Here is a 140,006-nt window from a genome sequence, read left to right as displayed (position 1 = left end):
ATTTTATTTGTCAATACATAAATGTGGCTCCAGCATGGCAGTGGGGAGCACAGGCCACTGGCTGAATTGAGGTGGCAGATCACACAGCAGCCTCCACCTTCCCTGGTACGGGAACTTGGCAGTGATGCTGCCCCTGACCCTGCCACAATGCAAGGGCCAGGCCTGCCCCAGAAATACCCCAGGGCCCGGCCTCTCTGCACCAGATGCAGCAGGTGTGGGCAGACAGATTCAGCCTAGCAGGATCCAAATGTGGAAGGGCTTAGTGTGAGGGGATCCAGGTGTGGTGTGAGTGGTTTCTGTGCAGGGCAATCTGGGTGTGGGCGGCTCAGTGGGAGATCTGGATGCCCAGGGGCTCATTGGGGAGTGGGGATTCTGGGTGCAGGGACAATGAGACTCTGCAGGGGATCCAGGTGAAGGTGATCAGGGTTCAGCAGGCGGATCTGGATGTGGGGAGATGGGGCTTAGCGGGGGGGTCTGGGTGAAGGGGGCTCAGTGGAGGGTCTGGGAGCCAGGGGAGTGGGGCTTGATGGGGTGGGGGTCCAGGTGCAGCTGGTTGGGGCTTGGTGGGGTGGGGGTCTGGGTGAGGGGGGCTTGTCAAAGGGGTCCCGGTGCAGGGGGGTAGGGCTTGTAAGGGTGAGGGTTTGATGGACCTGCTTAATGGGAGAGCCCCATTTGCTACTGAGGGGATGCTTCATGCTGGGCTTCCACTTCTCCCACGATTCCCCTATCCCCTTTTCTTCTCCATCCCCCTCCCCACACTGCCACATTCCCCTCCCCCTGCCCTATTCCACCCCCTTCCTTTCCCACTACCTCTTCCCTCCACCTCCTCAGTCTCCCTTCCCTCATTTCCTCCAAACCCCCTTACCCAGCACAACGGCGGGCAGTCACAGTTCCACAGAAAACAGGAAGGCTCCCAACACACAGAAGGGGAGCACGACTTGCACTCGGACCTAGGCGGTGGCGTTCATCCGCCGAGTCAGCAGAGCCAAGACAGCCTCCTTCAGCTGGGCACTTGCAGAAACGATGGGGAGCAGCAGGACATAACCCATGAGACCCCGCATGCCTCACCTCTGTTTGGGGGGGAGCAATCCCCACCAAAAAACTGCATCTGTGGCCATCCCCCATCCCTTGTGCGGCTTCCCTGATGTTTTCTGCATTTTCTTCAGTCACTCAGAATCCCACTGGGAGTAACCTCTACAGGAGCCCTGCTGTAATAATTGGGGCCTAGCAGGGTCTACCTTAATTATTAGCCGACATAGTGAAAAGCATGTAAAGGTTCATGCATTGCCACAATGATCTGTGATATCAAACTGTTTAAGAAAAGATGAGAGGGGGAACAGAAAGATTGTCTTCATGTAAACAGAGGGTCTACTGACACCATTCCAGGACTGTGTTAAGATTCTGAGTGGTAACCAAGAGGAGCAGAGGACTGGAAATCAATTAACTGAAATTGGTGTGTCAGAAATTAGGCCTAATGGGTGGATGAAATAATGAGGATGGATTATTCTGCCAACCACCTGTTTGGAGCTCTTAAAAAGAGACTTAGAGGGAGAACAAAAGAACCACTTTACTTTTACCATCACCACTACCGCGACACAATGATTGTTGCTGGGACACCAGACCTTGGTACTCCAATGGGGACCCATGACGTTGCTGTACCAGAGAGAACCCCAACCTCATATATGGGAGATCCTGCTCTGTCTTCCCTTCCTTCGTCTGCTCCTCTCTGCCCTTCCCCTTCCCCTCCCCCCACCTTTCTCCTGTCCTGTCGCTCCCTCTGGGCTTTTCATCTGATCGTGAAATCAACTGCAGTGCATGGCACCAGCATGATGAGATGAAATGGTCTCTCCCACTCTGTCCAGACTGTGAAGGACCAATGAAAGAGAGGGACCTGACCAGACCAACAGATGATGTACTTGATGGGGGAGGTGAACAGGAGACTCCAGAGCAACAGGTGCCATGGCCAACATGCCAGCCCAAAGCCTCCATCCATGACTCACCAGCTGCCCTGTGTCCTGAGAACATCAACAAAACCGGAATTTCCCTCATCTTTACTTTCCTAGCTCTTCTCCCCATTCTGTGTTGGTCTGTTTTGTTTAAAGCAAGAAAGTGACTTTCATTCATGATTCAAAACTGAACAACAGAACCAACCCTTTCTCCCCCAACAAGAAGGACTCTCTGACTGAATAAGAGCCTTTAACCAGTATCCAGTCCCCAAAAAGAGAATTGGATAGGTTTTGATTGTTTGTTTTACGTACACAATCCATTTCATTTTCACTGCTCTTTACCGCCTTTTGATTCTTCTCCTTGTGTGTGTTTCAGTGAATACATTTCTCACCTTTGCCATGAATTTTGTTGTGTGTTTGCCATGGTACAAATCAGGCTGAAGTCTCTGTCTACCAAACCCCAGGCCTTGTTTAACATGTTTAAATGTCAGACAATTGGCAGGGTTATGCTGACACCTTTAGCCCATATATTCCATCTAAATTAATACAACAGCATGCACCCACCCTCCTAAGAGGGAGAGTCAAACCGCTGGACTAGACACTATGCTACAGTAGAACAATCCCTATATCTGTACCTGAGGAACAAACCAAGAGGAGAACTCCTGCTGTGTGGGGGCCATTACACAGATTTCCCCATCCCACCAGCAAAATTTTCACCAAACAGTAAGAAACATACAGAATACAGTCCCCTTCCCCCCAACACACACAACCTAAACAAGCTTCACATCACAACTTCACAACCTCCTCCCCAGCTGGAGTCTCAGCCAGACCACTGTGCTCACTCTGGTGCAGACATGATAAGTTCCTGTAATAAAAGTGAGCACCAACCCCAGTGAAGGCCTAGCTCTGCCCCAAGCTCTGGTCCCTTCTCTCATTCCGGAAGCTCACCCTCAGCTCCTTCCCCTCCCCATGCAGCCTCAACCCAGCCTGCCCAAACGTGTATCGCTCGGGTGACATTGCTCTGAGGGACCCAGATGAAGATGCCATGAAAAAGGCTCCTGTCAATGTCAGATGTGAGGACGCCAACGTAGAGTTAGCCAAAAGAAAATGAAAGTCATGATAGTCGAAAGAGGAGTCAACCATGATGGCATGCATGTGATTGATAGTAAAGAATACGGCATTATTAGCGACTTTGTGTATCTAGGAAGCATACCCAATGCTGGTGGCCAACCCCATAAGGAGGTGGAAGCAAGAACTGGGAAGGCAAGTGGTACTTTTTTGAGATTGGAAAATATCTGGAAAAATAGGAAGAACCAAGATAGTCTTGCAATAGTCTTGTGGCCCACACATTGCTACATGCTCGTGAAACCTGGAAAATGCTAGAAGCCCACAACAGGAAACTTGACGCATTCCATCAGAGATGCTTGCAAAGAATTCTCTGTTTCCCCTGGTGGGACAATGTAACCAAGGCTGATGTGTAACAAAGAACTGGTCAACAGACTGTAGAGACAATGATTGGAGAAAGAAGGAGGAATTGGTTTGGGCAAATTTATGGATGTCAGAAAACAGTATTCCTAGATAAGCCCTTGGCTAGAGTCCACCTGGAGGAAAACAGAAAAGAGGAGGACAACAGAGGACATATAAGAAAACCATTAAGAAAGATTTTGCTGCCATGGAGACAGATAATGGAGTGAGAAACATGGCATTAGACAGATGGAGGTGGAAACACTGGGCTGTCTCATGTGTCACAAGACCCAAGAGCTTCTTATAATAAACTAAAGACTTGCAGAGCTTGTGTGATCACATTTTAACCCATGTGCAATCGGCTGTATCTCATTTTTGTGTCTCCAGTGGGCATAGCTTGGGTTGGAGGCAGAGGTTGGGAGGGCACCACCCCTTTTTCATTTGTCCCAATTTGAGCCCTCATTTCTTGGATGCAATTTTGTTTCCTGGTCCATTTCCCAGTGCCCCTCTCTGCCATGAGGCTGGGCCCAGACCCCAATGCTCCTTGCCCTGACTCCTTGCATCACAGGCTTGGCGGCCATAGACATGTCTCCAGCCACGGGACTCCTGGGGAGTGCCCCTAAAACCTCTCTCTGGTTCCTGATTGGCTTCTCCAGCATTCCTTTATGCAAACGATCTCCCTGCCCACATGACTTGAGGCTAACGAGGGCCCAGGTGGCCCCGAAGAGAGAGGGGAGCTGGGCAAGTCCCTGGAGTGACAGTTAAACTGACACAGCTGACCCCTCTGAGGACAAGCAAGGGAGTTCAGGCTTGGGGGATTGGAGAGGGACCCGCCCCTCTCCAATTAGGAAGGGATGAGCTCAGGGTCTGGGGGTTCAGGAAGGGCTGGTAATTTGGGATCAGGGTGGCTTGCTCCTGGGCTAAGCCAGCCCTGTTTGCACAAGGAGCCTCACCTCAGGGGAATCAGGGGATTCCAGTGCGAGTGGCAGCAGGACGCTGCCCGTGGAGGGAAGGAGCTGAGCCCTGTTCTGCGGTGGGCGGGAGGCGCTGGGAGGGAGGGGAGGAGCTGATCAGCGGGGGCCACAGGTGGGAGGGAGTGTGGGGAGCGTGGCTGCTGGTGGGTGCGAAGCACCCACTAATTTTTCTCCACGGGTGCTCCAGGGCTGGAGCACCACCGGAGTCGGCACCTATGCAAGATATTATTACCCACTTCCTTCCTACCCAGAAACTATGGACAAGAAGGCCTGTGCCACTGAAATCAAAGGGCAGTTTACCATCAGCTTCTCTGGGAGAATGGGAAAGGAATGAGTCCCAGAGACACCAGTCCCCATTGTTGAATTCAGCCTATTTCTATGCTTAGATGGCTCATAGTCCCTGCTTTAGCCAGTTTCTTTCTGTTTGTTCCCTAACATCTGGTCCATTCATAGAATCATAGAAATGTAGGGATGGAAGAGACCATGAGACGTCACCAAGTCCAGCCCCCTGCGCTGAGGCAGGACCAAGTAAAGCTAGACCCACCTGACAGATGTTTGTCCAACCTGTTCTTAGAAACCTCCAGTGATGTGGACTTCACAACCTCCCTTGGAAGCCTGTTCCAGCATTTAATTATCCATATAGTTAGAAAGGTTTTTCCTAATATCTAACCTAAGTCTCCCTTGCTTCAGATTAAGACAATTATTTCTTGTCCTACCTTCAGCAGACATACAGAACAATTGACCACTGTCCTCTTTATACCAGCACTTAACACAGATGAAGACTTATCAGATCTCCCCTCAGTCTTCTTTTCTCTACCCTGAACATTCCCCGTTTTTTTAACCTTTCCTTATATGTCAGGTTCTCAAAACCTGTTCTCATTTTTGTTGCTCTCCTCTGGCCTTTCTCCACATCTTTCTTAAAGCGTGACACTCAAAACTGGACACAATATTACAGCAGAGGCTCACCAGTGCTGAGCAGAGCGGGACAGTTACTTACCCTGTCTTACATACGACGCTCCTGTTAATACAGCGCAGAATGATATTAGCCATTTTCGCAACTGCATCACATTCTTGACTCAAATTCAATTTGTGAGTCACTATCACCACCAGATCCTTTTTAGCAGCATGACCATCTGGCCAGTTATTCCCCATTTTGTAGTTGTGCATTTGATTTTTCCCTTCTCAGCGTAATACTTTGGGAGGGCTCTGTTAATTAATTTCCTTACAATATTCCCCACACATCTCATTTCCAGTAGGGAAATTTGCTTTGGGTTTTGTTTTTTATATGCATAACCATCAGTTATTAGCGTGCACACATACAATCTCAGCCAATAGGGGGCAGTAGATGCACACACACAAACTGGAGTTCCACTAATCAGGCCCCCTAATCTCACAGGAAACAGCAAAGATTCTAGTTGCAAACGAAAAGAGGTGGAGCTATTGTCATTCATTCTGGTTCCTGAGGAATCTGTCTGAGGGCAGCAATCCTAACCCTCCAAGCAGCCAGGATACAAACATTTAATCCATCTGCTGGTGCAGGTTCTGTGCTGTGGTAGAATGTGAAGATTCAGCATGTAGCTTTGTCATAAATATAAAGGGAAGGGTAAACCCCTTTGAAATCCCTCCTGGCCAGGGGAAAGCTCCTCTCACCTGTAAAGGGTTAAGAAGCTAAAGGTAACCTCGCTGGCACCTGACCAAAATGACCAATGAGGAGACAAGATACTTTCAAAAGCTGGGAGGAGGGAGAGAAACAAAGGGTCTGTGTCTGTCTGTAGTTGTCTTGGCCAGGGACAGAACAGGAATGGAGTCTTAGAACTTTTAGTAAGTAATCTAGCTAGGTATGTGTTAGATTATGATTTCTTTAAATGGCTGAGAAAAGAATTGTGCTGAATAGAATAACTATTTCTGTCTGTGTATCTTTTTTGTAACTTAAGGTTTTGCCTAGAGGGGTTCTCTATGTTTTTGAATCTAATTACCCTGTAAGATATCTACCATCCTGATTTTACAGGGGGGATTTCTTTATTTCTATTTACTTCTATTTTTTATTAAAAGTCTTCTTGTAAAACACTGAATGCTTTTTCATTGTTCTCAGATCCAAGGGTTTGGGTCTGTGGTCACCTATGCAAATTGGTGAGGCTTTTTATCCAACATTTCCCAGGAAAGGGGGGGTGCAAGTGTTGGGAGGATTGTTCATTGTTCTTAAGATCCAAGGGTCTGGGTCTGTAGTCACCTAGGCAAATTGGTGAGGCTTTTTACCAAACCTTGTCCAGGAAGTGGGGTGCAAGGTTTTGGGAAGTATTTTGGGGGGAAGGACGCGTCCAAACAGCTCTTCCCCAGTAACCAGTATTAGTTTGGTGGTGGTAGCGGCCAGTCCAAGGATAACGGGGGTAATATTTTGTACCTTGGGGAAGTTTTGACCTAAGCTGGTAAAGATAAGCTTAGGAGGTTTTTCATGCAGGTCCCCACATCTGTACCCTAGAGTTCAGAGTGGGGGAGGAACCGTGACATGCTTTGAAACACAAGCTCAGGGGACAGAAAGACAAGTAACTGAAAGGTGGCCCACAAAAGAAAGGAAATGCATTTGTGGCCTTTTTAATAAACAAAAAAGGCTTAAAAGTATATGTGTTTTTAGAGTGTGTGTGTTCAGTGGGCAGGGAGAGCATGTTTCCTGTGGGATGCATGGGTGATTTTATTCATTACTCTTGTTTTTTGCATTAAAAATGTAGGCCTTGTTTACCTTGGAAGATACTACTGGTGACTGGGAAATTAGTAGAATGATGACATCACAAGAACCGTGGGAGTGGAGGTAAAGAGGGAAGTGATTTTTAAGTCAAGCTGTTTTAGGGTGACCAGATGTCCCAATTTTATAGGGACAGTCCCGATTTTGGATTTTTTTTTATATAGGCACCTATTACCCCCCCACCCCCGTCCCGATTTTTTTACATTTGCTATCTGGTCACCCTAGGCTGTTTTAAACTGCTCTTTGATTGCTTTTTGTACATCCATATTTAACTCAAATGCCTGACAGAGAGTTAGGAGAAAAACTCTCTTTGGGAAAGATTCCAACGCCATATCACCCTTCCAATTCAGGGCTTTGGCCTATTCAAACCCACTTCTCTGGCTGCTCCAATAGAAGCAGGGAAGATCAGGCTAGATATCATTATTTATATTACAGTAGTGCCTTGGGGACAGTTTTTGTCAGGTGCTGCACATAAACGGTAAGAGACAAGTCTTGCCCTGAGGGCTTATGATCCAAATCGACACAACGGACACAGGAAGAAGTCTTATCCACACAGAGGGGGAAAAGGGATTCAACAACTTACTTAAGGTCACACAAGTCCTATGCCACAAAGCCGGCCGGCCTGCCTCTCTGCAATATTCTTCTCTGTGATAGAGCTCTGCAGTAAATAAATCATCATGACAGGAATGCTTTGCACATCACTTTGTTTATATATGTTTTCCCATTATTGCAAGTCATTTTGAACAAGCTTCACAGCATGTATCTTTCCAAAAATATCACTCGCATGCAGCCCTAATTCTGTGTTTAAAGATGTTGCTTCTTTAGCAAAATGTGGCAGGCCCATCCTGCTTACGAAATAGCCCATGCACCCGTTCAGAATTTCCACCCAGCGCCTTGAAAGACCGCAGGGTGTCTTTCAGGAGCAATTCATCGTACACTATAGCAGCCCCTTTATCACAATCCCCAGCTGCACTGCAAGTAGTCCATTATACACTATGGTAGCCACCATCTCCCTAGGAATTTTTCCACGTAGTTTCTCTTCTCCTTTCTTGCCTTATCTTCTCTGCTGCTCCATTTTGTTGCACAGAGACCTGTATTCTTAGTTGTCTATGGTAACAACAGTTCATCTCAGCCTGTTACATCAAATTGTCTATAAAAATCACCAGCAGTTAAAGACAAAAAGCCTAAATTAGTCCAAACATGAAGGGTTAAAATCCATTGCTGATGTAATAACCTGGTATATGGATTTGTGTACAGGCCCAAAGTCCAGAGTTTGGTCAAGAGATCAGAGTCCTAGCAATAGCTAAAAGAAAGCAGAATAACCATAGATAACCTTGCTTTTGCCTGGTCAGCAAAACACCAGATGGTGGGGGCAATAATTGTGTCTTATTTAAAAGTTGCAAATAGAACAAAGAAGCCCTGTTTCTGTTGTGTTAGTTTCTACTGTAGGGAGATGTTCTTCCCACACATCCAACCTTGAGTTTATGAAAGTTTCAAGCATGTCAGTATAAGATATGGCCTCCTCCCACCTCCCTTTCCCAGGGACCAATGCCTGCCTTAAAACACAAATCAACAACTTGAAAGACAATCTTTATTGCCATATACTTTCACTGTTTCTTTGCTTTTACCCCTAGATATGTATCTGTTGGACAATCAAAGGAGCTACTTCATTCCTATGGACCCCAAATCAAAATTCAACATATATTTTATACTAATACATTTTAGTATTTATACAATACATTAATACTAATTAAATGTTAAATGTTAATTTGTCAACTTGAGACCATGGGCGGAAACATTATGCAATCTTTGACCATTGGCTACTGTGCTATCATGTCTTGCTGCTAGACCTATCCAGGGAAGCGGGACTGCCTACTCCATCACTTTCCCCCGCCCATGGAAAATCCAAATATTCCATTGTAATCAATTGATTGACAGTGTCTCTGAGCCTAATAAGCAAGGTGACACTCCGTCAGCGCTGTACGTAATAAACTCCTGTGCTTGACCTCTACATGGTGTGGATTTATGTCCTTAAGGGCTGTGGTGAGACCATGACGAATAAACAAGAGGAGACTAGAATCAGAAATGAATGAGCCAAAATTGGTGTGTTGGAAATTAGGCCTAAGTGATGAACAAACAATGAAGGGAGGGATTATTTCATCCATCACCCCTTGTTGGGGTACTTTCAAAAGAGACTTCAGGAGCAGGGTATCAAAATGGTAAAGGCGAGTGAACTGGAAGAAGCAAACTTTACCATCATGGCTACCAACCCCCAGCATCTCTGGGCTCCCAAGATCCACCATGACACCCATGGACCTTCATCGTCCTGGTCCTGATGGATGCCCTGACTAGACCAGGCCAGCTAGAGGGACCCAAATGACATTGCCACCTCCACCAGCTAAATCCCAAACTCCACCTGGGATGTGACACTTGAGTTCCTGCTTCTGCTCCTCCTCTTTCACCTGATCTCCTCCTTCCTCTCTGTCCTCTCATTCTCCCTTTTTGCTTCCTCTTTAATAAGAGTCTGGCTTAGCTGGCCAAGACTGTATCTTTTGCGGCACTCTTTGTGAGCCCGTGAGCAGAGAGTCAGCTAAAAGCAATACCTTAAACGGCCCAACACTAGTGTGAGTGTGCCAGATATCAGAGTGGCTAGACCGTGTGCCAGGCCTGGGTTTTTCTAGTAGTGAGGTTGACGTGAGAGTCAACACCAGATACAGAAGCTGCATTTTCTATCTTGGCTGTTCTTTTCTCTCCCCTGTTGCGTCTGTTTGTCTTAAAGGAAACAGGACTGGATTTTAACAGCAAGAGCAGCAGCTCCAGCTCAGCTAATTTCTCTTTCACCCAACATGGAAACCCCGGACGATGTTTAACTGTTTAGCATTGGACAATGACAGGGTCACTTGTTAACACCTTTGACTCTGGGGCCCATTTATTCCACTGAAGTTAACACACAGACCTAAGAAACAGGGGTGCCTTACCCTGCTACCCTCACTCCTCCTCCATCTCCAACAGAGAGCGAGGCAGGGATAACAGACATATGCAGCTACCTGCGGCATGGAGACTCCTGGGCCCACAATGTAGGATGTACATTGAGCTGGTCAGCCCAGAGACACAGATTAAGTTGCCTGGAGGATAATGCAGGAAGGGTCTGGCTGAGGACTGGTCGACACGACAGAGTTAGGCTGACGCATGGCAGCTTACGCCGATCTAGCTATGGAAATGTCTACACTTACATTTTGCTCCCGCCGACGTAACTGCCCCGCTGCCCCGCCTTAGTAACTCCACCTCCACGAGCGGCGTGGGGTCAAGGTTGACAACATTATACTGACGCAGTGTCAGCAAAGAGACACTGCATTGCTTACATCAACTGTTACTGCCTTTAGAAGCCATCCCACAATGCCCCACACTGACAGTGCAATCAGTACAAGTGCTCCTGGTGAGGACGTGCACCACCAACACAAGGAGCCAAGTGTAGACGCACACAAGCGACGTAATTACTAAAGTGGTTGTATGCAGACATTAAGTTAGGTCAACTTAATTTTGTAGTGTAGGCAATGGCCTGAGAGCCAAAGGATCTATGGGCTAGATCTACAAAGGGACTGTAGTGTTGCAAGACCTAACGTTTAGCCACCTGGCCACCGGACTTGACAATGCTGAGTTAGGCGCCGATCCTACCTCTGCAATGCATGGGGAGAGCTAGGTGCTATGCATGAGATGCACAAAACCCAGCAAACTGAGAAGAGAAGCCGCCTTAGCCAGCCAGTAGGAAAGGCCAAAGAGATCATGTGTGACGCTCCCCAAGGGTCCCCACTTTCCATTGCCTGCCCTTAGCATGAAGCAGTCTTGTCTGTCTGCTGGGGGATCAGCTCCCCGAAACCACCAGCCTCTGGCACAACCAGCACTGCCTTCCAAGCCTCCACAGGCCTTGCTCTCTGTATGGCTGGAGATAGGCAGACACCAACCCCCAAGTCCTCGGAGCGTTCCCTGCAGTGTCCAGCCCCTTATTCACTGAACAGAATTACCCGGCCTGCTGTTCCCACAGGAACTGAACACACCAGCTTGGAAGATCCAACTCAGGACCAGCACTTTGCTTAACAACACAGCACTGAGATCTGTTTATAGTGACAACAGGAATGACTGTTATCAAAGATATAGAAATTCAAGTAATAATGAGTAAGAATGTTGGAAATAAATGGTACATATACAACAAAATCACAACGCACTATCTAGAGACTAAACTTAACTAGTAAGTAAGTTTCTCTCACCCAAAGGTCTCCTCAGTGTTTTCAGTCAAGCAAAAGTACTGTCCGTTTTCTTTCTCCATGAAGGGTGCCAACTTGTCATCTTTGTCTCCCAGATATAGTGGAGCAAACCTTTGAAGTATTCTTCCAGATAGGGTTTTTCCTTCCCCGCTCCTTGTCTTTTCCTGTTAGAATTCTCTTCTTTGATGTCCTCACAATCCTTCATTTTCATTCAGTTCAGACTGGTAATAAGGGACCCACTGTGAATGAGACAATATTCAATTTACATGTGTGACAGGTTCTCTCGTCAGGACCCCCTTGGGACTGTCACTTGATGGGCTGAAATACCACTGAGTCTAGCCCTTCTGCCAAAATGGGCACCCCTTAACTTTGTCTTGCTGAGTTAGACCCTCCAGGCCTCCTCCTTCCATGCCTCATGGAAAAAAATAAAATCCAAGATGGATTCCAGCATCAGGTGACACAGACACATCTTCACAGGGACCCCCATTGCCCCTCCTCCTCACAGGCGTCCCACAGACTTACAGGGAAACAAATCCATTCGCAGCCAATTGTTTCTTGCTTAAGAGTCATCAAGTTCCTGAAGTATCATTAATGGCCCTCACTTGGCATAACTACATTAATAACATGATTTACACTTCATATTTCGAACTTCAGACATAAGAATGATATATGCATGCAAATAGGCTGAACACATTCAGTAGATGATAACTTTTCCAAGGATATCTTACTGACTCATTTTGCATAAAGCGTATTCCAGTTATGTCATATTCATAAGCATATTTCCATAAAGAATATGGAGTGCAATGTAACAATATGTCAGCAGACAGATGGAAAAATATCTCTTGTGTGACAGAAACTCTGGTTTTCACCTTTGCTGGAGACCAACACACAGGTGCAGACTTTAAGAACATATTTGCAGTATATGTGCAATGGCTGGAAGCTAAACAAATTCAGACTGGAAATAAGGCACAAATTTTAAAAAAGGTGAGAGTAATTAATCATCGGAACAACTGATCCAAGTGTTGTGGTGGATTCTCCATCACTGGCTATTTTTAAAGGTTGGATGTTTTTCTAGAAGATCTGCTCTAGGATTTATTTTGGGGCAGGTCTCTGGCCTGTTTCAGAGTAACAGCCGTGTTAGTCTGTATTCGCAAAAAGAAAGGGAGTACTTGTGGCACCTTAAAGACTAACCAATTTATTTGAGCATGAGCTTTCGTGAGCTACAGCTCACTTCATCGGCCTGTGTTACTGGCCTGTGTTACACAGGGGATCAGACTAGATGATCACAATGGTCCTTTCTGGCCTTGGAATTTATGAATTATTCAGAGAGGCTTTCACCCTGTCGAAATGTCCTCTGTGTCTAAAAAGCGGAGCATCGTGGGATTTTTCCTGACCAGCCAATGTTCACGTTGGTAAATTGTCCACAGTGATCCACCCAGGCCTGCATAACAATCACTAAGTAGCAATTTTGGTGTGTGCACTCACAGGCAAGGTTGGGTCTGTGGGGGAACAGAAGGAAGATAGGCACCCCATTAATCACCCCAGCACAGCGAGGGAAGCCCGGGTCGTTGACTTAACCTGTTTCACTGCACCTTGCCCACCTTGACGGTAGGACCCACTTTAACGGCCCTGCACACCTTGACTGGTGACCATCCCCTGTTGATTTCCCAACATCTTCCTTCCGCAGGTTCCGAACAGGAAGCAGTCACAGACCCTGCTTCTTATCAAACTGTACTGAGACAAACAGCCTCACATCTTGGCTAAGCTTCAAAACCTGGACTTAGACTCAATCCTATCCTTTGTTTTCCATTTCTATGCCCTTCTGTTGGATTTTTGGTCCAGAGCATTGATCTAAAACATTCACCAGCTTCCAAACTTTCCTTGAGCCTGATTCTCCTCTCCATCGCACTGACATCAATCAGGAATAATGTCACTAAAATCAATGGTGAAAAACTTGCATATCAGAGAGACAAAGCTGGTTTCGAATCATCAGTGTCTTTATCTACCACAGAGAGCAAAAGGAAAGGGGGCGTGTGTAAGAATAGGAAAGCAGTTATTATGCTGGTGCAAGATGTTGCCAGCAGAATTGGAGACAGGGGACCAGGCTCTTGTTTTGGAATCTGCATAGAGGATATTAATCAAACACACAGAGCTGGTTGTTGGGGGGGGAGCTGGAGAAGGGAAAGGAGGGGGGTTGCTGTCAGCCTAGTGCCGTACAGTTCTAGTTTCGGTTTTGCACTCTCAGCCTTTTTTTTTTTTTTTGGTCTCTAATCAAACAACCTCTCAGCTCTCCAGAGCTTCAGGAAGAAACTTGCCCTTTGCAGCCGTGCAGCTGTTTCCTGACTCTCTCTGCCCTGGCCTGGCAGGGTGCATAGCTCTCCTCCAAGGAGGCAGCATGGCGAAGACCCTGAGAGATCATCTGCTGAAGACCCTGGAGGAACTGGAGGAAGATGAACTGAAGAAATTCAAGTTCAAACTGCACGAAATGCCACTGAAGGAGGGATATGAACATATCGGCCGCGGGACACTGAAGAAAGTGGATGTCATCGACCTCGCTGACAAGCTGATCAGCTGCTACGAAGGAGATTACGCAGTGGAGGTGACCGTGGAGGCGCTGAAATCAATAAACAAGAGGGATTTAGCAGAGCAACTCGCCAAGGCAACAGGAAATGGTAAGTGGCAACCCCAGGAAAAATCAGCCCCCATCCCTGAATATTTCTTCACTTCTGGATTTGCTTTCCTTTCTCACTCCCCACTGGCTCCAGAATGGAGAGCTTCCTGCCAGGCCACATCTGGGCTGCAGTTTCTTTCCTTTCTAATGGTTTCCCCTTGACAAGTCTGTGTAAAGCTCTTCAAGCGGGAGAAATATCCCCTCTGACCTCTTTGTGCCTCAAACGCTCTCTTGACTTTCATTACAGCCATAGGCGCTGACTTTTAGTCTTCCCTGGGGGTGCTGCACCCCTGCTCCACCACGAGGCCCTGACTCCACTCCACCCCTTCCCCTGAGACTCTTCCCTCACTCTGCCTCCCCCTGGCCCCACTCCAACCCCTCCCGCGAGGCCCCCACCTGCCCGCCACTGGCTGCTCTCTGCCCTCCCTCAAGTGCTTCCCCCAGCCACCAAACAGCTGAGCAGCAGCCCCGTCAAACAGCTGATTGGTGGCACTGCGGAACAGCTGTGGCTGACGGGTGCTGAGCACCCACAATTTTTCCCCCCCATGGGTGCTTGAGCCGCGGCGCACCCATGGAGTCAGCACCCATGGGTGCAGCTCTTTCCTTTCACTGGTTCTCGGTCCAGGAGCTCATCCAGGCTTCCCCGGGTGCCTGGGTCATTATCTAACCAACAGAGGTTTCATTTCCAACTTGTGCTTGCTATGGTGGGAACTGTAATGTAGCCACAGTTCCCGAGGCCTGATATTCCCTGATTAACAAGGCAATTCTGATGCATTCAGCACACCCAGTTCTCTCTCTCTCTTTCTCTTTTTCATCTCTCAAGCAGAGAACAGCACTTTAGATCAGGGGCGGGCAAACTTTTTGGCCCAAGGGCCACATCTGGGTATGGAAATTGTATGGTGGGCGATGAATGCTCATGAAATTGGGGGTTGGGGTGTCTGTGGGGGGGTGAGGGCTCCAGCGGGGAGTGTGGGCTCTGGGGTGGGGCTGGAGATGAGGGGTTGGAGGTGCAGGAGGGTGTTCAAGGCTGGGACCAAGGGGGTTGAAGTGTGGGAGGGGGATCAGGGCTGGGGCAGGGGGTTGGGGCACAGAAGGGGGCAGGGGTGCAGGTTCCGGGAGGCGCTTACCTCAAGGAGTTCCCAGAAACAGCAACATGTCCCCCCTCCGGCTCCTACATGGAGGCGTGGCCAGGTGGCTCTGCGCCCTGCCTCGTCCACAGGTGCTGCCCCTGCAGCTCCCGTTGGCCATGGTTTGTGGCCAATAGGAGCTGTGGGGGTGGCGCTTGGGGCGGGGCAGCGTGTGAAGCCCCTTGGCTGCCCCTGCGCAAAAGAGCCAGAGGGGGGACATGCTGCTGCTTCTGGGATCCACGCAGAGCCCTGGCACACGCTGGACAAGCCCCTGACCCCGTTCCCCAGCAGGAGCTCAAGGGCCGGATTAAAATGTATGAAAGACCGGATGCAGCCCCTGGGCTGTAGTTTGCCCACCCCTGCTTTAGACGTTGTTTCCTTAAGTCTCCTGGACACTGAAGGGAATGTAGAGACCTTGTGTTTGATTCACGACTGAAATCTATGGAGCGGCACCAGCATAAAACTGGATTTTTGTGAACCAGGTGGCAAATCCAGACTCCCACTTACTCTAGATCTGTCAAAATATATTGGTGCTTCTTTTATAGACATGACAAGGTTCTATTTATCTCAGAGAAACAATTAAATTAAACTCAGATGAAAACGTTAGACTAGCACTAGTATCTAAAGGGTGTAAAGCCAGGGACACATCCGTTTTCCTGAATTCTAATCCCTTAGGGACAGCTATAAATTGGCACAAGTTAGAGCAGACTAAAGGCTCCTCTCATTTACACCAGGGACTGAAGTGGCTACTGGAATATGGTAGGGTAAAGGTGAAATTACATCACCTTTGCCTTCTTATATCTAGAGGTCCAGCCAAGCAGCCAGATGTGAGGATCTGGCTCGTGACTTTTCAAAAAGAAAAAAACAGCAGAATTTTGTTAGGGAATATTTTATGAACATTTTCTTTGGTTTCCTCCAGGCTTGTCTCCTCAGAATAAAGTCCATGTGTGAGAAACTGCAGATGGAATCATTTTGTGCTGCTGAATTTACAGGGCCAGGAGGTGGGCCTAAAAGGGTTCATTTAAACTAATCAATCACAGGTGATTCCCTGTGCACTTGAGCAATTTTTCATTGTGGGAGGAACCAGAAAGAGACCTAGACATGGGATCACGACTGTCTGGGTTCTACTCGCAGCTCTGCCGTCACGTCCCAGCTCTGTGCCTCAGTTTCCCCATCTGTAAAATGGAAACAACTATCCTGACCTTCCAATGTAACATGCATATTTTTCTTATTTTCATTTTGCATTTCTTGCCTATTATCTGAAACTTACTGCACTTTTAGACAATGCTTTTTAAAAATAATAGTTTCCATTTCAATTGAGTCGTCGTGTGGCTTGTTTCCAACTTTGGCTTACCAAAAGTTAATGGTGTGGTCTTCTACGAGCAGTTTCCACCTCCCTATTGTGACCTGTTTGTGTCTGATTATTTTCATGGACTTTAAAACAGTTCCTCATCATGCTCAGATTTTTCCTAATAAAACCAAAGGTGGGAGAAAATGCACAGATACACATAGGTCAGTAGAGAAAATGCACAAAAATTATATAAACATAGTACTAATATGTGTTTGTCTCTCTGATTTTTTTTTTTTTTTTTTTGCTAGATGCTTTAAACTCCAAGCAGGAATCAGACACTCAGCAAGGTCCAGAGCTGGAGGAGAAAGCTCTTCTTGAAGGTAGGTAATTCCTCTATAGTTAAACACATTTATGGAATGACTTTCAGTATTAGTTGATTCCCAACTATTTTAGCCAATAAGGCATGTGGCAGAGCGGGGATTGAACTCAGGTCTTTTATATCTTAAGAGAGTGAGCTAACTACTAGGATATTAGATATAACAAGAGGTTTGATCCAGTAGATATGCTTTAGCATATTGACCAGACTGGGCGAGCTAGACAGGGGAATGCTGAGTCTGTGAATCAGGCACAAAGCTGCCGGGCAGCATCAAGATGTAGATGTCTGCGCGCGGGCCCAGCTGCCGAAACTTAGCTGCCTCAGGGACTTTACTGGTGGAAACTTGGGCACCTCGGGGATTTTAGGGACCTACAGCATAAGGCAGCAGCTGAGCAGAGGTTCTGTGAATGCCGGTGTGCTAAAAGGTTGGTTATAGGAACCTAAACTAAAAGTTAGGTGACTTAGTCCCCCATGTGAAATCTGGTGAGCACCTAGCTCTTCCAGGCTAAACACGGCCATTTCTATAGTTCTGGAACTTAGGAGAGAAACTGGGAAGAGATTTCATGGTTGGCATCACAACTAGGACTTGGACAGTCAGACCTAGTGGTCAGAGCTGGAGTCGGGAGTCAAGCCAAGGGTCAGGCTGGCATCAGAGTCATAGACCAGGGGCAGGTATCAGGAACAAGGTTGGAAGGCAGGAATCAGGAGCAAGGCAGGGAAGTTGGGTGCAGGGGCTCGGCAAGAAGACAGAGACCAACATAGAAGCTAGCCAGGAGTTCACCTAGTTGCACAGACAACTTCCTGTGTCTCCTTCTGGCTTAAATAGCTCAGCCAGACCAATCGGTGCGGCCAGCCTCTCCTCCAGTCACGATTCCCATGGGCAGTGCCTCTGGTGGGGCTAAAGTTCCATTAGTCATTCTCAGCTCATTACTTACTAACAAGTTGCCGGATGATAGCCAAGATGCGAAGGTCACCTGGGGAACAGCCTTCAAGGCCCATGGATCCTCAGGATTGGAATAAGAGGATAGAGAGCAAAATTTCCAACTGCATGTTTCATTGGAAGCATCTCAGGGCCAGAAAAAGTTAGGGCAAGACCCAACTGATTTGAATTCAGACTTTTCTTTTGTTTTGCTTTCATGACAAAAATTTCCCCCCAGTTCATCACAAAGAGCGCTCTCTACTGGTAAAAAGGAAGCAAAAAAAGAGGGCATGAGACCCCAGATGTGGGTCAGTTTGAGAGACAGCATCACAAATTTCTCTACCCTTATTCAAGGTATGAATACACATCACTCCTTAATTGAAGATGTGACCCTCATCACATTCGCTTTGACTGTATGATCATATCTATGTGCTTTGCATAAGGTGTCATGAATGTGAAGTAAAATAGAGCATGTCACATGAAGGCAACTGTCTTCCCTTTCTCCACCCCCTTCTGTGTGCACGTGAATGGAAAAGGTCTAGGCCTAGAAGAGGAACTCAGTGTGTTTTGCTTTGGGTTAGCAGCAGTGGTGGCTGTCTGTTGTAAGTGTATTTTGGGAAGCAAACTGTAGCGTAAAGCAGAAATTAGGGTTTTTTTCCTGTTTTTAAGCTGTTTTGAGCATATCAGCTGCTGGATTGTGGTTTAATTGTTCAGGAACCATTTTCTAGCATGGAGACCAAATACATTTGAATGTTTCTTATTTTAATGGAAAAATCGTGTAACAGTAAGAGTCAGTGTAATGCCTTTTGAAGCACTAGATAAACAGTACTTCTGTCAATAATTTGAATAGAATGAAATTGTGAAAAGGAAGGCTTTGGTATGTCAATTGCCAGTTTCTTAGAGTGTTCATGTAAGGGGGAACGTATGTTCACATACTAAGGGCTGGTCTACATGAATGCTGAAAGTTGATCTAAGTTATGCTACTTCAGTTACGTACTTTACGTAACTGAAGTTGATGTAACTTAGGTCGATTTACAGTGGTTTCTATCCCAGGCTATGTCGACGGGAGATCCTGTCTCGTTGACATAGCTTCTGCCCCTCGGGGAGGTGGAATACAGATGTTGACGGGAGAGCACTCTGCCATTGATTTACTGTGTCTTCACTAGACCCACTAAATCAACACCGCTGTATCGATTTAGCCGGTAGTGCAGACATAGCCTAAGAGACACAGGCAAGAAATGCATCTTTTTGCTCTGAACACCCCTTCCCAAGAAAAATAAAGAAAGGGGAGATTTAAAATAAAGACAGAAAGTGCACTCAGAACACCACCCAAGGTTGGGTCATTGTTAGCAGAGCTTTAACCTGGGACCTTTGATTTAAAAGTATGACTCTCCATTGGCTATGCAAAAGAACCCAGTTTCCACAGCCTGGAGGCTATAGCAGACCCAAACTTCCATATGTGTTCCAGGTCCTAGTGTAGGAAAAAGAGCCAGACTGCGTTAGCAGGGATTGCAAACAGATAATTCCCACCACTTGACTGATACATGTCTGAATAAACACATTCAAAACAGGCATATTTAATACCAGATGGATTCTGAAACCTGCTCATGCTTTAACCTCTTTCTGCAGAGAGAAGGAGAGCACTCCAGGACCTCCTGTCCATTCTGAAGATGGAGCAGCACAGAAGCACAAAGCTGGCGTTGAGAGATCTCCAGGAAATCAATCCAGAAAGTCTACAGAACTGGACTCCTCAGGCATTAGAGGATTTACCATGGCATTTTATGAGGAAGGTCATAGCTTTGAATGGGACAGCCAGAAACACGAGCCTTGGGCAGGGAGCACCTGGTGACCAAGCCAGCAGTGAGGAGAACGGGGGACAAGGCAATGGTAGTAATGTTCTTCATCATAGCAACATGGACACGAGAGCTTCTCTGCACCCCCTCGATGTTCTCTGTGCCGTGCTGCTTTGCTCAGACAGTTTCCTACAGCAGGAGATCCTGTCCAAAATGTCCATGTGCCAGTTTGCCCTCCCTCTGCTGTTACCTGCCCTCGACACCCCCAAGGGCACCCTACTGCTGTGGGCCATGAGGGACATTGTGAGGAAGTGGAGGCCGCATTCCCTGGCAGAGAGCAGAGGATTCAGAGAGGAAAGCCTTGTACTCACCAAAATACCAACCGTTTCCTTTGTGCGGATGGGGAGCTGCAGCTTCTCCAAGTCCAAACTCCTCAATGAGGTTCTCAGCCCCTCCCAACAGCACAACGATTTCTTTATCCATCGGGACATGGAGTCCGGGAATGTCCCTCGGGAAATCGCAGATGGGCTGGTGGAGATTTCCTGGTATTTCCCTACTGGAATCGAGGATTCAGATCTTTTCCCAGAGCCCGTCGCAGTTACAAATCTGCGTGGAGACATTGAGTCCCACTGGCTGCAGTTCAGCTTTTTAACAGAGGTCTCCTCAGCAGTGTTCATAGTTACTGAGAGCATCAACGAGAGACAATACGCGCTGTTATCATCTCTGCAGGGATCAGCCACTAAATACAACTTCATCCTCAATTACGAGTCTGGCAAACGGAGTGAAACTCAGGAATTCCTTAACAAATTAGCACCAGTGCTGAAACTGAGTAAACAACATGTCCTAGAGAAAGAAATTGGGACCAAGAAAGAGGAATTCATGGAAAAGTTGTGCTCTGCTATAGGAAGTATAATGAACGATCATCACAAGGACATGAATATGGAAGGCATGGCTGTGACCGCACGTGAACTGGGAATCCAGCTGGATGAGGACTGTGAGGAATGTCAGAGAGCAAAGAACTGCGTTAAAGAAATCACGGCAGAAATAAAAGATGTTGGAAATTACAAGAGGCAAATACTGCAACTGCAAGAGGACCTGTGGAAGAGCTTAAGCAACGTGGAAAGAGAAATGTGCAGATTGAAAGGACAAGGGGATGTCCCCACAGAAGAATATAAATCTAGGCTGAAAGAGAAATTGTTGGAGTTACGTACACAGCAGAATAAATGTGACCTTACTGACGGTTTGACTAAATTTATCAATGGAATAGGAACACTATCTCAAATGGAGATATTCTACTTTGTGAAATGCATGAAATTTAATTTAGATGGCATTGCTAAGGGGAACCATCCTAACTTGCAACCTAACCAACAAAAGCTACCAGATGTGGATGAATCCATCTCTGTCAGTTCTCTAGGAGTGGAGCATTTCCTGCGTGAGTTGGGGCAGTTCTACGAGGCTGAACACTCAATGGTGAAGATAGGCAAAATGGCAAAAATTCAAAGGAAATTCATTCATTTCCCGAGGTTAGCAGCTGATTTGATGCTGGAAGGATTTCCCATGGAGCTGATCGATGGAGATGCCTCCAACATCCCACTGCAATGGATGACAGATGTTCTGACTGAGCTCCATGCCAAGCTGGGGGGAAGGTCCAGAATGCTGGTTCTGACGGTGCTGGGAGGGCAGAGCACTGGAAAATCCACCCTCCTCAACACCATGTTCAGCCTGCAGTTTTCAGTGAGCAGTGGCCGACGTACGCGAGGAGCCTTCATGTCACTCATTAAAGTGGCAGAGAACTTTCGGGAGGACCTGGGCTGTGATTTCATCCTGGTGATAGACACAGAAGGACTGAAAGCCCCTGAACTGGCCAGGCTGGAGGATAGTTATCAACATGACAATGAGCTAGCTACCCTGGTGGTTGGACTGAGTGACATAACCATCGTTAACCTGGCTATGGAGAACGCCACCGAAATGCAGGATGTTCTGCAAATTGTGGTCCATGCCTTTCTCAGAATGGAGGAAACGGGGCACATGCCCAGCTGCCAATTTGTGCATCAGAATGTCAGTGATGTGGCTGCCTATGAACAAAAAATGAGAGACAGGAAGTATCTTGTGGAGCAACTGAATGAAATGACCATAGCTGCAGCAAAGATGGAAAAACTACAGAAAGAAATTACGGTTTCTGACATTATGGACTATGATCCAGAGAAACACAATTGGTACATCCCCAGCCTGTGGCATGGGGACCCTCCAATGGCACCAGTGAATATTGGGTACAGTGAGAGTGTGTGTGGGCTAAAGAAATGTTTGTTTGAATTTGTAAGACAACATTCACTTAACAGTGTTCCCAAAGACCTTCCCCAATTTATCGAATGGGTGAAGAGTCTGTGGAATGCTCTGAGACATGACGACTTCCTCTTCAGCTTTAGAAACCCCTTCACAACTGAAGCCTACACCAAGATATCTGCAAAGTCTGTAGGGTGGGAATGGGCGTTCCGCAAGGAGATGAATCTGTGGGTAACTGAAAAACAAACTTTCTTCCAGAATCAACCACCAGCTAAATTAGATGCTTGTGTCCTGACCAACCTAACAAGTGAGACTGAGCAGAAACTGAGCCATGAATCACACAGGATTTTGGAGTGGTTTCAAAGTGCAACAGCAAAACTGGCAGTTTCCGCTGTAAAGAACATGGGATATTTTGTTAGGAATTCAGTTCCACTATCTCTTCAAAGTTCAAGTTATTCACATGTCATTTGTTCCAATCTGGTGACTGCCAGCGAAGGATGGCGAAAGAAAAACACTATTCAGGGTATGTGCATAAAAACAATCGAAGGTGAAATGGACTTGCTTTTGGAATACTGTAAAATGAGAGAGAACAAAGCAGACAACAAGGAACTGGAAATGGAGTTTGAAGAAATGTGGAGTGAGACCGTGTCAAAAATACGGCTGGGCTGTTTGGATGAAAAGCAAATTTATCAAGATATTGAGTTGCTGCTGAGAGAGGACCTGGCTAAGCAAGAGAATTCATCCAGTCTAAAACTACAGGAAAACAGCAACTTATTGAATTATGGAACAAAATCTTTCATTATGAAAAAGGAATACTTAGATTTACCATGGATTAAGACCCTGAATGAATGGTTCACGCAGGAATGCTGGCATAAAACAGAAGAACTTGTTAAATCATTAATGGAACAGTGCAAAGATTATATTAAAAATGTAGCAGATACTAAAGCAGACTATGATGAAATTTACAGCAGAAATCTGTTGAGGATGATCAATAAGAGGCTTCAAGAGGTAGACGTTCAGAAACTTCACACGAGCACTTGCTTTAAAGTTGACCTGAAGCTTCACATTTTAGGGGAAGTGGCTCCTTTATTAGAGAAGATGCAAGCAAGCTTCATGAAAGAAAATGATCCTGAACTTTATCTGGAGAAACTAAAACCTCAGTATCTCTCCACATTTAGAGATCTTTGTTTGGGGAAGGATTCCTGCCAAACAAGGGCCAGGGATTTGTGTCATTGGTGTCTTAAACCTGTCTTGGTGGACCATGTGAACAACAGACTTGGGTTAGAAATAGTCGATGACATTCTCAGCAGTGGACAGTTTGATGAATATACAAACCGAAGCCTTTTCCAGTTCACTGCCCTGAAGAAGCTGTTGAAATATGAAAACTTTGACACCTATATCATATACATTAATAACTATGAACATTTTGTCAAAATCTGGGTAGAGGGACACCTGCTAGATTTCTACAGCCGGACAGCACGGTTGCAACACCTGGAGAAAGAGATTCTGTCCTCAGTAATAAAGAAAGTCAGGGCTGCTCTGGAGTCTCCCAGTGACAAAAGCACCAACACGGTCTGTGACTTTTTAGATGCATTTTGTGGAGCGTTACAGAATGACTTGGTGATTTCCAAGGACCGTCTAGCAGTGGTGCGGTTTAAAAACACGGCAAATCCTATGCAGTTTTCTGCTGATGTTCAGGCCATCCTTCCCGAACTGGAAAAAGAAATCTTAGCTGAATTTAATGAGTTGACATTTGAATCCAAACTCTCCAAACTGTCCATGAAGCCCCAGGATGAAATCTTCAACTGCGTGTTTGGCTGCGGGCAGCAGTGCCCATTCTGTAAAGTCCCCTGTGAAGCAGGAGGCATGGATCATACAGAACACTTTGCTACAGTCCATCGGCCTCAGGGATTAGGGCAGTGCAAAAACAAACGGACAGGAATGCTTGAGTACTCTTTGTGTTCTTCTGATGTGGTTTCCAACGCTTTATTTAAAAATTCAGAAACGGAAGAGAAATTTCATCCCTATAAAGATTATCGACGATATTACCCAGACTGGCGCATCCAGCCCGATCTCAGCATCGACACTTCTGATTATTGGAAGTTCATTTTTAACAGGTTCAACTATAAGTTTGCTAAGAAGTACAATGCTAAGCCAGCAAATCTACCACAGGTTTGGGAAAAAATAACCAAAGAACAGGCGCTACAAAGCCTAGAGGAAGCATTTAACATAAAAAAATAAACCAGCTCAGAGTCTTTTTAAGTAGGATGGACATATGCAAAAAAACAGGGTTTGTTTGTTTGTTAATTGCATGCAAAAATATCACTTCTTATGCACATATTTCTTTAGCTCATTAAAATTGTGATTATGGGAAATCCTAAAGAGATGTGGCCTAGATGCAGACCGAGCACCACCCGGACTGATCTCTGGCTACATCCTTCGGGTGACGTTCAGCTGGCTATTCAGTTTCTGTTCATCACTGGTGATGTTGTGGAGCCCACGAGATCACCAGCTATGTAGCAACATTCCCTGGTAAATAACTTTCGGAATTTGTTGGTCTTCCATCCTAACACTACATCCATGCCAACAAGGCCACCGAACCTGCAGTCATAGACTCATAGAATATCAGGGTTGGAAGGGACCTCAGGAGGTCATCTAGTCCAACCCCCTGCTCAAAGCAGGACCAATCCCCAATTTTTGCCCCAGATCCCTAAATGGCCCCCTCAAGAATTGAGCTCACAACCCTGGGGTTAGCAGGCCAATGCTCAAACCACTGAGCTATCCCTTCCCCTGTGAGCTATCCCTCCCCCATAAGTCATGCTGATGCAGGTAGTTGCTGGGTTCAACTTCAGAGTCTCATTGCCGATCAGGTCCTGCCACTGGATATGGAGCAGCTGAGGATGAGAACTGAAAACTTCAGTCCGGTGTCCCTCAGCCCCCATGTTCACTGCCGCACAACCGAGTTGCCACAAGTATGGTTCTGTAGATCCACAGCTTTGTAGCAAGCCTGATGTTGTGATCACAGAGGCCGCTGAAGGGCCCGACACGTGGCAGCAGATTCTGTAACCAAATTCAGAGCTTCTAAATGAAGGTCAACAGGGAAAGATTCCCCCCCGCCCGGCACATTTTGCATCATGGTGATTTATGATGGAATTGAAATGAGGAATATGCAAACATGCAGCTCTGGAATTAGTATTTTTAAGCATCACCTTTGATCTGCTTATGCCTGGTCTACACTTAAAACTTATGCCAGCATAGCTACGCCGGTCAGGGGCCTGATTAAACCACAACCCCTAGTGACATAATCATGCCAACAAAACTCCAGGGTAGATGCAACTAATGTCATTTGGGGAGGTGGTATTTCTACATCAATAGAAAAACGCCTTCTGTCTGCGTAGGCTGCATCTATACAAGTGGGTTATGCCGGCAATGACACAGCCTTGGCTACAGCCAGAAACCTGTTCTCGCAGCTGTATTTTGCTGTGACAGTAGTAGATCTAATATCATCCGATAATTACAAGAGAACCTCTGAAAGAATAAAAAACGATTTATTAGAGCGTTTGGGACTAATGCTCAAGTTCTTACTCAGTATTTCCTCTGTCCTGACTCAGGCAGAATTCCCACTGAAGTCAGGGGGAATTTGCGTAAGAAAGGAATGGTTAAAAACTTAAGTAGGGACCTTCCGGATTTGGACAATTGTTTTTATTCAAGTCCCAGATCAAACTATCCACATTGCATGGGTGGTGGGTATAAGTGGCCAGAGGAGGCTAAGCCTCCCCAAAACCAGATGTGGAGCACCAACCTCTGGAGGACAGCCAGCCCGCCCCCTTCGAACCGCTGATATTGTAGCCCTGCCGTGGTCCTGCCTGTCCTCTTCCCCCGTGGCCCCACTCACACTGCTCCTCTTCCTGTCCCCGCTCCGCCTCTTCCCCTTCTCCCAAGGACCCTCCTCGCCCGCTGCTCAGGGAGTAGAGGCGCAAGCAGTGGGCGGGGAAGGGCCACCGGGGAGGGGGTGAAGAGGCATGAGTGGCAGGCAGGGGGGAGCCTCGGGGGAGGGGGCAAAGAGGCTCAAGCCGTGGGTGTGTGGGCCGAGCCTTGGGGGAGGGGGGCCAGGGATGGGGCAGAGTGGGGTGGAACATGGGCGGGGCCTCGGGGGAAGGAGGCCGAGTGGGTGTCAGCCTCAGGGCAGAGCAGGGGGGTGGGGCTATGGTCCAGGTGCTCGTGCCCCCCCCCCGCCCGACTTCTAGGGAGCTCCTGGTGCTCATGCCGCCCAAACCCAAGTGTCACGCGCCTCCCCTGCTCCATTGCCACAGATTATCCACTTCTTCTCTGGAGGCAGCTGCCCAACCAACATGCGATCCAAGCTGGTCACATGTTCAAAACAGAGATTTTTTTTTTCAAGCTGAGTAAAATCATGTCGTGTTTAATGACCCCTTGCAGTACGATTTCTATAGCATTTGTTTTCAAATTTACCTTGGCTCTCTTTCCCTCTGAATTCTTTCTTCCTAACCTTTGTATATGATGACTCTCAAACAACGATAAAACCATCTCCCCTCGCTACCTTATGGATGCGGCTGAAAAGGGCAGAAGGGGAAGCAAACTTTAGCTCCTATTGGATAGGAATGTGGAGGAGGATGACCAATGACTGGCAAGCTTGATGAGGAACTTGCATGTGTTTAAATATGATTCATTTTTAAACTGTCCCATCAACTACATTAAGAAATCCTTTGAAAAGAACCTGACAACTTTTATAAACACTCATATTTGGTTTGCTTTTTTGATCAGTTCTCTACAGCAGCCAACTTGTCTTCAGGGCTAAAACCTTTGCGTAAAATGAAAGCTGAGGTTTTGCTGTAATCGCATGACTCCTGAAGCTGAGGCACTAGTAATGGGCCTATAGTGTTTATTTCTTGATCCATCCCAGTTCCTGAGCCCTCATTTCTCTCACGCCATGGTGGTGAGGCTGATGACTCTCCTTATCATAAGTCCTTCAACTTTATAGAGAGTTCTTTATTATAAGAAGTATGTTATCATTTGAGTCACACTGGAATTGCTGTAAAATTTAGAAACATACACCAAACACAATCATTTTACACCACACGGACGGGCTAAGTCTGATCTTTGCCGGGCCTATAGGTCTGTTCTCAGGGTGGGCCCATTTTCCATAAGCACCCTGAAAGCAACCTAAATGTTTCAACAAATCGTGCAGGCCAAGCTCCCCCGTGTCAGAGCAGGTGGGCCCAGCTGAGCTAATTAAAGGGCTATATCTGGGGCTATAGGGCATGTCTACATTACAAAGAAAACCCTGAGGCACCAGGTCTCACACAACCCAGGTCAACTGGCTCTGGCTCCTGGTCTAAAAATAGCCATGTAGACATTCCTGCTCGGGTGGGAGCCCAGGCAGCTCTGAGACCGCTCCTCAAGTTTCAGAACGCGGGCTCCAGCCCAAGCGGGAATGTCTACATGGCTATTTTTAGCCCAGCAACCCGAGCCCCAGAGCCCGAGTCAATTGACCCGGACACTGAGACTCAGCGCTGCGGGTTTTTCTTTGCAGCGCAGACTTAACCATAAAGACCTGTCAGAGGGCTGGAATTGCGGGAGCTGCTGGGGCAGCCCGTGCCAGGGGCGAGGAAGCCATAGAGTTGCGTTAACTCCTCTGGTGGGTCCTGGGACAAGGGGCCAGGTGTTCGGGGAGGTAACCCTGGGGCCGGCATTCCAGAAAGGGAGCAGAGCTGGCTGGGAGCAGGACGCTGGAGGAAGCAGGCTTACCAGAGACCCCCCGGAGGGGAGGCTGTGAAGCCCTAGGACAACGGGTGAGTGAAGAGGCTGGTTTGTTTCAGGTTTGGACCATAAGCCACTGGCTGCACATTAATTCTTTCAACATCACCTTGGCTCCCATCTCTGTCTGTCCAGCACAACCCCGGTGCTGCCTTCTCAGGGAGGCTCACTTCGACACAGGACCCACCGGGTGAGGAGCTGGGGCGAGGATGCAGGAACAGTGCAGAGTCAACGGGGACATTCCTGAAATGGGGAGAGGGAAGTGGGACATGGATAACCCCCACTGCACAGCGCTGAGCCCACCTGCTCTCCCTGCCCAGCTGTGATCTTTCCTTGCCACCTAGAAGCAGCTTTATCAGGAGGAGTGTGAGCCTGGATCCCCTTTCCCATGGCTGGGGGCAGCTTGAGGAATACAGGAAGCTCTAGGTTCCTTCCCCTGAGCGGGGAGCAGCGGATGGAAGCACAGCCCTGTCGCCTTGGCTTGGTGGAGCAGCGTGGAGGGGTGAGAGGTGTTTTTTTGGGGGGGGGGGTGAGCACAGATGGCTGCAATTGCTTTCCCCCCCCCAGTTGGAAATGTACCCAATTTTCCACCTTTACGGTTTTGCTCTGTGCACATTTCTGAGCCCCCCCAGCGATACAGCAAATGTCAAAACAATCTGAGTCAGCATGGGGATTTTAGAGCACGTAAAGCCGTCATCTTTAAAACCCTGCAACACTATAAATACTTTGTGCATCTGGACTCACAGACAGAACAGCAGAGCTCCCACTCTGCTAGAATAGAGACCTTTTTAATAGGCAGAGTTTATAACAGCTTGCTCCGCTGAATACTGCTGGTTCAGCTCATTCTTCTTGTCAAGTCACCTTGAGATAAGCAGGTTCAAGCCATATAAACAGTTCAAAGTCTGGGCCCAGAGACTCACTGACAGGAGTGACAATGGCACACCAGGATCCAAGGTATGCACACAGTGCCTTTGCCACCCCCCAGGAACCATTTCCTTCTCTCTTCTCTTCCTTGATACTTTCCTTGGCTTCTTCTGAAAGGTTAGTAGCAAAAAATCTAATCTAGATTCATAGATTCCAAGACCAGCGGGGACCATTGCGGTTATCTAGTCTGACCTTGATAACATAGGTCCTAGAACGGCCCCAAAATCATTTCCAGAGCAGATCTGTAAAACAAACAACCTAACTTGAATTAAAAATTGTCAGTGACGGAGAATTCACCCCAATTCTTGGTGAGTTGTTCCAGTGGTTAATTACTCTCACTGTTAAAAATATACACCTTCTTTCCAGTCTGAATTGATCTAGCTTCAGTTTCCAGCCATTGGATCACGTTAGACTTTTCTCTACTAAATTGAAGAGCCCATTATTAAATATTTGTTCCCATGTAGGTACTTATAGACTGGGATGAAGTCACCCCTTAATTTCTCTTTGTTAAATTAAATAGATAGAGCTCCTAGGATCTATCCCTCTAAGGCAGGTTGTCCAATTCATTAATTATTCTCTTGGCTCTTCTCTGACCCCTCTTCAGTTAATCAACATCCTTCTTGAATTGTGGGCACCAGAGCTGGATACTGAATTCCAGCAGCAGTCGCACTATTGCCAAATGTAGAGGTAGAATAACCTCTCTACTCCGATTTGGGATTCGCCTGGATCACATGAGCTCTTTTAGCCACAGCATCACAGCGGGAGCTCATGTTCAACTGGTTCTCCACCATGACTTTCCTAGAGTCACTGCTTCCCAGGATAGAGGCCCAAGTTCTGTAATGATGGCCTGCGTTCTTTGTGCCTAGATGTATACATTTATATTTAGCTGTATTAAAATGTATATTGTTTGCTCGCACCCAGTTTACCAAGCGATCTAGAAACTGGTAGTTTCTTGATTCTCTCGATCTGTGTGTGAGAGTGAGAGAGAATGAGCATGGAAGCCAGGGTCTGGGTCGTAACGTTGACTAAGGCCACGTCTACACTGCAGGTACTATGGCAGCACGGCTATGGTGGTGCAGCTGCGCCGCTATAATGCCATAGTGTAGATACTTCCTACAGCAATGAAAGGGGTCTTTCCATCACTGTAGATAATCCACCTGCCCCCAGTGAGGTCAATAGAAGAGTTCTTCCATCGACCTGGCTGCCACCACACCAGGAGTCAGGTTGGCATAGCTACAGCGCTCAAGGGTACGAATTCACGCCGTAGCTTTGTCAACCTAACTTTTAAGCATAGACCAGGTCTCAGTGTTTGTCTACACGATGGTGGTTTATTCCGGCACATCTACTTCGCTGTAGCTATGCCAACATAATCCCACGGGGTAGATGCAGCCTGCAGTGCTGGAAGGGGTGTTCCTGTTGGCATAGCAACACCACCTCCCTGAACAGTAGCTATGGCAACAGAAGCATTCTTCCATTCACCGAGATCAGTGGTTCTCCAACTCCATTGCACTGTGGCCCACTTCTGACACTAAAAATTACTCTATGACCTCAGGAGGGAGGATTGAAGCCTGAGCCTGCCCAAGCCCCCACCGCCCTGTGCGGGGCGTGGGGCAAAGATGAAGCCCAAGGGCTTCAGACCCTGATGGGGCCTGTAACCTGAGCCCCACCACCCAGGGCTGAAGCCCTCAGGCTTCGGCCCCAAGTGGTGGGGAAGTCTAATGTCAGCCCTGGTGGCCCCATTAAAATAGGGTCGCGACCCACTTTCGGGTCCTGACCCACAGTTTGAGCACTGCTGACCTAGATGCATCCCCTCTCGCTGTTAGGATGGCATAGGGGCAGAGGGAGGTGATTTTTCACACCTCTGAGCAACAGAGTGAAGTCGACCTATGTTTTAAGTGTAGACTGGGCCTAAGTAGGGTGACCAGATGTCCCGATTTTATAGGGACAGTCCCGGTCTTTGAGGCTTTTTCTTATATAGAAGCCTACTAACCCCCACCCCCGTCCTGATTTTTTACACTTCCTGTCTGGTCACCCTACGCCAAAGCAACTGTCTGTGGTTCCACAAGGTGTGACTTCTGCTCCATTATTCCTGGTATTCATTTAGACAGGAGTCATTCTCTGAAGCCGCCGACCAGAAAGACTCCATCTGGAGGGCATGAGTCTAGCCCAGACGCTGCATGAATTTGGTGAAATGAGGCTTAATAACCTGTCACTTCTCTACCAACAAGTAGCTCCTTAAGATCAGAAGTGTCAGCTCAGCGTTTGGGGCTCTGAATTTGGGGTGTAAAGCGAAATGCGCAGCCCTGGTCCAGTGCACATTGGATGGAGCAGCTCTGAAGGAAGGGAGAGGGGGGCTGTTCCATGCAGTGTGCACTGGAGAGTTTTTAGTTTCGTTTTTGGCTGGTCTCTGAGAATAAATCATTGTTGAGCTTCCTGTTTGCATGCCTAGAAGCAGTTTCCTGAGGCTGTGGTCCGTCTTCTGAGGAAGCAGCATGGAGGAGACGGTGAGAGATCATCTGCTGGGAACCGTGGAAGACCTGGGAGAAGAGTTTGAGACATTTAAATCCAAACTGAGTGAAATTCAGTTGCAAGAAGGCTTTGGAAACATCCCCTGGAGCACACTGCGGGTGGCAGACCCCAGAGCCCTAATGGAGGAGCTGCTCAGTTGCTCCGAGGATGAGAATGGTGTGGAGGTGACTAGGAAGGTGCTGAGGGCTATAAACCAGGAAGACCTGGCAGAGAGATTGAAAAAAACAACGGGATCTGGTAAGAAACAAGACCTGGAAGGATAAAACCCCTTCTCTGACTGTCACTCCTCTGCAACTTCCCTGCGTAGCATTTGCTTTGTCCTGCATTTGTGTGCATGCATGAGCCTAGATAAAATATAGATTTAATTCTTCATATACTTTAGGCAAGCAAGAAGGTTCCAGAAAGTACTTCGATTTTAGGTGTATTTGTATACATTTCGGGTAATCTTTACTCCCTCTTCAGCTCCAGGTTTTACTCTTTTCCTTCTCCTGGTGTTGCCGGCACCCAGTGCCGAGAGGCTGAACAACAGCTTGAGTTGGTTCGTTACCCGGTGTGCTGCACCCAATAATCACAACAGGGTGGAGAAACAGAAAAGTTTATTTGCAGCTGCAAAAAGGTACAGGGAGAATAAAATCTCAAATCCTGCACAACAGAGCAGGAAGTTACACAGGCTTTTATACATCCTTTTTCCCAGCATACTTATCCAATAGCAAGCTGCCCCAAGTATCCATATAGCCAGCCAATCCAGTTCCCAGCTAGTTCCCTGGTTCTCTGTATCATTTGTTAAACTATACATAAAGCTGCTTTATTCAGCATTGTTCTTCCATATCTCCCCTGTTTGGCCTTGCTTAGTTTCAGGCAGTCTGACTCTGCAACATATTGTTGCAGATTCTCAGCATAACTGCTGTGTGTGCCTCCAGGCTGGGGGGGCCAAGGACACTTGGGCCTAGTACGCAGAGCTGCTGCGAGTGCCTCCAGGCAGGAGGGGGGGGGGGGGCCAAGGACACCTGGGCCTAGTGCGAGGGGGCTTCATCGACACTCGTGGTCTTCCATCCCCTCGAGTTACCTAGTGGCCATGCCCCAGTGTCCCCAACACTGGTTTTCACCAAAAGCAAAAAAACATTTGGATTTTTCGCCTGTTTGTTTACATCAAGAGATACGTCTCCTCTGCTTAGTGAGCTTCTGTTCTTGCCACGTTTGGTACAAAGCAAAAAATACATTGATGTGGCTACACTGACCCAGCGAAGCTGAGAGTCTGCGTAAACAAAGAAAAGTGAGACTACGTTGCTCGGGCTAAACTACGAAAGTGTGGAATGAATAAGTGCCTCACAGTGTGGGGGAAGTTAGGGCCCTGCACCCCCCACTTCCTGCAATTCACCGTGACTCTCAGCCAGCCAGTAAAACAGAAGGTTTATTAGAGCAATGCTACTCAAAGTGGTGGTCTGCGGACCAGTGCCGGTCTGCGAGCCATCGGCTGCCGGTCTGCGCGCATGCTGGAAAATAAAATTGCCGGTCTCCCACATCAGATAGCTTGAGAAGCACTGTATTAGACAACAGGAATACAGTCCAAAACAGAGCTTGTAGGTACAGAAAACAGGACCCTTCAGTCAGGTCCCAGGTTCTGGGCCTCCCCCCGTCTCCCCAGCCAGCTCCAAACTGAAACCCCGTCCTGCTGCCTCGCCCAGCCACACACCCCGGCCCCTCCTCCAGCCTTTGTCCAATTTCCCAGGCAGAAGGTGTCACCTGGCCCCAGCCCCCTCCTGGGCTCAGTTTACGAAGGGCAGCCGCCATCCTTTACATGCTGGCCGTCAAGTATCATCTGTCAGTGAAGTCACCCCCTTGTTTCCCATCCCCATCCAGTATTGGTGCAGTACCCCAGGGAAACGGAGGCACGCCCCGTGTTAGTGGAAGACAAACTAGTAAAACTCCCATGCAACATTACCAGGTTAATACTCCCTACTCAGTCACAATAAGATCTAAAATAGGATTTAAAAGCAGAGTGAAAAATCAGAGGTGTCTCACCCACATAAATACACACATATTAATGTGGAATGTCCTTTGTCAATGCTGCAAAACGTCCGGATTTGCACTATGTGGGATGTACTTTAAGAACCAAGAATTCAAGAGAAATTCACTGCACCTGTCAGATTATTTTGCAGAAATTAGAGACTGCCTCCCACTCCTGGAGTTGGCTTATTTGTGTGGCTAGGAAAAAAGATGCATTTGAGAAATTAATCAAGAGGATCTTTAAGTACCCACAATGTCTTTCTAGGTGGTTCAAATCCACACCAGGAATCAGAGACTCACCAAGACCCAGAGATGATGGGGGAAGAACTCCTTAAAGGTATTTTCTTTTATGAACGTTCCAGGTTCTCAAAAAGAGGACACTGCCAGAGTGGGGAGGGGGAGAGCAGGGGAAAACTGGGGGGGAGGGAGAGAGCTGGGGGCACAGTTGGGGGTGCTGGAGGGGGCATCTGTGGTGGGGGGTACTCACTGGAGGTGGGAGGTGGTGTCACGCCCTGTCACAGTAGCAGGGCAGCTGGTGCAAACCCAGGATGCAGCGACAGCCATCAGTTAGCCCCCCCCCCCCCCCCCGCAGGATCCCCCTCCCCAGGGCTGGGAACCAGGGCCTGGGTGGGCAGGGTCTGGCAGCTGTGGCTTGCAGGGGAATGGACCAATCAACAGTGGATGCAAGGAAGGGATGGACCAGTTGGGAAATAGACCAGTCGGGGATCTTTCAGAGCAGCAATATCTGCTCTGCAAAAACCCTGGACATTAGAAAAATCCACCTGGACACTGAAAGGAGATGGAAGGTTGTATAGGAAGCAGAGGCAGAGCCTGAGAGTCCCCCCTTGCACTGGACTTTCTCTCTGCAGAATGAAAATGCCGGAGGGGCCCCATACTACTTCAACCTCAGGGCTGCAAGAACAGCTGGGAAGTGATTCTTCTCTTCCACCCAGTTTGACTGGAGTCCCAGGGAAGCCAGCTGAGGTCACTCAATTAGTGTGAGCTGCAAAAAACGGGGCAGACAATCACCAAAGCTGGTGGATATTCCAATGCTTAGATTCACCAAGCCAGCATAAAACAGCTTCTATAATACCTCACTGGTTACCCAGAACCCAACAACACAGTCCCCTTAAAGTAACCCAGCCTCAGACCTCCACCCAGACACCCAAGTTAAATATGAGGAGGATTACTGATAATCTTATTCATCATATAAAAAAAATTCTACCAGTCCCAGAGGATCATACACATTACCCACCAGGTTAATGAATATTTCAGATCTTACCCAAATACACGCTTACAGCCAATTCTTATTAACTAATCTAAAATTTATTTAAAAAGAAAAGAGAGTGTATAGGTTAAAAGATTAATATGTGTACAGACATGAGTGCAATCTTGAAATTCAGATTCATAGCAGAGATGGTGAGCTTTGTAGTTGCAAAGAGTTTTTAGAATTTAGTTCATAGGTTATAGTCCAATGTCCAATATCATATTCAGGGTGTTCCAGCTTAGGACTGTGATCTCAATCTTGCGACTCAAACTTCCCCTGAAGAAGCTTAAGCAGATCTGAGATGATAGGATCAGGACCCAAGGGTCTTTTATATAGTGTTCTAGCAGCCACTTGACCACAGTCCTGGATGAACAATAGGCTTTTGAAGTAACCTTCTGTTTCCTAAACTTCACCAGTAATTAACTACATGGATCAACATAAGATAATTTATCTATTAAGCAGCTTATCACAAACTTTAAAGAGGCATCTAGGCAATGACATTATTGCACTCAAGATTAATCTAAATGTTAATATTCCCTTTTGATCTTTGAATCGGTAGCTATAGTGGCAGACAGGAACTGTCTGTTGTGACAGGGCAAGGCCAGATGGCTATAGAAAAGTAGTGGGAGATAGATATATTAGCTCCAGGCTAAACAAATCCCTGGTACCAGGATAAGTGAAATGGCAGCTGCTCCAGGTCAATTAAGACACCTGGGGCCAATTAAGAACTTTCCAGAAGGCAGGGAGAACGCTAGGTTGATTGGGACACCTGAAGCCAATCGAGGGGCTGGCTGAAACTAGTTAAAAGCCTCCCAGTCAGTCAGGTGGGTGTGCATGTCAGGAGCTGTGGGAGGAAGTTGCGCTGTTGGAGAGACTGAGTAGTACACACCATATCAGGCACAAGGAAGGAGGCCCTGAGAGTGTGACCCTTGTCTCTAGAGAGAGAAGAGTGATGTGGAGGGTCACAGTGAGCCTCTGAGGCTAGCGAAATCCGCCAGGAAACGTGGGACCCACGGAGGCAAGGACAGAGCTTTGTCACACTGTTTACATGGCTAACATTTAACAAGATGAGTACACACATACAATTAGCGTTACCTCTAATTTCTAACAATATAGGTTTGCATTTCAAAGTTCTAGCCTATCTACCATAGAACGGCCTTAATTACCATTTCTAACATGTCTCTACAGGCTGACTCTGGGTCAATTAACCTGCAGGATGCTTAACCCTTTCTGGTCATGTGTTGCACTTTTTATATAAGATTTGTTACAATTATATAACAGTGGGAGCAACAGTGGTTTGCATGATCATACTCTAATTAGATAACATCACATCTAGTGGGAAAGGATTCCTACCTCCCCAGCCCATAAGTAACCTACCCTGCTCCAAGCCTCACTTGCTGCAGGGAAGGTTTTGGTCCATATTGTTTTTTCTGTTATTATATCTCATAGCTGTGAGATCCTTGCACCAGATAACATGTGCGCCTAGATCCCCTAGGTGGTTTTGAAAATCCTTATAACTGTTAAAGATGTAGTTTCAAAGTTAGCACAACTTGATGCATTTAGCAATTGCCAACTTATTTATTTCCTTGTTTAACAACAATCAGTGAGCTAAGCATGGAGAAACTACCTTAGCAAGCAAACACCCTTGTTTGTACATCCTTGGTTCTCCACCAGCTTGGAACCAATTGGATCCAAATAGAAACACCCGCATTAAATGATGCAGAATTAAGCACAAGTTTTGTGTGCTTTGGGTTTCACAGCTCAAGTTGCAAAGAGCTGTCTGAAAGGATTTGCTGCTGTGACTGTCCTTTTATGAGGGAGAAAAGAGCGTGGGGGATGACTCATTGCAAATGTTCAGTGAGAGAAAAGCATAAAATCAATAGAAATTAGGGGCCTAAATATTTTTGAAGATTCTGGGGCAAAGAGTTTATTTTGGTTGGTTGGTTGGGGTTGTTTGCTTTGGTGGGTTGGGTTGGTTGGTTGGTAGGTTGGTTTCTTTAAATTTGCACAAAGAGAACAGAACAGGTTGCAAGGAATAGAAGAGGTAATGGAATAGAACTGAAAAGTTTAGCTTCATTGATCATTTCTTCATCCATTCATGCTCCAAAATCTTTTACGTGGTTTCTCCCTCTCTTTCGCTCATGCTTGAAAGTGAAGACCACAGTTTTCACCACCCCTAGTGTGCACCAATGTTCAGTGTCAAAAGAGACTTGCCAAAAAAATTCTATATTTTAAATATCAGTTCTGAAACCTGCTCATGCTTTCACCTCTTTCTGCAGAGAGAAAGAGAGCACTCCAGAACCTCCTGGTCACGCTGAAGATGGAGCAGCACAGAAGCATGAAGCTGGGGTTGAGGGATCTCCAAGAAATAAACCAAGAAAATCTACAGAACTGGATTCCTCGGGCATTAGGGGATTTACCGTGGCATTTTATGAGGAAGGTCATGGCTTTGAATGGGACAGCCAGAAACACGAGCCTTGGGCAGGGAGCACCTGGTGACCAAGCCAGCAGTGCGGAGAACGGGGGACAAGGCGATGGTGGCAATGCTCTTCATCATAGCAACATGGATGCTAGAGCTTCTCTGAACCCTCTTGATGTTCTCTGTGCCGTGCTGCTTTGCTCAGACAGTTTCCTACAGCAGGAGATCCTGTCCAAAATGTCCATGTGCCAGTTTGCCCTCCCTCTGCTGCTACCCGCCCTCGACACCCCCAAGTGCACCCTAATGCTGTGGGCCATGAGGGACATTGTGAGGAAGTGGAGGCCGCACTCCCTGGCAGAGAGCAGAGGGTTCAGAGAGGAGAGCCTGGTGCTCACGTCAATGCCAACCATTTCCTTTGTGCGGATAGGGAGCTGCAGCTTCTCCAAGTCGAAACTCCTCAATAAGGTTCTCAGCCCCTCCCAGCAGCACCATGATTTCTTCATCCATCATGACATGGAGTCTGGGAATGTCCCTCGGGAAGTTGCAGATGGGCTGGTGGAGATTTCCTGGTATTTCCCTTCGGGGAAGGAGAGCTCAGATCTTTTCCCAGAACCCATCGCGGTTACAAATCTGCGCGGAGACATTGAGTCGCACTGGCTGCAGTTCAGCTTTTTAACAGAGGTCTCCTCAGCAGTGTTCATAGTTACTGAGAGCATCAGTGAGAGACAATATGCACTGTTATCATCTCTGCAGGGCTCAGCCACCGAATACTACTTCATCCTCAGTGCCCAGGCTGAGAAATGTAGTCAAACTCTGGGTTTCCTTAGTAAATTAGCCCCAGTGCTGAAACTGAACAAATTAAACGTGCTGGAGAAAAGCAACACCACAAATGAGACAGAATTTGTAGAAAATCTCCAGCACACGATACGAAGCATAATGAACTCCTCTAATAAGAGAGTAAATATGAAAGCTGTGGCTACAGCAGCACGTGAATTAGGTATCCTGGTAGATGAGGACTGTGAGGAATGTCAGAGCGGAAGCGAGTGGGCTAGAGAAATTACCATGAACATGAGAGATGTGGCCAACTGCAAGACAGAAATGCTGAAACTCCAAGGAGATCTGTGGAATACCTTGACTAAAGTTGAAAAAGAGCTGTGCAGAATGAAAGAACAAGGGACTGTCCCTCCTGAAGACTATAAAGTGCAGCTGAAAGAAAAACTGTCAGAGCTTCATGTCCAGCAAAATAATTGTGAGCTTAACGATGGGCTGATTAAATTTATCAGTGGACTAGAGCAACTGACTGCAGTCGAAAAACATCACTTCCTCATATGGCTGAAATATACGCTGGATCACATTGCTAAGGATGAACATTCCAGACTACAAGCTAAGTATAATGCTTTGGCAGGTGACCCACAAAAGCTAGAAGAACTGGGTGAATTCATCTCTGCCGGTTCCCTAGGGGTGGAGCATTTCATGCGTGAGCTGGGGCAGTTGTATGAGGCTGAACACGCGATGGTGAAGGAAGGCAAAAGGGCAGAAAGCGAAAAGCAATTCACCCGTCTCCCAGGCATAGCAGCTGACCTGATGCTGGAAGGGTTTCCCATGGAGCTGATTGATGGAGATGCCTCCAACATCCCACTGCAGTGGGTGACAGATGTTCTGACCCAGCTCCATGTCAAGCTGGGGGAAAAGTCCAGAATGCTGGTTCTAACGGTGCTGGCAGTGCAGAGCACTGGGAAATCCACCCTCCTCAACACCATGTTTGGCCTGCCATTTGCAGTGAGCAGTGGCCGAAGTACACAAGGAGCCTTCATGTCGCTCATTAAAGTGGCAGAGAACTTTCAGGAGGACCTGAGCTGTGATTTCATCCTGGTGATAGACACAGAAGGCCTGAAAGCCCCTGAAACAGCCAAGCTGGAGGATAGTTATCAACATGACAGTGAGCTGGCCACACTGGTGATTGGACTGAGTGACATAACCATCGTTAACATGGCCATGGAGAAAGTCACCGAAATGAAGGATTTTCTGCAAATTATGGTCCATGCCTTTCTCAGAATAAAGGAAATCAGGCAAAAACCCCAGTGTTTATTTGTGCATCACAATGTCAGTGATGTGTCTGCACATGGACAAAACATGAGGGACAGGAAGCACCTCCTGGAGCAGCTGGATGAAATGACCATAGCTGCAGCAAAGATGGAAAAACTACACAAAGAGGTGACATTCTCAGATATTATGGACTATGATCCAGAAATACAAGATTGGCACCTCCCCAGCCTGTGGCACGGAGTCCCTCCCATGGCGCCAGTGAACTTGGAATACAGTGAGAGCGTGGGGAAGCTGAAGAAACACCTGTTTCAGTTGATAAGGATCCATTCAGTTGAGATTCCTCCCAAAAACATCCCCCAGTTTATTGAATGGGTGAAGAGCCTGTGGAACGCACTGAAGCATGAGAACTTCTGCTTCAGCTTCAGAAACCCCCTTGCCACGGAGGCCTACAACCAGCTGTCTACCAAGTTTTCTGAACTGGCATGGGAATTCCAAAAGAAGATGCATCTCTGGCTGTCCGAACAAGAAACTTTCATCCAGAATCAGGCACCAGAGGAACTGGAGAGCGAGATCTTCACCCAGTTAAGTCGGGAAACCCAGCAGAAACTGCAGCATGAAGAAGACAAGATTTTTGAGTGTTTGGAAAAATATATAAAAGGTGGAGCAACAGCCACTCATATGTTAGAAATCAAAGAAGATTTCGTCAGGAGCACAAAAAGCACGACATCTACGTTTCACCGTTATTCACACCAACAGCTGGAGAGAGCAAAGAACAATAGAAAGCGCCATGGTAGGTATTACAATAGCGAGGCTGAGTTCAGGCAAATAATTGAACAAGAGGTTGACAAGCTTCTGGAAGACTGCAGGAGTCGCGAGCGTAAACTGAACAATGAGGAACTGGAGCGGGAATTCCAGGCAATGTGGAGAGGGGTGTTGTCCGAGTCAATGTTATTTTCTTCAGTGAAGCGAACCATTTTTCAAGAAATGCAAAGCCTGCTGGAAGAGGACCTGGAGGTTCGAGGGAGACTGATGCATCAAGAAGCTGGGAGCTTGCTACATTATTCAATGAGTTCTTTCACAATGAAAAAAGAACACTTAGATTTAGCATGGTCTGAAACTTTGAAGGAACTGTTCACAAAGGAAAACTGGCATAAAGCAGAGGAACTTGCTACATCCTTAATGCACCAGTGCTCTGCTTACATTGATGAGAAAGCAAATTCCAAAGCAGACTATGATGAAATCTATTGCAGAGAATTGCTGTGTATGATCAATGAGAGACTCCAACAGGAGGATGTTTCAAAACTTCACACAAGTGGCTGCTTTGAAGTTGACCTGAAGCTTCACATTTTGGGAGAAGCTGCTCGTGTGTTTCAAGAAATCCATGATAATTTTATGAAAGAAACTGACCCTCAGAAAAGTCAGAAGAAACTTAAACTTCAGTATTTCTCCATCCTGAAAGATCTTTACCTAGACAAAGAGGTAAGTCACAAGAGAGCCAGGGATTTCTGTGACCAGTGTTTGAAGCCTGCCCTGGTGGACTATATGAATAAGAGGCTAGGAATAGCAATATCAGATGACATTCTCAGAAGTGGACAGTCCATTGATTACGCCAGCCGAGGCTTTTTCCAATTTACCACACAGAAAAAATTGTTGGAGGAAGATGATTTTTACAACTATGTGAGATATATTGAAAACTATGAAGATTTTGTGAAAACCTGGATACAGAGACACCTGGTTGATCACTACAGTGAAAATGAAGGCCTGGAAGATTTGGAGAGAGAGATTCTATCCACTGTAATAGAGAGAGTCAGGGGTGCTCTGGAAAACTCCGAAGATAAGTCTAACACAGTCTTGGCCTTTATAGACAACTTTTGCAAAGTGCTGCAGAAAGATCTGGTCATTTCCAAAGACAGCTTAGTGGGGATACGGTTTATAAACACAGTTAACACTGGGAAATTCACTGCTTTTATTCAGACTTCCCTTTCTCAACTGGCGCAACAAATCTTAGCTGAATTTAAAAATTTGGAAACAGAGTCTAAACTCTCCCTTCTGTCAGTGAAGCCCCAGGATGAAATCTTCAAGCGAGTGTTTGGCTGTGGGAAGCAGTGTCCATTCTGTAAAGTCCCGTGTGAGGCAGTAGGTACTGATCATAAGGAGCATTTTGCATCGGTACATCGGCCTCAAGGATTAGGGACATACCAATGCGTTGAAACAAACATACTAGTTTATGAATTATGCTCCTCTGCTGTGGTTTCCAATTGCATATTCCAATGCCCGGAGACACAATGGAAGGATCATCCTTTTAAAGATTATCGCACTATTTTTCCCAACTGGCGCATCCAGCCGGACCCCAGCATCAACGCCTCTGATTACTGGAAGTTTGTTTTTAAGGAGTTCAATCAAGAATTTGCTGAAAGGTATCATGCTGAACCAGCTGATCTCCCAGGGGACTGGGAAAAAATAACCAAAGAGCAGGCTCTGGAGAGCCTGGAGGAAGCATTCAAAATGAAATAACCAACATGCTGAGAAAATCCATGTAAATGGCAGTGCTTTCAATTCGGAAGAACAACAATCGGTAACTTCTGTTACTTGTTTAATATTCTTTAAAAGTGTGTGTGTTTGTAATCTGTGGGAAATATGGAAAACTCCCGTACAATTTGCAGCTTTCAAATGGAGACTGAAAGCAAGAAAACTGATTTTATTTTGCGTCACGAAACTATGTGATACATCAAAATAGGAGTGCAACATCATCTTTCAAGGTGTGGCGTGACAGCATTGTGCATCCCCAAGGTTCACCGTCTCCCGATAAGCATCAAACATGCTCCAGTGGCCAATAAAAAGCTGTTTTTGTCTAACTGACAATCCTGAAAAACCTCAGCCCTGACTCTATGAGTTGTTCCCTTCTCACATCTCATCACCAGGGAAAGATTCTGCAGAACAAGTTAGGCCTGGACTACCCTTAAAACTTATACTGGCGTAACTGTGTCGGTCAAGGGTATTAAAAAAAACACACCCGCATATGACATAGCTATGCCGGGAAAAAACCCAGTGTAGATGCAGCAATGCCAACAGAAGAGCACATCTGTGGTTGTGGCTAACATGGTCCAGGGAGGTGGCATTCCTACACAAGCAGAAAAATGGAAACATCAGCATACGGTGCGTCTACACTGTGCCGACATTGGCTCTGTAGTGTAGCCAAAGCCTTCGTTACATCTGTGCAACTCATTCTCTAATGGGTTGCAGGCCTTGTGTACACTTGAAAGGTTTGTGAGACATTTGCACCAGCATAGCTATACTGGCCAAGCCTCCTAGTGTACTCGGTTTATACCACTAAGAAAGTCCTCTTGCTAGTGTAGCTTGTACCAGATCCCCAAGCAAAAGAAGGGTTTTTGCCAGCATAGCTACATCAGCAAAAAAAATGCTACCACGGCTTCACAATTATTTATACCCCTGCCGAGCCGGCAGCAGTATGTGTCTGAGCTGGGAATCACCCTCCTAGCTTGGCATCCAGACGTAGCCTCCAATACACCAAAGGAACAGGCCTGTCCTGTAAAAAAGTGCCACTTTTACACTCTGTTTATACAGCAGATCTTTGCATTTATCAACTACCCCTAAGCTCCCTGTTTTAGATGTAATCAAATCTTCATTGTCCGAATCCTAGCTAACACATTCTTGCTTATCCAAATTGGAGGCATCTCCTAAACTTTGACATAAATTCTGATAGTACAGAGCACTTAATATTTGCAGCGCTGAACTACTCAAGAAATCCAAAGGATAGAAGTTCTGGTCCGGGACAGAACTAAACTTCACAGACGTAGAGTGTTTGTGAAGCGGAGTTTGACAGAGCTCTTATACTCAGCAGGGTTGAAACTCTGGGTTTCTCTCCCTTTTTAGTCAGCCAGCACTGGGAAAGCAGATCAGTCTCTCTATAGTCACAAGTGTACAGATGTCAAAGCTGACTAGGTCTGCTCACCTGATTGTCCAATGCTTTTGGCCATGAGTTAAATGCAATTGTAATACACAGGTTTTATTAAAATATAGTTAATAAAATGTGTGGAATGCTGTCTCTTGTGCACTGTGAAACGGTCCTACCTTAATCTTGGAAAACGTAGGCCACTTCACTCAATTCCTCCTTTTTTTTTTCTTGATAACGAAAGTCCAAGTAAACCAAAGTCTAAACAAAAGTCCAGCTCAAGCAAGGTTCTCCACGAAGGGTCTGTTCATCTTCCACTTCTTCTCTTGGAGTGTAACCACGACACATATGCTTGGTCCCTCAGAGACGAAGCAGAACTTCCATTCACCCTCTTCCATGAGTTCCAGCCTTGGGCCCTGGCCCTCACAATGTTCGTTGTCTAACTGTAGTGTATAGGAGCCTCCCTTTCAATAAACTTGTAGAGCTTCTATCACATTCTCAGTGGACTCCCTGTTGTCATTTCCAAGCTGATGAATCTGAAATCTTCGGATATAATACGGAGTGCATGGGCATTTAAATAGTTAAATAGATCTGGTGTCTCTGTGGTTCCTTTATATGACTTCCGTTGTGCAAAGAGCGAAAGGCCCGGAATTTGGAGGCGAGGATGGGATCCTGTCCAGGAATATGGCAGACTGGAGTGTGACTGCAGGGGCCCAGTGAAACTGAACAATATTTCCGCTTTTAAGAACAGAATCCAAAAGAAAACAAGACACCGTCTAACTATCCGGCTGGATTAAGAACGTTGGCAGAACATTATCGTATTTAGGTCGACTTACCACAGCGTCTTCACAGCGCTGAGTCGACTGCCGCCGCTCCCCCGTCGACTCCGCTTGAGCCTCTTGCAGCGGTGGAATACTGGAGTCGACAGGAGAGCGCTCGGGGATCGATGGATCGCTTCCCGCTGATCTGGCGGGTAGTGTAGACCTGCCCACAGTGCAATAGGAATGCTTAGTGTAGTGCCAGAGGGATTTTAAGTGAGGTACGCGTTCCTGGCATGGAGAGCTGGACATGGTTTCTGCAAGCAGAGTGCAATAGGAAGCCATCAGCAATTGCACGTACAAATTGGTTGACTGTGTGAGAAAGTTGGGATGAGTGGGAACGGGGGTGGGTGGGTGGGTGGAGGAGAGATACGAGATGGTCCCCACACATCCCATTGTAGGCTTGAGTAAACTTGTGGATAGCTTGATTTGAGCACAAGGTTAAACTGTAAACAAGGGTGTGAGAGGCTGTGTGCTGGAGACGGTGTTTTCCAGCTACTTGCGATAACTGGGACCAGCCGGAACAGATATGCTTAAAATATACATAAGAACGGCCACACTGGGTCAGACCAAAGGTCCATCTAGCCCAATATCCTGTCTTCCAACAGTGGCCAGTGCCAGGTGCCCCAGAGGGAATGAACAGAACAGGTAATCATCAAGTGATCCATCCCCTGTCGCCCATTCCTGGTAAACAGAGGCCATTGATGGACCTATCATCCATTAACTTATCTAGCTCTCTTTAGAATACAATTATAGTTTTGGCCTTCACAACATCCTCTGGCAAAGAATTCCACAGGTTTACTGTGCGTTGTGTGAAGAAATACTTCCTTTGGTTTGTTTTAAATCTGCTGCCTATTCATTTCATTTGGTGGCCCCTAGTTCGTGTGTTATGAAAAGGAGTAAATAACACTTCCTTCTTTACTTTCTCCATACCAGTCATGATTTTATAGACCTCTATCATATCCCCCCCTTAGTCGTCTCTTTTCCAAACTGAAAAGTCCCAGTCTTATTAATCTTTCCTCATATGGCAGCTGTGATAAATGAGGGGGGATGGGGGTAGCTCCCTTTTATGGACACCCAGCCAGCCAGTTAGCTATAAAATTCCTCTTGGTAGCTGTTCTCTACTTGCTTTACCTGTAGAGGGTTAACAAGCCCTGACCAAAATAGTGGGCACCTGACCAAAAGAGCCAATGGGAGGGCTAGAACTTTTTAAAATGGGGAAAAAAAACCCTTCCCTTTGCCTGTGTGTTGTGGTTCTCCAGGAAAGAGGGAAACAGGGAGCAGTTATGCTTTGAGAAGCTTTAAGCCAGCTATGAAAAACCATCAGATCCTACCTAAACTGAACCCCAGAAATGTAAGTAAATTCAGGGAATGCCTAGGAAGATGTGATTAGGAATTATTTCTTTTAGTTTTCATTGTGGACTCCTCTGTATTAACTCCAGATGCTTTTGTTTTGCTTGTAACCTTTAAGCTGAGCCTCAAGAGAGCGATCTTGATGCTTAATTTTTGTAACTTTCTTTTAAGATCTAGCAAAAAGCCTAAGTTCCAGATGTATTTTCTTTTTAATAAAATTTACCTTTGTTAAAAACAGAATTGGATTTTTGGTTTCTGAAGAGGTTTGTGTATATGCTGTTTCATTAGCTGGTGGCAACTGCTGATTTCCTTTGTTTTTCTTTCTCAGCTCTTCCCCGGAGCAGGGGTGAAAGGGCTTGAGGGTGCCCCACCGGAAGGAATTCCCAAGTGCGCCTTTCTGGTTTCAAGGGGTTTTTTTGCATTTGGGTGGTGGCAGCATCTACCCATCCAAGGTCAGAGAGAAGCTGTAACCTTGGGAGTTTAATACCAGCCTGGAGTGGCCAGTATTAATTTTTAGAATCCTTGCGGGCCCCCACCTTCTGCACTCGGAGTGCCAGAGTGGGGAATCAGCCTTGACAGCAGCCGTTCCATACCCCTAATAATTTTTGTTGCCCTTTTCCGAACCTTTTCCAAGTCGAATATATCTTTTTTGAGATGGGGCAACCAAACCTGCACGTAATATCAAGATGTGGGCGTACCATGGATTTTATGAGGCAACATGATATTTTCTGTCTTAGGTGTCACAAGGTGAGGACACAAGCAGTTGGTCCTTCCACCATCTGCAGAGTGACTGGTCCTTACATGAGCAATATGATGTCCAAACCAACTAGATTCAAGAAGTAGTAACTAGCAAAAACGTCAATAAATTGTGGAGTGTGAGACATGATTTGGAACTATGTTATCACCCTGTACCTAACCCCCGCTGCCTAATAAAGTAGGCTCAGTGACAAGCTGGAGTCGAACTGAGTTTTTGGACCCCAGAGAACTGGACGGAGCATTCTCCTGGAACTGGACGAGGTGTTCTAGATAGAAAAAGATCTCAGAGGGAATCCTAGCACCCCCAGCCACTTCTAATTCCAAACATCAAGTCCAGACTCTCACAACATATCCTACACTTAACCAGGGCAGAGGTGTCAAAAATAAATGTGTGTTAACATTGCCGGAGACAGAGTTCAGACTTTGCATTAGAATGCGAGCTAGCAGAATGCAATGTGCGCATTGTCTTCTTTTCCTCTGTTGATCGTTCATGGGAGTTTGTTCTGGCAGCGCACCCAGGCGGCACTAGCTTAACGTGATGTGTGGGTGGTATGGTAAGTTAAGTTAAATGTGTCCTTTAACTAGACATTTCCTTTTTTAATCCCTGGAATTGCATGGGCGGGTTTTGCACTTAAGTGACCTTAGCTCCAAACAAGGGTTTCCATGGTAGGATCCCTGATTCAAATAGGAAATAAAATCAGCAGAGAGGATCCTTCCCAAATCCAGTTCCAGGAACAACCCTTAAAAGGAAAGGTAGAAAGGGTGAGCAAGGCTATCTATAGCAGAAGAGGAGAAATAAGTGAGAGAGGACAGCTAAGATATGAGGATACAGGAAAAGACTGGCCAGGTTAACATCAGACAGGAGATGAGGAACCAGGTTCTCCTTTCCATGACCCCAGGTGTAAATCCAGAGTGACTCCACCCATGCCAGTGGAGCAGGGCCAGATTCTGATCTCAGGAACTCCAGTGCAAATCTGGAGTGACCCCATGGAGGTCAATGGGAATAGGAAAGGGAGTGAAGAGAGGACAGAGAACATCCAGTCTGCAGCACACAGGACAGTTAGCTGGCCCAGATGCTGGAGAAATATGCATGGGGAAATGGAGGGAGGAATTTACCCATAAGGCCATAAGTTTGGATGGTGCAGAGGACAAAATACATTAGACATGGAAGGAGACTTTAGTAGACATTCCAATTCACTTTGGTTGGAGGGTGAGTGTTGGGACATAAACAACTGAGGCAGGGGAGGAACATCTAAGTATGGTACCGTCGCCTGACGTCAGTCACCACTGCGGGTACCCTGATGCTTTTACACAGCCAATAAGAGGGGCTAAAATCGGGAGTAGCAGGCTCCATTTTTGAACAGATCATGATTTAGAACAAAGAAAAGCGAATTTCTACTTTGCCGTTCCCCTCTTCGCTCACTGACAGGAGGAAGTTCAACACACAGCTGAAGACGCCTGGCCAGGGTGACTCATAGCTGCAGCCAAACAGGACAAGAAGTATTGGAAGAAATCAACTCTGGCCATGAAAACAAAGAGCCCTTCTGAAAGGACAGTTCAGCTGGGGACCAGAGCAGCTGGGGACAGCACACGGGCATTTCCTGGTGCCGTTGTAAAACGGCTGCAAACGCAGTCAGGAAGGAGCAAAAAGCTTCCCTTTTGGTAGCTGATACAGCAAAGTTCAGTGGCCCCTAAGGAACAAAGTTCATCTATGGGGCAAACCACAGAGCAGACACTCCCTCTCCTTCCCCTTTTCACACACCACTCTAATTGTTTTCTGCTCAGGAACTCAGTTCCTGCTGCTGCTCTGTCAGAGAGACCAGGGACATCCTGTCAAACCAGTTTGAAAGACACATGTTGAATATCACAGAAAAGGATCATAGAACATCAGGGTTGGAAGGGACCTCAGGAGGTCATCTAGTCCAACCCCCTGCTCAAAGCAGGACCAACCCCCAACTAAATCAACGCTCAGCTGCTGATGCTGACCCAGAGTTTGGAGGCCTCTCCTGTGCCCCCACGACCCTGAAGAGGGATTCTCAAACTAGGCATTCCCCTACCTACCTGACTGGCGTGGCCCCGCAGGAGTTCTCTGCACACAGGTAGGACAAAGGACAGCAGGTTGGAACATGGTGTGAATGTCCAAGGGGTTAAGGCACTCCCCTGTGGTATGAGTAGGCTTGGAAGGACAAGACTTCTGTCAGTAAACAGCGATTTCGCCATACGCACACAAGCTGACAAAAATATATTTCCATCGATGGTCATTGAAATTTACAGACAAACGTTGCATGAAAGCTTATTAGGGCTTGATTTGAGGCTGGTTACTTTGTACGTTTTGACATGAGATGTTGATAATTTTGTTTGAAGAGTTATAAAGTTTTAACTTTTTGCACCTTAACCTCAACTGTCATTAAATAATTATTGTTCGACCCTTTCCTACCGTCCAACCCCGCCATGAATAAATCATCCCCGGAGCCCTGCCATTGCTTGCCCAGGGCTCCGGCAGCAGAGCTCCAGGGACGGGGCTCCGGCCACCACTACTGCCCCGGGCCCTTTAAATGTCCCCGGAGCCTGCTGGGAGCTGCAGGTCCTTTAAATTGCACCTGCGGAAGCCGATCCACCCCGGTATGGTGCACTGGCTCTTGCCGGTACGCCGTACCGGGGCGTACCAGCTTACTTTCACCTCTGGGACTAGACGACCTTCTGAGGTCCCTTCCAACCCTGATATTCAATGAGGCTGTGAAATATTCACTGGGGCTGAGAAGGAGCAAGACTCCGTGGCCCTGCGATTAGCGCATTCACCTGGGATATGACAGAACCAGGTTCCCGTCCCTCGGCTGTTTAATGATTTGTACAAAGCAGAGCAGCTCCAACAGGAGGGATTGAGCCAGGGCCAATGCGGAGTTGCCAGCAGCGTACTGGTGAGAGCACAGACCAGCAGTGTCGGAGCCCCCCGGTCAGGTCACTGCTCCTATGACTAGTAAATTACCTGTCACCGCAGGAGAGACTGGCTGCGACCCGCCCTGCTCCCATGAACGAGCTGCCCTCATCCTCCTGGGGGACGCCCACAGCACCAGGGCAAACATTCAGATTAAAACTCACTTCAATTTTGTCGGTCCGGGGGGTGGGGGGGGAATTAAACGTGGTTCCCCTCGCAGTGTGACCAAAGAGCAACAGGCCCAGCCTCAAGAAGCCCAGAGGGCGGGGTTCAGGGCAACCAAACCCTCAGCCGCGTACCTCAGTGGAGCGGTCTGTCTGCAGGAGGGAAGGGGCAAGTCGTTGGCAGGCTGGAGTCTGAGCCGGGGGCCTGTTTCCGGCTGGATCCCCTCCAGAGGGGCAAGGGTAGAGCTGAAATCCTGCAGCTGGTGTTTGGGGGCACAGGCCTGGGAGAGCTGGGGTCTGCGGGGCGCTCTGACGGTTGAGACCACCCGGGACGGAGAGGGATTTAGTTGTTTATTTCCCAGTGGGGGGAGGAGATGTTAATTTTAAAAGGATCCCCTAGAAAACTGGATGGTTGAACATGGGCCTGTTGCTGCCCTGTGGGGGAGTCTGATCCCTCTGCGTGGGGGGAGGGGAGGGGCGATGGAGAGCTGTGAGGCAAGGAACCGCGGACATGCAGGTGGTGGCTGGGGGGGCTGCATGGCGGGGGGGCTTGCACAAGGGAGGCAGGCTGCAGCGGTGCTGACTGACACAGGGGGAGCTGTGGCTAGTGGGGAGCGCAGAGTTGCCCAGGAGGTCGGCCCTGGAGTTCGGTGCTGTCAGGGGCACAGATGTAGGCGTGGCGGGGTGGGGGTGGGAACAATTGCTGTGGGCTAACAGGGGTCCCAGCGATCACAGATAGGATCAGGACTGTTCAATATTTAATTAATGGCCTAGGATTACAGGGTGAAGAGTGAGAGGGGAAATTTACTGACACTACCAAATTATTTTGGTGTGGGAGGATTGTGAAGGGCTCCAGGCTAAAAGATGCAGATAACTGGGTAACGGGGCGGCTGGTGAAATGCAGTGCAGAAAGGGTGAGATTGCACAGGGGAAGGAACCGTTTCAACGGCGCGATAGGACAATATCAGAAAGCCAAACTAACCAAAATCCTGGCTAGAGCACTGAGGAGAGACTCCATCTACGGGACACAAGAGGGAGCCATTGCCCCATCCAGCCATCCCTTCCCTAACCCAAAGCAGAGACAGGCTATAAATAGGTTTGAAAGTACTAGATTATTATCAGTAAATGTGGGTAAACGTCGATTTCACCCTACCCGCACAAACCGGTGGAAACATATTTCCATCCATAATCATCGACATTTACAAAGAGGCAAAGTAAGAAAATTCCTGCCCGAGCATTTACCAGAGTTTGATTTAAGGCTATTGACTTTGCACACTGTGACATGTGATGTTGACCATTTCTGTTTTAATGGTTATAAAGCTTTAACTTTTTGCATCTCAACATCTACTGTCTTTATATAATCACTGTCTGACCCCCGCTGTTGTCTGATCCTCCCCCAAAATACCCTCGCAATAGTGAAACCTCAAATTGATAAAAATCACCAAAAATCCATCAAAATTATTTTAAAAAACTCCAATTCTGCCAAGCCTACTTAAAGTTGACTTCCCTTTTCCCCATATAACTTCATTTAATCACAGTAGTTTATTCCATCTAGTTCCCTATTTTTCCCTCTACTCTATCGGGCAAAATAGTATAATATTTTAATATTTGACATCTATACTTCAATTCACTCATTCACAGACAGGGAAAAAGGGAAGTCTCTTCAATTTATACCAGTGGTACATTCTGGTGCAAGGCTGCAAATATTGACTTTCCTCGGGCTATTTAGAAAGTCTTAAGAAACCCCGCAATTAGACGTCTGAGGGGTTTTTTGATTCTTTCAGGCCTCTGTCTTGCCTTTTCTAGAAGATCTTGATGGCTGAGCAATTCTTAAACAGTTTGAATTTAAATAACAACAATAACTAAGAAAGATGTCAAATAATTGGCTCAATTGGGATTATTTAATCAGAGATTATTAGTCAAAAATTAACAGCAGAATACACAAAGGAAAAGTATACATAAGAGTGGCCATACTGGGTCAGACCCATGGTCCAGCTAGCCTAGTATCCTGTCTTCTGACTGTGGCCGGTGCCAGACGCTTCAGAGGGAACGAACAGAACAGGGCAATTTCAAGCAATTCATCCCCTGTTGTCCAGTCCCAGTTGCTGGCAGTTGGAGGCTTAGGGACACCCAGAGCACGGGGTTGCATCCCTGACCATCTTGGCTAATAGCCATTGATGGACCTATCCTTCGTGAACTTATCTAATTTGTTTTAACCCAGTTATACTTTGGCCTTCACAACATCCTCTGGCAAGGAGCTCCACCGGTTGACTGTGCGTTGTGTGAAGAAGTACTTCCTTTTGTTTGTTTTAAACCTGCTGCCTATTGATTTGATCGGGTGACCCCTAATACTTGTGTTATGTGAAGGGATAAATAACACTTTGCTATTCACTTTCTCCACACCAGTCATGATTTTATAGACCTCTACCATATTCCCCTAGTCTTCTTTTTTCTAAGATTCTCATCTTTTTAATCTCTCCTCAAATGGAAGCTGTTCCATACCCATAATCATTCTTGTTTTTCTTCTCTGGACCTTTTCCCATTCTAATATATGTTTTGGGATGGGGTGACTAGCACTGCATGAAGTATTCAAGGTGTGGGCGTACCATGGATTTATATAGAGGCAGTACGATCTTTTCAGTTTTATTATCTATCCTTTCCCTAATGGTTCCTAACATTCTGTTAAGCTTTTTTGACTGCCGCTGCACTCTGGATAGATGTTTTCAGAGAACTATACTAAACCAGTCTGGACAACAGTTTAGCAGCATTGGATTCTTCCAGCTAGCTCCTAAAATTATGTCCCCTTATATACTGGTGTAGAACAAAGACAATCCTTTCTCATGATTTGATTTGATTTTGAATCAATAAGCCAATGACAGCTGTAATTACTTAATTACCACTGGGAAAATTTGCAATCACAATTAGCTTTTAAGGCTTAGACATTAATCAGTAGATTACAGGTTAGCTGTTACATTGATTTCAGAACACATCTGCTACACCAGATGTTCCTTGTCCATTTTGTCCATTATGAATCTTACCAATTACACTACATTTATGTATATTCCTTATCAATTACACTATTTTGTCTATTACAATGCACTTCTATAGAAACAGGCATCCCTTTATAGACTATGCGGCTTTCCAGAAAAGAGACAAAGGAAATGACCTATGGATTGTGAACCTCTTTTCATGGTATCTGATTTACATAATGGATTCATACATTTCAAGGCCAGAAGGTACCATTGTGATCATCTAGTCTGATTTCCTGTGTAACACAGGCCGGAGAACTGGCCCCAAATAATTCCTAGAGCAGATCTTTAGAAGAAACATCCAGTCTTGATTTAGAAATTATCAGTGAGGGCGAATCCACCACGACCCTGGGGAAATTGTTCCAATGGTTAATTACTCTCACTGTTAAAAATCTACGCCTGACTTCCGGTCCAAATGTTTCTAGCTTCAACTTCCAGCCATTTGATTGTGTTAGACCTTTCTCTGCTAGATTGAAGAGCCCATTATTAAATATTTTTCCCCTTCAGATAGGTATAGACTGTGATCAGGTCACCCCTTATCCTTCTCTTTGTGAAGCAAAATAAATTGAGCTCTTTGAGTTGCTCACTATAAGGCAGGTTTTCTAATCCTTTGATGATATAATGTATATAAACTGGCCAGCAGGAAGTTTAGACTTGAAATTAGACCATCAGAGGAGTGAAGTTTTGGAATAGCCTTCCAAGGGAAGCAGTGGGGGCAAAAGATCTATCTGGCTTTAAGATTAAACTCGATAAGTTTATGGAGGAGATGGTATGATGGGATAACATGGTTTTGGTAATTAAATATTCATGGTAAATAGGCCCAATGGCCTGTGATGGGATGTTAGATGGGGTGGGATCTGAGTTACCCAGGAAAGAATTTTCTGTAGTATCTGGCTGGTGAATTTTGTCCATATGCTCCAGGTTTAGCTAATCACCATATTTGGGGTCGGGAAAGAATTTTCCTCCAGGGCAGATTGGAAGAGGTCCTGGAGGTTTTTCGCCGTCCTCTGTAGCATGGGGCATGGGTCACTTGCTGGAGGATTCTCTGCTCCTTGAAGTCTTTAAACCATGATTTGAGCACTTCAATAGCTCAGACATAGGTGAGAGGTTTTTCGCAGGAGTGGGTGGGTGAGATTCTGTGGCCTGCGTTATGCAGGAGGTCAGACTAGAGGATCATAATGGTCCCTTCTGACCTTAGTATCTATGAATCTATGATTCTCATGGCTCTTTTCTGACCTGTCTCCAACTTACCAACTGAGAAGCTAACAGCATCTGTTCAACGATCCATTATTTTATCAGCTGCAAAAGATCTCTGTAACCAAGTCATTATGACAGGAAACATTGGTTAGAGCAATTCCTGATCAGCAAAACGCATCTTACAGTAGATGATTTTAATTAACCGCAGGAAACGCCTGCCACATACCAATTACAAGTGACCCTTTTCTTGGTATCTGGACTAGGTCAGCTAAAGTTCAGCTTAGGTTCATCTGAAATACAACAAATTATAAACGCAAGGCATGCTGGGACTTTGGTTCACCTCCGAAGAACAAAAAGGTGAACGGGACTCTGGTTTATTTACTAAGAAGAGTGATCATTCATAATTTGGGGGCTTCGGTCATTACACTAAGAATAAAAGTTGTGTTACATTGCAACCGTTCACCAAGAGTGTTTGATGTTTTTTATCTCACTTCTCCATCTGTCTGCCGGGAACTTGTTACTTAGGACCAGATGCTAAAGATGCCTAAAGTTGCCAAGAGGCTCCTCGAGCAAGATCCTGAAAGCGAACTGTGTTGAAGTGCAAGTGAGGTATACAGGTGCCTAGTTAAGCGTGGCAGCACCCAAATGAGCCAATCTAAAACAGCCCATGTGTGGTGGAGGGAGCAGAAACCAACTGCCCTCTCCCCTCCATCTCATGCAGCTTGTCTTGTCCTGCCAGCCATGCTGTGTGATGAAGGGCAAGCCGGCACTGCAGTGAATGCCATGACCTAAGATCACACCACCTCCATTTCATCTTGGCTCATCCCCAGCCAGACACAAATAGCATCAGGGACTGTGCCAAGCATCACGTGAGAGGAGGAGGATGCAAAGTGTCTCTGGCTTGTGACTTCTCTTGTGCTGATTTCCCACATGCCCAGAGAGAAGCCAGCAATGCCCTTGTCCCCATATCCTGCTCACAACACCTGCTTGACTCAGCTGTTCTGCTACCGAAAGTAGAGCAGGTGCCTCCCTGGAAGACAAGATCTAGAGAGCAACTCTGCTTTTCTGCTGTGTGAAACAGAGCCAAGACCACGCTGCAAGACAGGATCTCTGTCCCAGAGTGACTCTGCATTTCTGCCATATAACGCACAGCGGACACCCCGCTGGGAGGTGGGATCTCTCTCGACTCTTGCAGACCCTGGGAGGTAGGTACTGCTTTTCAATAAACCCTCCAGCCTCCTTCCCGGTAAACATTTCTTCGGCCAGATCCTGAGTGCCCGCTGCACTTGTCCTCACGTCTTCCGCAGACTGAGTCTGGCCGAGCAGAAGCAGAGCTAGGATGTGGAGACCGGCTTCTATGATGATCTATTTTTTTGGAGATTCATAGAGTTTAAGGCAGGGGTGGGCAAACTTTTTGGCCTGAGGGCCACATCGGGGTTCCAAAACGGTATGGAGGGCCGGGTAGGGAAGGCTGGGCCTCCCCAGACAGCCTGGCCCCCGTCCCTTATCCGCCCCCTCCCACTTCCCGCCCCCTGACTGCCCCCTTCAGAATCCCTGACCCATCCAACCCCCGCTGCTCCTGGTCCCCTGGCCGCCCCCTTCCGGGACCCCCCGCCCCCGGGACCCCACCCCCTATCCAACCCCCCTGCTCCTTGTCCCCTGACCACCACGCCCTTCCAGGATCCCACCCTGTATCCAACCCCGGGACTCCCACATCTATCCACACACACCCCCAACTCCTTGTCCCCTGACCACCCCCTCCTGGGATCCCACCCCCCATCCAACCCCCCCGTCCTCTGACTGCCCCCATCCCTATCCACACCCCCACCCCCTAACAGCCCCCGCAGGACCCCACCCCCATCCAAACCCCCCGCTCACGGTCCCCTAACTGCCCTGACCCCTATTCACATCCCCTCCCCCTGACAGGCCCCCCGGGACTCCCACACCTATCCAACCCCCCTGCTCCTTGTCCCCTGACCACACCACCCCTGGGATCCCACCCTGTATCCAACCCTGGGACTCCCACACCTATCCACCCCACCCCCACTCCTTGTCCCCTGACCGCCCCCTCCTGGGACATTGCCCTCCTATCCAACCCCCCCGTCCCCTGACTGCCCCCATCCCTATCCACACCCCCACCCCCTAACAGCCCCCACAGGACCCCACCCTCTATCCAGCCCCCCTGCTCGTTGGCCCCTGACTGCCCTGACTCCTATCCACATCCCCTCCCCCTGACAGGCCCCCTGGGATTCCCATGCCTATCCAACCACTCCCTGTCACCTGACCGCCCCCCCCCGGGACCCCTCGCCCCTAACCTCCCCCCCCCCCCCCGCTCCCCTCCTCCTTACCAGGACTGGCAGGACCCCCCTGGACTTACCAGGACCCCCCTATCAACCCCGCTCCCTGTCTCCTGACTGCCCCCGGGACCCCCTGCCCCTTATCCAACCCCCCCCGCCCCCGCTGCCCGCCCCTTACCAGGACTGGCAGCCATGCTGCCCAGAGCACTGACGGCATGGCGAGCTGAGGCTGCGGGCAACGGGGGACAGTAGGCGGGGAGCCAGGGACTAGCCTCCCAGGCCGGGAGCTCAAGGGCCAGGCAGGATGGTCCCACGGGCCAGATGTGGCCTGTGGGCCGCAGTTTGCCCACCTCTGGTTTAAGGTCAGAAGGGGTCGTTATGATCATCCAGACTGACATCCTGTCGAGCGCAGGCCGGGGAATTTAACGCAGGCTGTGCCGAGCGATTGTCATGGAAATGCCAAGGTGAAACACGCAAGGATATTTCACTCTGCTCTGAAATGGGACTACGGCTATTCCAGCTCTTGCCCCTAAATCTTACCTCCCCGCTGTCAGAAATAGGAGAGAAGCACCCAGGGACTGACTTAGCTAGCCAAGCTGGTAGCCATCTGGCAAAAGCAAGTAACTTCTCCGTTTCTCCTCTGAGATGACGGCTAGAGAAAGGAGCAGTTCTGAAGGTGTTTTCAGGGGGGTGGCGGGGGAGGGACAATTTTCTCAGCGCCTAACTTGGAAAGATAAAAGGCCCCAGAGCTGCAGTTACATTTTGGCAGCATTATCTGAACTGGCCCTGACCCCTTCCTTGCATGGGCTAAGATGGGGTCGTCCACAGGCAGCCCGTGTGGTCCAAACCCGGACTGCCAGAGACTTTCCAGCGGACCACGGGGTGTGCCAGGACTCGGGGCTTTAGCCCTTCCTGGAATCGTGCCAGGACTCGGGGCTACAGAGGGAAGCGGGACACGCTTTGTTCCAGCCCTGCCGGTCCCGGTGTAGACTTGGGATTGCAGAGAATTGAGAGGAGCTCTCTCTGCACCAGATAATCTTACAGACATGAGAGTTGCTGGCTGCCTCCCTCCTTATTTTCCCCATCCCTCAGTCAGAAGTTTCAGGGGCAGCACATAGCCTGTAGCTGGCCCTGACAGGAATGGAAAATTACTCTGACTTGCGAGAAGCCCCTGAATCACTGAGGTACACTCATCGTGATCAACAAAGCCCAGCACAGCTGGCAAAGGCTGCCTATGACCCAGCATCCATGAAGACATTGGATCATAGGCTACAAAGGGTTAAGCAAAGCAACAGCTAGGACACAGAGGCCAACAGGTAGGTGAGATTCCTCCCAGTGCAGGATGGAAAGATGAGAGGGGGTGAAGCATTCTTCTCTTGTGGAACCAGAGGCCACCGGACAGGAGGGGCACCTGCCATCACTGCTTGGGGAGGATCTGAGGGGGAAGCACCTGCAGCCATGGGTCCCTAAGGCTATCAGGTGCTGGGGAGCATCCCCCTAGGGTCATCCAGGCCACTGGGTGGGTGGAGCACCCACCAACACTGGGTGGGGCATGGAACTGCAGGATGGACATGTTAGCGTCTGGGTGAGAATCCATTGCAAGTTGGGTGGCCTCGAGGAGGGTGGTGGGTTTGCAAACACAGGTCAGAGAAATCGTTAAGCAAGAGAAGGTTTCCAGGTGCTTCTGACTCTGTGGGGAAAGGATGAAGAGTTCATGGGTACAAAGTGTTATTTTCTTTCAGACTCGGATACTTAGGTTAAAGAAACCACAAAAGGCCAAAAAGTTTTTAATATGTTATCTATATACAGCTATGCCTCTAATAACTGTATTTGACAATACTCATTCAAAACTTAAAACCGTTGACTGAAAGTGTTTTAATGCTGATATTTGCATCTATTCGACATTTTATCTAAGTACTTTCTCAAAGTCTCAGCTGCGATTTATTACATCTTTCTTGGAGATTTTTTTTAGGTTATATAGTGGTTTGATTTTATTTTTCATTTAATGCACTAAAAATATAAGCAATAGGCCCTGGGTATATTTCACAGCATTGTACACATTCCTTGAACATGGGCACTTGCAGTGTGAAAAATGTTTCTCTGGAGTCCAGAGCTTGAGTATATCTCGACCAAGAAATTTGGACCATGACAAAAAATTATTGACTAAGAGCTGAAGTCTTGGCCCAGATACCTGTGAACTGAAAAAACTGTGAACCGTTACACCCCCTGTAGGTACTCCAGGGGGCGCTAGGCAGAATTTGTCATATGAAACTTACTCGGGCACAAAACGCAAATTCGGCAACAACAAAACAGTTTATAAATTTTTGTTGATTTCACTGAATTGTTTTGGTCTGGGAAAAAATTAAGGCTAAAAACAAATTCCAAAAATAAATAAAAATAAAAACATTTAAATTTTGACATTTCTGATACCAAACACTTCAATTTATCAGTTTGAAATGATTTTTTCAAAAAGTCCTTTAATTTTGCGTTTGTTTTTTTAAAAAAAAACAAACAATCAAAAGCATTTAAAAATGCTCAAAATGGAACCAGTGCTTGCTTTTTGCAGGTCAAACAAAACATTTCATTGGATCCAATTTTTTAATTTCTATTTTTTGCATTGCCAATGAACCAAAACAGCTGTTATTTGCCCAGTTCTGATAGCAGAACCATTCTGCTTCCAAGAAGAAATGGAGGAATCTGATTAATTTTACAGATTGTTTAACCTGGGTGAGGCCTCAGCTGGAGTACTGTGTCCAATTTTAGGCACTGCACTTTAAGAAAGGTGTGGCCAAACTGGAGAGAGTCCAAAGGAGAGCAACAAACATGACAAGAGAACATAACCTATGAGGAAAGGTCGGAAGACCTGGGCATGTTTAGTTTAGAGAAGAGAAAGCAGAGGAGGGACCTGATAACAGTCTTCAAATATTTACACGGCTGTTCCAAAGAGCACTGTGATCAGGTTTTCTCCATGTCCGCTGAAGATAGGACAACAAGTAATGGGCTTAATCTGCAGCAAGGGAGATTTAGGTTAAATATTAGGAAACACTTTCTAACTGTAAGAGTAGTGAAGCTCTGGAACAGGCTTCCAAGGGCGGTTGTAGAATTCCCATCGCTGGAAGTTTCTAAGAACAGGCCAGACAAAAACCTGTCACTTATGACCTAGGTTTACTTGGTCCTGCCTCAGCACAAGGGGCTGGACTAGATGACCTCTCAAAGTCCCCTCCAGCCTGACCTTTCTGTGATTCTAACCCTCGCACCTTCTCTAACTCTAGTTCTTGCATCTCATGTCATTTTTTTATTAAATCATTCCAGATCCTGTGATTCGGTAGCAATGGCCACTGGCGACAAATACACGGCTATACGCACCAAACGCAAAGAGCTGATAGGAATCATTCAGAGAGACCCCGAGAGCGTCTTGGATGAGTTACTAGCCCAGTCCGTCATCACCGAGGAGGAGTATGACAGCTTGAACCAGCTACAAGACAAAGCGGCCAGAATTAGGAAGTTGCTGATTTACATACAGAAAAGGGGGGAGTCAACCTGCCGAGACTTTCTGGAGTGTTTAGAAATCTTATTCCCAGGCACAAATCGGCTTTTGCAACCTTCAGAATATGGTGAGTTGCATCTCTTTCCGATTTGGTTTCCTGCCGGAAGAGCCATTACACCAGTGCCCGAATGGCATGTTGCATTCCCTCGGTACATCGGTACTAAAGCAGCTGTTCCACACACATGCGCCACCCAGAACGTGCTGGTTGTCCGGAGGCAGATGACTCCGGTCCGTCCTTCTTTCCTACTTTTTTCTACAGGTGTCTAGGCCCATCTTGGCAAAGGAGAGCTTGGAAGTCTGTCAAAGCAGCTGGAAACAAAGGGGTTGGCCCAGCCTTGCTGGATCTACTTGGGGGGGCTGCTACAAGTTGAGGTTGGCCTCAGAGATTGGGGTCACCAATGGGGGGGTGAAGCCGCCAGCCTCCAGCTGGAGAGGAATGTCCAGAAGCAGGGAACAAGGCCGTAAGGCCATGGAGAAGAGGAGAAGTGGAAAGAAGAATTTGCAGGGAAGTAGGTGAGGAGAGAGAGGAGCAGAGCAGATAAAGAAGGAGATAAAATGAAAGCAAAAGGAAATTAATAAGACACTCTCTATTAAGTCAACACAATGAAAAAATCCTTGCTTCAAAGGACATTCAGACTTATAGTTCCCACAGGATTCATAACCTGGCTTCTTTGCTGTAGAGAAACTTTTGGATACATCTTTACTGTTGCATTGAAAGCAGAGTGATACTCAGATTTTCCATCCTGCAGTAAATTCTGATATTTCCACATTTGTCGGCAACCCAAATCAGGATGAAACATTGAGACTTTTATAGAATTTTTTTTCTTTTCAGTTTTACTGAAATGCTTTGTTTGGAGTCAGTTCAATATTTAACTGTTTTTCCATAGTGGCACATTGCCTGGTGGGAGTTGTAATTCAGAAGCCTGGCAGCCTCACGCTTCCTTATGCACTAGGCTTCCTCACTGTACTACATCTCTCATAATGCACTCAGCCATGTGCCCTTGTGCAGCTTTGTCAGAGGAAATAGCCCCATTGCAATATGGGAGATGTAGTCCTCCAAGGAGCCTATTACACAGGTGAGACTCAAATTACAACTCCTATAAGGCAATGTGCTCCCATTACCAGCTTCTGGAAAACAGAGGCTAGGGACACCATCCCAGCCCTTCCTGGCTAATCCTCCATGAAATTTTCTAGTTCTTTTTTGAACCCTGTTATAGTCTTGGCCTTCACAACATCCTCTGGCAAGGAGTTCCACAGGTTGACTATGTGTTGTGTGATGCCTTGTGGAGGCAGATTAACTCTTAATCATAGAAATGAAGGGTTGGGCCTGGAAAGGACCTCAAGAGGTCACCATGTCCAACTCCTTGCACTGAGGCAGGACCAACTAAACAGTTGCTTGTCCAATGATGGGGATTCCACAACCTTCCTCAGAACCCTATTCCAGAGCATAACTCCCTGTATAGTTCTAAAGTTTTTCCTAATATCCAGCATCCATCAGAGATCCAACTGTTGACTTGCAAACACTGAGCTGATTAGCCACAGATCTGTGACAATCCAGTCTATCCAGCTTCCAGTGGGCAATAGCAACCTGTTTGTGCACTGCTATGGCTCGTGTCCTGGTGCTGAAGGGCTGGAGCAAATTCCTCACACAGCTCCAGGAAGGCGGCCTGTGATGGGGACACACTCTCCTCTTGTGAGTGCCTCCTGTCAGACGGCTGTGATGCTGCAATCTCTTTTGCCCCACCCCTTGCGCCCCCTGTAGGTTGTTGACCTCACTCAGCGGGTCGTCAGTGGCTCAGCCCTCCAGCCAAGTCTAAAATGGAGGAACAAACCCCTTCTGGAGGATTCAAATCCAAAGCAAACACCAAACAAAGTCTTCCAATCCCTGGCTCAGACTGGACTCAGCCCCACTGTGCTGAGGGGGCCTTCTCTCTTCAGCCCCTCTTGGGCTTCCTTAAATCCAGACCCCTGTCTGGGCTTCTAACGGAAACATACCCCCTTCTTGGTGCTTAGTCAAGAGCCCCACCAGGCCGGTCGATCTGCCCCCCCACCTTCAGCCCTGTCTCTGGGCCTCTTTTATATCTAGCCCCTTTTCTTGGGCTTTTAAACTAGCCGTGCCCCCTTTCTGGGGCTTAGGCCCCTCCAGAGCTGGCGGGTGGGCGGACCTGGGCCTCCAGGCTACTCTGGGTCCCAAGCCAGGGACCCTACACACCACAGCCACGTGCCGCTTCCTTTACTTGGCTGCTGCTTCGCTCCGTGGGCCTCTTCCCACTCTGGAAGAGCGAAGCGCAACCCTGTCACGTGGCCTCTCTCCTGCAGAAGTTCTGGACCCGTTGCTGGTGGTCTCAGATCTGCCCGATGACGTGGTCCCAGCACTCTGCGCTTGTGAGCCTGGTCTAGGACAGCGCTCAGCATAAGGGAATCATCTAGCAATGGAAACTACATCAGCTGCCTCCCCCCTTTGCCATCTGCACGCAACTTGAGCGCTCTACTAAAGAAATGATGCCCGCCGCTTTCCCCTGGTGCCATGCCACTGCTAAAATGCCCTGTCTCTTCCTCTTCTTGCCGCTCTGATGGCTGAATCGGTGCCAACATTTGGTACAGAAGGGCCTCAGTCCGAGATGCGGGCATGCTGTGGAACTGGGCCTTTAAGGGCTGAGCTTCTGGGATACAGAGCGCAAGCAGGGCAAGGTGGAGATCTAGTTGTTGTTGGGCTCTGCCATCTGGAGCCGGAGCCAGAGCAAAGCAGATCATCTGCCAGCATCTTCAGCACGGAGTGATCACTGGACACCACACAGGCCTTGCACCGGGCTGGAATGAGGGACAGAATCCTGGAGTATAGCAGAATCTGTTTAATTTACCGACTTGCCAGGTTCATACCATTTCCACTCACTAGGAATTATATTGGGGGAGTTTGCTGGCCTACGGATTATTTTGGGGCAGTTCTCTGGCCCGTGTTTTGTAGGAGGTCAGCCTACGTGATCACGGTGGTCCCTTCTGGCCTACGAGTCTATGACATTCTCTTGCAGTGCATTGTGGGAGCACAGTCTGCCAACGCGCTCCCCACTGTGGCCTGTGCCTCCCGAGACATTTTTGTGGCGTCCACGCGAGAGGAGCACCCCAAAACGGACCGACAGCAACCCCTGCAGAACTCGCCTGCTAGTTGGGCACCTGGCAAACTTTCATAGGCTGTAAGGCCCGACAGGAGGGTTAGAACCTCCAATCTGACTTCCTGCGTAACACAAAGAGAATTTCCCCTAGTTCCTCTTGTATTGAGCCTTATAACTTGTGTTCGGGTACGGCGATTTCCAGAAAGACGTCCAGTCTTGATCGGAAGACGACAGGAGATGGAGAATCCACCACTTCCCTGGGGAGTTTGTTCCCACGGTTAACGGCCCACGCTGTTTAAAAAAAATGGGTTCTTTGTTTCTCCTTGGAGTTTGCCTGGCTTTAACTTCCAACGGCCAACCAGGAATTTCTTTATTGACTCGATTCACTTTTTGCCCTTGTGGCTTTATCATTTACAAATCTATGAAACTGAAACCAAAAGCAGGTAAGCTTTTCTGCACCATGGAAACTGAAAGCACTGACGTGACTTGGAGAAAAGTAAATACCAGCATTGACTCCACTGTAAAGCATAAAAATAATACAGCAGCATACTTGAAGGAGAACTTGAAGGAGAAGGAGAACGGTCGTATTGTGCCAGATTTATAGAGCCTGAACCAGGAGTGGCGGAAGTACCCGAAAGATGTGGGTGCCTGAACTGTGGCCCTGCCCCCCCGAAGCCCCGCCCCTTCTTCCTGAGCTCCCGCCCTGGTGCCATCCATTCCCAGCAAGGCCCCGCCCTCACACCGCCCCTGCTCCATGAGCCTCCACCCTTGTGCCATCCCTTCTTGCACCACCTCTTCCCCCCCCAAAACCCTGCCCGCCGCTCGCTCCTCTCCACCCCCTGCCTCCCGTCGCTCGCCCTTCCAGCCGGTAAAAAGTAGAAGGGCATAGTCCTCCCCCTTTTAACAGTGCGGGCGGGCATGGCTCCCTGGCCTCCTCTGTTCTGGTGCCCCTGGGCTGACCTCAAAAAGCAGTTAAAGATGCTGTTTTTTCTCCTTGGGGAGGGGGGGGCTGATTAAATAAATCTGATATGCTCAATCAAATGAGTTTAACACAGAAAATATTAATTTTAGGTCACAACATAGATTGCCAACTTCAAATTTAGGTTTAAACAAATTTATTTTAACAAAGAAAACCACTGACTTTTTTTTTTAAAAAAAATGATTTCAATTAAAATAATCTGATTTTTAATTAAAAATATTATCCACCCTGACAGGAAAAAATCCTGCCCAACAAAACCCATGCTGAAGGCCATCTTTCCCCTCTTCTGTGCAATCTTTGTTTTTATTAATGCACGACCACCTCACATAATGCTGCGGTTACATGGATCTACACACGACAGCCCTTACGCAAAAGCAAGGGAGTGAAAAATGAAAACACCAAATGCCACAGACAATGCATGGCAACCGACCCTTTCCAGAATCTTCTTCCCTCTATTCTATAGCTGACCAAACATTTTCCAATGGAATATTTTTCTGGCAGAAAATGCCATTTCATCAAAATCAGACTTTCTGCAAGAATGTGTCAATGTTGACAACATTTTGTTCTGAAAAAGGAAAACTTGAAAGGAAGCGTGTTCTGTTTTTACCTTAGCCGAAGGGAACGTTTTGATTTTTCATTTTGAAATGAATTTTCGTTTCATTTTTTATATTATGGAATCATTGAAATGTGGGGCAGGAAGGGACCTTGAGAGGTCCTCTATTCCAGTCCCCTGTGCTGTGGCAGGACCAAGTAACCTAGACCCTCCCTGACTGGTGTTTGTCCCACTTGTTCTTAAAAATCTCCAGTGATGAGGATTCCACAACCTTGCTTAGAAGCTGTTCCAGAGCTTAACCACCCTTACAGTTCGATCGTTTTTCCTAATATTTATCCGAAATCTCCCTGGCTGCCGATTACCCCATTGCTTCTTGTCCTACCACTGTTATATTATATTAATTATATTATATTTATATTATTTGAAATGAAAAGTTGTGTCAAAACATACAATATACATTTTTAAATAGTCAACGTCAGAATGAAATATTTTGCTATTATCAAAACGCAGCTTTTTGACTGGACTTGGGTTTTTTTTTCAAAAATTTCATTTCATGGGAAATTTGGAAATTTCGGGATCTCATTCTGATTCGGAACCAAAACAAATTTTGAGAGGCGGCATTTCCCGCCGTATGGAAACCCTGAGTTCCATCCAGCCCTGCTAAATTCATCACCGCCACAAGCAGACCAGACTTTCTGACCTATCCCACAGATCCTTCTCCCCTTCCTGTATGGTCCTGGAAAACCACACCCTCGTGTGAACGTGTCTGAGCTAACAGACCCAACTCTCACAAATGCATCAACCTCGGTGTGGCCACATCACCAGAGGGAGCCAAAGCGCCATATCCTTTAGTGTGCGTTGCACACGCCCCCTAGTGGAGGAAGCTCGTCCTAAACTCCAGTCCAAGTTCTTTCGTGCTGCCAACAACCTAGCCAGAGACATCTCATGACAATCACATTTGGGTGTTGTAAATGAAGCCTGAACACTGGGCGGCCTCAGTTTATAACACGGGTTTGAGGATAATTACATCCTTGTAATGTATTTTATTATTTATTTATATTTAATAGAATCATTATTAGTATTTATTTGTACTTTTGGAGGGCCTAGGCGTTCCAGGCATGGGCCAGCACCCCAGTGCACCAGGTACTGTACATTCTTACTGTTTATTATTTGTAGTGTGCTCATCTACGAGGATGGCGACCTTGCGGTTTCTGTGCCGTGAATGAAGCCAGAGCGTCACCACCTGGCAGGTGGAGGAAAGCGCCAAAGAGGCTGATCAAAGGAATCCCTCCGCCAAACGGTGCTCGGAGTGGGGAACCATACGGGGCTTAACAACATAGAGGACAGACACATGTGGCAGATATCATAGGCCAGGGCAGGCTAAACCCCCCCTGACCCAGGCTGGGGCCCCGCCCGTGTTGCGCCTCGAAGGCCCTCCGTCCCTCTCTACCTGAAGCCAGTGACGCTCCAGCTGGAGAGGCCCCCCGACTTGCTCTGGCCCAGGGCCCTATGAAACCTTAATCCGTCTGTGGCCTTCACAACGTATATCAAGATTATGCATACATCTCTATATACAACCCGCACATCCTGACTCTCACTGGAGTCTCACCAGTTTTTATACGATACTTTACAAGACTCTGGTTGGCTAAATATTTTGACAATATCGGGTTGGATGCACCCTTCGCCAGTTGGCAGAATGGGGCTGTTAGAATCACATCTATGTAAATACTCTCAAACTTAACATAACTTTAGTCTGGGAATTTCCTAGAGCTGTGTACTGCACCATTCATTAAGCAGGTTATATGAGTGTATGGAGATACATGAAGCAAAAGAAGACAATTTGCAATTGAATACCATTCACCTATTCCTCCTCTGTTTTTCTTGGTAGATTTTTTCAATCCGGAGCGAGATTCACGCACTGTGCGAGACCCAGAACCACGGGAGAGAGATTTTTTCAATCCAGAACACCATACAGAGCTGGAGGAAGAAGATGGTTTCAGTCCAAAGCAGGAACCGGAGACTCAGCAAGACCCCGAGCCAGAGAAAAAAGATGGTTTCAATCCAGAGACCGATCCACAGCTGGAGGAGGAAGATGGTTCAAATCCAAAGAAGGAATCAGACATTGAGCCAGACCTGGAGACAGGTGGTTCAGATTTGGAGCAGGAATCAGAGACTCAGCAAGATCAAGAGCCCGAGGAGGAAGATGGTTCAAATCCAGAGCAAGAATTAGAGACGGAACCAGACCCTGAGCCAGAAGGTTCAAATTCAGAGCAGGAATCGGAGACTCAGTGAGACCTAGACCCTGACGGAAAAAAACCATCACTCAAAAGATGTGTCCTCATAGGTGATTCATTCTATATCCGTAGAGTCCACTTTTGACTGCCATGGGCTGCCCTTAGAGTTTCAACTGCTTAAAACCATTAATTCGCTCCATGAGCCCGCTGATGGAGAAGAGCAATTCCCTTGCTCTTGCCAGGACTGCATTGTGAACTAGAAGGGGGATCACTTCGTAGCGCTGTGTGTGATCAGAGCAGCACCACGATTTCGTCATCCATCGGGACATGGTGCCTGAGAACATCCCTCGGGAAACTGCAGATGGGCTAGTCGAGATTTCCTGGTATTTCCCTGCTGGGAGGGAGAATTCAAATGCACCCACGTGAACCACGAATCCCACCCAGTGCGAATGGTCAGGAATTTCAGGGCACCGGCAGGACCAGTGGGAGGCCACAACCATTTCTCTAGCTGTGGCTCTTGCAACTGGCATCCAAGCCTTTGTCACCTCGCTATCAGACCCGGTCGGACATGGCACAGAATTCTGCAGCTAAGCAGGATGTCATTTCATGAGCCAAACCTGTGCTCTCTGACCCATAATGGCTGCCAGTTGGTTCCCAGATTGACTTCAAGATCTTGGTTAAACTAAGACCTACCAATTAATAGCTGTTTCTCTCCCTGTGATATCTGCTGCCATATCCACCCTCTGCCTAGGTCCCTTCTCACCCAGAGCTGGGAAGCTCAGATGCATTCTGCAGTAGTTCCCTCACTTGTCCAACGGTGGTGAATCTTTCCTCTCCAGGGCCTCATTCTTATCTCTTCTTCTGGCTTCTTCCTTATATTTTACCATCACTCCCTAGATGCAGCCCCCTTGCACGTTCTTCACTGGATGTCACCAACTGTCATGTGGCCCAAATACCCATTTTATTAGCCCCATCTGAAGCCCTTCACCATCCGACCCTCCCAAAAGAATTGGGTGAGACTGGCCAATTTCCCCATCTCCCTCTTCATCCCATTATTTTCAGCCTGTAATAAATATAGTGAATAACTCCAGCCCTATTGACCCCACCCCTCGCACACACTCTGATGGAGGTGAGGTTGCATCTTCAAACCAGTTTGATAATTTGCACTCACTGCTCCTATGGAGGGGTCGAGGACGAGTTCCAGAACTGCTCAATGCACAGTGGCAGTCAAAAAGGTTAACTATGTGTCAGGGACTATTAGGAAAGAGATAGAAAAATAAGACAGAAAAATATTGTCATGCCACTACACGAATCCATGGGTTCAGAAAAGAGCAACCAAGATGATCAAGGGCATGGAACAGCTTCCATACGAGAAGAGACTAAAAAGATCAGAGCTGTTCAGCTTACAAAAAGAGACAACGAAAGGGGGATATGATGGAGGTCAATAAAATAAGGAACAGTGTGAGAAAAGGGAACGGAGAAGTGTTATTTACCCTTTCCCACAACACAAGAACCTGGGGTCACCCGAGGAAATTAACAGGCAGCAGGTTTAATACAAACAAGAGCTAGTACTTTTCCCATGCAACACACAATAAACCAGTGGAACTCATTGCCACAGGATGTTGTGATGGCCAAAAGCATAACTTGAGTTATTTCAAAAAACAACTGGATAAGTTCATGGAGGATAGGTCCATCAATGGCTATTAGCCAAAATGGTCAGGGACACAACCCCATGCTTGGAGCCACCCTAAACCTGTGACTGCAAGAAGCCAGGAGTGGAAGGCAGAGGTGGATCACTCCATAATTGCCTTGTTCTGTACTCTCCATGAAGCTCTGTTACTGGCCATTGTCAGAGACAGGATACTGGGCTAGATGGACCTTTGGTCTGACCCACTAAGACAGCTCTTATGTTTCGTATGTAACCTCCCTCCTCTGATGGGTACAAACCTTCTTCTGATCTCCTGCCTCAGTTTATTCCTGGCCAGTTTATCCCCCTTTGTTCTTGGGCCGACATTGTCCTTTAGCTTCATTAGCTCTTTTCCCTCCTTGGTGTTTGGCCCCCTACGTATGGGATTTCCAGGGCAGTATGTTGGGAGAAGACAATTTCATCACATTTCTCCATTGTCAGAAGAGCTGGGGTGGAAAGCCAATAAGGCTGAATGGATCTAACTGAAACAATGGCACAGCCATCAGAGCGGCATTATCTTAGGGCTTGTGTACATGGGGGAAATAATTCAGATTAAGGTAGGGTGTGAATTTAAAAGCAGAATAGCTATTCCTTATAAACTCCATGTGCGGACACACTTAATCTGGAATAAGGTACCCCTGTTCCAGAATAAGCGTACTCCCACATGGAGTGAATCCGGAACAGTTAATCAGGAATAACTCCATGTGAAGACAAGCCGTAAATCTACATGGGGAGCGACTGAGGAATAGCTATTGAGGTTAATGTTCCCATATAGACAAGCACTGAGATGCTTTCCTTATCTGGAGTTAACTGGGAGCAGGCTTCTGGGCTTGCTAAAACAATGTAAATGGGTCTGCTCCTGTAACTGAAAAGTGAAGCTTACCTAATTTCGCTTGTAGTGAAGCAGAAGGTGGTTTGCCAGGAGTAGGTTTTTATTGGCAAATGTCGATAAACGTTGGTTTCACCGTACACACATGGCCCCATGCAAAAATACTTCCATCAGTAATAATCGAAATTTACAGAAAACTAAGAAAGATGCTACCTGAGAATGTGCGAGGGTTCGATTTAAGGCTATTAACTGTGTGCACTTTGACTTATGCAGTGTTGGTGTAGCCATATCGGTCCCAGGATATTTGAGAGACAAGGTGAGTGAGGGAATATCTTTCATTGGACCAACTTCCGTTGGGAGCGGGAGAGAAGCTTTTGAGCTACAAAGAGCTCTTCTTCAGGTCTGGGAAAGGTACTCCGAGTGTAACAGCTAAATACAAGATCAAACAGATAATTTAGCATAAGTAGTTAGCACGTATTCTAAGGGACCATTCAAGGTGAATTAATACCCAATGATACACCTGAGATATAGCGATGATATTTTCATCTTCTGAACGGACAACTTCAACTCCCTCATCGATTTCCACCACAACCTTCAACAACCACCGCCCGTCCATTAAACTCGTTCTAGAACAGTCCCACATTAGCATCAACTTCCTGGATGCCACAATCAGCTTCAACAATGGAACCTGACAGACAACCATATATAAGAAACCCACGGATCACCACACCTGCCTTCATAGATCTAGTAACCACCCCAAATGCACCAAGACATCTGTTATCAACAGCCAGGCACTCAGATGCTCTGAGGAGAAAGTCCGTTATGTACACCTTAACACACTCAAAACCGCCTTCACCAAACAAGGATGCTCCACCAGAGAAGTAGATCGCATCATGGAACAGGCCACCCAAATACCCCGAGAGAACCAGCTTCAATGCAGAAATAAAACCCTCTCCGACCACACGCCTCTAGTTGTCACCTACCAACCACGCTGGAATCCATACAGGGTAACCAACAACTATAACCCATTCTCAATGGGGACCCCATCCTGAAATAAATCTTTCCTGAACCCCCTCTTCTGGCCCTCAAACAACCTCTCCAAGCTCATCATCAGAAGCAAGCTCCCCACATATGAGGACACACCAACTCAAAGTGGCACCAGACCTTGCCAGAACAAGAGATGCAACACCCGCAGACATTTCTCCACTGCTAAAATGATCAACACCCTCCAAGATCCATGGGTCCTACCCATGCCTATCTCAACATGTGGTGTACCTCATCCATTTGCACTAAATGCTCCAATGACAACAGTTGGGTGAAACCAGACAGACAATCACTATACTCTCAGAGGAACTCACAAGGGAAAATGGTAAAACACAAGAACACCCTGTCACCTGTGGGTGAACACATGTCACAAAGCGATCACTCTCTATCTGACCTATCAGTCCCCATCCTCAAAGGAAACCTGCACCACACTTTCAAAAGAGGAGACTGGGAGTTCAAATTCATAACTTTGCTCGATACAAAATCATGGACTGAACAGAGACACTGGATTTGTGGCTTATTCCAACAATCTGTAACCTGCTAACCCTGTTGTTCTGTCCTTTGACTAAAGGAGTGTGAACAGGCTGTTCCACCTTGAATGGTCCCTGAGGCTGAGAGTATGAGCTAACTATTGACACTGTACTATCTGTTTGATCTTCTATTTAGCAGTGACTCAGAGTACCTTTTCCACACCTGCAGAAGAGCTCTGTGTAGCCGGAGAGCTTGGCTCCCTCACCACCAGAAATTGGTCCAATAAATACCTCATCCGCCTTGTCTCGCTCCCGTGCTTTGACTCGGGATGTTGCCAGTTTGTGTTTGAACGGTTGTACAGCTTGAACTTTTGGAATCTCAACCTCCACTGTCATTCAATTATTGTCTGACTCTCCACAATGTTGCACAACTGTGAAAATTTAAATTGATAAAAAAAATTAAAAATGCTTAAAAACAAACATCGGGATGAGCTGTTGAAATTATTAAAAAAATTCATCCAAGCCTCATCATAAGACTGGATGACACCAGACACACCTGTTGGTTGGTTGGTTATTTCGAAACCATTTTTTCCTCAACTGTTTTGTTCCATTGGCTAATAAACCTATTTGTTTCCAGAAGGCTGTTTGATCCCTGGATGGCATTGGCCACAGGCTCCCAAAGGGAAGAGATGCAGGGTCCAGGTGGCTCTGCCCAGTAATAAGCAGCTGGCATAGACGGGATGTTGTTCCCATATCATCGATATAAGAGAAGGGAAATGCAAAACTACACCCAGAGCTGCGTGGGGGCAGGAGACCTGACCCGTGACAGTGTGAACTCAGAGAGAGTAGAAAGGGGACGGAAGTATACGCACATAACTGGGTTGGATGGACACACACAAACAGTGTACTTCCAGCTGCTACAAGAAGAGTGGGAGGGAGGCAGAAAAACACACTCCTGGGGGACCCTCCCCAATAGAATATCTGACGGGCGGGATAGGAACAGCTCCCCCCTGCACCCCCCGCTGTTTGGATAGTCCAGCAGGAGAGAATAGGCCCCGGCCCCAAAAGATGTCATGTGAACAGAGGAGAACCTCAACTTTTGTTTCTTGTTTAATAGAGAAAGTTTCTTGCCTTCACTGGTGGCAGAGAAAGGGCAAATTTCTCACCGGATCATTTCCTTTCCGTTACACCCTCAAGCAACCAGAAGAGCTCCTTCCCACAGAGAGGCCGAGAGCAGAGCTGCACGGCAGGGTCACTGTGTGTCATCCCGCACTTTTTTCCCCATGCCCCCCCATAAGCATCCACACTCATATGTTGAACTCCACTGCCATTCCCGCAACGCCCTGTATCCGTGTCCTCCGGCTTTTCACACGTCATGGATTCCAAGGCCAGGAAGGATCTTTGGGATCTCGTCTGATCCCCTCACTCCCCTCCCATAACACAGGCGAGAGAACTGCCCCAAAATAATTCCTAGAGCAGAGCTTTTAGCAAAATATCCAACCTTACCCCGCCCATTTCCCAGAACTCAATATGAGAGACAGACGCAAGGAGCTCCATCTATTTAGCTTAACAAAGAGAAGGGTAAAGGGGGGGTGACTTGATCCCAGTCTATAAGTACCTACATGGGGAACAAATATTTGATCACGGGCTTTTCAAGCTATCAGACAAACCTAACAATGTCCAATGGCTGGAGGTTGAAGCTAGACAAATTCAGACTGGAAACCCGGGGCAAATTTTTAACATTGAGAGGAATTAACCACTGGAATGACTTCCCAAGGGTCATGGTGGATTCTCCATTACTGGCGATTTTAAAATCAAGCTGGGATGTCTTCCTGAAAGATCTGCTCTACTTCAAACAGGAGTTGATTCGTGGAAGGTGCACAGCTTGTGTCTGACTAGATGATCACAACGATGCAAGGAACCGCAGCTCTGCCCTGCTCCCTCCGGCACAGAGTCACACGGCCTCGCCGCCTTTCAGAATCGGCGCTTTTAATCAGTATCACAGCGAGATACACGTCCAGGGTCTGGTTCCCCCGGGCCACCCCCGAGGAGGGGGGTCAAACCCACATCCTGCCCCACCCCCACCCCCCTGAAATAAACGAGAAAGCGGGAAAACAAAAACCAGGGCTAGAATTGGCATCCGCCATGTGCCGCGGCTGGGTGGGGAATCCAGCATCCAGGCGCAACCATAAAATTCTTCCCCTGTCCAAAGTGTGAAGGGGTGGGGCTGTTGAGACAGGTGGGGGAGCGATTCTGGGGCCATGCGCAGCAATAAAAGTCTTCCCCCCCACTCCAACGCCGTCCTTCGATTTGGTTTCTTGAGAAGAAGGGAATGAAACAAGGGTGAGAAAACGAGTGTGCAAGGTGCTGGCAGTGTGGAGCTACCAAGGGAGGTACATGCGCCGGGAAGCGTCCGTTGCCTTCAAAACCTGTTTGGGGTTGGTCGACCCAGGCCCCGCCCCACCGAATAAAGAATCCATTAGGGTGCTTCCAGGGGCGGGACTGGAATAACCAGCAGGAGGCGACGTCCCGTCCATAAGCTCAAAGCCCCCCCCCGTGGAGATGCAGGGAACCCAGGAGTCCGGGGCCGTGGGATCAGGGCCGTGGGTATCCAAGCACAGAGTGACGGGAAGCAAAGCCAATGTCCATGCGGAGGGGGCCACGGCCCAGGGAGAGGGGGGCGTCTCTAGATGCGGAAACTCTCCTCCTTGCCATCAATGTGTTTCAGACGGAGGTACACGTCGGTGCCGATGCCCTGCAGGGACTGGATGCACAGCGATCCCCCCAGGTACTCGGCATAGGCACGGGAGGTTGGCAGCCCGAAGCCGAACCTGTGGCAGAGACAGACAGATGCGGGGAGGGGGGCAGGGTAATCACATGGGAGTTATAGACTGAGACGGTCAACTCTTTGGTCTACCATAATACACCTAATAAATAATGTACAGCACCTAGCACAACAGAGTTCTGGGCCATGACTGGGCTCTGAGGTGCTACGATAATACGCCTAATAATGTACAGCACCTAGCACAACGGGGTTCTGGGCTATGTCTGGGTTCCTAGGAGCGACTGTAATACACCTAATAACGTACAGCACCTAGCACAACGGGGTTCTGGGCCATGTCTGGGCTCTTGGGCACTACCATAATATACCTAATAATATACAGCACCTAGGACAATGGGGTTCTGGGCCATGTCTGAGCGGCTAGGCGCGACCGTAATACGCCTAAGAACGTACAGCACCTAGCACAACGGGGTTCTGGGCTATGACTGAGTGCCTAGGCGCTACTGTAAAACACCTAATAACGTACAGCACCGAGCACAATGGGGTTCTGGGCCATGTCTGAGCTCCTCGGCGCTACCGTAAAACACCTAATAACGTACAGCACCGAGCACAACGGGGTTCTGGGCTATGACCGAGCTCCTCGGCGCGACCATAACCACAGCTAACAAATAAGAATACACACCACCACAGGTGCCGACCCTGAGTGTGCTCGGGGGCTCAAGAACTCACAGGGAAAAAAACAGGGGGGGTGCTCAGCACCCACCACTCGCAGCTGTTTGGCCGGGGTGCCGCTCAGCTGTTTGGTAGCTGGCTGGAGGCACTTGGGGGAGGGTAGAGAGCAGCGGACGGTCAGGGAACCTCGGGGAAGGGGTGGAGCGGGGGGAAGAAAGGGGTGGAGGGAGGGCAGGGCCTGGGGGCTGAGCACCCACCGGGAAGAATAAAAGTCAGCACCCGTGCATGCGACATATTGTAAATGGCCAACACGGAGATGCTGTGGTGTGGTCCTGGCCCGGGAAGCAGGACGCCTGGGTTGTGAAGGAGCGGAGCGCGGTCTAGTGGGTTAAAGCACGGGGGGGCTGGGTCTCAGGACTCCTGGGTTCTAGCCATCCGCTCCAAATCTCCGTCAGACTCTCCGGGGCAGAGTCGCCGGGGAATCGTTCGACGACTCGTCTTTTCGTCAAAACACACGGGATGAACAAATTGGAAACGTTTCGTCGTTTTCCCAAATGACAACGTTCCAATTTTCCCAATTGAAACCCCTTCGACCTTTGAGCTCATCAGACCGATCAGCTGGCGAAAACGGGTTGAAATCACAGAACGGTCGGACAGGAAAGGACCTCGAGAGGCCATCAAGTCCGGCCACTGTGCTGAGGCCAGGACTGAGTAAACCTAGACCCGCCCTGACAGGTGTTTGTCCCACCTATTCTTAAAAACCTCCAATGAACATCCCCAGTGCTCCCAACCGGGGGTGAACTAGCCTTAACGTTAGAAAGTTTTTCCTAAGATCTAAACGAAACGTTCCAATGGACCCAAATCGGGGGTGGGGGGAATCGGCTTTTCAATCCGCGGACGTTGTCAAGATTTTGGTTCGCGGACGGTGAACCTCTTCAAACTCTCGGCAATACTGGCAGGCTGGGGAAAGCCTGTTCCGGCCCGGCTGGGCGGATCCCGGCTGAGGACCCGTCCAGGACGCCCCGTGGGCGGAGGATGCCGGGAATGCTACCATGCAGCTGGCAATGCGGCGGCTCGAAGCGCCGGACTCACCCATGCATCGGGCCCGACTGGCCGCTGTTGACCATGTCCACCATGTTCCCGAAGAGGGTGTTCATGCGGGGGTCTTGGGCGCTGGACTCCGCCGTGGTGAAGTGATAATCCGTCACCTTCTCCAGGTGTTCGTGGGGGATCCCGCCACCCCGGTCCGAAATCCTATCGGGGACGGGGAACGGGGTCCACTCAGTACCGGGCAGCCGACACACCACGGCTCACCCCACTTCCACCCATCTCGCTGGTCCCCGCCCGGGGCAGGATCGTCTGTTCCCCAACGGAGACGCCCCATCCGGGCCCACCCGATTCTCAGCCAACATTTCCCCTTTCTTAATTTCAGCCCCTGCCTCAGCCACCCCGGAGGGACCCCCGCTGACGTCACCGGGGGGCGGGGTCGCAGCCGGCACACGGTACCTGATGATCAGGTCGATGTCGTTGTTGGCGATGGTGATGACAATGTCCGGTACATTGTACGGCGTGTCCAGGTGAGACTCCATGGTGGCCCTGGGGAAGGGGGAGAGTGAAAAATGTTGCCTAAAATCAGGCCCCGCCCTGCCTATCCGCCCAGTGCCCCCTAGCGGGGAAAGGCCCCGTGTCCATTCCCCACCCCCCTGAGCCAGCCAGTCCCCTGCCCTGGGGCTAGATCAGAGCTGGCGCCCCCTAAAGAGGAAAGGCCCCATGTCCCATTACCCGCCCCCCTGAGCCAGCCCCTTTGCCATGCACTGGGTGGACGGCGGAGCTCACCTCATGGCGTTCTTGAGCAGCTCCGGCAGGATGTAGTCGAGGGGCATGGGGATGAAGGGGAAGCGAGCAGCCACATGCCCATTGATCCGCACCCGCGGGGCGTTCCCGTACTTGTGCTCACACAGACGCCTACACCGAGGGAAAGGGGGGAGGAACAAACCATTAGCCAGGCTGGGTCGGTCACTCAACCTCCCCACCGCACCGGATCAAACCTGATTCCGACTCCCCCCGATCTAATCCACCATATCCCACGCCCCTGCCAAAACTGGAGAGAGAACCCAGGAGTCCTGGCTCCCAGCCCCCGCTACTCTAACCACTAGACCCCACTCTTGTTTATATGGACAGATGTCCCCTTCCATTCAGGATGAATGAACATCCCCAGTGCCCCAGCCATATCTCAGGGAGTTCCCTAGATACACGCAGCAGCCAATCATCTACCCTTAAAAGATCTATTCATAAAACCGGGGTGATTTTTCCAGACACATCTCAGCCGGTTAGCGGTTAAACAAGAACAGCAGGATCTCTGCAAGCCACCAGCTGAACGGGAGAAGGGAACCACCCCGTACGAATCCACCTGCAGATCCAGCGGAGCGACACTTGGAGGAAGAAGACATTTCCTCCGCTCTCCCGCCACGCTACACGTAAATCGGAGCAGGGCGAAATGTAAACGGTGTAACTCCAGGCTGCCTCCACCAGTTGGTGCCACAGACCGTCATTATTCCATACCTTGCAAAATCCACCCACTTCTCAATGATTTTCTTCGGGGAGAGACGGGTGCAGATGATGCCCACGAAGTCCGGCTGCCAATCAGACAGAGACCACTAATCAGGCAGGGCTTTAGCCCGTGCCCCATGCCCTGCCCCCGCCCCGAGCCAGCCAGTCCCCCGCCCTGGGACCGGAGAGGAGCCAGCGCCCCCTAGAGGTGAAAGGCTCCATGTCCATTACCTGCCCCCCGAACCAGCCAGTCCCACACCCTGGGACCAGATGAGAGCCAGCGTCTCCCAAAGGGGAAAGGCCCCATGTCCATTTCCCGCCGCTCTGAGCCAGCCAGTCCCACGCCCTGGGACCAGAGCCGTGCCAGCACCCCCTAAGAGGGAAGGCTCCAGACCCAAGCAGGGTGGTTCCATAATATATTATGAATTTCCAGGTGGCCGACTCTAATCCGTTGGGGGCAGCCAGCTATTTTGCGTGTGTTGCCCGTTCTAGGGCGGCAGGGAGCCGAGGGGAATGGGTGAGCAGAGGCCGGGCCGTACCTTTTCCTCGTGCAGCGCCAGGTGATGGATCGCCAGCATCCGGATCCCCAGCCGGGAGGTGAGCATCTTGTCCAGGAAATAGCGGAGGACCTTCTCGTCCTGATACGGGAGGAGAACGGCAGCGAAGGGGTTAACAGACAACAGCTCAACAAAGACGTAGAGAGGACTCAGGGGACCTGGCCTGCTGTGTGATGTTGGACAAGTCATGTCCCCGCTTCGTGCCTCAGTGTCCCTATCTATAAAATGGGTATAAAGATACCGGCCTCCTTTGTAAAACGCTTTGAGATCTACGGATGGAGAACGCGGGTTAAGTACAAGGAATCAGGACTGTGCTGAGACCAAAGCGACACACAGAACCAAAGCCAAATACTTCCGTATGGCTCGGACAGACAGGGTTATTTATGAGTAATAACCAGAGACAATAAATGGATAAAAATTTTAAAAAGCTTCAAAATAAACATCGATATTCTCCATGGAAGCCGCAAACAAATAACAATGGAATTCCGCCAAGCCTAGACATCGACAAGTGGCTTAAAATATTGAATGATTATTCAAAAATAATCATAAATGCAATCAGCATAATGGGATTTAAGGAGCTAATACAATGCAAGAGAAAATCAACAAGAATCAGTAAAAGATTAGTAAAAGATGAATACTGATGATTGGAAATGAGTGTAATGGGGGGGAGGAATACTGAAATAAGGATAATTAATCCAAAATAACAATAAATACAACAAGCATAAGGGGAATTAATAATTGATAATAAAATCTGTATTTACCAGTTAGTAAAATATGAAATTACCAACACAGAACATGATGATTTAGACATAAGTAGGTGGAATATTGACAAAAATCTGGAAACGATGATAATTAGTCATCAATAATAATAACAGACGTAAAAGGTGCTAGCAAAAATGATCATTCTAAATAATAATTAATAAGCATTAACTCAGCAGTGACAGTGCGGGTTATAATCATTCCAAGTGCTCACGTAGTACTTTTCATCAGCAAACGTCACTTTACAAAGGATGGTATCTGTCTCATTCACAGATGGGGAAAACGACACACCAATAGGGGACGTGACTTAACCAGGCTCACCCAGCAGAGCGCATAGCAGAGCTGGGAATGGAACCCAGGAGTCCTGGCTCTCCACCCCCGTACCCTAACCTACTAGACCCCACTCCCCTCTCAGAGCTGGGGAGAGAACCCAGGAGTCCTGGCTCCCAGCCTCCCCTGCTCTAACCCACTAGATCCCACTCCCCTCTCAGAGTTTGGGATAGAACCCAGGAGTCCTGGCTCCCAGCCCCCCCCGCTTGAACCCTTCTCACAATCCCAGCCCCCCAATACCTGGATGTGTTTACGACACTCCCGCACCCCCTCGGCCAGCAGCGTCACCACGTCCTTATGATCATCCAGCAGCTGCCGGACCAGCTTGCAGTACTGGGCTTCTGCCTCTTGGTCCTTGATCTGGGAGGGGGACAGGACGGAAGGGACATGAACCTGTGTGGAAGTCAGCGCCCCCTGGAGGGGAAAGGCCCCATGCCCCGGATCGGAGCCGGTGCCCCAGAGAGGGGTAAGGGCCATGTCCCATTTCCACCAAACCATCAGCATATGGTCAATTTATTGTGTCACCTTAGCCATATAGATCAAAGTACAGAACAGGAAGTAAGTAAGAAAGAAAGAAAGAAAACTTAGATCAATCATTCAGTTGAGATACTGGATGATGCATTCAGAGATGGATGGAGGGATGGATCCAGTCGAGATAGATGGCTGGTGTGTACTGATGGATGGATGGATCCAGTCAAGACAGACAGATAGCAGGTATGGGGTGGATGGATTCAGCCAAGATACATGGCTCACATCTACAGGGATGGATGGATGGATGGATCCAGTTGAGACCACCGGATGACATGTACAGGGAGGGATGGATGAAGGGTTGACAGATGGATGGATCCAGTTGAGATACATGTACAGGGATGGATGGCGTATACAGGGATGGATGGCGTCTGCAAGGGCGGATGGAGCAGTGTGGGGTTGGGTGGATGGAGATGTGATAACCTAGGTTATCCTGACCCTCCCTGCAGATATTCTACCCTTCGCTCGATTGGCCCAGGCACAGGATCAGTCGGCAATGGGGGAAGAGAACGTATAACCTGTTCCCGTAATTTAACTAGCGCTTTGGGTGCTGGGGGCCACCCGATAATCGACTACTCACCGTGGGGAATTCGCTCAGCATCTGGAAGGCTCGGATGTACAGCTCATGCTGAAGGACGGAGAAACGAATAAGCGTCAAGCGAGGCAGGGAAACACTGACTGGCAGCAGGGTTCACCTGATAGCGCACAGGACTCCTGGGTTCTCTCCCCAGCCCTGGGAGGGGAGTGGGGGCTAGTGGGTTAGAGCAGGGGGCACTGGGAGCCAGGACTCCTGGGTTCTAACCTCGGCCCTGGGAGGGGAGGGGAGGCTAATGGGTTAGAGCAGGGGGGGCTGGGAGCCAGGACTCCTAGGTTCCATCCCCACCCACACTACAACCGCCAGATCCCCCCTGTGTCCCCTTCCCCCTCACGGTGTTCCTCAGCTGTGCCCCCACTCGGGTACGTACCACGTGGAGGATGGTGGGGTTGCATCCGATGATGAAGGGGAGGCTGCGGAAGCCCTTGATGCGATGGGCGATGCGGACGGGCAGCTCGCGGTGAAGGTAATGGGCACTTTTCTACAGGAGGAAGAACTCAGAGTGTTATTGATCGGGGTCAGGGGACAGTGGCCAGAGCAAAGGGACTGGGAGCCAGGACTCCTGGGTTCTCTCCCCTGCTCTGGGAGGGAAGTGGGGTCTAGTGGTTAAAGCAGAAGGGGCTGGGAGACAGGACTCCTGGTTTAATCGAACTAAAGAGATAAGGTGCTGATCCTATGTCTGTACCTAATTCTGTTCTTCCTCCCTTAATCCCGACCCCTGCAATCAACCAGTCCGAATTCTCCTTCACTTTCTGTCTTAAACTGTTTTGAAGAAAAATTTCATGGCTGTTCCTCAGCCGCCCCCACCCCAGAGGTGGCTGCATCTCAGCGCTGGGTGAGCCATTCCTGTGCAGAGACTGGGATGAAGGTTGTTACAATCCCATCAGTTCATTTAATGGGGTAGGACGTAACACGCCGGGCGATCTGCCTGGAAACAGCCAGCACACCCTCAGGCCTGGGCAGACTGGAGAACTGTGCTAAGCAACGAGGCAACGAGTGTGTCAGTTCTCAGCTGCACACACAGTGGGAGAGAACCCAGGAGTCCTGGCTCCCAGCCTCCCTGCTCTAACCCACTAGACCCCACTCCCCTCCCAGAGCTGAGGAGAGAACCCAGGAGTCCTGGCTCCCAGCCCCCCCTGCTCTAACCCACTAGACTCCACTCCCCTCCCAGAGCTGGGGAGAGAACCCAGGAGTCCTAAGAGATCCCAGCCCACAGGCTGAATGAGGCACTGGCTGGGTGTGCCCTGGCATCTGTCCTGCTCAGGAGATGCTGGCACCCATCTGTTGGCATCTTTAGGGCTGCTTCCATCCCTCCCTCACAGGACCCAACCTGCAGCCTGCAGCTCCTCCCCACCAATTCTAGCAGAACTAGAGTCAGAGTGGCTGGGAGCCAGGACTCCTGGGTTCTCTCCCTGGCTCTGGGAGGGGAGTAGGGTCTAATAGTTAGAGCAGGGGGCTGGGAGCTGGGACTCCTGGGTTCTATTATTAATTCCCTGCGTGAATGTGTGATCCTTCCCCCCGACCCTTACTCTGTGCCTCAGTTTCCCCTGCATGTATAACAGGGATAGCACTTTTTTCCCCTCTGGTTAAGTGGGGTTCAGCTGGAGCTCTCAGATGGGCCAGGTGGGGGCATGCTGGGGGGCTGTGCCGGTCCACAGCTTACCAGGAGGTGGCTGCCATCCTGCGACCGTCCCGAATACAGCATGGTGGTGGGCGTCAATCTCACAGACGGCTGGGAGAGAACATGAAGGAGGCAGATTAGTGAGGGGTCCAGAGCGCCCCCTGAGGGCAGAGGGGGGATCAGCTGGTGGAGCATGGCAATACATCTGTAAGGCACGGCCACGCCCACGTGGGGCATGGGGAGTGGGTCTTTGGGGTGCCCACAGGAACAGAGGAGAGAGAGGGAGGGAGTGTGAGATGGGGAAAGAATGGGACAGGAACGCCGAGAGAATGAAGGAGGAAGAAACAAAAAAGGAAAGAGAGGGAAAGTGGATGAGGAAGAAAGGAAGGAGAAAGAGGAAGAGAAAAGAGTGAATGAGAAAAAAAAGAAAAACAAGAATGCATGAGGAAGAAATAAAAGGAGCACGAGTGAGGGAAAGAATGAATGAGACGGAAAAAAAGGAGAGAAATAGGATTGAATGGGGGAGAAATGACAGGAAACAGAAACGAGTGAATGAAGGAAAGAAAAAAGAGAAATGGAGAAAGAAGACTGAATGAGGAAGAAACAAAAAGGAGGGAAAAGATGGTGAAAGAAGCAGAGCAGAGGGAGAGAAAAGAACCAGACAGCAAGAACGGAGCAGGAAGGGGCCTGATTCCATTCCTCAGGAGACGCCCACACGGGGCTGGACCCCCCGCCTCCCGAGGGGACCCCCACATGGGGCTGGACATCCCACCTCCCTAGGGGACCCCCACATGGGGCTGGACATCCCACCTCCCTAGGGGACCCCCACATGAGGCTGGACACCCCACCTCCCAAAGGGACCCCCACATGGGGCTGGACACCCCCCGAGCCAGGACATTACACACACACAGAACAGCCAAGTGTCAGGGTTGGGGTTCAGGAAGGGGCAGTTCGGGGAAGGAGGAATTGGAAACCCCGACGCAGCGAACACCACCAGGCTCTGACACAGTGGGGGGACAGCAGGCTAGATGGGCCCGTGGGTCTGTTCCGGGGCAGCAGGGAGGGGGCAAGATCCCAGGCTAGATGGGCCCGGGGGTCTGATCCAGGTGGCAGGGAGGGGGCGGGATACCAGGTTAGATGGGCCCTTGGGCGAACCCCGGACTAGGTCGTGCCAAACACCTGCGCTGGCAGTCCTCGCGGCTTTCGCTGCCAGGAGGCACATGGGAGCCCAGACCTGCTGCTGGGACCAACGCCCCAGATTCCCCGGTGATGAGCCAGCACCCGCCGCGGGGGGCAGAGCAGCTACAGCCGTCCGGACGCCTTCAATCTGCAGCGCCTGGAAGGGCCGGGTGGGTAACGGCTCCCGTCCCCCAGTCTGTTCCCTTGTGCGGCTGTTCCCCAGCTGCCCCACCCCAGAGGTGGCTGCATCTCAGCACCAAGCGCGCCGACCTCGTTCCTCAGGAACTGGGTCTCACAATTCAGCCCCGGCTTTCAACGGGCCGGGGCCCAGGATCCGGGCCTCCCCTGGCTGAGGTGTGGGCTCTTGAGAGAGGAGGAGCAGGAGTTGCCATGGATACCTAGGCAACCGAGAGGGTTGCCACGGCAATACTGCTACCTGCCCAGCAACGGGGAAGGGGTTTTCAAAGGATGCTAAATGGAAAAAGCAAACAGGAAATCAAAAGTAGCAAATGCAAGGCGGGGGGGGGAGGGGGGCGCTTCTGATCGGCCTCTTCAAGTCCGGGTCAGAGCCGGCGCCCCCTAGAGGGAACAGGCCCCGGGCCCCATTCCCCACGCCCCTGAGCCAGCCAGTCCCTGTGTCTTGGGCCAGATTGGAGCTGGTGCCTCCTAGAGGGGAAAGGCCCCTTAATTTCTGTCTCCGGCCTATTTCACTAAACCCAGATTAATACCGCCTGGACTGGCAATGCATCCCTTCTTCTGTGGCACGTGTGTGTGTGTTTTATTTGCCAGCAGCTTCGTACCTGGAGAGCGGCTGAAATTAATATTATTAAACTCCCCTCTAGTACAGGGGACAGGCAGTAATTCTTCAGCACGTGGCCTGGTTTCTCTTGAGTAAATATTTGGCTGCTTAATGCTGGCTCATGCTGCCAAGCTTCTGCTCCCCGCCCGCTCTCCCCTTCCTATTTAACACAATGGGACCGACTTACCCCGCTGCACATCCATTGTAGCAGGGAATGAATCTGGGTGACTAGCTGCTGTGCAGCGTGGGGGAAAGGAGCCAAGAGAGGAACAGATGACTCTCACACAAGAAATGGGTCGCCCAGTGCGGAGATGCAGCCACCTCTGGGGTGGGGCAGTTGGGGCCCAGCCGTGCAGCAAGGCCATAGGGGGTCGGCTCAGCTGGCGCTGAGATGCGGCTGACTCTGGGGCGGGGCACGGCAGCCGGCTAAGATGTGCAGGGCTTTGGGACAGGAAGTGAAAAGGAATCCTGTGTCCAATTGAAAGAGCAGAAGGGAATTTGGGAGAGTAGAGAGGAGTCCCCGGAGCTGGAATTTGGCCAGGATCCCAGGATGAATGAGCCCCACCCGGCTCTCTGCAGCACAGCGCTCCCTAGCGCCACACTGAGGCATTGAAGCCAGAGGAGAACACCCTCTCCCACACCCCCTGCAGCACAGCACCCCCTAGTACCACCCACTGGGCTTGCCTCAGTTTCCCTCCTGACTGAGCCAACGCCCCTCACCTTCTCCGCTGCGATGTCAATGGCCGACTGGTTGTAGAAGGAGGTGACTGTCTTGGATCGCTCTCGGGCCAGCTCCACATGGTGGTTATCCATGACAGAAGTGGACCGGTACCGGAGGGCCGGGGACAGGAGCCAGTTCATGGAGGGGGCCCGGTTGCCTGTTCCCCCCAGCTCCACCCTCAGCAGAGCTTTCCACAGCATTTTCCTGCCTTCACAGACACCTGGAGATGACAGACAGGAAGGTTCAGAGCAAAGCTGGCACTGGGATGCGACTACCTCTGGGGTGGGGCAATGGACGAACAACCAGAGATAATACCACACAGGGATGGCTCGCCTGGGGCTGAGATGCACCACCTTTGGGGTGAGGCAACTGGGGGGAATTGCTGCACTCAGTGGGGCGGTCTGGGCAGCAACCGTGGGCCCGATCGTGGTTAGGAACTCTTAGCTGCTCTCATAATAGACGGCCTCCGGAAGTCACTTACCTCAGGTGAACTTGGTTATTTTGTGGAGGTTTCCTTCCTTGCCAACAGCGGGGAGCGCCGTTTCCATCTAAAAGAAAAGAGACACACAGTGGGGATTTCACATCGTCATGAAGAGATAATAATTCGCCCCCAGGACTCCTGGGTTCTATTCCCCTGCTCTGCTTCAGCTTCCTGGAGGCATCCCGGGCCAGTCACTGCACCTCACTTTCCCCATCGGCACAACTTGGAAATTGATCCTGCCTTTGTCGGTCTGAATGGTAAATGCTGCGAGGTCGGGACTGCCTCTCCCAGGGGTCTGCGCTGTGCCAGGCATGATGGGGCCCCCATCTCAGGCAGGCGAAGGGTCTATGCAGCATCCGGTGTGACGGGGACCTTGCTCTCGGTTGGGGTGGGTTCGGGGTGAGTGGGGGTCTGTGCAGTGCCCAGCATGACAGGGACCTTGCTCAGGGTAATAACCTCTGGGTGTACTGAGAAATTCCAAAAGAGAGAATGTGTGGATTAAACAGGGTGAGTGACAGACAGAAGGGTGTTTACAGGATGGAGGGGGGGGGGGGTGTATGGGGATGGATAGATGGATGGATGAGAGGGGTGTATGGGGATAGATAGATGGATGGATGAGAGGGGTGTATGGGGACAGATAGATGGATGGATGAGAGGGGTGTATGGGGACAGATAGATGGATGGATGAGAGGGGTGTATGGGGACAGATAGATGGATGGATGAGAGGGGTGTATGGGGACGGATAGATGGATGGATGAGAGGGGTGTATGGGGACGGATAGATGGATGGATGAGAGGGGTGTATGGGGACAGATAGATGGATGGATGAGAGGGGTGTATGGGGACGGATAGATGGATGGATGAGAGGGGTGTATGGGGACGGATAGATGGATGGATGAGAGGGGTGTATGGGGACGGATAGATGGATGGATGAGAGGGGTGTATGGGGACGGATAGATGGATGGATGAGAGGGGTGTATGGGGACGGATAGATGGATGGATGAGAGGGGTGTATGGGGACGGATGGATGAGAGGGGTGTATGGGGACGGATGGATGAGAGGGGTGTATGGGGACGGATGGATGAGAGGGGTGTATGGGGACGGATGGATGGATGGATGAGAGGGGTGTATGGGGACGGATGGATGGATGGATGAGAGGGGTGTATGGGGACGGATGGATGGATGGATGAGAGGGGTGTATGGGGACGGATAGATGGATGGATGAGAGGGGTGTATGGGGACGGATAGATGGATGGATGAGAGGGGTGTATGGGGACGGATAGATGGATGGATGAGAGGGGTGTATAGGGATAGATAGATGGATAGATGGATGGATGGATGAGAGGGGTGTATGGGGACGGATAGATGGATGGATGAGGGGGTGTATGGGGACGGATAGATGGATGGATGAGAGGGGTGTATGGGGATAGATAGATGGATAGATGGATGGATGAGAGGGGTGTATGGGGATAGATGGATGGATGGATGAGAGGGGTGTATGGGGATAGATAGATAGATGAGAGGGGTGTATGGGGATAGATAGATGGATAGATGGATGGATGAGAGGGGTGTATGGGGATAGATAGATGGATGGATGAGAGGGGTGTATGGGGATAGATAGATAGATAGATGGATGAGGAGGGTGTATGGGGATAGATAGATAGATTCATGGGGGTGGTGTATGGGAGAGGGAGAGAGAGAGAGATAAGAGGGGTATATGGGGATAGATAGATAGATAGATAGATAGATAGATAGATAGATAGATAGATAGATATTAAAAACTAGAGAGAAAGTGCGCTGTTTGGAGATGGACAGCTAGCTACAGACAGACAGAGGAGAGAACAGATGCAGAGGGAGGACACCGACATAGAGATCAGAAAGTGACCGAGACACCTGTTGAAGAGCTGGAGGGGGCGGGGGGGAGCTGGACAGATCACTGAGGGCCTGGCTAGAGAGAGAGCAGATTAAAGAGAAACCAGGGTGACGTGTTTTGTCCTTGGCTTGCTGGATCTGCTCCCAGGGAACAGCCTAGGTGGACAGAGCGGGAAGGGGCGGGCACAGGGGGGGGAAGAGTAGAAATGCAGACAGAGAGAGAGAGAGAGAGAGGGAGAAAGAGAGAACGAATCATTGACCGGACAGAAGAAGGCCAAGCACCGACCTGCGCCCGAGTGGAAGGAACCCCGGGAGCCCCGGTGTCCACGGAGTGGGTGTCTCTGCCTGGCCACTGAGTGGGCAAATCAAACACCCAGCATGGGGTTACACGCGCCCCACCACCACCAGGTGCATGGCCCATTGGTCCCATCCATCCCCACCCCCCTTAGCCAACACCGGCTGCCACAGCCAACCAAGGAGCACCCTGCCTATCCGCCCAGAGCGGGGCCCGCGGGACCACCCAGGGGCTGGATTTGCTGCACGAGCACCTGGACCGTGCCGCCAAGGGGGTGGGGAGGGCGTCAGAGAGCAGATGGATGAGTCAGACAGCCCAAGGACCTAGAGATGGCCAGACATCCTGGCATGGACAGACACCCTAAGGGCAGGCAGACAGACATCCTACGGACAGGCAGACAGAAGGCCAGACATCCTAGAGATGGACAGACACCATAAGGACAAGCAGACAGACGGACTGACACCCTAAGAGCAGGCAGACAGACATCCTAGAAACAGGCAGACAGAAAGCCAGACATCCTGGAGTTGGACAGACAGATACCCTATAGACAGACAGATGGATAGGCACCCGATGCATAGGCAGACAGACAGCATCCTAGGGACCTAGGGACAGACAGACAGACATTAAGATGGACGTGCCAGGGAAGGATGACAGACTGACATTCCAGGGATCTAGGGATGGACAGACACATGGACAGAACCAGGATCCCCCAATGCTTCGCGCGAGGTCTTCGTTCCCAGTTCCCCCTCTCTCCAGCAGCCCCCCAACATCAACCCCAGCCGCGCTACCCCCTCCCCCCCACTCTAGGTCAACTCAAGCTGTTGCTGTGATACACACCCACTCCCCACCCCCAGTCAATCCCAGATCATGAGCAGCTGGGGGTGTCATAGGGGGAACCTTTCCTTCCGGGGCCCTGGTTCAAATCCCAGGAGCGGCCAGTGGGGCCCCCGCCAAGCAGACGCTTGGCAAGATGAATACGGTGGGTCCAGGCATCACCCCAAGGAGGGCCAGGGCTGGAGACCCCACACATACCAAAGTGAGGAGAGCCTCATTGACACGGGGTTATTGGTGTGGGGACAGAACCCAGGAGCCCTGGCTCTCAGCCCCAACCCCACTCGACCCCACTCCCCTCTCAGAGCCAGGGATAGAACCCAGGAGTCCTGCCTCTCTGCCCCACCCCCCCAAACCTAGAAGACCCCACTCCCCTCTCAGAGCCGGGGAGAGAACGCAGGAGGCCTGGCGCCCCGCCCTCTGCAACAGACTTGGATGGTTGGATTTATCTCAGGCCACTGGCATTTAGCCTGGCGTGAACCTCACACAGAGGAGAGGAACCAGAGAGAATAAAAACCAGGCCCCACCCCAATCGCTCTGTGCCACCCCACCACCCACAGAAAAGCCATCTGCCACCAGACATCGAAGAGGAGAGAAAAAATATCCGGACTCCTGGGTTCTCTCCCCAGCTCTGGGAAGGGAGTGGGGTCTAATGGGTTGGAGCAGTGGGGGCTGGGAGCCAGGACTCCTGGGTTCTCTCCCCAGCTCTGGGAGGGGAGTGGGGTCTAGTGGTTAGAGCAGGGGGAGCTGGGAGCCAGGACTCCTGGGTTCTCTCCCCAGCTCTGGGAGGGGAGTGGGGTCTAGTGGGTTGGAGCAGTGGGGGCTGGGAGCCAGGACTCCTGGGTTCTATCCCAGCTCTGGGAGGGGAGTGGGGTCTAGTGGTTAGAGCAGGGGGGCTGGGAGCCAGGACTCCTGGGTTCTATCCCAGCTCTGGGAGGAGAGTGGGGTCTAGTGGTTAGAGCAGGGGGGGCTGGGAGCCAGGACTCCTGGGTTCTCTCCCAGCTCTGGGAGGAGAGTGGGGTCTAGAAGCCAGGACCCCTGGGTCCCGAGGCTATTCACCCACCTTGTCCTGGGGCTGGGGCAGCTGTTACCCTCTGGGAAAGCAGCGACCACGCTAACAGCCGAACAAGGCTCTGTTTGCCTGGCTGGCGCGGTCGGATTGCAAGCGCTCTGCGAATGTGCACAGCAGCCTTGCCTGCCCTCCCCCAGCCCTGTCCTCAATTCACCCCCAGCAGCTGTGCCCGGTGGGGATGGTCTCCAGGACATGGAGGGGAGGGGCCTTGTTCCCACAACGCAGCCCGTTCGGGGAGAATGACTTTGGCCTCCCCCTGCCCCCTAATATACAGTCCCATGTTGATGGAAGGGGGCACTGTGTCTTGGGACCCCACATGCCTCTACAGCTTGCTGCACTGGGACAGGGCTGATATGGGAATAGTGATCAGGGCCATACGCTGGGTATACTGCCTTGTCCGCGGCTGCTATGGGGCCAGACAGGCTTCCCCAAGCTCCAGGTGAGCTTGGAGGGGATACCACCCTAGACAGACTGCCCAAGCCATGTGGCACTGGGCCAACGAGCCATGGTCCATCTAGGCACTATGCTGCATATAAGGCCCAGTTGGCATACAAATTACCCCCTTGTGTTCACAAGCTGCCGAAAACTCTCCATCCCCAAGATCCAACCCAGCCAGATCTCAGGGCCCTGGGGTCTAGTGGGTTACAGCCGGTGGGGCTGGGAGCCAGGACTCCTGGGTTCTCTTCCCAGCTCTGGGAGGGGAGTGGGGGCTAGTGGGTCAGAGCAGGGGGGGCTGGGAGCCAGGACTCCTGGGTTCTCTCCCCGGCTCTGGGAGGGGAGTGGGGTCCAGTGGTTCGGGGGGGTGGGGGGGCTGGGAGCCAGAACTCCTGGGTTCTCTCCCCAGCTCTGGGAAGGCAGGGAGTAAAAAACTCTTATCTGAGGTCCAGCGTGGTGCATTTCAGGTCTCATCCCAAGGTGCCCGATATCAGGGGCAGGTGCATGCCAGGCCCCCAGCGCAGTCCATCGCCCCCTAGCCCGGGCTCTTCGCACCCCAGAAGGCAGGGCTGGGGGCGGCGGAGCCGGGACAGGACAGCGGGAGCCCAGCCCTGGCATCGGGGACGTACAGCCCCGGCGCCTGCCCCCCACCACGGCCAACTCACCGGCATCAAAGCATTGCAGGAGCATCCCTGGCACCCAGCTCCACCCCTCCAGACCCCACTCTGGGGATGGAACCCGGGCGTCCGGGCGCCCAGCCTTGCCCCCCTCTCTATGCACTAGACCCTGCTCCCCTCCCAGAGCTGGGGATGGAACCCAGGAGTCCTGATCCCCCAGGCCCCCCCGCTCCAGCCAGCCCCCGCTTCTCTAACCACTAGAGCCCACTAAACTCCCCCTCCCCGGGCCGGGGATGGAACCCAAGTGCCCGAGGCCGGACTCGAACCGGCGGCTCAGAAACCCTAGGGCCCGTTTCCCATCCCCTTGCGCCACATGGGGAAAGCAGGGAATGGTACAGCCCCAACCCCCCCATTCCCACCGCCACGGTGGTACGTTCTAAAGGGGGCCCTTACCGCCAGGTGCGGGGCCTGCAAGGTTCCACTCTGGGGGACCGGAGCGAGCCAGCAGCCTCCGCCGCTGAAAGTGGGGGGGAGCCTCAGCCACCACGCAGCCCGGGAGCAGGGTGTCTTGGGAAACGTAGTTCCGACCGGCAGCCTTCCTCAGGCAAGTCAACAGTAAAGCGTCTCCTGGAGAACTACAAATCCCAGAAGGCAATGCGGTGAGAAAGGGCTCCATGAGCGGCTGGGGGCGCAAAGCCTCATGGGCAACGTAGTCCCATAGGGCATCTCCCTGCTTGTCAATGGGAAAAGCCGGCCGGCCTGCCTGCAGTTCCCAGCATGCTCTGCAAAGGGAACAGGATTCCACCCCCCGGCATAAAACACAGCACAGTGCCTCATGGGAGGTGTAGTGTTGGAAAGTTCTGTGCAGAAGTCACTAGGAGCCAGGACTCCTGGGTTCTATCCAGGGCTCTAGGAGGGAAGTGGGCTCGATCTGGGAGCCAGGACTCCTGGGGTCTTTTGTTCATTTTTTCTACTCCAGAAAAACCTAGAGGCCCCAGGCTCAGAGCAGGGCAATATTGTGCAAGGTGCTGTACCAACACCTAGGAAGGCCATCCGTTCGGCAAGGAGGAGAGGGGACAAGTAACTGTTGAGGGTGGGGGCAGGAGGGGGCACAATTTAAAAGTTCTGGTGATTTGCAGCAGGGTTCAGGGTAGGTACTCAAGAGACAAGGGAGTTTCGATTTCTAGAGCTGCTTCTGAGGTCATGCTGTACAATACCACATAATAGCAGATGGAGACTGTTCCAAAATTAAGCTACCCAGGAAAAAAACTGGTTATAGGATTCATATGTGCATTAAAAATCTTAACAAGAAAGTTGTCTTAATATACAGTTAAGAGTTAAGGCCAGTTTGTACAGGGGTAGCTCGCACACTTGAAATTCTTTTTAAAAAACACTCTGAAATCATTATGCATTCTGCTATTTGGCTTCTTTGATGGGCTACCTGGAAATAAAGGGCCGGAACCAATCTAGTGAATGAATATAATCCCCCCACAACTACATACAGCTTTATTATTACAACCAAACCATGCGAGGTTTTGATCGGAAAAAAAACCCTCTCTTTATTTCAGTGAAGATGTTGTTTGGAGCAAAGTAACAGCGTTTGCAGAATTGCGTTTCTTTCCCAACTAAAAGACAAACAAAAGTGTAGAGGTCGGCATCGATTCCCCTTGGGTTTTAATTACCCAAATCTCTCGGGTATAAATTATTCGATAAACTACTTCAGATAAAATATAGCAGCAATTCTGTTGGTGACACACATTGCTGGCAAGCGTAATTTAGCCATTGTTGAAACAGTTTTAAAATTAATATTGGGGCTTATTAATCACAGGGAAACGTAGCCCTTCTTAGTGTAGGAAAAAGTCCAAACTTAATTGTCTTTTCACCATTGCACAAAGCTAACAACAGGTACCCTATTAAATTGGCTTAGTTTAAACGCAGACTGTCCTTGAACCGCTTTTCAGAAAAATAAGTAAAAAAGCCAAATACAATTCCAAGGCCTAAGGAACACACTTGTGAATGCCACGCTGCCTGAAAAAGTGAAAGTCATGGGAGAACAACTATTCAGACGAAGGGTCAAAGGCACCCCCTTGGTTACGTTATTAAGGTTTGAAAGTCTGGAAAGAAACGACTGCCCATCACATATTGTGAACCCACTCCCTGCAAAAAATATAAAAATATAAATCCTGGCAGAAATATGGGGGGGCACATGACCCCTCTCCCCACACGTCGCCTCGGCCAAAGAGCTTAAGAGCCAGCTGCATCCACCTCTTCCGCTGACCTGCTGTGTGACCACGGGCACATCCCTGCCCCTCGCTGTATCTCAGTTTCCCCCCTGTGTGAAACAGCATCTCACCGGGGGCACTGAAGATTAACAAACTTGAATTTGCAAATTGCTTTGAGATGGTAGGTGGAAAGACTCTAGGGAAGGGGAGATTAGACCTTCAAAGAGTCCCTCCTACTGACACATGCAATTTAGGATTACGGCAAGCAACAGAAGATTTAAGGTCACACTGGCCCAACTGCCCCTTCAGTGAAATTAATGCGCAGGGAAATTTGAACCCTATGCATCTCTGCAGCAAGCAGAGCTAACCTGTGGAACTCACTGCTGCAGAAAAGCAGAGATCAGAGACTGCATCTAGGTGAAACACACATTGAACATGAATGCTACAATCGGTCTGCAGTGAAAGAAGCCCAGTGGGAACTCATGGCTCACCGCAGCAAGGCATCGAAGAGGGGTTGCATCTTCCTATGAACCATCCATTGTCGAGCAGAGATGGAAGCAGGACACCAGATTTACCGAGTCCATGGATCCGAGTTGGGGCACCAGGGCGAGGGCACGACCCCAGGCTAGATCCAACCCTTGTCCTATCGCCATATCCTAATGCTCTGTACCCTTTTAGCCTGACACCACTATCTACGCATTGCCTGGCTCCCAAGTTTCCAAAGGGTTAAATAATGAGACACCAAACACACCCAGCGGCCTATTGCTGAGGGCACCTTTATTTCAGCTACAAACAGGGAGCTCCAGCTGGTCTCGTCATGGTCATATTGATTTGGTGCACAGTGCCCCCTGCTGGTCAGTTAACAAAAGTACCGCGGTCATTGCAGCAGGGGACTTACAAGCCGGGGCTACATAGGGCTAGATCAGGATCTCAAACTTGAATCACCATGAGGGCCACACGAGGACTAGTCTATTGGCCCGAGGGTCACATCCCTGACCCCCAGCCCCAGCCCTGTCCCCACTCCACCCCTTCTATGAGGCCCTGTCCCTGCCCCACCCCCATTCCAACCCCTTCCCCATATCCCCGTCCCGCCTCTTCTCCCTCTCCTCCCCTGAGCGCCTGGCTCCCTGCTCCTCCCCCTCCCTCCTGGAAAGCACTAAGCGCCGCCAAACAGCTGTTTGGCAGCAGGAAGCGCCTACAGGTAGGCGGAGGAGCGGGGACACGGTGCGCTGGGGGAAGGGGAGCCTGGCTGACCCCAGGAAATAATCCCGCGGGCCGCCGCGTGTTTGAGACCCCTGGGCTAGACTGCGTTCTTGTTTAGTCCATTCACACTGAGTTTGTCAAGACCAGAATCCAGCCCTGCCTCCATTGACGTCAGTAGGGTCATATGTCTCTCACTCTCCCTCACACACACACACACACGCTGGTCCCTGCTGGAAAGAATCGGGCATACGTGAGAGCTGCTCTGCCCCCTGCTGGAGGTGATGAAACCTGATCTCCCGTGTGTGCGTGTGTCTCTCACACTCAGTCCCTTGCTGGGTATGTGTGCGTCACGTAACTATTTTAACCCACATGATACCAGCATTTTGGTTAAGCCAGAAATGGCCTCAGTTTGTGTTTGAAGGGTGAAGGACCCAGGGTCTGATCTGGTCTGGCACAGAGGGGGCAGGATACCGTGCTAGATGGGCCCCTGGCTCCTATACAAAGAGGCTTCGCGGTCGCAACTGCAGCTCCAGGAGGGGGTTGGGCCGGGGCTCCCTCAGCCATGCTCACTGCCCCTTGGGCTTGGCGCGGCGCGGCCCGCTCCCACTCAGGCCGACCAGACGCTGGTAGTTGAGGAGGAGCAGGGCGCCGTTGAGCAGGTAGGTGGTGACGCACACCAGGCAGAAGTCGTGGAGCACGAAGAAGAGGATGTAGGCCAGGTAGAGCGAGCCGGCGATGGAGACCAGGGAGGCGCCCAGCAGGGTGACGGCCGCCAGGGTGCTGGGAGTGAAGCCTGGAGACGGTTCGAGAGAGGGCTCGTTAGACTATCAGGCACCAGCCTGCCCGTGTGGGACGGGGTAGATGCCCCTCCCCACTTACCCAGCAGTGTCTGTAGGATGTAGAAGACGATGCCAAATAAGCTGTTGGGCTGATTAAAGACGCTGTGTTTCCCCAGGAGATCTTCCACCAAGCCAAAGCCACGGCCCCACCTGCAGAGAGAACGGGGACATAGGACCAGGGGCTGCAAGGAGGCTGGCAGTGTACAGACAGCGACCCTCGCCTTCCACAAGGTGGACTCTGCTCTAACCACTAGACCCCACTCCCCTCCCAAGGCCAGGGATAGAACCCAGGAGTCCTGACTCCCAGCCCCCCCCTGCTCTAATCACTAGACCCCACTCCCCTCCCAAGGCCGGGGATACAACCCAGGAGTCCTGACTCCCAGCCCCCCCCCGCTCTAATCACTAGACCCCACTCCCCTCCCAAGGCCAGGGATAGAACCCAGGAGTCCTGACTCCCAGGCCCCTAACTCCTGCTCCAGCTGGGGGGCCGGGGAGCTCTGATTCCTGCAGCCCCTAGTGCAGGGAGCTCTGCCCCCTTCCTGTTTGCTGCCCCTCCCTTGCAATTTTGATGCCAGTAACAAATTCTGATGATAGCTCATTTCACACCCCCTGGCACTGAAGGACCCCAGTGAGCTGAGGCTGGGGGGCCGCAGGGGTGGGCCGGTTCAGCTGACTGGAACAGCCCCCAGGAGCCCCAATAGGGTCCAGAACTGGGTTACATTGCAGCTCCCCTGGGCCCTGCAATTGCCAACCGCTAGGCTGGCATGAGCCCCTACACACGTGGCAGAAACAGAACACCCTGGCAATGATTGACAACGGCCCCCACCCGTCACAGCCCTGGCGGCAGGCGGGACTGGTGGCCTAGGAAACGCTTTCATTGATAAAAGCTCCCCTCTTCCCCACCCCCTGGCAGGAGATAAGCCAGCTGTTTATCCGGCAACCAGATGTTTCAGGGTGTTGCCCACTGCGAGGGGAGGGGGGAGCCCAGGCCCGTGCAGTCAGGCCCGCGGATGCTAACACACGCATACAGCCAAACCCGAGTCCTGACGGAATCCGAATCGGTGTTTCGCCCATGCCCCAGATCCCTGCGGGGGTGTTTCTCACCGAGATCACGGCCCCCGTCACGCTGGGCGGACACCCCCTCCCTCGCCCGCCAAGTGCAATCAGTGCCCGGTACTGCATGGACCCGACTTGCCCTTCCCTGACTGAGATTGGGACCCCTGTCGTGTCAGGCACTGCATGGACCCCCCCCCCAGCCAAAACCAGATCCCCCACTTCTCCAGGTGCTGCACAGACCCCCCCTTCCCCGACCAAGATTTGGGCCCGCCATTGTTCCAGATGCTGGGCAGACACAAGGCGAGAGACGGTCCCTGCCCCGCAGAGCTGACAGTCTAAACAGACAAAGGATCATTGTCCCCGTTTTACAGATGGGGAAACTGAGGCCCAGATGCAGGATCGGAGGTGGAGCTGGGAACAAAATCAAGATCTCCTGGGTCCCAATCCTCACTCCATGGCCCAGTCCTCCCTGGCTCTGTTGACAGGCCAGGGTCATTCCCCTTCCACCTCTCTCTGCCAGTGATAAAGCGTCCATCACCTCTGCCCCGTCCCTGCGTTCGATCTGGCTGTTTGCAGAAGACTAAGTAAACTTAACTCCGGTTCTTTCCCTTCACCCCTCTCCGCCCCCAGGAACATTTTCCCCCTCTACTAAAAAGGACAGCAAATTCACTCCAGACTCTTCAAAAACATTTGTAAAAGAAGTTTTAAGGGCCTCACAATGAGACGAAAAAAAATAGTTCCAAGTGCCCCCCCTTCCAATTCACTTGCCAAATGTTTCTCATTTTATAACCATGTTTCCCTATATTTTTTAAAAGTGTTTCGCGCCCGCCCCCCTCCCCAGTCTTGGTATCCTTACAGTCGCTCCTAGAAGCGCCAAAGAAGGATCACCAGGCGCTGTACAAACCCGGGCCCAGATGACAAACCCTGCCTCCCAGAGCTGAGCAAGAGCTCCGAGCTACAGCCAAGCCACTGCTCTAGCCACCTGGCTGGTGGGTCCGGCTCACTGAGGGCCGCCAGATTTGGGAAGAGGAATTCCCCCAGCTCAGACCGGCAGGGACCCTGGGGCAGACTTCACCTCCCTCTGCAGCGTGGATCCCCTGGGCCCATCTAGGATTATCCACTCCCTGGTATTGCGAGGGCCTCGGGCATTGGGGGTCCTCTGCCTGATCGCGCTCAACACAGAGGTAACTGGGATGATCTCAGGGTCTCTCTGGAGCTAACAAACAAACTGGGGTGGGAGCCGGCAACACAGAGCACAAAGGGGCCAGGCTGGAAACAGAGATGCCAGGTCATCAGCAGGGCTGAGGCTGCAGGAAAGGACTAAGCAGAGGGTGCAGAACCACAGGGCTCTCCCATGGAGTGGGAAAGCACATAGGGCCTAGGAGGCTGGGGTATGCCCCGTGGGATAGGCATGTAGGGCTGCAGCACAGCACGGCATCAGGGTCATCGCACAGGGGTGTGGGCACAGCACAGGGGGCAGCAGGGTGGAACATAGTCCATGGGATTGGAGCAGCAGAGCGATTCCACTGGGGGGGCTGGGGCAGCTGGGGGGGGGGGGGGCTATTGCACAGGGCGGCTGAGAAAAGGGGGCTATAGCACAGGGGTGTTGCAGTAGGGAGCAGGGGAGGTTCATGCAATGGGGCTGGGGCTGCAATGGGAAGCAAGGGGGGGTTGCAACGGGGAAGGGGGAGTCATGCAAGGGGGCCAGGGGTTGCCGTGGGGGGAACGGGAGTCATGCAATGGGGTCGGGGGTGTTGCAGTGGGGAGCAGGGGTTGCAATAGGGGGAGGGGGAGTCATGCACCGGGGCCAGGGGCTGCAATGGAAAGCGGGGGGGGGGGTGTAATGGGGAGGAGAGGATCATGCCGTGGGCCGGGGCTTGCAGTGGGAGGAAAGGCAGTCGTGCAATGGGGCCGGGGGGTTGCAGTGGGGGGAAGGGGACTCGTGCAATGGGGCCGGGGGGTTGCAGTGGGGGGAAGGGGACTCGTGCAATGGGGCCGGGGGGTTGCAGTGGGGGGAAGGGGACTCGTGCAATGGGGCCGGGGGGTTGCAGTGGGGGGAAGGGGACTCGTGCAATGGGGCCGGGGGGTTGCAGTGGGGGGAAGGGGACTCGTGCAATGGGGCCGGGGGGTTGCAGTGGAGGGAAGGGGAGTCGTGCAATGGGGGCCGGGGAGTTGCAGTGGGGGGAAGGGGAGTCGTGCAATGGGCCCCCCCGCGCACCTGGAGGTGAAGACCTTGGAGCAGCTGACGGAGGGGCTCAGGTCGCACATGGCCCGGTAGCCGGGGTCCCGCTCCCGCGAGCTCTCCACGTGCAGCGCGTACACGGAGAGCGCCAACCCCAGCGCGCAGAGCCCGAGCCGCAGCGCCCGCTCCCAGCCCGGCGCCGCCATCGCCCGCCACCACCGCGCGCTGGGCGCGAGCTCGCCCCCACCGGCCCGCGCGCCTGCCAATCAGCAACCGGCGCGGGCCCATTGGCTGCCCCTTCAGGAGGCGGGGCTGGGGAAGCAAAGGGTTCTGGGACTTGTAGTTTTCTGGAACCAGCGGAGGAGAAGGCGGAACTATGGGGCTGATGGCAGGGGGGTGGGGTCTAGGGGTTGGAGGAGGGGCGGGGCCTGAGAGCCAGGACTCCTGGGTTCTATCCCCAGCTCCGGGAGGGGAGTGGGGTCTAGTGGTTAGAGCAGGGGGGCTGGGAGCAGGACTCCTGGGTTTTCTCCCCAGCTCTCGGAGGGGAGTGGGGTCTAGTGGTTAGAGCAGGGGGGGCTGGGAGCCAGGACTCCTGGGTTCTCTCCTGGCTCTGGGAGGGGAGTGGGGTCTAGTAGTGGCTGGGGGGAGGGAGGAGGGCTGGGAGCCAGGACTCCTGGGTTCCTCTCCTTAGCCGTGCCGGGGGACCTAGTCGTGGCAGTTGCACCCCCAGGTTGGGCACACACCCCAGCACATGGTAATACTCCACCCCGCTGCCTCGCCTGAGGTTGTGGCAGGTCTCCCAGATGCTGCCTCTGGCCACGAGCTCCAGGCGGCAGGCCCCCAAACAGTCATCGCTCTACACGCCCTGGTGGTCCCACACCTGCTCCTCTAGGACACTGTGCCCCGTCAGCCTCCTCTCTCCCAAATCCAGACCCTACGCCACCAGGGCGGAGTTGTTACAGTCCTTGATGGAGCGCATCCGCCATTCCCGGCCTTAGAAGGAGACCTTGATGTGGGGGTCGGTGGAGGACGTGGGGTCCCCTTACAGGCCACTGCCCCACAGCACCCTGCCTGTGTGGGCCGCACATGGAGTTGGTGGGGGGGGTCCCCCCTAGCACTAGCATTTGCAGACGTCCCAGGAGACGGCATAGCCCCCCTCCGGGCAGCCACGGGGGCAACTCCTCCTCTGCCCCCGCTCAGCCACATACTCCTTCACCACCCACCTCAGTGCCTCCCACCTGGGGTCTTCCGGCCCCACCAAGGTATAGATGGGCAGTAGGGAGTAGGAGCCCCAGCCAGGCTGGCTTTGAGGCTCTCCATCCAGGCCGAGAAGACCCCAACATCCTACTTCGCTGTCAATGGCCATGAGCCCTCCAGTGCTGCCTGGCTCTTGTAGGGGGTGCCGTATGTGGCAAAGCAGGGCCCTGTACATGTCCAGGCTGCAGGTGGGTGGGAGGCGGCGCAGGGCCCGGGAGAAGTGGGGTATCAGCAGGGAGCTTGGGGGAGTCTCAACTTCCCTAGAGGGGAAAGAGAGAGGAGTTAGGAGCCATCCAGAGACCTCCGGCACCTTCCCACCCACACACAAACTGGGCCCCACCTTCCCCAGTGCCCACTCTGTGGCTTCCCTGGGGTCAGAGGGCTCCGTAGGGGGTGTTCAGCCCTCACAATCCGTGCTGAACCCACTGCCGCAGTGCAGTGCTAGGGGGCGCTGTGATCCAGAGAGAAGGGTAGGGGTCCGGGGGGGTGCCATGCTGCAGGGAGCAGGGCAGGGGCCCAGCAAGGGATGCTGTGCTCTAGGGAGCAGGCCGGGGATAATGAAGGGGATTCTCACCTGATTGCTCCTGGGGGAATTCTGCACTACTGCGTGTGTGCATAATTAATGAGCCGTGCATATTTTTCATTTTTGCGCAGAAAAAAGCTTCTGCCAATGTGTTCCTGCAGTTCCGCCATTTGCCAGAGGGTGCTGTGGCGCAAGAACAGCAGCAGCTCCCAGCAAAAAATAACATCTGCAGTTCTGCCTTTTGCCCACCAGAGGGCACTATGGTGCTAGAACACAGCAGCAGCTCCTGGCCAGCTAGGAAAGAGAAAGATCCTGCCTTCTTCACAGCGCCTGTCAGGCCAGGTCAGGAGGCAGGGGCTATGGGGAAACAGACAGCGCAGGGTGCTGGGGGGTCAGACAGGGGTTCACAAGGGCTAGTGGGGGAGGACACACTGGGGCAGGGGCTGAATGGGAGTGGAGGCATAGGGCCACAGAAGGGAGGGAGGTGCAGGGCCACAGCGTGATGCGGGAGGGGGTGTAGAGCTACATAGGGACAGAGAGTGGCTGAGTGGGGGCACAGAGACACATGGGGAAGGGGGAGGGGTACAGGGTCACTTAGGGATGGGTGTCTGAGCAGGGGTGGAGGGACACATGTGGACAGGGGTAGATGTGTCTGACCGAATAGGAGAGGTTAGGGGTCAACCAGGGTCTGTATGGGGGAAGCTCCCTAAGAATCCCTCCTCGCCCCCCAGCAAAACCTGTTCCATAGTTTTCCCACCCATATCCAACAACCCTCTAAGCTCACACCCAGGTTCCTTCCCAGCGATTTACTTCCCTCTCCCTCAGCTCCTCCGTTACCCCGACTCCCCCCAGCCTTTGCCCTGCTTCTGAGCGGTGCAGCAAATAGGGTTCTGTATTGTAGTTTAAATGAATTATCACTCAGAGTTCTGTATTAATGTGCCTAGTAAGGAATCTGTTTGTCAAAAAAACATTTCCTGACTCTTTTTTGTTGTCTGTATTGTTACAGACATACCTGCTGACAGGTATTTTGAAATAAATGGCCAAAACTAATTGCAACTAGTGTGATTATATTGTGTTATTTTGACACATAAAATATGCAGAATTTGAAAACACGGTGTGCAGAATTTTAAATTTTTTGTTGCAGAATTTTAATTTTTTTAGTGCAGAATTCCCCCAAGAGTATCACCTGTAATACACGTAGGACACCTCATGCGGCTCGAACATGCATTTGTCCTGCTTCTCCTTCAGGTGCGCATAGCTAGGATTGGGACCACCCAGGGCTAAGCCATGGGGCTCACCTCCAGCTCCAACTTCCAGTCATTTTTCACGTCTGACGCCATTACCCGGACCACAGCCGTGTCTGGCTTCTCCACTGAGCTGCTGAGGTCCTGGTTGCCCCAGCTGTGGACCCTCCAATCCACCACCGCCAGCGGCAATCTCTGCCATTACCTTCCCTGCAGTGGGTTCTGGCATAGGCTGCAGGTGCCGTTTGGGACGCACCCCAGACTGGTGTCCATCAGGTAGGCCCGCGTCCAGCCCAGCATGGTGGTCACATCAATGCCCTCCCCAACCTGGTTGTGCGCGGGCAAGGAGGCCACATGCTGTTCACACACCTCAGCCATGCCCATGTTGAAGTTGTGGGAGACTCCAGGGAGAAAGAAGAGGAGACGGATGAAGGCACTGGATCTGGATGTGGCTGGGAGGGGCCATCAGTCTCTGAGCCTCCCTAGAGAGAGAGAAACAGAGAGAGCCTTCATTAAAGACAATCCAGTGGCAGGCAGTTCCCCAGACACAACACATCCTAGCAGCATCCCAGCAGCCTCCATGTTGCTATGACCCTCTCAGGGACTGGAAGGGAACTTGAGAGGTCATCTAGTCCAGACCCCTGCACTCACGGCAGTTCTAAGTATTAGCTAGTCCAGGCTGGGGAACCTTTTTTCTATAAGGGTCCATTGACCCACAGAAAAAAAATCAATCATGGGCCACACACAACCCCATGGAGGAACGGGGGGCGGGGGCATGGAGGCTCAGGGCTTTCCCTAGGGTTGCCTACTTTCTAATTGCACAAAACCAAACACCCCTGCCCCGCCCCTTCCCTGAGGCCACGCCTCCCACTCACTCCAGCCCCCCTCCCTCAGGGGCTCACTCTCCCCCACCCTCACTCACTTTCACTGGGCCGGGGCAGGGGGTTGAAGTGTGGGAGGGGGTGAGGGCTCCAGCTGGGTTATGGGCTTTGGGGTGGGGCTGGGGATGAGGGGTTTGGGGTACAGGAGGGGGCTCAGGGCGGGTCAGGGTGTTGGGGTGTGGGAGAAGGTTCGGGGTGCAAGCTCCAGGGGGCAGTTAGTGTGCGGGAGGGGGTCTCAACCTGGGGCAGGGGGTTTGGGGTGTGGGCTCCGGCCCAGCAGCGCTTACCTCAGGCAGCTCCCAGTCGGCGGCTCAGTGGGGCTAAGGCAGGCTCCGTGCCGGCCCTGGCTCTGTGCTGCTCCTGAAAGCATCCGCCACGTCTGGCCCCTCGAGGGAGGTGCGCTGCCCCCGCAGCTCCCATTGGCCACCGTTCCCGGCAAATGGGAGCTGCGGAGCTGGCACTGGGAGCGGGGACAGCACGCAAAGCTTCCCTGATCGCCCCTGCGCCTAGGTCCCACCGGGACATGACCGTCACTTCCGGGAGCTGCGTGGAGCCGACCGGACTTTTAACAGCCTGCAACCCTAGCTTCCCCTGCAGCGGGGCGAGACGGCACTTGTGGCTACAGCCCCGCGGGAGGGCACCAAGGCTCGGAGCTTGCGGCCCGTGGCACAGAGACTTGCTGCAGGCCGGATGAAATGAAGCAGTGGACTGGATCTGGCCTGTGGGCCATAGGTTCCCCATCACTGATCTAGACCATCCCTGACAGGTATCTGTCCAACCTACTCTTAAAAATCTCCAGTGATGGAGATTCCACAGCCTCCCTGGGTAATTTATTCCTGTGGTTGACCACCCTGGCAGTTAGGAAATTTTTCCTAATGTCCAAACTAAACCTTCCTTGCTGCAATTTAAGCCCATTGCTTCTTGTCCTATCTTCAGAGGTTAAGAAGAACAATTTTTCTCCCTCCTTCTTGTAACAACCTTTTATGTACTTGAAAACTGTTAACCTGTCCCCTCTCGGTCTTCGCTTTACCTGACTAAACAAACCTAATTTTCTTAATCTTCCTTCATAGGTCATGTTTTTTAGACCTTTAATCATTTTTGTTGCTCTTCTCTGGACTTTCTGCCATTTGTCCACATCCTTCCTGAAATGTGGTGCCCAGAACTGGACACAACACTCCAGTTGAGGCCATATCAGCGCAGAGTGGAGTAAAAGAATTACTTCTTTTGTCCTGCTGACAACACTCCTGCTAATACATCTCAGAGTGCTGTTCGCTTTTTTTTGCCACAGTGTCACACTGTTGATCCCCCAGATCCCTTCCTGCAGGGGAAACAGGGACCCTCAGAGCTGAGCTGAAAGACCCTGACTGTGAAACGAGACAAAGCTGGGGGCTGTATAAGAGAAGGAAAAGGGACACAAGATGAGATCCATCATGGAGGTGATGTTCTGCCCAAAGGAGGGTCTCTTGAGAGGTGGGTACCAGCCCTCTGCACTGGTCAGGCACTGCATGGACTGGCCACTGCGGGCGGGATCCCTTATTAGACAGGAAAGGAGCTGGGTAATAAGGACAGGCTCAGGACTGCAGTTTATGTTTGTCAGTAACCTGGTGTTTCCGACCCTTCTCCTGGCCTCTATTTTGAATCTCTGTCTCCAGCTCTGTAAAATAAACCTCCGTTTGGTTGTACTGTTCCCATGTCTACGTACCGGATGTGAAGGAGAGTGGAACTGAGGTGATGCCCATAAACTGGGGGGTGCTGCGGGAGGCAGAGGCTTGGTGCACATTGCAGCTGTCCCGATAACAAGAGATGGGGCACCTGAGCACAGCAGAGAGGGGGGTGTAAACTGCTCTCCAGCAGGAGAAAATGCAGGGCTTGAGGATCCCAGAGCAGAGCATCAGTGCTACCAGCATTTGGCAGTTAAGGGCAGATTTCCCCCTTCTGGCCATGGGCACGGCTCTCCCACGCTGTGAGCAGTGATAGTAGTTCACCCCGGACACCTTAGGTAACCCCAAAATGTCACAAGAAGTTCACACCTCTCTGAGCGATGGGCTCAGTCTTTCTGCAGCTCAGGCAGCTCCGCTGTTAGTTACATTAGAGGCTGTTCACACCTCTTTGAGCTACAGATTCAGGCTCTCTGCAGACTCAGGCAGACATCACTGCTTTGATTACTCTAGAAGGAGAAGAAATAGGGGGACACTGGTCCAGCGACTAGCGAATGGGGGTGGGGGTGACAGGATCCCCAGGGTACAACCTGGAACTGTGGGACCACTGTGCCTCCTTAATTCTCCATCCTCGGCTGCATCTCACAAACCTAAGCGAGTGACAAGCAGCAAAACCCTCCAGATGCTGGGATCACTCAGCCAACAAAACGTGGAGTCACACACCCAGCTAAGTTGCACGAATGCTCCCTGAGCCTCACAGACAGACACACCAGCAAATCACCTCAGGCTGCAGCCTTGCACCCCAGAAATACACCTTCTAACACTGCTCAAGACTCCCTTGGACAGCACAAGTAATTAATAAGTTTGCCTCTCTGATAAAGGGTAGTGGACGTCCAACAGCCCTTGTGAACCTGAGCTGAGATTCTCTGAGCACTTCAACCAGAAACACACACTGTTTTAGGTAAAACGTAAAACAGATTTGTTAACTACAGAAAGGCAGATTTTAAGTGATTATACATAGCAGGCATAGAAATCAAAGTTGGTTACTGTAGCCAGACAGCCAGCCCCCTCCCCTCCCCCTACCTCAGACCAGCATTGCTGGAAACACAGGAGGAAGCCGGAACAGGGCACTTAACATATATTCCAGCACAGCCTTTGAAGCTGTGAAAGCACAGGTGTGCTGCTACAATGTGCCTCTGGGAACAGATACGATGATTAAGCTCACAGCAGGCAGAGGCCCTGTGACAGACATGGCTCTTAGCCCCTACTAAATAGCGTGATGCACACACACCAATATCCTAGGTGGGAAAATATTTACCCTGATAAATGTCCAGTAGTCGACACTTATTGTTTCTCTCCCTTGCAAGTGTAAAGTACTCTTGCGAAAGCTGGCATCACCCCGACAGACCAGCCTCAATTTGGCATAAGAAAGGAGAAAGAGAATAAAGGAGTACAGAGGTATAAGTAGGGGACCTACAGCACCATGATTTTTGAGTGCTTTTCACTATCTATCTGCGGGTCAGATAAGTGACAGCTTCCCAAGGCTTCTGCAGCTAAGAGGGTCCCTACGCCTTGTCCCTTATTCGTCTTTCCGTGGAATTGAGTGACCGATCCTGGCTTGGCACCGCTGGAATCGAGAGATGCAAGGAGGGTAAGAAGCACCCACACCTGATCTCCTATCTTTAGTGTACACATATTTTGAAATAGAGCTATATACTTTGTTTTCTTTCTTTGGGATTGTGGCTTCAGTTTTGTAACTTGTTTGTGTGTGTAACATCTCTACATTTAAATAAGTAGGCACTAGCAATTTTGTAACCGCATGATTAGAATCTAGCTTAATAAATTCTGGTAACCATTTGTGCATAAGCCTGACTTGTTTTCTCTGGTTTACTGTAAAGCAGCCAACACAATTAAAGAACCTCAGCCGTTTTGGCTCTAAAGCCTGGCCATTAGGTGAGAGTACTAAGAGCCTAGCGTTGAGTTGTGCCGCCTCCACGGGGCAAACTCTTGGGGCACCTGTCAGTCAATCCTGGCTGCCCGCTGCGAAGGAGCTCTGAGCTCTAGCAGTTAAAGTCACGGGTGTGGAGAGGCTCTTAGTGCTGCCATTGGGGCACCTGTCAGTCAGTATTGACTGCCCGCTGCGAAGGAGCTCTGAGCTCTAGCAGTTAAAGTCACGGGTGGTTAGGACCTTGGGGCATCCGTCAGCCTAGCCCGGGCTGCCCGCCGCGAAGGGACAGTGTGTCCTAGCGGTTAAAGTCACGGATGGTATAAACGGGCATAGCTGGCACCTCACCAAACATCCTCGGCCGTCGGCTAACAGTTACTTAAGAAATAAAAATGGAAATGCAGTCTAAATTCTAACTTTAATAGACTAAGCAAGATCTGAATCAAGCAGTGTCTCACCCTAACAGATGTTACAGGCACCTCATAGTTCCTCAATACGCAGACTGGACTCCCTTCCAGCCCGGGACCAATCTCCCTAGCTCAAAGTCTTTGCCTTCCAGACGATCTTCTGGGCGTTGAGATCATAGAATCATGGGACTGAAAGGGACCTCGAGAGGTCATCAAGTCCAGTCCCCTGCACTCATGGCAGGACCAAGCACCATCTAGACCATCCCTGACAGGACAATTTATTCCAGTGTTTAACCACCCTGACAGTTAGGAAGTTTTTCCTAATGTCCAACCTAAACCTCCCTTGCTGCAATTTAAGCCCATTGCGTCTTGCCCTATCATCAGAGGTTAAGGAGAATAATTTTTCTCCCTCCTCCTTGTAACAACCTTTTAGGTACTTGAAAACTGTTATTGTGTCCCCTCTCAGTCTTCTCTTCTCCAGACTAAACAAACCCAGTTCTTTCAATCTTCCCTCATAGGTCATGTTTTCTAGACCTTTAATCATTTTTGTTGCTCTTCTCTGGACTCTCTCCAATTTGTCCACATCTTTCCTGAAATGTGGCACCCCGAACTGGACACAATACTCCACTTGAGGCCTAATCAGAGCGGAGTAGAGTGGAAGAATTACTTCTCGTGTCTTGCTTACAACACTTCTGCTAATACAGCCCAGAAGGATGTTTGCTTTTTTTGCAACAGTGTTACACTGTTGACTCATATTTAGCTTGTGGTCCACTATGACCCCCAGATCCCTTTCCGCAGTACTCCTTCCTAGGCAGTCATTTCCCATTTTGTATGTGTGCAGCTGATTGTTCCTTCCTAAGTGGAGTACTTCGCATTTGTTCTTATTGAATTCCATCCTATTGACTTCAGACCATTTCTCCAGTTTGTCCAGATCATTGGGAATTCTCATCCTATCCGCCAGAGCACTTGCAACCCCTCCCAGCTTGGTATCATCCGCAAACTTTATACGTGAACTCTCTATGCCATGATCTAAATTGTTGATGAAGATATTGGAAAAAAACAGACCCAGAACTGATCCCTGCAGGACCCCACTCGTTATGTCCTTCCAGCTTGACCGTAAACCTCTGATAACTACTCTCTGGGAACAATTTTCCAACCAGTTCTGCACCCACCTTATAGTAGCTCCATCTAGGTTGCATTTCCCTCGTTTGTTAATGAGAAGGTCATGTGACACTGTATCAAAAGTCCGACTAAAGATGTGGGAGTGGGGGAGTGATGATGTCACTGTCCCTCTTCCAGTTGCTAGAAAGATCCTTGCTCTGTCATGGGGGTCAGGCAGTCCCATTGGTCAGGCAGTTCCCCATTGACTACGTGCCCTCTCCAAGGAGTCTCTCAGAGAGTGGATTCTTCCTGATGGGCCATCAATGCCTTTCTGGTCCTCCTATGTTGCAACTGTAAGGTCGACTGTGGATATCTCCCAACCTCACAATATAGTTCAGAAACAAACAGAGCAAAACTTCATAACTCCCTGTCATAAATATAAAGGGAAGGGTAAACACCTTTAAAATCCCTCCTGGACAGAGGAAAAACCCTTTCACCTGTAAAGGGTTAAGAAGCTAGGATAACCTGGCTGGCACCTGACCAAAATGACCAATGAGGAGACAAGATACTTTCAAAGCTGGAGGGGGGGAAAACAAAGGGTCTGGGTCTGTCTGTGTGATGCTTTTGCCGGGGACAGAACAGGAATGGAGTCTTAGAATTTAGTAAGTAATCTAGCTAGATATGCATTAGATTATGATTTCTTTAAATGGCTGAGAAAATAAGCTGTGCTGAATGGAATGGATATTCCAGTTTTTATGTCTTTTTGTAACTTAAGGTTTTGCCTAGATTCTCTATGTTTTGAATATAATTACCCTGTAAGGTATTTACCATCCTGATTTTACAGGGGTGATTCTTGTTACTTTTTTTTCTTTTAAAATTCTTCTTGTAAGAAACTGAATGCTTTTTTCATTGTTCTTAAGATCCAAGGGTTTGGGTCTGTGGTCACCTATGCAAATTGGTGAGGATTTTTACCAAACCTTCCCCAGGAAGGGGCGTGCAAGGTTTTGGTGAGGATTTTTGGGGGAAAGACGTTTCCAAACGGGCTCTTTCCTAATAATAAACCCAGTTAGACGTTTGGTGGTGGCAGCGAAAGTCCAAGGGCAAAAGGTAAAATAGTTGTACCTTGGGGAAGTTTTAACCTAAGCTGGTGAAAGTAAGCTTAGGAGGTTTTCATGCAGGTCCCCACATCTGTACCCTAGAGTTCAGAGTGGGGAAGGAACCTTGACACTCCCCATGCAATGAGAGTACATCCAACCCAACAGGATGTTAGCATTCAACAGATCAAGACTTTTTAAATGATGCCTCACAAGGAATGCATAATACAAAACATCTCATAATCCTATCACAGTGGTGAATATGGGGGTTCAAGGGTGCTACTGTGAGGTCCAGTGTCACAGGCTGTCCTACCCAAAGGCAGTAAAGGCCTGAAGAAAGAGATGCTCACAGAGCCCTCTACAGATGTGAGGTTCAGAACAGTCCTTGGTGACAGCAAGGTCCCCACTGAGAAAACATCAGTGTCACTCTGTAGTTTACCCACCTGTCCCATCCCAGCCTCAGCTGCAACTCAGTGCCTTCTGGGTGGCTGTGTCTGCTCTCCAGGCATGCAGCCAGCATGAAATCTGCTAAATCACTTGTTTTGCAGAAAGAGCCGTTCCCTTGTTTCTTTCAGTTTCCATCTGAGTCAGAGAAGAAACGAACCCAGTGCAAAGTGCTGCTTTGTCTGCGGGTCGGTAACACACCTTTTTCCCTAGCAGAGATGAGGCCAGAGGTTAAAGGAGAAGAAACAGGAATCTCCTGGCTATGGTCTGTTGTTAATATTTCCTGGTAGGGACTCCAAGATGCAAAGGCTGCTCATGTCCACAGTCAATCTCTGGGGTTGTTATTCCTACACAAAGGAAGGTTTAGATTGGATATTAGGAAAAACTTTTTCACTAGGAGGGTGGTGAAACACTGGAATGCGTTACCTAGGGAGGTGGTAGAATCTCCTTCCTTAGAGGTTTTTAAGGTCAGGCTTGACAAAGCCCTGGCTGGGATGATTTAACTGGGAATTGGTCCTGCTTTGAGCAGGGGGTTGGACTAGATGACCTTCTGGGGTCCCTTCCAACCCTGATATTCTATGATTCTATGATTCTATGAATTTCTTAACTGAATTAAGTGTCAAATGTCACAGCCAGGAACGGGCAGGTCCTGATCTCTGCTTAGCCCAAAGGTGTGAACTGCAAATGGCAACAATTCATAAACAGCTGAGATCCTGTTGGAGCTGTCACATCCTGGAGGGGAAAGGCCTCATGTCCTATTCCCTAGGCCCATCCCCACAACCTGCCAGTCATTATTCAGGTGACAATCCCAAACTCTCAAGAGTTAAGGATAGAACCCAGGAGTCCTGGCTCCCAGCCCCCCACTGCTCCAAAAGGCATGATCTAGGATGTGGGGGGTGGGGGGTGTATTTTCCCAAGGACAGAAAGTTTCTGAGGTTCAAGAGTAGGTTTGTGGGAACAATGGGAGAAGCAATGGTGAAAAGCAGGAAGACTTGAACAGATCTTGTCATCCAGATGCAGGGCTGGGAGCCAGGACTCCTGGTTCTATCTCTGGTTCTGCCACTGATGCCTCATGTGATTGAACAAGTCACTGCCTCTCTCTGGGCCTCAGTTTCCCCATGTACAAAATGGGGATGATAAAACTTTGGCACAGGGATTGTCTCTCAGGATAGAATCATAGAACCATAGGCCTGGAAGGGACCTCGAGAGGCCATCAAGTCCAGTCCCCTGCACTCACGGCAGGACCAGCACCATGTAGACCATCCCTGATGGCACAATTGTGGTGCTTATCTCCCCTACCACTGAGCCCCCTGCCCCACCCCAGCCCCACTCCCAGTCAATGGCCCTGAAGCAGAGCCCAGCCCAGTGCTGAAGACAGGGTGAGCCCTGGCAATATGTGGGGTGGTCTCTTCACCCCATGGGCTCCCCTCTTGAGTTTCCCAGGCTGACTGATGCACCCCCCCCCTTTGCAGAGTCCCTCCAGAGTTGGTCTCTGTTCCCACTTTTTCTCACCCTCTTAACACACTCCGACTCTCCCTCCCAGTCCCCTCTTTCTGCACCCTCCAGCCTGGGCCCACCCCTCTGTGGCTCTCTGCGTCCCCCCCAGCCCCACTGCCCTTCCACATCCTGGCAGTGCTAATGCGAGAGCAGGGCTGCCCCGCCCCCCGCCATCCTCACACCCCCTTCCAGCAGCTGAGCTCATGAGAGACACGGGAGTTTCACTTTTGTTTCTCAGATAACATTTTGCCTGCACGGAGAGAAGCGAAGATTTGGCCAGGTAAGAACGGGGGCCAGGAGAGCGGGGTGCAGGTTTAAGGAGTTTGTCCCAATCTAATCCATCAAGGGCTTCATTTGTGCCAGGACTGAGCCAAAGCATCTCCCGACCTGGCAGTTCAGAGCCCAGCACCTCTGGGCCAGGCAGTTCAGAGCCCCGGCTCCTGTGGGTTTGCCGTGTCACTTATGAATGTAAAAAAACTGCGTAAGCCCTGGCACCTCTTTTGTTACATATTAATCGCTCCATCTGGTATCAGCTACCCCTGATCTACACCCTCTGGGATGTCTTGAGTGCCCCCGATGTAACGCAGCTGTCTGTGGGGGAGCCTCAATGCCAGAGCAGACTGGGCAGCTTCTTGCACCAGAAACGCTGTCCCAAAGCAAGTCTAGGGCCTAGACCTGCTTCCCAGTGATTTCAGCTCTGCTGGGCTGCAGCCAAACTCTCAGCCAGCTCTGTTGTTACACAGTGGAAACAAGAAAAGTCAAATAGGACCTAGGGCATAAGCCCCTGCAACAACTGCAAACACACGCTTTCTCTCCCCTTTAGGCTTTGACGCCCATGTCCCCTGCCTAGCAAGTGCAGGTCAGTTGCGGGGGAGTCCCTCATCAGGGCAGGCCAAGCCCAGTTCTGCTGCCCTGGATTCACACAACAAGGATACCAGCCCTTGTACCCCTGCCCCGATAACAAAGTGACTGGTGACCCAACACCAGCCAAAAGGGATCCTTTGGGCAAAGCAGCCCCATTGTGCTGAGCATCTGGGCAGGGTAGCTGTGCCCACGCAAACAAGGTCGGCTGCTAAAGTCCTTTTCCTCCACTCGTCCACCTCTTCCTCCTCCTTTCCCCTAGTTGTCAGGGGGGAGCTCAAGAAATGCCTGGTTTCCGAGAAGAGGCAGCTCTGCTGGGGTGTTATTTCTGTAGGGAGAGGAAGTGGTAACTTCCTGAAACTCGCAAGGTGTCTTTGTCTCCTATGGGGCAAAATGTCTGACCCCATGACAGTCACCACTCCTGGCGTTTCCAGTGCCCCTTAAAGCCCTGGAGTACTTGTGGCACCTTAGAGACTAACCAATTTATCTGAGCATAAGCTTTCGTGAGCTACAGCTCACTTCATCGGATGCATTTAGTGGAAAACACAGTGTGGACATATATATACACACAGAACATGAGAAAAAAAACAAAACCAAAAAACCAAACCTGTAAGGAGAATGATCAATTAAGATATTAAGATGAGCTATTACCAGCAGGAGAGCGGGGTGGGGGGAGAGGGGGGGCTTTTTGTAGTGATAATCAAGGTGGGCTATTTCCAGCAGTTAACAAGAACGACTGAGGAACAGTGGGGGGAGGGGGGTGAAAAAAAATAAACATGATTTCAACAATTTCCATCCCACCATCAACCTCAGCCTGGACCAGTCCACACAAGAGATCCACTTCCTGGACACTACAGTTCTAATAAGCAATAGTCACATAAACACCACCCTATACCGGAAACCTACTGACCGCTATTCCTACCTACATGCCTCCAGCTTTCACCAAGACCACACCACATGATCCGTTGTCTACAGCCAAGCTCTGCGATACAACCGCATTTGCTCCAACCCCTCAGACAGAGACAGACGCCTACAAGATCTCTATCAAGTGTTCTTACAACTACAATACCCACCTGCGGAAGTGAAGAAACAGATTGACAGAGCCAGAAGAGTACCCAGAAGTCACCTACTACAGGACAGGCCCAACAAAGAAAATAACAGAACGCCACTAGCCGTCACCTTCAGCCCCCAACTAAAACCTCTCCAACACATCATCAAGGATCTACAACCTATCCTGAAGGACGACCCATCACTCTCACAGATCTTGGGAGACAGGCCAGTCCTTGCCTACAGACAGCCCCGCAACCTGAAGCAAATACTCACCAGCAACCACACACCACACAACAGAACCACTAACCCAGGAAACTATCCTCGCAACAAAGCCCGTTGCCAACTGTGCCCACATATCTATTCAGGGGACACCATCACTGGGCCTAATCACATCAGCCACACTATCAGAGGCTCGTTTATCTGCACATCTACCAATGTGATATATGCCATCATGTGCCAGCAATGCCCCTCTGCCATGTACATTGGTCAAACTGGACAGTCTCTACGTAAAAGAATAAATGGACACAAATCAGACATCAAGAATTATAACATTCATAAACCAGTCGGAGAACACTTCAATCTCTCTGGTCACGCAATTACAGAAATGAAAGTTGCGATATTACAACAAAAAGACTTCAAAAACAGTCTCCAGCGAGAGACTGCTGAATTGGAATTAATTTGCAAACTGGATACAATGAACTTAGGCTTGAATAGAGGCTTGGAATGGATGGGTCATTACACAAAGTAAAACTATTTCCCCATGTTTATTTCTTTCCCTCCCCCACCCCCACGCCCACTCTTCCTCAGTCCTTCTTGTTAACTGCTGGAAATGGCTCACCTTGATTATCACTACAAAAAGTCCCCCCCCTCGCCCCCCCCCGGCTCTCCTGCTGGTAATAGCTCATCTTAATTGATCACTCTCCTTACAGGTTTGGTTTTTTGGTTTTGGTTTTTTCTCATGTTCTGTGTGTATATACATGTCTTCACTGTGTTTTCCACTAAATGCATCCGATGAAGTGAGCTGTAGCTCACGAAAGCTTATGCTCAGATAAATTGGTTAGTCTCTAAGGTGCCACAAGTACTCCTTTTCTTTTTGCGAATACAGACTAACACGGCTGTTACTCTGAAACCTTAAAGCCCTGGTGGCCTCAGTTTCCCCATTTTCAAAATGGGGATGATAAAACTTTTCTGTTTACACCTGAGCTCTTTCAACAGAGACTGTCTCATGATGTGTCTGTGGAGTGCCTGGGACAGTGGGGCCCTGATCTCAGTCAGGGTCTGTGCCATGCCTGACAGAATTGGAGCTCCCAGCTCCCCTACCACTGAGCCACCCGGTCCCTGCAGTCAAATGGTCCTTAGGCAGAGCCCAGCCCACTGCTGAAGATAGGAGGAGCCCTGGCCATCTGTGTAGGGGGTGGTCTCGTCACCTCATGGGGACCCCTCTGAGTTCCCCAGGCTACCTGATGAGCCCCCCTTTGCAGAGCTCCACCACCCCATGGTAGTCTCTCTATTCCATCTTTTTCTAAGCCTCCTTCCACATTCTGACTTTCTCCCCATCTCTCTCTTTCTGCACTCTCTGGTCTCTGTCACTTGCTTTTCCAGCTTGGCCTCACCCCCTGTGCCTCTCTGTGTCCCCACCACCCTCACTGCCCTCCCTCCCCCTAGCAGCACCTGTGAGAGCAGGACCGCCCCACCCACCCTCACACTCTCACCAGAGGAGGAGCACATAAAAGACATGGGGAGTTTTGCTTTTGTTTTTCAGACGAAGTTTTTCTGCAGAGAAGTAAAGATTTGGCCAGGAAAGAGCCGGTGTGTGTGTGGGGGGGGGGTGTGTGGAGGGTGTCTGCCCCAATCTAGCCCATCCCCCCTCTACCCAGGGGGGCAGGATCATCCCCCCCAATTTATTTCCCCCCACAGGGCCAGATTGACCCCCACAATCTATTTCCCCCCGGGGGCAGGATCATTCCCTCCCATTTGTTTCCTGTGTTTCACCGACCCTCCCCAAGCTGGGCTGGGGCATTGCCCAGTCACATGAGAGCGCTCGGCTCTCTGTGGGGTGCAAATTAATGTGGGGTTCCTGCCAGGCAGGGGCAGTTCCGACCTTGCTGTCTGTCCAGCAGAGAGACAGGCAGAGACAGCAGCTAATCTACCCCCAACGCTGGGCCTGGCTCATGGCATGATTTGAAACAGTCAAACTCTGACTCAGTTCAACCAGCTAAAACTTTGGGTCTGTGGAATTCAACAGAACGTGACTTGTCTTTTGTTAGCCACGATCAGGACATTTACAGGGACAAGCTAAGCCAGGCAAGGAGAGCCAGCCCCCCAGATGTTCACACCCTCCCCCCGCAAAAATAGAGGGGTTCTATATATTTTCTTGCCAGTCTTTAGAGCCCCTTTTCCAGTTTCACCTCTGCCTCCCAGGTGCAGGAGCAGGAAACATGAGGGCTGGGTGCGAACTGCTTTGGTTTAACCTACACGGGGAACAAATATTTAATAATGGTCTCCACAGTCTAGCAGAGGAAGGTCCAACGTGATCCCATGGCTGGAAGCTGAACCTAGACACATTCAAGGTGGAAACCAGATGTCCATGTTTACCAGGGAGGGGAATTACCCATGGGAGCAATGTACCAAGCAGCGTGGTGGATTCTCTGTTGAGATGGGATGTGTTTCTAGGAAATCTGCTCTCGTTCAAACAGGAATTAATTGGGGGGAGTTCTCTGGCCTGTGTTATCCAGGAGCTCAGCCTTGGTCCCTCCTGGCCTTGGAATCTACCAGTCTCCGCCATGACTTCTTGCAATCTGTCTTCTTGCTCTGGTTCCACCCAGGGGACAGGAATACAAACTGGGCAGGTAAACTGAGTCACACAGCTTATTGACAGAAATATTCCCGTGTTCTCTCTCTCTCCCACCCCCAGCCTCCTGCTGTCAGGAAGGGGCACACCTGGGCTAGAGATCAGCCGTTCTCCATCAGAGCCCATCTGCTCCTGCGTGCCAGGTTCTCACCCAGTAGGTCCCCCTCTCAACGAGTTCCAGAGAGATGGAGCAACTCTGGGATGATGTCACCTGCTCCATCTGCCTGGATGTCTTGAACAAACCCATCTCCTTCTGCTGGGGCTGCCTCGTGGCTCACTGGCGTGTGGTCTTGGCCCAGGGGTCCCAGTGCCCTACGTGCCGGGCTCCCTGCTCCAGGGACAGGATAACCCCAGACACGCGGTTGAGAGCCCTGGTGGAGAAAATCACAGAGTCCTCATGGGAAGAGATGGAGGTGGTGAGACCAGACAGACCAGATCAGAGAAAGGGGCCTTTCCCCTCTAGGGGCACTGGGTCCCAAAGGCCCCAGGGCAGGGGACTGACTGGCTCAGGGGTGGAGTCCCAGGTCTGACCCTGCTCTCTCCCTGCAGCAGGGGCCGGGGGCTCAGCCAGAGCCGGGCCGCCCGGTGCAGCTGGTGCGTCTGGACAAGGAAGGGGACCTGACCCTGGACGAGGAGGCCCTGAGCCACTGCCTGGAGCAGGGTGGGGTGGGGGATGCCCCCGTCTGCCTGGTGTCCATCATCGGGGAGCAGCGCCGGGGCAAATCCTTCCTGCTGAACTGCCTGCTGCGCCAACTCCAGAGCCCGGTGAGTGAGGACGGGATCCCCAGTTAAGGCCCCGCCCCCTGAACTGCAGACCCCGCCCACCCCAGACAGGGCCCCGCCCCCTCCACCCCAGGCCTTGCCCCCTACAGCAAAGGTCCCCTCTCCCCAGCCAGGGCTCTCCCCCTGTACCAGGCCCAGGGCAGAGCAACTGAGGCCCCACCCTCCAACCATGCCCCCCCCACCAAGCAACATAGGCCCCACCCTCCAGCCATGGCCCCTCCCCCTGCAGCACAGGCCCCATGCCCTCCCCATGTATCACCGGACCCACTCTCCAGCCGTACCCTCACTCCCAGACCGCTAGGACTCCACCCCCTCCCCTGCTCCCTCAGGACCCCAGACCCAAACCCCGTTCCCTCCTGACCTTGCCCTGGTCTCCCCCTACAGGAGGCTGTGGATGCGTCATGGATGGACCGAGAAGACGAGGTCCTGGGGGGGTTTGAGTGTTGTAATGGGACAGAGACCGTGACGAAGGGGGTATGGATGTGGGACCAGCCCCTCTGGGTCCAGGACCAAGGGAGGAGGGTGAGTGGGGCAGGGGGATGGGGAATGGGGCAGTAGGGGGGGGGAATGAGGGTGGTGTGGGGGGAAGATTCTAAGGGAGCAGGGGGGCTGGAATAGTGGGGGAGGGGAGAGGGGAATGGGGATGTCTGGGGTGCAAAGTCCTGTGTGGAGGTAGGGGGACTGGAGGGCTGGAGGAGGCGGGATGGAGCAGTGGGTGGGGGGAGAGAAATGGGCGGTGGGGGATGTTGGGGGTGGGGGATGTTCCCAGCTTGAAGCTCCTCCCCCAGGGCCCGCCTCCAGCCAGCGTGCCCAGGCCAGGCCCCAGGGAGCCGGGCAGCGGAGGTGCCGGGGCTGGGCAGGGGCGAGGGTGGCGTTAGCACAGGACGCCTGTCGCTGTGGCCGGTGGATCTGTCTGTGTGTCTGTCCCTGCAGGTGGCCGTGTTCCTGGTGGACACTGAGGGCTGCCTGGACCTGCAGCGCCCCATGGAAACCAGCATCAAGCTCTCCGTGTTCAGCATATTGCTCAGCTCCTACTGGGTGGGGGCACCATGCTGCAGGGGACGGGGACTGGGGGCTCCGCAGGTGGTGCCATGCTGCGGGGAGTGGGCGGGGGGGGGTCGGCAGGGGGGCTGTTCTGCTGTGAGGTGAGGTGAGGTGTGGGGTTGGCGGGAGGGCTCACCTTTTCTTCTTATTATTTTCTAGATCTTCAATATTCCCAGCTCGTTTACGCGGACGGAGGCAGATTATTTGGAGGTGGGTGGGGCAGCGGATACACACAACTCTACTGACATGGACCTGCCAGCCAGGTCGCTGCCGGGGGGACCCAAGTTCCTGGGCGGTGTGGGGATTGGAGTGGGGCAGTCTAGAGCCTGTTATTGATGTTTAGAAAGACCTAGCGATCTCGCCCCAGGCTGGGGTTTCAGGTGTGGTGAGTCTGAACAGTAATACATGATCAGCCATTAATAAAATATTAGTGACTGTCATATTTCTGGTTATTTATCATTACCTGGCAGCTATTATTCATTAACCAATTAGCTCTGGGCAGTTGGTTCTCACAGCCGAGTGCTGGACCTCCTGAAGGTCCGGTGGAGAAGAAACTTTTGTGTCCCGGTTCACTCCACTAAGTGATCTGAAATGTGTCTGCGGACTCAGATTGCCGGGATGGTGAGGGAGCCTTGTGGCAGCTCACGGTGGGTTTGGTGACCTAGAGCTGGGGTGGGTGGAGCAAGGGGTTAGCTCAGATACAGCTTCCCCCAGAAATCAGCATTTCTCACAGCGCGGGCCCATCCAGAATGTCGCACTTAGCCAAGTCAGGGCCAACAGAGTTAAGGGAAACACCCTCACAACCGTACCTCGGCCTTCTTGGGCTGGCACCTTAGTATGCCCGTGGCACCCAGCCCCACACTCTGCCTGTGCCCCTGTCAGGGTTCCCTCCCCACTCTGAACTGTGGGACACAGATGTGGGGAACCGCATGAAAGACCCCTAAACTTATTTCTACCAGCTTAAATTAAAAACTTCCCCAAGGCACAAATTCTTGCTTGCCCTTGGACGGTATGCTGCCACCACCAAGTGAGTTAGACAAAGACTCAAGGAAAAGAACCACTTGGAGTTCCTGTTCCCCAAAATATTCCCCCCAAGCCCCTTCACCCCTTTTCCTGGGGAGGCTTGAGAATAATATCCTCACCAATTGGTACAGGTGAGCACAGACCAAATCCCTGGGTTTTAGGACACTAAAACCAATCAGATTATTTAAAAAACCAGGACTTTATTATAAAGAAAAAAGTAAAAGAAGCACCTCTTTAAAATCAGGATGGAAGGTAATGTTTCAGGGTAATCAGATTCAAAATATAGAGGATTCCCCTCTAGGCAAAACTTCAAAGTTACAAAAACAGGGATAAACCCCCCCTCTTAGCACAGGGAAAATTCACAAGCTAAAACAAAAGATAAACTAACTCATTTCCTTCCTCTTACAATTTTTGTAATCTTAGATGCTTAGTTCAGGTATGGCTTTGGGAGATGTATTTTCCCTGCCCTGGTTCCTTGCTGACCCGGGGAGAACAAAGGAACACCAAACAAAAACCTTCCCCCACAGATTTGAAAGTATCTTCTCCCCTTATTGGTCCTTTTGGTCACATGCCAACCAGGTTATCTGAGCTTCTTAACCCTTTACAGGTAAAGGAGGGATTTTATGCTACCCTTAGCTGTATGTTCATGACAGCCCCATATGGGGCAGGAGCAACTTGCCCTTGCGCGACACCCAGACACTGAGCCTGGATGGGCAGGAGCCAGCCCTGGGCAACCCGCGTCGCTCTGCGTTAGTGAAGGGTTTGTGATGGGAAAAATGTTCCATTGGAGTATTTCCAACCAGCCCTAACCCTGACCCTATGTCCCATCCCCCAGTCCTACCTCTGTGTGCCCCACTCCCTTTCCCCCCAAGCCAGGGGCTTTGTGTGTCTCATTCCCCCTGCCCCCATGCCAGGGACTCTGTGTGCCCCCCATTCTCCCTGCTCAGCACCCAGAAGTTCCTGCTACCCCTCTTCCCCAGAGTGGTTTTCCCATTGGCTGCTGATGCTACTCACCAGATCTAAATGGAAATTGGGCTTTTGGGGTTTTCCAATTTACCCCTCTCTCCCCACCCCAAATCAGTGGGGTTCTTCCCACTGATGCCTAGGATATCCCCTGAAATATGGGAATTGATCAGATGTGGTCTCAAAAAGTTATCACGATACAGAAAGACAAAAAGAAATGCCATCCGGTTCTGTGTTAGGCCTTTTACTTCACTTAGCCAATTAACTAACTTGTATAATTAGTTATTTTATATTCATTAAGAGCTGCCAGTTATTGATTATTTGTGAGTCACTACTGGCTGTCAGCTGTTCGTTGTTTTGTACCCACCATTAGTTGGGTCAGTTGATTTCAGAACGATCATTTCGGGAGATGGAAAATAAAAGTCTTGTTGAAAAATGGAAAGCTGATTGTCATAAATATAAAGGGAAGGGTAACCACCTTTCTGTATACAGTGCTATAAAATCCCTCCTGGCCAGAGGCAAAACCCTTTCACCTGTAAAGGGTTAAAAAGCTAAGATAACCTTGCTGGCACCTGACCAAACTGACCAATGAGGGGACAAGATACTTTCAGATCTGTAGGGGGGGGGGGGACAAAGGCTCTGTGTGTCTGTGTGATGCTTTTGCCGGGAACAGATCAGGAATGCAGCCTGAGAACTTCTGTTAGTTAGTAAGTAATCTAGCTATAAATGTGTTAGATTTCCTTTTGTTTAATGGCTGGTAAAATAAGCTGTGCTGAATGGAATGTATATTCCTGTTTTTGTGTCTTTTTGTAACTTAAGGTTTTGCCTAGAGGGATTCTTTATGTTTTGAATCTGATTACGCTGCAAGGTATTTACCATCCTGATTTTACAGAGGTGATTCTTTTACCTTTTCTTTAATTAAAATTCTTCTTTTAAGAGCCTGATTGATTTTTCATTGTTCTTAAGATCCAAGGGTTTGTGTCTGTGTTCACCTATGCAAACTGGTGAGGATTTTTATCAAGCCTTCCCCAGGAAAGGAGGTGTAGGGCTTGGGGGGATATTTTGGGGGAAGACGTCTCCAAGTGGTCTCTTTCCCTGGTCTTTATTTAAAACGCTTGGTGGTGGCAGCAGAGGGTTCAAGGACAAGGCAAAGTTTGTGCCTTGGGGAAGTTTTTAACCTAAGCTGGTAAGAATAAGCTTAGGGGGTCTTTCATGCAGGTCCCCACATCTGTACGCTAGAGTTCAGAGTGGGGAAGGAACCTTGACATGGTGGCAGAGCGGTGGGATCATTTTGAGATCATTTGGGGATTATTTTGAGATCATTTTGAACCAGAAGCACAGCAGGATTTTAAAGGATTTTGTAAAAGGTGATTGCAGCTCTAGATTCTGTGTCTCTGCCTGGGGGACAGAGCAGCAGGAATAACAAAAGGATTTTTCTGTAGGATGAGAACAGCTACCAGAAAAAAAAAATAGAAGTATCCGGTTACAGTACAGCAAAATTTTACATGCCAGTTTTTTTGTTTTGTTTTGTTGTTTTCTTTCTAACTCTCGGGTGTAAAGTTAGTTAAAAACAGAGAGGCTAGGATGAAAGAAAGCAAGACACAAAAACAGGAATATACATTCCATCCAGCACAGCCTATTTTACCAGCCATTAAAGAAAAGGAAATCTAACGTATTTCTAGCTAGATTACTTACTAACTTAACAGAAGTTCTGAAGAACATTCCTGACCTGGTCCCAGCGAAAGCATCACACAGACACACAGAGCCTTTGTTCCCCGCCCCCTCCAGATTTGAAAGTATCTTGTCCCCTCATTGGTCATTTTGGGTCAGGTGCCAGCTAGGTTACCTTAGCTTCTTAACCCTTTACAGATGAAAAGGTTTTGCCTCCGGCCAGGAGGGATTTTATAGCACTGTATACAGAAAGGTGGTTACCCTTCCCTTTATATTTATGACACACACCCCCATATCACAGATAGGGTGAAACACTGGCTGTGATTTCTTCCTGGAGCTCTAGGAGAAATCAAAGTTAATAAGACACATGCACCTCTAAATATACTACCAAGTGTATAAAGACTAACAATATTTTCCACATCTCAAGGACGATTTTAACCAGTTGATTCTGGGAAACTTTCACGGGAGATTTCAGAGTAGCAGCCATGTTAGTCTGTATTCGCAAAAAGAAAAGGAGTACTTGTGGCACCTTAGAGACTAACAAATTTATTTGAGCATAAGCTTTCGTGAGCTACAGCTCACTTCATCGGATGCACGGGAGAGTGCATCAGCCACTTTGTTAGAAGCTCCTGAGATATGTTGGATGTCGAAATCAAAATCTTGGAGAGCTAAACTCCACCAAATAAGTTTTTTGTTATTTCCCGTGGCGGTATGAAGCCACCGTAGCGCAGCATGGTCGGTTTGCAGGTGGAAACGCCGTCCCCAAACATATGGGTGTAGCTTTTCCAGAGCGTAGACAATGGCGTAACATTCTTTTTCACTGACTGACCAGTGGCTTTCCCTCTCAGACATCTTCTTGCTGAGAAACATGACAGGATGGAACTCCTGAACCGGTCCTTCCTGCATTAAAACTGCTTCCACACCACTCTCAGACGCATCTGTGGTTACTAGGAACGGTTTGTCAAAGTCTGGGGCCCTTAGTACAGGGTCAGACATGAGTGTCGCTTTAAGCTGGTTAAAGGCCTTCTGATACTCTTCGGTCCACCGAACGGCATTTGGCTGTTTCTTTTTGGTTAGGTCTGTCAGTGGGGCGGCGATTTGGCACTGACAAAATCAGAATGTTTTCATGCAAACTTCCACTTTCAAAGAGCAGCCAAATGTTAGCGTTTGTTGGGTTTCTCTCTCCACATTTTTGGGTGCCACTGTTTCTCAGGTTTCGATCTTTGATTTTCAGTCTTCGGTTTTCAGTTCTTGTTCATTGTGTTTTGGTCCATGGTTGTCAGTTTTGCGGCTTTAGTTATCACTTGGCACATTTCATTTATTGGGTTTTGTTCTTTGATCGTCAGATTTTGATTCTTCTCATTGGTTGGGGGGGGGTTGTTATCAATTTTCTGCTTTTTGTTTATTGATTGCAAGATTTCAATGTTTGTTTACTGGGCTTCATTCATCAGTGTCTTTCTACTGATTATTGGCTTTTAATTTTTCGTTATATATTTGGGGTGTTTAAACATTTTTTTCATTTCTGCTGTTCACTTATTGCTTCTTTTCACTGTTGGTTTTCTGTCTTTGACTATTCATTTTCTAACTCTGACTTGGTTTTGTGACCTTGATAACTGGTCTTCGTACTTCAGTTACTGGTTTTCTGTTTTGGCTATTGGTTTTCTGGCTTCAATTACTACTTTTGTGGCTTTGATTACTGAACTTCTGCTTTCAGTTATTGGTTTTCTGATATTGATTACTGGTTTTCTGTCTTTCACTTTGGGGTATTTTGACTTTGATATCTGTTTTTCTGACTTGCACTGCTGGTTTTGACTCTCTGACTATTGGTTTTCTTATTTCAAATACTTATTTTTTATTGTTGGCTTTCAGACGTTAATACCCGATAACTTACTTCGATTACTGGTTTTCTGACTTGATGAATACTGGTTTTCTATTTTTGACCATTGGTTTTCTGGCATTAATTATTAGTTTGTTGATTTTGCTAAGTGATTGTGTGATTTCTTTCACTGCTTTTCAGGTTTCAATAACTGGTTTTCTGATTCCAGTGACTAGTTTTCTTCTTTTCATTATTTCTTTTTAGTCTCCAATTATTGGCTCAATGAGTTTGATTTTTGGTTTTCTGTGTCTTCTGTGACTGCTTTTCTAGAACCAGCTATTGGGTTTTCTGAATTCAGTTATTGCTTCTGGATGTGTGATTACTGGTGTTGAGTTATTGTTGTTTGAAATTATGTTTTCTCTCTTCATTTTGTCAATTTTTCTCTCTTCAATTATCAGTTTCCACTTAATGTTGTCTGGGATCCCTTTAGTTTCAGTGGCATTTATTTCACTCGTTTATTTTGCATCACCAATCTTGATTGGTCACCTTTGGGGGGATGGTTTCTTCAAGATGGAAAAAATTGCCTTGTCTCTCTCTCTGCATCTCAGATGTTCATTCAGGTTGCGAAGGAGGTTGGAGAGACCTGCAATCTGGCCCCAATCCAGGTGGGTCCTTGTTTCCCATCACCCCCCGACATGGGGGTACAATGCTAGTTCCACCCCACCCCCCTGCTCCAGTCACCCCACCTGATTCTTACTATTCCTATCTATCATCTCTATTATCAGAGCACCTCAGAGCCCCCATCCTAGGCTCGGACCCCGTCATGCCAGGCGCTGGACAAACCCAGAACAGCCAGTCCCTGCCCCCATTGTTCTTCCACCCCCACGTCATGCCCAGGGTCTCAGTGTCGGTGGCTGGGTTGGACAGCAGCCTCCAGCTCTGGTCTCCTCTCTGTGCCCCCCCCAGCCCCAGAGTGACCCTTCCCCTGTGCTCTCCGTTGCAGCACCTGGACCTGTTGGTGCGAGATTGGCAGCACTCCAGAGCCTACGGCGCAGGCGGGGGGCAGGAGTATCTCACAGACATCACACAGGTAATGATCAGAGCCGGGCGCCACGTGTGTTCATGGAAACAGCAAACTCTGACTTTGGGGTGGAGTTGAAGGGTTCCACAGCGGGTCTGATGGCCGCAAATGTTACTTTGATTCCTGTAGAAACTGGAGGCCTCTGCTCAGCAGCCCCTGGTGGTTGGAGCCCTGAGGGAAAGCGGCTCCCGGTGCTACCTACTGCCCCACCCTGGCACAGAGTTCATCAGGAGCGAGGCAGGGATGCCAGGCAGTAAGAGACCCCATCTTCTCCCCTCTTACCCCCTGCACTGCTCCCCCAGCCCCCACCCCCTCCTGCACTGACCTCACTCCTGTCCCTGCACCCATTCCCATCCCCTCTTGCACTTCCCCCATCCTCATCCATGCCCCCATCCCCACCCTCTCTCCTCTGCTGCCCCTTTCTTGCCCCTTTCTCTCCCTTCTGTGCTGCCCCCACGCCAAAATCCCAGTGCCCAGCTCACCCCCCCCCCTTGACTTAGAATTTACTGTCCTGCCCACGGCACAGGTGAACTCACTAGGTCACAGCATCTATGCAGGAGGGGAGGGGGACATGCAGGGTCACTGCTGGGGTCCTGGGATCCTAGGGGGACGAAGCAGGTTTCCCCCTTTTAGGTCTTCATGGGTCCCCTGGCACCATGCAGTGGAGACTGCTGACCCCTCCACTGCAGCCTCTCTCTGCTCCCGCTGCTCCTCCCCCATTTCCCCCCGGGCAGTGGGGTGTGTGTGGGGAGGTGCTAAGCAGCCATTGCCCAGAGATGGAATCTCATTTCCTGTGGCACAAACTAGCCCCCCACATACCCCATTTAACTTGTGTCCTACCCCAGACACCTGGGTCCCTCCTGGATGCCTATGTCCTTTTTCCCCCCCTGCAGACATGGACAAATATTTCCGACAGTATCTGAGGGACTATGTCAGCACCGTAGAGAGCTCAGCAGGGATACACGCCCGGACGGACCAAGCCAGGAAGGGGCTGACTGGGGCTCAGCTGGCTGCCAGGATCAAGGTGGGAGAGTGGGGTCTGCTAAAGGGGAGGGGGGCCTGGATGGGAGACAGCAAAAGGGCTGCAAAGCAGGGACAGGGGTTCAATATGGGCTGCCATGCTGCAGGGAGCAGGTGGGGGCTCAGCAGGGGGCACCGTGCTGCAGGGAATGGGTGGCGGTCAGCAGGGGGCGCCGTGCTGCAGGGAATGGGTGGCGGTCAGTAGGGGGCGCTGTGCTGCGGGGAACGGGTGGGGGTCAGCAGGGGGCGCTGTGCTGCGGGGAACGGGTGGGGGTCAGTAGGGGGAGCTGTGCTGCGGGGAACGGGTGGGGGTCAGTAGGGGGAGCTGTGCTGCGGGGAATGGGTGGGGGTCAGTAGGGGGAGCTGTACTGTGGGGAACGGGTGGGGGTCAGCAGGGGGCGCTGTGCTGCGGGGAACGGGTGGGGGTCAGCAGGGGGCGCTGTGCTGCAGGGAACGGGTGGGGGTCAGTAGGGGGAGCTGTGCTGCAGGGAACGGGTGGGGGTCAGTAGGGGGCTCTGTGCTGCAGGGAACGGGTGGCGGTCAGCAGGGGGCGCTGTGCTGCAGGGAACGGGTAGGGGTCAGCAGGGGGAGCTGTGCTGTGGGGAACGGGTGGGGGTCAGTAGGGGGAGCTGTGCTGCAGGGAACGGGTGGGGGTCAGTAGGGGGAGCTGTGCTGTGGGGAATGGGTGGGGGTCAGTAGGGGGAGCTGTGCTGCGGGGAATGTGTGGGGGTCAGTAGGGGGCTCTGTGCTGCGGGGAACGGGTGGGGGTCAGTAGGGGGCTCTGTGCTGCGGGGAACGGGTGGGGGTCAGCAGGGGGCGCTGTGCTGCGGGGAACGGGTGGGGGTCAGTAGGGGGAGCTGTGCTGTGGGGAACAGGTGGGGGTCAGTAGGGGGAGCTGTGCTGCGGGGAATGGGTGGGGGTCAGCAGGGGGCGCTGTGCAGCAGGGAGCGGGCAGGAGGCTCAGCGGGGGGCAGGGGGCTGAGCTGTCCCTGATCCCAGTTCCCCCGGGTGTTACTCCCCACAGGACGTCTCCCAGTACTTGAAGACCAAACGCTACAACTTTTCCTCCCCTGTGAAGGTACCGGGTCACCCCTCTCCCCGCCTCTCTCTTTCCAGCCTGGATATGGGAGGTGGGTGGGGGCTGGTTCTCTTGACCCTGACCCCAGGTTCTCCTGCCATTGGCCAGTCACACTAGGCCAGGAGGGGGCACCATAACAGATCCCCCAAATGTGCTTATCGGGGACTCCCAGCACGCAAGAGATAAGGGCACGTGCAGGAAGCCCTGCCAGAGAACCAGTCCCCTCCACTGCGGTGGCAGCAATGTGGCTATTACCATGGGGTCAAGGGGCTGCCCCCTGGCTCTGGGGGAATGTGGGGGGTCGGGGGCCAGTGTGGAGGTGATAGCAAGGAGCAGGGTCCTGTAGGAATGGGGGGAAGGTGGTGACTGGGGGGGGGGCTCCCAGTTCAGAGATGGGCCTATCCCACCCCCACCCCCACCCTTTCCCCTCTCCCTTCACAGATGGCCGAGGTGTTTGCAGCCATGAGAGAGGAGATAAACGGCAGAGCAGTAGAAGCCGCCAGGCAGGAATATGAACAATTTGTGCAGAAGCAGGTGAGCGCAGAGGGGCTGTGGGTCGGGGATCAGGGGCACCGGCAGAGCTGGGGGGAGCAGGGCTGGGCTAGCAAGGGGCTGTGGGTCGGGGTTGAGGGGGCTGCGGGTGTGTGAGGCAGCGGCACCCAATGCGGCTGGGTAACGCCAGTGTCCGTCCCTAATCTCTGATCTCTCCCCGCTCCCGGCAGGACCGTGACCACCAGAGCACGAGCAGCTGCCTGAGTGTGAAGCCCCTGGAGATGCAGCAACGCCTGGAGGAGAAACGCCGGGAGCTGCTGGAGCGCTGCCGGGGGAAGCTGCGGGGCAAAGATCCCGAGAAACAGGCAGCCCTGGAGGAGCTGAAGCAGGGGCTGGACAGGCTGATGGCCCAGTTCCTGCCAGGATATGAACAACGCTTTAAAGTGAAGAAGGCCATGGGGTTGGGCCTGTACACTGGGGGGGAGGAGGTCCTGGAAGTGGTGGGTGCGGGTATCAGAGTAGGCATCGGGGCGGGTGTAGCTATGACTGTGGTGGGGCTGGAGGAAGCAGTGTCTCTTGGGGCAGGGCGGGGGGCTTTGGCCTGATTGGGGGCGGGGGCAGCTGGGTGGACAGAAGGTGGTCTGGATCCAGACAGACACCACCACCCAAGGGCAGGAGGACAAGGAGGAGGGTGGGGCAGGGTATTTGGGTCAGGAGCCCCGACTGCGGGGTGACAGATAGTGGGGAGGAACATCACCCCCCACCCTGGGCAAGTCTCTGTCCCAGCCCTGAGTAATGAGAACCTCTGTATGCAAGGGGATAGATAGATAGATAGGTAGATAGATAGATAAGAACAACTTACAACGGGTAGCTTGATTGCAAAAGGACACAAAGGTTGATTGATTTACAGCGGGGTCCCAATCCGACAGTTTTCAGTTCATTCTCAGCCCAGGTCCACGTGCCATTAGCCAGTCGCACTAGGGAGGGACACCACAACAGCTTCCCCAAATGCCCTGATTGGGGCTCCCTGACCCCAGCCCCCAAGAGATAAGGGGACCCCCAGGGACCCAACTGGAGAACCAACCCCCTGCACTGGGGTGGTGCTCATGTGACCATGGCTGTGGGGTCATTGTGGGGCTGCCCCTGGCTTTGCGGGAATGGGGGGGTTGGGGGGTGAGTGGGGAGGTGGGAGCAGTGCGCAGGGCCCTGGAGGAATGGAGGGAGAATGTGGTGAGTGGGGGGCTCCCAGTTCATCGATTGTCCCACCCCCATCCCCTCCCTGTCCCCTCTCCCCCCACAGATGGCTGAGATGGCAGAGATGAGAGAGAAGGCAAACAGAAAAGCAGTAGAAGGCATCAGGAGGGAATATGAACAATTTCGAGAGAAGCAGGTGAGTGCAGCGGGGCTGTGGGTCGGGGATAAGGGGCACCGGCAGAGCTGGGGGGAGCAGGGCTGGGATAGCAGGGGGCTGTGGGTCGGGGTTGAGGGGTCTGCAGGCGTGTGAGGTGGCGGCGCCCCCTGTGGCTGGGTAACGCTCGTGCCCGTCCCGAATGGCCGATCTCTCCCCGCTCCGGACAGGACCGTGACCACCAGAGCACGAGCAGCTGCCTGAGTGTGGAGCCTGCAGAGATGCAGCAACGCCTGGAGGAGAAACGCCAGGAGCTGCTGGAGAGCTGCCAGGGGGAGCTGCAGGGCGAGGATCCCCAGAAACAGGCGGCCCTGGAGGAGCTGAAGCAGGGGCTGGACAGGCTGATGGCCCAGTTCCTGTCGGACTACAAACTGCGCTTTAAAGTAAAGAAGGCCATGGGGTTCAGCCTGTACATTGGGGGGAGGGAACCAGGCCTTGGTGGGTGTGGGTTTCAGGGCAGGCATCGGGGCGGGTATAGCTGTGGCTGTGGTGGGGCTGGAGAAAGAGTGGCCATTGGGGTTGAGGCTGGGGACTTTGGCTTGATTGCGGGGGGAGTTGGGGGGAGAGCGTTGGGCAACTGGGTGGGCCCCGGTTTGGGTGGAAGTTGGTCCGGAACAAGACAGGCACCAACACCCCAGGACAGGGGAGACAAGCGGGAGGGCAAGGCAGGGTGTTCAGATCAGGATCCCTGCTGTGGGGTGGCAGATAGTGGGAAGGCAACATCACGTCTCACCATGGGCAAGGGTCTGTCCCAGCCCTCAGCACTGGGAACCTCTGTATGCAAGGGAATCGATACAGGGGGAAATGGGGATAGATAGATAGATAGATAGATAGATAGATAGATAGATAGGATTATGGGGATAGACAGATAGATAGATAGATTAGATAAGAACAACTTATAACAGGTAGCTAGATTGCAAAAGGACACAGAGGTTGACTGATTTACAGTGGGGTCACCGAGATCAGGATCCAGCCCTGACCCCATTGACATCAGTCGATAAATAACTCAGCCCCAGATCCTGTGCTCCAAGCCGGCCCCTGCATCCCTCAGTCTCAAGTTTCGTTAGTTTTCATTCCCAACCAGTGGGAGGAAAACCTATTTTCACATTTTGTGTTTGTTTTAAAGATTTTCTCCTCCCCTGATACAGTGCATGTGTCGCGGGGACAATTTTGGGGCGTTTCCCCTCATTTCCCCACTGATTTGAAAACAATCCAAAGGGTTTTGGGAGGTTAGAAACCCCCAAATCCCAATCCGACAGTTTTCAGTTCATTCTCAGCCCAGGTCCACCTGCCAGTAGCCAGTTACACTAGGGAGGGGCACCACAACAGCTCCCCCAGATGTCCTGATTGGGGCTCCCTGACCCCAGCCCCAAAGAGATAAGGGGACCCCCAGGGACACAACCAGAGACAGGTGGACATGGCCGCGGGGTCCTTGGGGGACTGCTCCAGGCTCTGGGGGAATGTGGGGGTATGGGGTTGAGTTGGGAGGTGACAGCAGCGAGAAGACTCCTGGAGGATTGGGGTGAAGTGGTGAGTGGGGGGAGAGGGAGGCTCCCAGTTCAGAGATTGTCCTGTCCCAAACCCACTCTCTCCCCTTTTCCCCACAGATGGCCGAGATGTCAGCGATAATAGAGGAGGTAAACAGGAGAGCAGTAGAAGCCACCAGGACGGAATTTCAACAATTTGTGAAGCAACTGGTGAGCACGGAGGGGCTGTGGCCGGGAGTGAGGGGCACCGGCAGAGCTGGGGGGAGCCGAGGGCTGGGCTACCAGCGGGCTGTGGCTCAGAGTTGAGGGGGCTGCGGGTATGCGCGGTGGCAGCGCCCCCTGTGGCTGGGTAACGCTCGTGCCCGTCCCGAATGGCCGATCTCTCCCCGCTCCCGGCAGGACCGTGACCACCAGAGCATGCGCAGCTGCCTGAGGGTGAAGCCCCTGGAGATGCGGCATCGCCTGGAGGGGAAACGCCAGAAGCTGCTGGAGCGCTGCCGGGGGGAGCTGCTGGGCGAGGATCCCCAGAAACAGGCTGCCCTGGAGGAGCTGAATCAGGGGCTGGACGAGCAGACGACCCCGTTTCTGTCAACCTACGGGGAGCGCTTTAAAGTGAAGAAGGCCGAGTGGTTGGGCCTGGCCGTGGGGTGGGGCAGGGGGACGTCCTGGCCGTGGGGAGCGCGGGGATCAGGGCAGGCGAGGGTGCGGGTGTAGCTGTGGCTGTGATGGCGATGGAGGAAGCAGTGGCCATTGGGGTTGGAGTGGGGTCTTTGGCTGGATCGGGGGGGCTGTGGGCAGGTGGCTGGGGGCTGGGTTTGGACAGAAGACAGTCCAGAATATGACAGGCACCAGCCTCCCAGGGCAGGGGGACAAGTGAGAGAACGGGGCAGGATGTTCTGATCAGCAGACCCTGCTGCGGGGGTGGAGGGGGGGGACATAGTGGGAAGGAACCATCACACCCCACCCTGAGACTGTCCCAGCCCTCAGCACTGGGAACCTCTGTATGCAAGGGGATGGAAGGATGGATAGATAGATAGATAGATGTGGATGAGGATAGATAGATAGATAGGTGTGTTTATGGGAATAGATGAAAACATCTTACAATGGTAGCTAGATTTCAAGAGGACACAGCTTGACTGATTTACAGCGGGGTCACGGAGATCAGAATCCAGCCCTGATCCCATCAACGTCAGTCAATAAAAAACCCTGCCCTGAATCCTGTGCTCCGAGCCGGCTCTTGCATCCCTCAGTCACAAGTTTCATTGTTTTTCATTTTCAACAAGTGGGAGAAAAACTGATTCTCATATTTTGCGGGTTTTTTAAAATATTTTCTCTTCCCCTAATACAGTGTGTGTGTAGAGGGGACAATTTCGGGGTGATTTCCCTTCATTTCCCCACTGAGTTGAAAACAATAGAAAGGGGTAAGGGAGGTTAGAAACCCCCAAATCCCAATCTACCTGTTTTCTGTTCATTCTCACCCCAGGTCCACCTGCCATTGGCCAATCACACTAGGCCAGGAGGGGTCACCGCAACAGCTCCCCCAAAGTCCTGATCGGGGCTCCCTGCCCCCAACCCCTGGGACATAAGGGGACCCCCAAGGGATCCAGCTGGAGAACCACCCCTATCCACTGGGGCAGTGACAATGTGGCCATGGCTGTCCCCTGTTCTGGGGAAATGTGGGGAGTTGGGGGGCAAGTCGGAAGGCGACCACAGCGAGCAGGGTCCTGTAGGAATGGGGAGAAGGTGGTGAGTGTGGGGGAGGGGGGCTCTGAGTTCAGAGATGGTCCCATCCCAACCACCACCCTGTCCCCTCTCCCCCCGTAGAGGGCTGAGATGGAGGCAAACAGAAAAACAGTAAAAGCCACCAGGACGGAATATGAACAATTTGTGCAGAAGCAGGTGAGCGCAGAGGGGCTGTGGGTCGGGGATAAGGGGCACCGTCAGAGCTGGGGGGAGCAGGGCTGGGCTAGCAGGGGGCTGCGGGTGGGGGCTGGGGGGGCTGCAGATGTGTGAGGTGGCGGCGCCCCCCTGTGGCTGGGTAACACTCGTGCCCGTCCCGAATGGCCGATCTCTCCCCGCTCCCGGCAGGACCGTGACCACCAGAGCACGAGCAGCTGCCTGAGTGTGAAGCCCCTGGAGATGCAGCAACGCCTGGAGGGGAAACGCCAGGAGCTGCAGGAGCGCTGCCGGGGGAAGCTGCGGGGCGAGGATCCCCAGAAACAGGCTGCCCTGGAGGAGCTGAAGCAGGGGCTGGACGAGCAGACGACCCAGTTCCTGTCAACCTACGAGCAGCGCTTTCAAGTGAAGAAGGCCGAGTGGTTGGGCCTGGCGTTGGGGTCGGGGAGAGGGACGTCCTGGCCGTGGGGAGCGCGGGGATCAGGGCGGGCGAGGGTGCGGGTGTAGCTGTGGCTGTGATGGCGATGGAGGAAGCAGTGGCCATTGGGGTTGGGGTGGGGGGCTGTGGCCGGATCAGGGGGGCTGTGGGCAGGTGTCTGGGGGCTGGGTTTGGACGGAAGACAGCCCAGAATATGACAGGCACGAGCCCCCCAGGGCAGGGGGACGAGTCAGAGAGCGGGGCAGGATGTTCTGATCAGCAGACCCTGCTGCGGGAGGGGGACGGGGGGACATAGTGGAAAGGAACCATCACACCCCACCCTGAGACTGTCCCAGCCCTCAGCACTGGGAACCTCTGTATGCAAGGGGATGGATGGATAGGGGAGGATGAGGATAGATAGATGAAAACATCTAACAACTATTAGCTAGATTTCAAGAGGACGCAGCTTGACTGATTTACAGCGGGGTCACGGAGATCAGAATCCAGCCCTGACCCCATCGACGTGAGTCGATAAATAACCCTGCCCTGAATCCTGTGCTCCGAGCCGGCTCTTGCATCCCTCAGTCACAAGTTTCATTGTTTTTCATTTTCAACAAGTGGGAGAAAAAATGATTCTCATATTTTGCGGGTTTTTTAAAATATTTTCTCCTCCCCGATACAGTGTGTGTGTAGAGGGGACTATTTCGGGGTGATTTCCCCTCATTTCCCCACTGATTTGAAAACAATACAAAGGTTGTGAGGGAGGTTAGAAACCCCCCAAATCCCAATCCACCTGTTTTCTGTTCCTTCTCACCCCAGGTCCACCTGCCATTGGCCAATTGCATTAGGCCAGGAGGGGTCACCGCAACAGCTCCCCCAAATGTCCTGATCGGGGCTCCCTGCCCCCAAGCCCTGGGACATAAGGAGACCCCCAAGGGATCCAGCTGGAGAACCAGCTCTATCCACTGGGGTAGTGACAATGTGGCCATGGCTGTCCCCTGGCTCTGGGAAAATGTGGGGAGTTCGGGGGCCAGTGGGAAGGTGACCACAGCGAGCAGGGTCCTGTAGGAATGGGGAGAAGGTGGTGAGTGTGGGGGAGGGGGGCTCTGAGTTCAGAGATGGTCCCATCCCAACCACCGCCCTGTCCCCTCTGCCCCCACAGGGGGCTGTGATGGAGGCAAACAGCAGAGCAGTAGAAGCCGCCAGGCAGGAATATGAACAATTTGTGCAGAAGCAGGTGAGCGCAGAGGGGCTGTGGGTCGGGGATAAGGGGCACCGTCAGAGCTGGGGGGAGCAGGGCTGGGCTAGCAGGGGGCTGCGAGTGGGGGCTGAAGGGGCTGCAGATGTGTGAGGTGGCGGCGCCCCCCTGTGGCTGGGTAACGCTCGTGCCCGTCCCGAATGGCCGATCTCTCCCCGCTCCCGGCAGGACCGTGACCACCAGAGCACGAGCAGCTGCCTGCGTGTGGAGCCCCAGGAGATGCAACAACGCCTGTTGGGGAAATGCTGGGAGCTGCAGGAGCGCTGCCGGGGGGAGCTGTGGGGCGAGGATCCCCAGAAACACGCTGCCCTGGAGGAGCTGAGGCAGGGGCTGGACGAGCAGACGACCCAGTTCCTGTCAACCTACGGGGAGCGCTTTAAAGTGAAGAAGGCCGAGTGGTTGGGCCTGGCCGTGGGGTGGGGCAGGGGGACGTCCTGGCCGTGGGGAGCGCGGGGATCAGGGTGGGCGAGGGTGCGGGTGTAGCTGTGGCTGTGATGGCGATGGAGGAAGCAGTGGCCATTGGGGTTGGGGTTTGGGGCTTTGGCCAAATCGGGAGGGCTGTGAGCAGGTGTCTGGGGGCTGGGTTTTGACGGAAGACAGCCCAGAATATGACAGGCACCAGCCCCCCAGGGCAGGGGGACGAGTCAGAGAGCGGGGCAGGATGTTCTGATCAGGAGACCCTGCTGCGGGAAGGGGACGGGGGGACATAGTGGAAAGGAACCATCACACCCCACCCTGAGACTGTCCCAGCCCTCACCACTGGGAACCTCCGTATGCAAGGGGATGGATGGATAGATAGATAGATAAATGGGGTGGATGATGATAGATAGGTAGATAGATAGGTGTGTTTATGGGAATAGATGAAAACATCTTACAACTAGTAGCTAGATTTCAAGAGGACACAGCTTGACTGATTTACAGCGGGGTCATGGAGATCAGAATCCAGCCCTGACCCCATCGACGTGAGTCGATAAATAACCCGGCCCCGGATCCTGTGCTCCAAGCCGGCCCCTGCATCCCTCAGTCTCAAGTTTCGTTAGTTTTCATTCCCAACCAGAGGGAGGAAATCCTATTTTCACATTTTGTGTTTGTTTTAAAGATTTCCTCCTCCCCTGATACAGTGCATGTGTCGCGGGGACAATTTTGGGAGTTTCCCCTCATTTCCCCACTGATTTGAAAACAATCCAAAGGTTGTGAGGGAGGTTAGAAACCCCCAAATCCCAATCCAACTGTTTTCTGTTCCTTCTCACCCCAGGTCCACCTGCCATTGGCCAATCGCACTAGGCCAGGAGGGGTCACCGCAACAGCTCCCCCAAATGTCCTGATCGGGGCTCCCTGCCCCCAACCCCTGGGACTTAAGGGGACCCCCAAGGGATCCAGCCAGAGAACCAGCCCTATCCACTGGGGCAGTGACAATGTGGCCATGACTGTCCCCTGGCTCTGGGGAAATGTGGGGAGTTGGGGGGCCAGTGGGAAGGCGACCACAGCAAGCAGGGTCCTGTAGGAATGGGGAGAAGGTGGTGAGTGTGGGGGAGGGGGGCTCTGAGTTCAGAGATGGTCCCATCCCAACCACCACCCTGTCCCCTCTCCCCCCACAGGGGGCTGTGATGGAGGCAAATGGCAGAGCAGTAGAAGCCGCCAGGCAGGAATATGAACAATTTGTGCAGAAGCAGGTGAGCGCAGAGGGGCTGTGGGTCGGGGATAAGAGGCACCGTCAGAGCTGGGGGGAGCAGGGCTGGGCTAGCAGGGGGCTGCGAGTGGGGGCTGGGGGGGCTGCAGATGTGTGAGGGGGCGGCGCCCCCTGTGGCTGGGTAACGCTCGTGCCCGTCCCGAATGGCCGATCTCTCCCCGCTCCCGGCAGGACCGTGACCACCAGAGCACGAGCAGCTGCCTGAGTGTGAAGCCCCTGGAGATGCAGCAACGCCTGGAGGGGAAACGCCAGGAGCTGCAGAAGCGCTGCCGGGGGGAGCTGCAGGGCGAGGATCCCCAGAAACAGGCTGCCCTGAAGGGGCTGGAGCACGATCTGGATGAGCAGATGACCCAGTTCCTGTCAACCTACGGGGAGCGCTTTAAAGTGAAGAAGGCCGAGTGGTTGGGCCTGGCCGTGGGGTGGGGCAGGGGGACGTCCTGGCCGTGGGGAGCGCGGGTATCAGGGCAGGCGAGGGTGCGGGTGTAGCTGTGGCTGTGATGGCGATGGAGGAAGCAGTGACCAATGGGGTTGGGGTCGGGGGTTTGGCCGGATCGGGGGGGGCTGTGGGCAGGTGTCTGGAGGCTGGGTTTTGACGGAAGACAGCCCAGAATATGACAGGCACCAGCCCCCCAGGGCAGGGGGACGAGTGGGAGAGTGGGGCAGGATGTTCTGATCAGGAGACCCTGCTGCGGGGGCGGAGGGTGGGGGGGCATAGTGGGAAGGAACCATCACACCCCACCCTGAGACTGTCCCAGCCCTCAGCACTGGGAACCTCTGTATGCAAGGGGATGGATGGATAGGGGAGGATGAGGATAGATAGATGAAAACATCTTACAACTATTAGCTAGATTTCAAGAGGACGCAGCTTGATTGATTTACAGCGGGGTCACGGAGATCAGAATCCAGCCCTGACCCCATCGACGTGAGTCGATAAAAAACCCTGCCCTGAATCCTGTGCTCCGAGCCGGCTCTTGCATCCCTCGGTCACAAGTTTCATTGTTTTTCATTTTCAACAAGTGGGAGAAAAAATGATTCTCATATTTTGCGGGATTTTTAAAATATTTTCTCTTCCCCGATACAGTGTGTGTGTAGAGGGGACTATTTCGGGGTGATTTCCCCTGATTTCCCCACTGAGTTGAAAACGATAGAAAGGGGTGAGGGAGGTTAGAAACCCCCCAAATCCAAATCCAACTGTTTTCTGTTCATTCTCACCCCAGGTCCACCTGCCATTGGCCAATCGAACTAGGCTAGGAGGGGTCAGCACAACAGCTCCCCCAAACGTCCTGATCGGGGCTCCCTGCCCCCAACCCCTGGGACATAAGGGGACCCCCAAGGGATCCAGCCGGAGAACCAGCTCTATCCACTGGGGCAGTGACAATGTGGCCATGGCTGTCCCCTGTTCTGGGGAAATGTGGGGAGTTGGGGGGCCAGTGGGAAGGCGACCACAGCGAGCAGGGTCCTGTAGGAATGGGGAGAAGGTGGTGAGTGTGGGGGAGGGGGGCTCTGAGTTCAGAGATGGTCCCATCCCAACCACCACCCTGTCCCCTCTGCCCCCACAGGGGGCTGTGATGGAGGCAAACAGCAGAGCCGTAGAAGCCGCCAGGCAGGAATATGAACAATTTGTGCAGAAGCAGGTGAGCGCAGAGGGGCTGTGGGTCGGGGATAAGGGGCACCGTCAGAGCTGGGGGGAGCAGGGCTGGGCTAGCAGGGGGCTGCGGGTGGGGGCTGAAGGGGCTGCAGATGTGTGAGGTGGCGGCGTCCCCCTGTGGCTGGGTAACACTCGTGCCCGTCCCGAATGGCCGATCTCTCCCCGCTCCCGGCAGGACCGTGACCACCAGAGCACGAGCAGCTGCCTGAATGTGGAGCCCCTGGAGATGGAGGAATGCCTGGAGGAGAAACGCCAGGAGCTGCTGGAGCGCTGCCGGGGGGAGCTGCGGGGCGAGGATCCCCAGAAACAGGCTGCCCTGGAGGAGCTGAATCAGGGGCTGGACGAGCAGACGACCCAGTTCCTGTCAACCTACGAGCAGCGCTTTAAAGTGAAGAAGGCCGAGTGGTTGGGCCTGGCCGTGGGGTGGGGCAGGGGGACGTCCTGGCCGTGGGGAGCGCGGGGATCAGGGCGGGCGAGGGTGCGGGTGTAGCTGTGGCTGTGATGGCGATGGAGGAAGCAGTGGCCATTGGGGTTGGGGTGGGGGGCTTTGGCCGGGTCGGGGGGGCTATGGGCAGGTGTCTGGGGGCTGGGTTTGGACGGAAGACAGCCCAGAATATGACAGGCACCAGCCCCCCAGGGCAGGGGGACGAGTGGGAGAGCGGGGCAGGATGTTCTGATCAGGAGACCCTGCTGCGGGAGGGGGACGGGGGGACATAGTGGAAAGGAACCATCACACCCCACCCTGAGACTGTCCCAGCCCTCAGCACTGGGAACCTCTGTATGCAAGGGGACAGATAGATTGGTCGATAGGTAGATAGATAGGTGTGTTTATGGGAATAGATGAAAACATCTTACAACTAGTAGCTAGATTTGAAGAGGACACAGCTTGACTGATTTACAGCGGGGTCATGGAGATCAGAATCCAGCCCTGACCCCATCGACGTGAGTCGATAAATAACCCGGCCCCGGATCCTGTGCTCCAAGCCGGCCCCTGCATCCCTCAGTCTCAAGTTTCGTTAGTTTTCATTCCCAACCAGAGGGAGGAAATCCTATTTTCACATTTTGTGTTAGTTTTAAAGATTTCCTCCTCCCCTGATACAGTGCATGTGTCGCGGGGACAATTTTGGGGTGATTTCCCCTCATTTCCCCACTGATTTGAAAACAATACAAAGGTTGTGAGGGAGGTTAGAAACCCCCAAATCCCAATCCAACTGTTTTCTGTTCCTTCTCACCCCAGGTCCACCTGCCTTTGGCCAATCGCACTAGGCCAGGAGGGGTCACCGCAACAGCTCCCCCAAATGTCCTGATCGGGGCTCCCTGCCCCCAACCCCTGGGACATAAGGGGACCCCCAAGGGATCCAGCCAGAGAACCAGCCCTATCCACTGGGGCAGTGACAATGTGGCCATGGCTGTCCCGTGGCTCTGGGGAAATGTGGGGAGTTGGGGGGCCAGTGGGAAGGCGACCACAGCGAGCAGGGTCCTGTAGGAATGGGGAGAAGGTGGTGAGTGTGGGGGAGGAGGGCTCTGAGTTCAGAGATGGTCCCATCCCAACCACCACCCTGTCCCCTCTCCCCCCACAGGGGGCTGTGATGGAGGCAAACAGCAGAGCCGTAGAAGCCGCCAGGCAGGAATATGAACAATTTGTGCAGGAGCAGGTGAGCGCAGAGGGGCTGTGGGTCGGGGATAAGGGGCACCGTCAGAGCTGGGGGGAGCAGGGCTGGGCTAGCAGGGGGCTGCGAGTGGGGGCTGAGGGGGCTGCGGGTGTGTGAGGCAGCGGCACCCAATGCGGCTGGGTAACGCCGGTGTCCGTCCCTAATCTCTGATCTCTCCCCGCTCCCGGCAGGACCGTGACCACCAGAGCAGGAGCAGCTGCCTGAGTGTGAAGCCCCTGGAGATGCGGCGTCGCCTGGAGGGGAAACGCCGGGAGCTGCAGGAGCGCTGCCGGGGGGAGCTGCGGGGCGAGGATCCCCAGAAACAGGCTGCCCTGGAGGAGCTGAAGCAGGGGCTGGACGAGCAGACGACCCAGTTCCTGTCAACCTACGGGCAGCGCTTTAAAAAGAAGTCCATATTGAAGGCCGTGTACATCGTGGGGGGCGGCCTGGCTGTTGCGGGCGCAGCTGCCGGGGTGGGCATTGGCGTGGGCGTGGCTGCTGGTGTGGTGGCTGTGGGCGAAGTAGTGGCCATCGCGGTCGGGGCGGGGGGCGGTGGCCTGATTGCGGGAGGTGTGGGGGCCTGGTTCGAACAGAAGTTCGGCCGGAACAAGAGAGGCAGCAACACTGCAGGGCAGCAGGACGAGGGCGGGGCAGGGAGCTCAGATCAGGAAGCCCTGCTGCCGCGGGGGGGGACCTAGTGGGAAGGAGCCATCACACCCCACCCTGAGCAAGACTCTGTCCCAGCCATCAGCACTGGGAACCTCTGTATGCAAGGAGATAGATAGATAGATAGACAGATAGATAGATAGATAGATTTATGGAATCAGACAGAAAGAACTTACACCAGGTAGCCAGATATCAAAAGGACACAGAGATCGATTGATTTACAGCGGGGTCACGGAGATCAGAATCCTGCCCTGACCCCATCGATGTCAGTCGATAAATAACCCTGCCCTGAATCCCGTGCTCTGAGCTGGCCCCTCCATCCCTCAGTCACAAGTTTCATTGGTTTTTATTTTCAACACGTGTGAGTAAAATTGATTCTCATATTTTGCATTTGGTGGTTGCTGGTTTTTTTTAACGTTTTCTCCTCCCCTGAAGAACTGTGTGTCGAGGGGACAATTTTGGAGGGGGTTTCCCTCATTTCCCCACTTATTTGAAAAATGATACAAAGGGAGGAGGGAAGTTAGAAAACCCCCAAGTCCCGTTCTAACATTTTTCAGTTTATTCTCCCAATGAAAGCTACATTTTCCCACCAAAAAGGCACATCCAAAACAACAGTTTTCCCACAAACAAAAACGTGCTTTGTGATGAAAACTCATTTTTTGGTGACAAAAAGACTCAGGTGAAATATTTCCATCAGCTGGGAGGAGGGAGGATCGCAGCATCTGTGTGTTCATGTGCGGAAGAAAGGGGGAGTTTGAATTCATGTGAACTGACCCATGTTATTGTCCAAGCGAGGACAGGACAATTGTGCGTGTAACTCACATAGCTGGGGTCTGAACATCTGCACACGGCTTGTCAAACGGGTCACTCACACACCTTTTCCCCGAGCAGAGATCAGGCCGGAGGGTTAAAGGAAGAGAAACAGGAATCTCCTAGCAATGGTGAGCCCCATTCCCTGCCTGCCCCCCTGAACCAGCCAGTCCCCTGGCCTGTAGCCGGCACCCCCTAGAGGGGAAAGGCCCCATGTCCCTGTCAAACTGTCCTACAGTGGCTCAAAGAGTACCAAACTCAGGGCAGACTGGTGAGTATCAGGGCACAAACCCCCAAATGGCAACAAGTCCTCGACTTAGATTTCACTGACACAGTATCAAGAGTGAACTCGTCAGGCTCTTTAACAGCCTTAACATGGAGTCCCAGACAGTCCCCTCGGGCACCCCGATCTATCTGGTCACCCAGGTGAGCCTGCCTTTGTGACAGATGGTCCCTTACACCAAAGATCACAGCAAAATTCAGGTTACTCCCGTCCTAAAGGACCCGTCACCTACCCCAGGTCAATTGCACCGTACATCTCAAACCACAGACAACACTTTTAGCCAATCCTATAATAAACTGTCTCAAGATTTATTAAATAAGAGAGTTAGCTACAAAGTTAAAGCAGGTAACCATAGATACATACAAATGAGTTACAAAGTTTCAGAAAGATGTGGGCAGGAAGGTAGAGGCCTGGTTTGGACGGAAGGCGGTCCAGAATGCAAAAGGTACCAATGCCCCAGGGCAGGGTGTTCGGATCAGGAGCCCTGGCTGCAGGGGACACATAATGGGGAGGAAGCATCACACACGCACACCCTGAGCAAGGGTCTGCCCCAGCCCTGAACACTGGGAACTTCTGTATGCAAAGGGGTAGATTAGAGAGGGGTGGTGGTGTATGGGGATAGATAGATAGATAGATAGATGGGATTTACGGGATCAGATAGAAAGAATTTACAACATGTAGCTAGATGTCAAAAGGACAAAAAGAGCCTGACTGATTTACAGTGGGGTCACCAAGATCAGAATCCAGCCCTGACCCCATCGATGTCAGTCGATAAATAACCCTGCCCTTGATCCTGTGCCCCAAGCCGCCCCCTCCATCACACCTTTTATTGGTTTTCATTTTCAAAAACTGGGGTGGGTGGAAACAGATGTTCCTATTTTGGGGTTTTATTACATGAGCTTTCTCAGGAAGTGCCAAGGCAAATCTCCCCAGGCCTAAGAAGTCCAGTCCTCCAGGCTATGTGGGCTGATTTCCAGGAGATCCCTCAGCCTGAGCTTCCCAATTCTCAGCTTGGGGAGGATGGTCTTCATGTCTCCTCTTCTCCCTGCAGACAGACATGAAGGCATCACCACCTGGGACGGCATCACAGCTCAGGGCCAGCTGAACCTGGGCCTCCTCTCAGTCTCTGTTTCCAAGATTTAGGCCTCCAGCCTTCAACTCCCTGGGGTGCGATGTCCCCACGCTCCCACTCACAGACCAGGGAAATAGCTACAGACCCCAGCTGTGATTTCTCTGGGTCTTGAACTGGGCCTGAGCTTTGCAAGACTCAGCTCCGGGTGCTGAGGCCAGTATGTGACCAACACCAGCCTTTTCCAAACGCCGGCTCGATTAATCTCAATGGAGGGGCCCATAGCCTAAGAAGTAAAGGGATCTAACCCACCCACCCATTCACACCCCTCTGTCTCAGCTAATGCTTCCCTTATCCAGACCCCACTCCCCACTTCTGGGGCTGGGTGTCCCACATCGAGGTGTAGGTGGTGCAACCTCGTGATCAGAGCAGGAGTCCGGACTTGTGGTCGAAGCAGAGCCAGAGGGCAGAAGTGGAGGAGTAGTGGGGAGGCCAGCCAGGGGTCAGAGCCAGGAGTTCAGAGCCAGGAGTTCACAGGCAGGGCGTAGGGCTGGAGTGGAGCAGCCAAGGGGTGGAGCAGGGCTGGCCAGGAAGCAGGTCTGGCGCAGCTAATACTGAAAGTGTTCGTAAAACAGTCCTGTCATCTTCCACGTGCTTCACGGGTGGACAGTACAGAGCGGACGGGCAGGAGCTCGGGCGTGGCAGGTGTACGGAGATGGAGGCGCTGGATGGAAGAACCAGGGGAATGTGGAAGGCCCTGGCTGACTTCCTCATCAGGCAAGTCAGCCTGTGGCCAAGGATGGAATGGGCCACAGAGACCCAGCTCCTGTTTCCCCACCGGGGCAGGGGGCCTGAGTTAGGAGAGGGGCCATTGGGGATGTTGTCTGGATTCTGCCTGTGTGAACTTTGTTGGGAGAGGTCTCTGGAGCTTCTGGTCCACTCCCCTCCACCAAGGCGGCAGCTCCTGGTGTCTCGGCTCTGCTCTCCAGGGTGGAGACATCAGAGTCTGGAGTCGCTCCATCTAAGGATCCAAAAGAGAAGCCTCCTCAGATGCCCTAGTCCTTCCCAGTGTCCCTGTGTCCTCAGTGTCTGTCTCCCAGAGTCCCACGTTAGGAGGGGTGAGGGTGCAGGACTGACAGATGGAGCATGAACAAAGGCAGAGCCATGGAATGGGGGTTGTGTCTGCAGCCCAGACACCAGGGTGATGGGAGACCGGGACATGCACAACAGATTCCATTCCATTCACTGCAGATCAAACCTCTAACCCTGTGCAGAACCAAACCAAACTAGGCCCAAATCCTTCCCAGAGAATCCCTCTGATCTTGGCTCCCAAGCCTGTTCTTTTGAAAACCCATCTGCCAACCAGAGACAGGAGTAGAATCCAGAAGCCAAGATTCTCAGTCCCTCCCACCCCCCACTCCTCTAACTAACATACAAGACCCCACTCCCCTTCCAGAGCTAGGGAGAGAACCCAGGAGTCCTGGCTCTCAGCTGTCCCCTCCTCCCCTGCCCTGCTCTATCTCACTAGAGCATATTCCTTCCCTTCCATCCTCACTGATAAAGAGAATAGCTACCCAAGTTGTCCATGAGATGTCAGTGGGCTCTGAGGATAGACCTTACCTCAACTTTCTCTTTTACTGCAGCCATCTGTCTTTCTCCATGCCTGGGGATATTTCCAGACCCTAGAAAGGAATACAAGTGAAAGTCTTTTAGGCTCATGTCAATGGAAGATAGTAGCCTACCAATCTAGACCATAGACTTTGTCTCATGAACCCCGTCGAGAACTCCAGACTACCTGGAGTCCTACCTTAGCTCCTGCTGAAATGATAGAGGAGGAACCGAGCTTGTAGCTGGAGCTGCTGTAATTGAGCTCAAGGTGTGAAGTGGGGTTTGTGGTTGAGTTGATCTGGCTCCATGGAGCTACATGGATTAGCAGGAGCACTTCCCCCGCTCCAAACATTCAGAGCAATCATTTCCATTTCGGTCCATGCAGCCACAAGCGTGTTCTG

General features: G+C 51.1%; 6 protein-coding genes, 2 long non-coding RNA genes and 1 pseudogene across 9 annotated transcripts in view; 5 read left to right on the top strand and 4 right to left on the bottom strand.

Moving 5' to 3' along the window:
• The window catches only part of LOC140912339 (uncharacterized), a 6,098-nt gene extending 505 nt beyond the window's left edge, over positions 1-5,593 (bottom strand). Inside the window, exons 1-2 of the long non-coding RNA XR_012159272.1 lie at positions 5,382-5,593; positions 866-3,547 (exon numbers count right to left, since the gene is read on the bottom strand). This is a non-coding gene — a long non-coding RNA (uncharacterized lncRNA). The remainder of the gene's footprint in view (positions 1-865; positions 3,548-5,381) is intronic.
• Positions 5,594-5,859: 266 nt separating this feature from the next.
• Positions 5,860-9,121, top strand: LOC140913726 (uncharacterized). The gene is made up of 3 exons (XR_012159647.1): positions 5,860-6,058; positions 7,111-7,190; positions 8,759-9,121. It is a non-coding gene; the product is annotated as an uncharacterized lncRNA (long non-coding RNA).
• A 4,558-nt stretch (positions 9,122-13,679) lies between these two features.
• LOC140912338 (up-regulator of cell proliferation-like) lies at positions 13,680-24,286 on the top strand. Of its 2 annotated transcripts, XM_073346569.1 has the most exons (4): positions 14,041-14,058; positions 16,784-16,855; positions 18,009-18,124; positions 19,400-24,286. In XM_073346569.1, exons 3-4 carry the CDS (start codon positions 18,061-18,063, stop codon positions 24,085-24,087), a joined length of 4,752 nt encoding a protein of 1,583 aa, XP_073202670.1. In that variant the 5' UTR covers positions 14,041-14,058; positions 16,784-16,855; positions 18,009-18,060; the 3' UTR covers positions 24,088-24,286. The 2 variants fall into 2 exon arrangements, with proteins under 2 accessions (XP_073202669.1, XP_073202670.1); XM_073346568.1 differs by lacking the exon at positions 18,009-18,124 and having other exon boundaries at positions 13,680-14,058.
• Positions 24,287-30,902: 6,616 nt separating this feature from the next.
• Positions 30,903-43,872, top strand: LOC140912337 (up-regulator of cell proliferation-like). The gene is made up of 3 exons (XM_073346567.1): positions 30,903-31,314; positions 33,350-33,421; positions 36,631-43,872. Exons 1-3 carry the CDS (start codon positions 31,041-31,043, stop codon positions 41,328-41,330), a joined length of 5,046 nt encoding a protein of 1,681 aa, XP_073202668.1. The 5' UTR covers positions 30,903-31,040; the 3' UTR covers positions 41,331-43,872.
• A 9,953-nt stretch (positions 43,873-53,825) lies between these two features.
• On the top strand, positions 53,826-71,966 carry NOL3 (nucleolar protein 3). Its single transcript, XM_073346565.1, has 3 exons — positions 53,826-54,186; positions 58,591-58,892; positions 65,356-71,966. The coding sequence occupies exons 2-3, from the start codon at positions 58,610-58,612 to the stop codon at positions 65,757-65,759; spliced, it is 687 nt and encodes a 228-aa protein (XP_073202666.1). The 5' UTR covers positions 53,826-54,186; positions 58,591-58,609; the 3' UTR covers positions 65,760-71,966.
• On the bottom strand, positions 70,829-88,992 carry BCKDK (branched chain keto acid dehydrogenase kinase). The gene is made up of 13 exons (XM_073346562.1): positions 88,880-88,992; positions 83,306-83,372; positions 82,824-83,044; positions 80,168-80,236; positions 78,875-78,985; positions 78,490-78,537; positions 77,622-77,741; positions 76,275-76,373; positions 75,748-75,821; positions 75,022-75,150; positions 74,692-74,781; positions 74,278-74,439; positions 70,829-72,562 (listed from the first exon to the last, which is right to left on the bottom strand). Exons 3-13 carry the CDS (start codon positions 83,022-83,024, stop codon positions 72,418-72,420), a joined length of 1,248 nt encoding a protein of 415 aa, XP_073202663.1. The 5' UTR covers positions 83,025-83,044; positions 83,306-83,372; positions 88,880-88,992; the 3' UTR covers positions 70,829-72,417.
• A 2,413-nt stretch (positions 88,993-91,405) lies between these two features.
• Positions 91,406-96,171, bottom strand: LOC140912336 (vitamin K epoxide reductase complex subunit 1-like protein 1). Its single transcript, XM_073346566.1, has 3 exons — positions 95,965-96,171; positions 92,731-92,840; positions 91,406-92,644 (listed from the first exon to the last, which is right to left on the bottom strand). Exons 1-3 carry the CDS (start codon positions 96,132-96,134, stop codon positions 92,418-92,420), a joined length of 507 nt encoding a protein of 168 aa, XP_073202667.1. The 5' UTR covers positions 96,135-96,171; the 3' UTR covers positions 91,406-92,417.
• Positions 96,172-96,784: 613 nt separating this feature from the next.
• Positions 96,785-100,574, bottom strand: LOC140912388 (perforin-1-like; annotated as a pseudogene).
• Positions 100,575-108,194: 7,620 nt separating this feature from the next.
• Positions 108,195-136,225, top strand: LOC140912331 (uncharacterized). Its single transcript, XM_073346560.1, has 29 exons — positions 108,195-108,259; positions 108,803-108,838; positions 111,653-111,699; positions 112,626-112,739; positions 113,291-113,506; positions 113,909-114,046; positions 114,458-114,562; positions 114,728-114,778; positions 120,650-120,706; positions 121,045-121,131; positions 121,252-121,375; positions 122,016-122,146; positions 123,167-123,220; positions 123,662-123,754; positions 123,943-124,155; positions 125,013-125,102; positions 125,291-125,503; positions 126,728-126,817; positions 127,007-127,219; positions 128,432-128,506; positions 128,696-128,908; positions 130,084-130,158; positions 130,348-130,560; positions 131,778-131,852; positions 132,041-132,253; positions 133,429-133,503; positions 133,693-133,905; positions 135,098-135,172; positions 135,361-136,225. Exons 4-29 carry the CDS (start codon positions 112,674-112,676, stop codon positions 135,865-135,867), a joined length of 3,675 nt encoding a protein of 1,224 aa, XP_073202661.1. The 5' UTR covers positions 108,195-108,259; positions 108,803-108,838; positions 111,653-111,699; positions 112,626-112,673; the 3' UTR covers positions 135,868-136,225.
• Positions 136,226-140,006: the final 3,781 nt, after the last annotated feature.

This window comes from Lepidochelys kempii, chromosome 6, assembly GCF_965140265.1.
Source record: "Lepidochelys kempii isolate rLepKem1 chromosome 6, rLepKem1.hap2, whole genome shotgun sequence".
Taxonomy (NCBI): domain Eukaryota; kingdom Metazoa; phylum Chordata; order Testudines; family Cheloniidae; genus Lepidochelys; species Lepidochelys kempii.
This window is presented reverse-complemented; position numbering and strand designations above follow the sequence as displayed.

Bases quoted from the DNA above. Each gene is read 5' to 3' on its own strand.
- NOL3 (XM_073346565.1), top strand. From the start codon at position 58,610: ATGGCCACTGGCGACAAATACACGGCTATACGCACCAAACGCAAAGAG. The intron at 58,893-65,355 runs GTGAGTTGCATC...TTTTCTTGGTAG, and splicing joins TTTGCAACCTTCAGAATATG to ATTTTTTCAATCCGGAGCGA.
- LOC140912331 (XM_073346560.1), top strand. From the start codon at position 112,674: ATGACTTCTTGCAATCTGTCTTCTTGCTCTGGTTCCACCCAGGGGACA. The intron at 120,707-121,044 runs GTGGGTCCTTGT...TCTCCGTTGCAG, and splicing joins GCAATCTGGCCCCAATCCAG to CACCTGGACCTGTTGGTGCG. The intron at 133,504-133,692 runs GTGAGCGCAGAG...CGCTCCCGGCAG, and splicing joins AACAATTTGTGCAGAAGCAG to GACCGTGACCACCAGAGCAC.
- LOC140912336 (XM_073346566.1), bottom strand. From the start codon at position 96,134: ATGGCGGCGCCGGGCTGGGAGCGGGCGCTGCGGCTCGGGCTCTGCGCG. The intron at 92,841-95,964 runs GTGCGCGGGGGG...TTCTCTCTGCAG, and splicing joins TCCAAGGTCTTCACCTCCAG to GTGGGGCCGTGGCTTTGGCT. The intron at 92,645-92,730 runs GTAAGTGGGGAG...AACCGTCTCCAG, and splicing joins CATCCTACAGACACTGCTGG to GCTTCACTCCCAGCACCCTG.
- LOC140912337 (XM_073346567.1), top strand. From the start codon at position 31,041: ATGGAGGAGACGGTGAGAGATCATCTGCTGGGAACCGTGGAAGACCTG. The intron at 31,315-33,349 runs GTAAGAAACAAG...ATGTCTTTCTAG, and splicing joins GAAAAAAACAACGGGATCTG to GTGGTTCAAATCCACACCAG. The intron at 33,422-36,630 runs GTATTTTCTTTT...CTCTTTCTGCAG, and splicing joins GGGGGAAGAACTCCTTAAAG to AGAGAAAGAGAGCACTCCAG.
- BCKDK (XM_073346562.1), bottom strand. From the start codon at position 83,024: ATGCTGTGGAAAGCTCTGCTGAGGGTGGAGCTGGGGGGAACAGGCAAC. The intron at 80,237-82,823 runs GTGAGGGGCGTT...GTTCTCTCCCAG, and splicing joins TTGACATCGCAGCGGAGAAG to CCGTCTGTGAGATTGACGCC. The intron at 75,822-76,274 runs GTACGGCCCGGC...TCTGATTGGCAG, and splicing joins TGGCGCTGCACGAGGAAAAG to CCGGACTTCGTGGGCATCAT.
- LOC140912338 (XM_073346568.1), top strand. From the start codon at position 13,782: ATGGCGAAGACCCTGAGAGATCATCTGCTGAAGACCCTGGAGGAACTG. The intron at 14,059-16,783 runs GTAAGTGGCAAC...TTTTTTTGCTAG, and splicing joins CGCCAAGGCAACAGGAAATG to ATGCTTTAAACTCCAAGCAG. The intron at 16,856-19,399 runs GTAGGTAATTCC...CTCTTTCTGCAG, and splicing joins GGAGAAAGCTCTTCTTGAAG to AGAGAAGGAGAGCACTCCAG.